Source organism: Cryptomeria japonica, chromosome 11, assembly GCF_030272615.1.
Source record: "Cryptomeria japonica chromosome 11, Sugi_1.0, whole genome shotgun sequence".
Taxonomy (NCBI): domain Eukaryota; kingdom Viridiplantae; phylum Streptophyta; class Pinopsida; order Cupressales; family Cupressaceae; genus Cryptomeria; species Cryptomeria japonica.
In genome coordinates, this window is record NC_081415.1 from 352,428,739 (window position 1) to 352,572,917 (window position 144,179).

The window sequence follows — 144,179 nt, forward strand, 5'->3', positions numbered from 1 at the left end:
TCAAATCTAACCATGAATAATCAGAATGAGGATGTTCACGTCGGGTTCACCAAAATGTAAAGCGGAAAAATCAAACCCTAGTCGTTCTCCCCTCCCCAACTCCGAGGAGAGAGAAGGGAGAGTCACTAGGGTTGATGGTTTTCACTTAGGAGAGACTTTACATTCAAAAGAGGGGTTGAAACCCACAAGATCCAATCCCACGCAATGCAATATTGGATTCTATATGAGTTTCAAGGGTTGTGATAGCAAGGATACCCTCTTTTGTAAAGAATGTGGAAAGAATGATTGAACTAGGAATGCATGTAAAGCAAGAAAGATTCACTTATAAACAGAGATAGGGATATGGGATGAAGTTGCGGACCTGGAATTAGCAGTAAAATGTCGAGACGGTGCTGTTCTGCAAATTTGAGCGAAATTTGACGGGACGATGGCGCCCGGCGTGCACACGGTCCTCCGAAAAATCCGCGAAATGAAGGTGGATCTGTTCGTCTCTGCACAAGGATTCCAGATCTTTAATTACAACCGCGTACCTGCAACCTACACACAGAAAAGAGAGGACGATTGGGGGGTTAGGGATGAGGGGTTTGCCTTTAGGTCAAACCCTGGTTTTGGAATTAACCAAGAAATGAGAATGCTGTAAATGTAAATGTTTGTAATGTAAACAAGTACTGATACCTTGTTGTAAGAATGTTTGTATTCTTACATGCGAAGGTGTAATGTATGTAGTATGTAATGTGTTGTAAGTGATCTCCTCTTCAATGGTTGAATCCTTGTCTTGAATGCAACACTTAGCCTTGAATGGAGACTTAGAATGCTCAATTGCTTGAAGGAATGCTTGAATGTTTGAATATCGCTTTCGTGCCTTGCTCACATATGTCCTCCTCCTTTTGAGAGGGGAAATGTAGTTTATATACTTGTCAATTAGGGCTGATAGACTGATTTTCCTGACCTTAGGCCGACCAGGAAATGTTATTTTCCAATTTGCAAACATAAAGACCCGAGACCCAAAAGAGACCGGGCCCAAAAATAGGGCCAGGGACCAGGGCACTGGGCGCCATGGTCCCACCTCCAGGGACAGCAGGGTGCAAGGAGGATCAGGCCAGGGTGCTGAGAAATGCAGTTTTTGATGTTATAAGCAAGTTTCGGGGTCTCCATTCAGGTTCCGTGTTGCATCGCCATCGTGAAGACCCAAATGCAGTCGAAATTGCAAGTGTCACAATTTTAGGACGCTACAATCGACAATCAATAAACTATTCAAACAATCACCAGTATACGGTTAACCAGCAGGATATAATGTTCACCAGTACCTGCAATGACATGGAAGACACTTGGTAATGTCGAAGACATCATGTGGACACTTTTCCTTGAAGTAATATCATTGGTATATTCTTATTTGCATATTTGCTTTTACCAACAAATAGGTCCAGGTTATCTAGGGTTACACCGGTAGGTTTATCTTTTCCAAATCAGCATGGCACGCTATGGAGATGATTTATTATTGTTATAAAAGCATTAAGCCGACATGTTCAATCAGTTATTGCATTGGATATTGTATTATTTGTAAAATGTTTTGTTGTAATATCTTGTAGAGCCGACCTACTAAAATTGGTCTTAGGGTATGGTATAAATGTAAGATCTTATTTGTAAGATCAAATGTGGAATACGAAAAAGATTTAAGGAAGGATATATGCGAGATCAAGCAGAGATATACACGAAGACATCATTTGAAGGTGAAGCTAGGTTTTTGTAGAAGCATATCAGCATTACACCAGTACTGAATCCAGCATATGACGATGCTATTTTGTGCAGTACATTCTCATTGGATTTAACCATCCAACTATAGTCAGTGTGACTCCCATTTGTGTTTGAGAAGTGAGCTCTAGGCTGTTGGCCTTTCTTCATGTGCAGACCCCTCTTTGTACACCTACTATCTGCAGTAGTATCATCTGATTGTGGGTAAGGTTTCCCACCGTGGTTTTTCCCCTTACAGGGTTTCCATGTACAAATATTTGTGTCATGTGTTGTGGTTGACTTTGTGCTTATGTTTCATGCATTAATTCTTACCGGTACAGCATTTCCTGTTAACACTGTTTACCGGCACATTTAACTATCTTACTGGTATTAAGCATTAAGTTGGTTAATAAGATTTTGGTTTGAATTTATTAGACAACTGATTCACCCCCCCCCCCCCCTCTTAGTTGTCCCTGGGACCTACAACATATACTCAAACTCTACTCTTTCATACTTCTGCACTCTTCACACTTCTCCTCTACTACTGAAAGATCAAATCAATGTTCGCACACACAAATACATCTCTCAAATGAATATTACATGAATTTATACAAATCATCAACCTATATTTCAAGCTTGGCTCAACCCTTAACACAAATTACAAAATATTAACCTCACACGCTACAACAATACATGCAAACCAAAACAATGTTGGCTTATACATAGTCTGGACCTAAACCAACACCGCACATAAAAAACACCTCCAATAATTACACCTCAAATATCCACAACACACTACTATCATCATGAATATCGCATCACATGAAGAACACCACTGAATCAAGAAAATGATCAATAACGCACTAAACAATCAATGTAGACCAACAACATGGATATAACACAATCGAGGAGCATCTACAAGCAACGTGAATCACCACAGAAACAACCGCAACATCACCACTTACTAGAATCTTCATCATCATTATTTTGAACCTCAAGAACATCAACTCAACTAACTAACAAACTGAAAGATTCACTTGCGGACTTCCAAATCATGAACCGTCTTAATTGAGGACATACCTGAATGTCCCAAACACACTGCCAAATCTGCAAACCAAGATATTGTAATTTTGGAGCAATGTAGAGTAAATTCAAAAATACTGAATAACACGGACAACTAAAAATTAACCACAATACCAGATCACACAACTCGATCAAATCACCATGCGAACCTCTAAAACTTTCGCTAAATCAACTACATATAAGTATCTCAAAGACCATTAAACCACATCAGCTCATCAGCAACACACTAACTAAACCAACTCATTTAATCTGGCTGCAATAGTGGAATATGTAGAAGAATATGTTGACATCAATAACAAAACATCATTCTAAAAAACTTCTCAACAATATCCAACAATCTCCCCCTTTGGTATTGATGGTGATATATGAATGTGAAAAACGATCAATTCAAAGAAAGAAATCAACAACCAACAATCATCCCATAACTCTCAACAATCTCCCCCTGAGATCAGCACATGATATAGCAATTTTTCACATGCTTCTCTCCCCCTTTGAGAGCAATGCAAAAGGCACATATGCAAATAATAATCTCTTCCCCTTAGAACAAACTCACAACTTTGAGCACCTGAACCACAACATTGACTACTCCCCCTAAGCACCAGTCTCACTCATTAATTCGGATCACAAGATATCTCTATGAAGCTCACCGGATTGATGCAACTCCATGCATCTTAGTTCTCATCAAGAGGGGAAATCACCCCTAGCTTCTCTCTAAGATACTCAAAAGTATCTTTAGGCAAAGGCTTCATGAAGATATCTGCAATATGTTCCTTTCTAGATATATACTCCAATCTGACTTATTTCTCATTTACCTACTCTCTCAAGAAATGAAACTTGATTGATATATGCTTAGTATTTGAATGCAACACCAGATTCTTAGAAATGTTAATAGCACTTGAATTATCACAGTATATAGCGGTAGGCTCATCAAAAATAACTCTGATATCCTTCAACATCTTCTTCAATCATATCACCTGAGTATAATTTCTAGTAGCAGCAATGTATTGAACTTCTGCAGTAGACAAAGAAATAGCATTCTGCTTCATACTCATCCATGAGACCAATCTCTTGCCCAAGAAAAATGCACCACCACTAGTACTCTTTATGTCATCAACATCACCTGCCCAATCAACATTAGTAAAAGCACTCAAAGTAAATTCATCATCTCTAGGATACCACAAACCAAAATCAACTGACCCTTTCAAATATCTAAAAATTCTTGTAACAACAACATGAGATTCCTTAGCATTAGCTTGAAATCTAGCAACAAGACAAACAACATTCATTACATCTAACCTAGTATGAGTCAAATATAACAATCCACCAATCATAGATCTGTATTTATTCTAATTTTCTTTCAGAGAATCATCATCCTTAGTTAGCTTGCATCTGGCACCATAGGTGTACCAACTAGCTTTGCATCATCCAAACCAAACTTCTTCAACAATTCCTTCACATACATAGACTGTGATATGAAAAAACTTTTATCCAAATGAGTAATTTGTAATACCAAAAAGAATTTCATCTCACCAATCATAGATATCTCAAACTCATTATGCATATCATCAGCAAACTTCTTGCACAAATCATCATTTCCACCAAAAATAATGTCATCAATAAATACCGCAACAATCAATATGTTATCATTATCAATTTTGAAGTAAAAATTACTATCAACAATACCTTTATTGAATTCAAGCTTCATCAAATACCTATCCAATATGGCATACCAAGCTCTTGAAGCTTGCTTCATTCCATACAGTGCTTTCTTCCATCTCCAAACCATACCCTTTTTTTTTTTTTTTCTGTCAACTAAAATCCATTTGGTTGCTCAATGTAAACTTTTTCTTCCAGATCACCATTAAGAAAGGCTAACTTGACATCCATCTATTAAACTTTGAAATCTTTGTAAGTGGCATAAGCAAGAAATAATCTAACAGCTTCAATTCTAGCTACCGAAACAAAAGTCTCCTCAAAATCAATACCTTCCATCTGAGAATATCCCTTACAAACAAGTCTAGCTTTATTTGTAACAACCTCACCTTGCTCATTCAACTTATTTAGAAAGACCCATTTAGTTCCAATTACATTTTTATCCTTAGGTTTGGGAACAAGAATCCATGCATTATTATTTTCAATCTGATTTAACTCTTCTTCCATTGCTTTAATCCAATTTTCATCTTTACAAGCTTCATCAACATCCTTAGGTTCAATCTTAGAAATCAAGCAATACTCTTCAACAATTCTTCTCATAGTCATCACACCTCTATTCTTATCACCAATTATCTGATTCTCTGAATGATTTAACCTTACATACCTGGGAGTCTTAGAATATTCCTGATTTTTCATACACTTGACCTCTTTCTTCTGCATAGGCATTTTCTTCTCCTTCAAGATTTTTTGGAGCAATTTGCACTTGATTATGGGTCTGCACTTGCTTTCCTTTATCTGCACTGACATCCTGATCATCTGAATCATATTCGCAAGATTTGATGTGTCTCTCATTTCCTTCATCGACCTTCACATTATCACTTTCAACTATCTTTCTCAATCTCTTATTATAACACCGATAGGCCTTACTCTTAGTAGAATAACCAAGAAAGATTCCTTTATCACTTCTAGCATCAAACTTCTCTAGATCTTAATCTCTTTTGATATAGCATTTACTACCAAAAATTATGAAATGTCTAACTATAGGAGCATGACCAAACCATAACTCGTAAGGAGTCTTACTAGTATCACCTTTAATATGCACCTGGTTAAAGGTATACATTGCAGTACTCACAACTTCTCTCCAATAGATATATGGAACAGTTCCTTCAATCACCATGGTTCTAGCAGCTTCCTGAACTACCATGTTCTTCCTCTCCACAACACCATTCTACTAAGGGCTTCATGGAGAGAATAACTCTCTCTTCACCCCATTCTCTTCACAAAAAGAGTTGAACTCATCGAAGGTGAATTCATCACCTCTATCAGATCTCAGACACTTCAGATTCAGACCAGTCTCTGTCTCAACCATAGCTTTGAAAATCTTGAACTTATCCAATGCTTTAGACTTCTCCCTTAAGAAAGTAACCCACGTCATCCTTCAATAATAATTAATCAACAACATGAAATACCTATCACCCTGCAAGCTTCCCACTCTAGAGGGACCACACAAATCAGTATGCACAAGATCCAATATCCCACTACAAATATACAGTTTGTTTTTGAAAGAAACTTTTGTCTAATACTTGTCACCCTACAAGCTTCCCACTCTAGAGGGACCACACAAATTAGTTTGCACAAGATCCAATATCTCATTAGAAGTATATTGTTTTCTTTTGAAAGAAACTCTTGTCTGCTTCCCTAACTGTTATTCCTTACATACAAGATTAGAAGGCTTTACAATCTTAGGTAGATCTCTCACTACTTGAGTAGAACTTATCTTAACCATGCAATAAAAATTCACATGATGCATCCTTCTATTCCATAACCAACTTTCATAAATCTGAGCAATCAAACAACTTTTACCACCAACATTTAAGTAGAATATATTACATTTAGTCTATGTACCTGATGCAATCTCAATTTCGGAGCTACTCAAGATCTTACATTTTCCATTCTTGAATTGCAAATAATATCCCTTATCAACCATCTGTCCAACATTCAAAAAATTATGCTTTAGACCTTCAAAATATAAGACATCATCAGTGTTATGCTTACCATCAAGAGAAATAGAACCTCTACCACGAATTAAACCAGCCTTGTCATCTCCAAATATTACTACACCACCATCATACTTTTCCATACATACAAACTTACTCTTATCACATGTCATGTGATAAGAGCAACCATTGTAAATAACCCATTCATCTCCTAAATTTCCATTCTTAGATTCATTATCTATCACACCTTCATCAGTAGCAAAATAACAATACTTCTTCTGATATTTAGGCTTACATGGCTTCAATGGCTTCTTAGGAATTATTTCTCTTTCCAAACACCTTGAGGAAAAATGTCCTATCTTATTGCATGAAAAACATTTAAGAGGCAACTTTCCTTCATACTTACTGGCACCTTTAAGAAATCTTCTAGAAATCAAGGCTTCAAGCTATTCGAGCTCTCTCTCTCTTCTTCTTCAAGCTCTCTCATATCCTTCTCATATCTAGACAACCTTGTAGAACTTTCTCCCAGATCATATTTATGCTTCCCAGATATAGTAGCTTTGAATGTAGATTTAGATTTAAGAAGAGTTTCTCCAAACTCACTCAACTCAAAAGCAGTAAGCTTTCCAATCAACATGTCTCTAGTCATGTATGTCATAGTCTGAATCTCCTTAATAACACAACAACATTATGCTTATAATTACGAGGCAAGGATCTCAACACCTTAGCTACAATCTCATATTCTTCCAACACTCCACCGATGCATATGATACTCAACACAAGCTCATTCACTTTTTGTATAAAGGATTTAATGTTCTCATCTTCACCCATCTTCAATATTTCATAATTTCCTTTCAATCTTTGCAACTTAGCAATGTTCACATGACTATCACCTTCATACAAAGTCTCTAGCTTCTTCTAGATCTCATGAGCAGTCTGCAAATCCATCACATTAGTCATCTCAGAATCAGACAAGGCACTTAACAATGCTTCCTTAGCTCTAATATTGATTTCAACTTCCTTAATCTCATCCGGGGTTAAAGGATCATTCTGAGGAACATTATACACATTCTTAGTAATCTTCCAATAGTCTTCATCGATGCATCTCAAATGAAATTCCATCTAGTTCTTCCAGAGAGTGTAATTCGTTCCATCAAATCTTAGACTATCCTTCTTAAAAGAAAAATTTGTCATCCCGGATCTCCTCAAGAAATCAAGCTTCTTCCGGAGGATCTAGCTCTAATACCAATTGTTGGCAACAATGCAACAAACTGAGAGGGGGGGGTGAGGTGAATCAGTTTGCTCACAAACTTTACTTAACTTAAACACAAATTAAGATCTAATAATTAGCAATGAAAGAACAAATCAACACCACATCAATACCACACATAACACCAAAAATTTTTGACATGGAAAACTCAGTTACGAGAAAAACCATGGTGGGAACCTACCCATAATGAGATAATACCCTGTTAGGAGTAAGTAAAATATCACAATGGGGAATGCACATGCATTCAGGCACACTGCCTAGAGCTCACTGCTCAAATCACAAAACAAGAAGGGCTACAACCCTTAGGAAGGCTTACTTCCTTACAAAAACATTCAGATTACATCCTGAGAATCATGAATAGATGAAATAACATCTCCTCATGCCAGGTTACAGTTTTGATTAAGCACATATACTCAAACTCTACTCTTTCATACTTCTACACTCTTCACACTTCTCTGCTACTGAAAGATCAAATCAATGTTCGCACACACAGATACATCTCTCAAATGAATATTACATGTATTTATAAAAATCATCAACCTATATTTCAAGGTCGGCTCAACCCTTAACAAAAATTACAAAATAATAACCTCACGCGCTACATCAATACATGCGGACCAAAATTTTTTTGGCTAAGACATAGTTTGGACCTAAACCAACATCGTACACAAGAAACATCTCCAAGTATTACACCTTGAACATCTGCAACACACCACAATCATCATGAATGTCGCATAACACGAAGAACACCACCAGATCAAGAAAATGATCAATAACACGCTAAATGATCAATGCGGACCAACAACACGGATAAAACATGATCTAGAAGAATCCACAAGAAATGTGAATCGCCACAACATCACCACTTACTAGAATCATCATCATCATTATTCTGAACCTCAAGAACATCTACTCAACTGACTGAAAAAATGAAAGATTCACTTGTGGACTTCCAAATCATGAACCATCTGAATTGAGGATAGACCTGAACATCCCAAACACTTTGTCGAATCTGCAAACCAAGATATTGCAATTTTGGAGCAATGCGGATCAAAATGAATAATACCAAATAACACGAAAAACTAAAAACTAACCACAATAGCGGATCACACAACTCAATCAAATCACCATCCAAACCTCTGAAACTTCCGTTGAATCAACTAGAGATAAGTATCTCAAAACCCATTAAACCACAATAACTCATCTACAACACACTAACCAAACCAACTCATTTAATCTGACTGTAACACTGGAATACATAGAAGAATATGTTGACATCAATGACAAAACATAATTCTAGCAAACTTCTCAATAATATCCAACACTAATGCATCTATTATCTTTCAACATATGGTAAATACATGTCCCTCCTTGTCATAAAAAAAACAAGAATCTCCTAATTTTTTCTTTATTGTAGATGAAGACTCACTAGGCATATTTTATTTTTCATTTTTAGGTGTGGATTAATATTGTTTATATAATTTTAGCTTAGGCTTGAAGGAAATCTCACTACTTGATGTATATTCTATCTTAGGCTTTTGTGTCTTCTTATACTTTCCCTTGGATGACTAGGCAACCAATGCATGAGTTTTTGAATAGAAAATGACACTAACTATGTCAACTTAGCCTATTCCCATGTCAAGTAATCACAAAAAATCTCAAATGAAGGAAAGTTGAATGTATCTCTCGAGTCATTGATTTGTGCTTGGGAACTATGGAGGACGGGGTTTGGTGAGTCATCGACTATCTTCTTTGCCTGCTACGATGGCTAGGGTTGTGCCCTATTTGTCCCTTACTTTATGCATTGCCTTCATTTTCTCTTTGTTGTGGGTGTTTGGGTGGTCTAGGGTGTGTGGCATGTGTGTTGTGGGGTCTTTTTTGGAGGGTGTTCTATGGTGGTGGGTCATTTTTGTTGGGGTTTAATTGTGTTGTGGGGTTTGGTGGTTGTTGTGTTGGGTGTGAAGGAACAAAAGGTTTCTTCTACCTTAGTGGTAGATGGTGCTTTGGCCCCAAATTGAAGAAGGTCAATGGTTACTTTCCTTAGAGTCGGGATCACCTGGTTTTGGTTCTTTCTCCAGAGTCAATTATGGAAGATGTATCGTATTGCAGTTGTCATGCTCTCATTTGCAAATTTCTTGGGATACAAATTTCTCTATTAGCGTTGGATTCTTGGATTCATTGTTTGTGGTAGGTTGAGGGTAAGATGGAGATAGTGTTGGTCGCGAATAGTTACTTTATGGTTCTCTTTTCCAGCATAGCTGATAGGAACCATGTTTTTGAGGGAGGGCCCTACTTTTATAACCATGTGGGTCTATTTTTAAAACCTTGGCATGTGGGTTTCAATTCAACTGAGGAGTTACCCTTGAGGGTTCCTATTTGGGTTTGTCTGCCTCACCTTCCTTTGGAGTTTTGGAGAGAGGATATTTTGCAATGGATTGTTGCTCTGCTTGAAAACTGGTTGTAGTTGCTCAACAAACCCTAGATAGAAAGGTAATTTCTTTTGCCAGGATTTGTGTTGTGATTGATTTAAATAATCCCTTGCTGGATTCTTTGGAAATTTGTCTTAGCTCTTCATCTTGGATTCAATAGTTAGATTAGGTGTCTTTTCCTTTTTGTTGTCGGGTTTGCCATGAGTGTGGTCATCTCCAAAGACAATGTCCTAGGGTTAATAAAGCTTCAATTCCAAATAATTCTTCTTCTACACTGACATCAAATTTGGACAAGGAGATAAAGGAAAGTCCATTGTGGTGGAGGGTGCCTCGGTTAAGGCCCCTATGATGGAGGGTGGCTTAGTTAACGATGGTTTTGTTCCTATGAAGCCTCGAGAAAAGGGGTAGGGTCATAAGAGGTCTTTTAGGGACAGACAGACTAATGACGGCTTCAACTGGTTTGAGGTGTTGGATACCTTGGCTTTGGAGGAAGGGAACCCAGTTGATGCTTTCTTAGGGGCTACCGTTATGGGTTTGATTTTGTGTAGTCGCAAGGGGCTGGACAGGACCTTCTACCTTTACAAGGCCCATGTTACCATCACAAGGCCCATATTACCCTCAAGGGTCTCTGAATGGTCAAGTTTTGTGTGATTTAGGTGATGATGGAGATCTTATGCAAGATGATATGGTTCTGGTAGACCTAGCCAAGGAGATGTTAGCATCTAGCAAAGGTAAAGGGTCTTCTCAAACTTTGGGTTTGCAACAACATCCCCTTAAGAAGGGTTCCTTTAAAGACTCTTATAAAGGTTGGTGGAGATTTATTGGTGGAATCTAGGTCTATCAAGCCCATTGACGCCAACTTTTCACAACCTCTTCCATGATTATTCTCTCTTGGAATGTACAGGGGTTGAATAAAATCCTAGACAAAAGGCGTTTCGTGATTTGATTGCAGTCCACTCTCAGGATATCTTTTGCATCCAGGAGACTATGCTTTTAGTCGATTCTATGCTTCAGTGTGCCTCTAGTATTTGGCATTGTGGTCAATGTCAGTGCATTGGTTCCCAAGGGTGTTCTAGAGGTTTGACCCTTTTTTGGGATCCTAGGAATATTGTTCCACTTTGGTGGATTTCATGTCAATCTTCTCTCTCTCTGGTTGCCTCTAGTTTGGAATCTGGGGAGCTTATTATGGTCACTAATGTTTATACTCCAACTTATATTAAGGGCAAGGCCTAACTTTGGTCTCATATAACACATGCGATATCGTGTGCTCCTTATATTCCCTAGGTTTTAGCTGGTGATTTCAATTCAGTTTTGAGTTTGGAGGAGAAGCAGGGAGGATTGGATTGGTTGGGTCCTTCTTTTGATCTCTTTCATGTGAATTTAGATTCCCTTTCTTTAATTTATATCAAACCTTTTTATGGGGTATTTACTTGGAATAATAGGCGAAGTGGGGAGGAAGTTATTTGTTTCTTGTTTTTGGGTGGGGGGGGGGGGGGAATTTGTCTACAAGCTTTGAGATTATTGACTGGAGGGGTTCTGATCATTGGCTAATTAAATTTGTTGCAACTTATCTTACAGTTCCTAAGAATCCTCCTTTTAAGTTTCAACTTATGTGGCTTTAGGATTCTTATTTACATGATCTTGTCACCAGATGGTGGATTGATGGTAGCCCTGCTTATGGTATTGCTATGTATTGCTTTGTTAAAAAACTACAACATGTTAAATATCACCTTAAGAAATGGAATAGGCAATATTTTGGTTTTCTTCAAGCTATGAAAAGGAAGGCTTAGGAACACCTTAATGTGATTACTCTCCAAATCTAAGATTATGGTTTTTTAGATGCTTTAGATTGAGATGAATCTCAGGCTATGAGAGAGCTGGAGGAATGGGAACTTCGTGAGGAGATTTTTTGGAAGCAAAAGGCTTGAATTGATTGGCAAGTAAGGGTAAAGTAATATTGCTTTCTTCCATAATTCTAAAAAGGCTTGTTGAAATAGGAGTTATGTTTCTTCTTTGGTTAATTTTGAAGGCCTTCGACTACCTCTATGCGGGCTTTGCCTCGGGAGGCTAGGTAGTTTTATTCTACTCTCTTTTCTAAAGATTCTCCTCCTATGGAGGCTGAGTAAAATTTGATACTTGCTTGCATTCCCTCCCTAGTCACTAAAGAGATGAATGATTCTCTTATTCATCCAATCTCTCTATCTGAATTGGAAGAAGTTGTTTTTGGGATGAATAAGGGCAAAGATCCAAGCCTAGATGGATTTCCAATAAAAAAAATTTAGGAATTCTGGGATATTACTAATTTGGATTTGTTGGAATTTGTTCAAGAATCTCTTCATAGTAAACAAATGCTTTGAGCTTTGAACTCTACTTTTCTAGTTCTCATTCCTAGAAAAGATGGTGTTGATCATTTGGATTTATTTAGGCCTATTGCTCTCTATAATATGGTGTACAAAATCATTACTAAATTGATTGCAGATAGACTTGAGGTTTGTCTCCCTTCTTTGATCTCAAGGGAGAAAGGGGGTTTTGTGGCTAGTAGACAGATTTTGGATGGAGTTGTGGTTGCTTCTGAAGTCATTCACTCTATGACGACTTGCAAGGAAAATTCTATGTTTATCAAATTGCATATGGCCAAAGCTTATGATAGGGTTAAGTGGCTTTTTTTGCAAAAAGTTCTTCTAGCCTTTGGTTTTAGTCCAGAGTGGGTTAGTTGGACAATGAGTTGTGTTACCTCTAAATCTTTCTCTATTATTATAAATGGTGAACCTTCTGATCTCTTTGGGGCTTCTAGAGGCCTTCGCCAAGGAGATTATCTTTCCCCCTATTTGTTTATTATTATGGCAGAGGGTTTAGGCAGATTTCTTAAGTCTCGAGTTTCCCAGGGCATGATTCATGGTTGGAGTTGGGGCAATGGATTGCCAAAGCTTTCTCATCTTCAATTTGTTGATGGCACTGCTCTTATGGGGATTTCTCATCTTCAGGAAGCTAAATCTTTTAGATTGGCTTTGGATACTTATCTTGTTGCCTCAGGCCATAAAATTAATGAGAATAAGTCTTCTATCTTCTTTTTTAATACCCCTAAAGCTATTGAGAGGAAGATTGATCATATTTTTTGGTTTCAGATTGGGTCTCTTCCCTTTGTCTATCTGGGTATTCCTCTTACTTTCAATAGGAAACCCATGGCTTCTTAGCAAAACTTTCTTGACAAGTTGTGTTGTAAGGTTACTCATTGGACTCATTGATGGTTATCCATGACTGCTAGAGTGACTCTTCTCCAATCAATCATTTAGGCTCTTCCTATTTACAGGTGTATTGTTCAAGTGGCTCCTATGTATTTCCTTACAAAATTTGATGCTCTCTTGCAACAGTTTCTTTGAAGCGGTAATTTGCAGAAAACTGAGTGGAGTTTAGTGAAGTGGGATTCTATGTGTAGGCCAAGGAAGGAAGGGGTCCTTGGTCTTCATTTTGCTATTTTGAATGGGAAATATTTAGCTACCAAGTTATATTGGCATTGGTGTACTAGTCAACATAAGATTTGGGCTCATATTCTTACTCACAAGTATCTTAAAGGTGTGAGATTTTGGGATGTTCCTCACTACGCTTTGGAGGGAAGGGGCTCTATGATTTGGAATACTTTGAAAAGGGGGGCTCAGTTGGTTAAGAATGTTATTTTTTGGATCTATAATTTGGGCTCATAGGCCCTTTTTTGGTTAGATTCTTGAGATGGCAATCCTCTTATCCTTACAATGTATCTGCACCACCAATACCTTTGTGATATTTTTACTGAGGCTGGTTGGGATAAGGTTGTGCATTATAAGTTGGCTCATAATTTAGGACAGGCTACTAGTTACAGATGGAAGCACTTTGGTGAATGGCCACTAGGTGTATTGGAGGAGGATAAGAAAGAGTTGGCTCAGATTCTTGCTTCTCATGAATGCAATGCCTTGGTTGGGCATGATGTTTTAGCTTGGGGTAGTGATTCATCTGGTAAGTTCTTTGTTTCCTCAAGGTACTTGGAGCATGACAGACAAATTTTAGGAGGCATGGAGGTACCTTGGTGGAAATAGGTGTGGAATAAATTCTCCTGGCCCAAGTGCAAATTTTTCTTATGGTTGGTGCTTCAAAATTAATTTCTTACTTGGGATAATTTGTGCAAGTGCAGGTTCCAAGGTCCCTCAATGTGTGTTTTGTGTTGCAATTGTGAGGATAGTATTTCTCATCTATTCTTCCAATGTTCCTTCTCTAGGGAGATCTGACACTTTTGGTGGGGTGTTTGGAATAAGGCTTGTTGGCATGTCTCTTCTTTGGCTGAATTATTCGCTCGCTGGGGCAAGGCTCTGGTTAAGACTTATTTTCTTCAAGTTGTTTGGGCTCTTGGTCCTACCTTAATTATTTGGCACATTTAGTTGGAGAGGAATCACAAGATTTTTCAAGATGTCAATATGGTTGTCCAAAATGTATGGTGGAAAATTCTTCCTTCTCTTGGTGAAATTGTTTCAGCAAGGTGTGACTTGGGTGAATAAGTGGATCTAAGAGATGTTGGTTTTTGTAATCTCCTCAACCTTCCTCTTCAAGGAGATGTTTCAAGTTTTGTTGGATAGGTCATGCGAAATAGATGTCAACGTCCTCTTCAAAAGATGAATAGGGGTCATTGGTGCCCTCCTCCTCGGGGCTGAAAATCAACATTGATGGTTCTTCTCATGGAAATCTTGGTCATGCTGGTATTGGTGGAGTTGGATGAGATAGCTCTAGTATTTTTTAGTTTATCTTTTTTATCTATAAGGGCATACATTCTAACAATTTGATGGAGGTTCTTGCCATTCTTTATGTTGTGGAGCGTAGTTACGTTCTTGGGTGGAGAAAGATCATCTGCAAATCTGATTCTCAGGTGGTGGTGACTTTGTTGAATAGGAAGAGGTTAGATGATGTATGCTTGCATTTAGAATTGGTTATTAAATAGAATCTTCATTTGTGTGCTTCCTTGGAATTTGTGACTTTCAATCATAGCCCTAAATAATGGAATGGAGTTGTGGATTGTTTGGCCAAATGGGCCTCTGATCAAATGTATAATTAGAACATTGTGGATAGGGGTCAATTACCTCCAAATCTGTCTCAAAGGTTGAACCATCTGGTCGAGACTGATAGGGTTGTTTAATGCTTGTGCTTTGTATTTCTTTTGTGTTTGAATAAATTTTTACCCACTTTTTAGTTATAAAAATGTATATCTCGTCATCCATTGTGGAATTCAAGGTAAAAGATAATATCAAAATGATTCCATAAATATTATATAAAATAAAAAAGCATGCTCTATTGTCTCGATCCTTTTCATAACTCCATAAAAGTGATTCTAATGACTTGAATTTGACTAGAAATTTCTCAACAAAGAGAAATTAATTAGGTCCTAGTGCAATCAAATCTAATTTTTAACTCTTAAAACTCATTAGCTATAGCATATAAATCCTTTTACTTATCCCAAATTTACTTATGAGTCCTACAAGACTTTATGTGAAATAATAAGTTACTTGAAACATAAAGTGCAATATTATGCATGACTTAACCCATCTTGTTTTTTAAGCAAATCTCTCGTATTCCTAAATAATTTTAGGTGCAACAACATCCAATGTAGATCATAGTCTATTGGACATGAGTAATTCACTCTTATGAGTTTTTCAAGTATTATAGACATGTGGTGCAATGTGCTCAATAGAAGAGGTTTTTGTCATTTGTATGTTTTATTATAAGTTTCACAAAGTGACTCAATACCTGTTGTTGATTAAATTTTTAATTCTTAAAGGTACTAGCAAGAAGGAAATTTACCCCTCTAGAATAAGAAAAAAGAAACCTCTTTACAAATTTGACAACTAAAAAAATAAAAATGAGAGAGTTCACTTTAGATTTATTTTTAATATACTTGGTAAAAAATAATCTAAAAAATAGGTTTGAGAATTGTTTAGTCTTGAACCAATTTTCCAATGTTGTAAGAATCACAAAAATGGATATTTGAGCCAAAATTTATGAGTCTAGATGAAAAAATATGTATATCTCACTTCAACAGGAAATAAAACTCACCAATAGAAAATTATGTAAAAAGAACAATAACACTTTAAAAGTAAAAGTGCTTAGAATAAACCTTTTGATGATATCTTGTTTAAAAATATTTGACGCTACATGCCCAAGGTACACCTTATTGCATGAAACTACTCTAAAAACCCCCAAAAGTGAGGCAAGGGACTAAATGTCCTAGGCCCCTAGTCATATGATCACCCCAAATGTTGGGTGTTGGGGGTTAATGATGTAGAGTGAGTTGACTCTTCACCTATTTATGCTACCTTGTCTAGGTATCTCCTCCAAGCTACATAAGAACCATCCAATGATTCTAGCCCTCACACCCTCCAAGGGTCTGCAAGACTTACCCTCTCTAACCTTCCCAAGGTCCTTAGGCTAGGATAAGCACTTGTTGTTTTGTGAGTTCCATTTTCTTGGCTAGGAGACCTTGGTCACCCACTCCCTTTCACACTCAACCTGAGAGTTCAACCCCTCTACCACAGGATCTTCATTCCCCACACTACACACATAAGGATGGATGAATTTGGAAGTATTACTAACCCTATTACTTCCTCAAGAACTTTGGATATTTACCGGTTCCAAGTTTTACAACCAAAGTGCACTTTTAGGCCTAATAGGAGACCTAATTCTAGTAGCCCTGTCAGCGAGGTATTCTACATTTACCGGTTAAACTTCCTGAAAAACCCTATGAACACTTTTACATTCCAGACACCCTTTTGGGGTTTACATACAATATCTCAAAACCGGAGGTGGATTTTGTCACTAACATACCTAACCCATACCAGTTAACTAGGCCTAATTGCCCCTTCCTAGGCCTTAAAAATAGGGATTGATCAAAAATCCTTCACCACTCTGATTGCCTTTGTGAATTGATGTTATTTTGGGGTTTGTGCTTCCATATGGAATTCCAAACCAATCATACTTCACCTTCACCCACCAGACTCACCCAATTAGGGCCTGTTATCCATGATTCCTAATGTTTGCCAACTCAACGTGCCAAGCTTAGGGTATGGTGGCAAATCTCTGATTCAGCTTCCCCTGACTCAAAAACAAAAACAAAACATAGTATACAGTGCAACCTAACATTCTAAAAGGTTTCAGAGAGGATATCCACCATGAAACGCTAGGTTGGAGCCATTTTGCTCTCAAAACCCTGGTTTTTAGGGCTCTTGAACTCGCCTGTAACAAAATGAAGATTATTCACAAACTACAACACTTAAAGACTCCAAATAAAAAAAAAGAAGGTAAGACATCAGTCTAGCAATCCATGATCATGTCTTGGATGTGTCAATTCGTACAGGTCATACAAACTTGCAAAGAACATGCGGTAACTCAGAAAAACATACCAAAATGGGAAACCAAATTAGATTAATTTCTTTAGTTCTTCAACAACCTTCAAAAATTGATTATCATCTGCCTTTCCAAGCCTTATACTAGCCTTGTATTAGTTACACACGCTCATAACCAACTATGACAACCAACTAGTTGTTGGTGTATGAAAATGTTGCAAAGTTGCTATGAGCAACTTTTACAACTTTTGCAATTTGTTGCATAGGTGAGCAACTTTGCTCAAACCCAAACTTGGTCACTTTAAAATGACTCATATGACCTTAACAACTTCAAAACAACATCAACCAACCTACATTAACCCCCAAAACAACTTATATTATTAAGTGCTCTACCTGGTACCCTTAAGAGCTCACATAACAACATTGGTCAAACAAAACCTCTTAGGGCCCTTACAATCATTTGAGCACACACTCAATGGCCTCATGGCCTTATTACAAAACTAAAAACATGATTCCAAAATCCTAGAAACAAACTCAACAAAATTTGCTAAATGCCCCTGCACTAGTTAAGCTTGGGTGATATCCTTTGGTCACACATGTAAATGCCAATTTTTTGGTGGTACTAAAAAAAATAGTAATGACAAATGTTGATGTCAGCCTGACATGTGGTTGGTGCAATAATCCTTACATTGCACAAAAAATAAAAACCACTATAAAAACTTAAACTCGCCAATTTTATACCAATGTTTTGTGTGAAGTTGATGTAGTAAATAGTATGGAGTTCTATGTCATACGGTCTACTAAAGACCCATACAAAAATGTAAAATCTATACAAGTGTATAATTTTTCCTTATAAAAGTCTAGTACCTAGCACAAAAAAAATCAAAAAAATGTAACCTTCAATCTCAATGATTTGACAATTGATCTTAGGGTTTTGGATAGTTTAATTGCAATAGTGATGCTTGTTTCACTCTAGGGTGAATTGTTTGAATACTCAAGGCCAAATATCTTTAAAAAAAGATAAAAAATTATAGATGCAGTGCTTTGAGACTATGTTGAAGTTGATACTTGAACCTCTTAATTGTATAAGATCACTTACAATCAATGCACCTATCCCAAAAGAGAGAAAGAACAACATATTTGTTATTAAAGCCTTGATAATTCTATTGATCTAATAATGAGAGAAAAATATAGTATAAAATGAATTAACCTTGATAAAAGATAAAGACACTCAAAATAAAACCCTAGGTGAGGATTAAATAAGATCATGGTATGTGTTATAATCCTATGACTTGAGATCAAAATGACATGAGCTAAGTAAACTTAAGCATACCACTGTAAAAAGGAACCTTTTCATTAATTAGGTAATTACCTTTTTACTCTAGCACTCATTTCTCACATTAAGAAAATAATCAACAATATCATTCAACATGGGTTTCTAAGAGATTAGATGTCCAACATGTCAATGCCTCTTTTATGAGTGAAGATGTTAATAATCCTTCAAATTATATGACCACCATGGTAAATATTTTATTTGTAAATTTGTTTGGAAGCGTGATTGAGCACACAATTAGCAAGTGCTTAGAATTAAAAGATAAGAGGGTAAATGGACTATCAAGTTTTAGATCAAAGCATTTAATAATAGATCATGGAATTACTTTGAGGCGTATCTGATAACTCAATGATGAACAAATAGTACTAAACCGGTACTGAGAGGGGGGGTGAATCAGTACAAACACAAATACAGTCCAAAACCGATTTGACAGCAAATACTCCAAATGACTGGCAAACAGGGATACTGGTTGAAACAGAGTGCAACCGGTAACACCCAGAACAACTCAAATAATCATAAACCGGTCACACACTAATCTTTCCTCTTAGCTCAATACTATAGTACCATTACACTGTCATGCATGAACAGGTAAACTAACATCAGATCTTCATAACAGTTAGTTCAATATGTTTTATAGATAGGCATAAAACATAGAACCATCATATGCTCAATAGGTAATAACAAAGCATCACAAGATAAAAGCATTACACATGACACACATATTTTTCACGTGGAAACCCAACTGGGAAAAACCACGGTGGGGATGAATACCCACAAGTTGCTTTTGAACTCTTTAGAAGTCCGCTCTGTTAGGAGCCTTGTCCGGTTAAAGACATTACAATAGGTTCTGCTAGGAACCGATCCTGTTAGGGATCACCTGGTTAAGGGATGGCTATAATACCCGGTTAAGGGTTAAACCCAGTTACGGTTACCTTGTTAGAGGATTTCAAGAACTCAATAGCTAAAGGATCTCCAGAGCTCTATAGCTTCTCAGAACTCATTAACTTCGAGTTACCCTATTAAGGGATTTGAATCAAGCCGATTAAAGCTACCCTGTTAAGGGATTTCTATCAAGCCCAGTTAAGGCTACCCTGTTAAGGGATTTCACAACTATTGAAGTGGTTAAAGATCAACAGGAATTACAATGATTTGGTAACAACACTCAATGCTAATGCAGATTCATTTTGGCTCCTCTTCTCCTTCTACACATTCACTTTGTAGGTATCTCTTCTCTCCTTTGGTCTGGCAAGAATCACATATCACTTCCCTTGGATACACACTCACAACTTTTTCCAACAACCTTAGAAAGAAACACAACATCGACCTTATAGGAAACAGACAAGTCGGTAGCAAAAACCCTAAACCCTAAACCTGTTAGGTTAAGCAATTCAAGTGGTTCAATCCTGACCGTTGAATCATACTATATTAAATGCAACAATCTTGAATCGATCTCAATATATTCTCCATCGTCCATTATCCACCGATTTCATGGCGGCTGATAACCCATCACGCCTTATCACCGTTTGACAAACTTCGCACATTCTCGAGGTAGATAGGAATAGTCTTCTTTATGCAAGATCCTTCATGCGCACAGGGCTTACGTGGCAACACGATCTATTCTCCGTTATACTGCTAACTCACCACACAAAGATCACCGATTGAGTCACACGGGCTTGAGGTACTCCAACCGGAAATCCTGAAGTGGAAACTACCTACCAACCGGTAGTCACACAATGCTTCCATATGTCGGTTCCCATAACTACATGTCGGTTCATCTTGAACAAATATGTCGCTTCACTTTGGCATATATACCAGTTCATACATATGTTGGTTCTCTCTTCTCACCTATCACTCACCTATCACATGTGTCGGTTCACATCATGTCACATATTGACATTAATGACAACATACAATATCATTATGTCTTCATACCGGTTCACATAATGCCAACAATCTCCCCCTTTGGCATTGATGGCAATATACAAAGATATCTCTCTGCTTCACATCTTCTCCCCCATTTGCTGCAGATATCTTTTCCACTTCACTCCTTCTCCCCCTTTGACAACAATGCCAAAGTGGAGGCACAAGCATGCCTATTCCATTATGCTGCTCCCCCTGACGAGTAGCATCCTTCAACACATCAATCAACAACAAAATTTTTGACTATGCAATACCTGACTAATGTGGAACAAATACTTTTAGTTCACCTCCTGAAGGGGTAGTACCCCCAATTCACCTCTTAAATGCACAAATGTAGTCTTTGGGAGAGGCTTGGTGAATATGTCTGCTAACTGCTCCTTACTGGAAACATGTTCTAGTGCAATCTCTTTATTCCGAACCTTTTCCCTCAAGAAATGATACTTAAGCTCAAAATGCTTGGTTCTAGAATGTAAAACTAGATTCTTTGAAATATTGATAGCACTTGTGTTATCATAGAATATACTTACCGGTTCAGATACAGGGATCTTGAAGCCTTCCAGTACATGCTACATCCAAACTATCTGAGTACAGTTCATGAAAGCTGCAACATACTATGTTTCCGCTGTAGACTAAGAGATACAACTTTGCTTTTTACTCATCCATGAGACCAGTCTACCACCGAGAAAGAATGCACCACTGGTTGTGCTTTTCTAGTCATCCACATTACCTTCCCAATCAGCATCTGTGAACACTTTCAGATTGAAATCATTGTTGTATGGGTACCACAATCCATAGTCAATTGTTCCCTTCAAATACCTAAGAATCCACTTGACTGCAATCAAGTGGGATTCTCTTGGACTTTTCTAGAACCTTGCAGTAATGCCAACTGCATGTGCAATATCCGGTCTGCTATGCACTACATAATGCAACTTACCAATCATTGATCAGTATTCCTTCTCATCAACCAATGCGAAATCATACTCTTTTGTCAATTTGCAATCAATCACCATCGGTGTACCAACCTATTTGCTATCTTCCATGCCAAAGGTCTTCAACACCTCTTTGACATATTTGGACTGAGTGATAAAGATTCCATCTTTCATCTGTTGGATCTGCAGTCCAATGAAGAACTTAATCTCCCCTATGAGTGACATCTCAAACTCTTTCTTCATCTCATCAGCAAACTCATGACTCATCTTGTCATCTCCTCCAAAGATAATGTCATCAACAAAAACCTCACAGATCAGGATCTGATCTCCTTCAGACTTCAAGTAGATATTGCTATCTTCACTTGTTCTCTCAAATCCAATCTTCACAAGATGGGAATGTAGGCGCTCATACCATGCCCTAGGTGCTTGCTTTAGACCATATAAGGCTTTATGTAGCCTACATACCATGTCACTGTCTTTAGATAGCGCAAACCCACCTCGTTTCTCAATATATACCTCCTCTTCAAGTACACCATTTAGGAATGTAGATTTTACATCCATTTGATATACTTTGAACCCTTTAAAAGCTGCATATGCAAGAAGCATACGAACTCCTTCCAATCTGGCTACAGGAGCAAAGGTTTCTCCATAGTCTTCTCCTTCTTCTTGAGCATATCCTTTGCACACCAATCTGGCTTTATTCCTAATCACTGTGCCATCCTCATTCAGCTTGTTTCTGAACACCCATTTGGTGCCAATGACATTTTTATGCTCCAGTCTGGGTACCAAGGACCATGTACCATTTTTCTCTATCTAATCAAGTTCCTCTTCCATTGCCTTGATCCAGTCTTCATCTTTATGAGCCTCTTTGAATGATTTAGGCTCAAATTCAAAGGTCATACATGAGTTTTCTCTGATCTTTCTTCTTGTAAGGATTCCTGCATCCTTATCTCCTATGATCTGCTTAGGATCATGATTCAACTTGACATACCGAGGAATGGTCTTGACTGGTTCTTCTTGCTTTTCCTCTTCATCCTCATCTTCATCAATATCAGCATTCATCAGTTCAGGAACACTATTACTAGTATTTGGTTGACTAACGATCGGTTCTCAGAAGGTTCCAACCGGTTCATTTACAACTTGCTCACTGCCGGTTTCCTCAGTTTTCTCAGAGGATTCATCAATTCTTACATTGATACTTTCCATAATTCTCTGAGTCCTATTGTTGTAACACTTGAAAGCTTTACTCTTGGTGGAATATCCTAGTAATATTCCCTCATCACATTTGGCTTCAAATTTGCCCTGATGTTCACTCCTCTTGATGTAACATTTACTACCAAATACCCTAAAGTAGCTAACCACAGGTGTCTTACCAGTCCAATACTCATAAGGAGTTTTGTCCTTACCTTTCTTGATGAGTACCCGGTTCATAGTGTAGACTATAGTGCTCACCGCTTCTCTCCAAAAGGTGTGAGCAACCTTTCCTTGAATCAACATGGTTCTAGTTGCTTCAACCACAGTCCAGTTATTCCTCTCTGCTAGGCCATTCTGATGTGGAGTCCGGGGGGCAGATAGTTGCCTTTTGATGCCAAATTCTTCACAGTACTTGTTGAATTCATCGGAAGTGAATTCCCCTCCTTGATCGGTTCTGAGACGCTTGATTCTTTTACCGCTTTCCTTCTCCACTAATGCTCTGAAAGCTTTGAATTTCACAAAAGCTTCAGACTTGTCTTTCAAGAATGTGACCCACATCATTCTTGAGCAGTCATCAGTGAGAATCATGAAGTACCTATCACCCTGCACACTTCTAGTTTTCATAGGACCACACAAATCAGTATGCACAAGATCAAGCAAGTTGTCAGCAGTGAAAGATTTACCTTTAAAGGTTGAGGAAGACATTTTCCCCAATTGACATTCTCTACACAAGGTATTATCTGGTTTGCTTAGCACCAGCAACCCTCTAACTGCCTTGATCTTACTGGCCTTCACAATGTTATCAAAGTTTACATGACAGAGTCTCCTATGCCATATCCAACTATCATCAAGCTTAGCCATAAGACATGTACTTATATTTGCATTAAGATGAAATAGGTTACCTTTGGTCTGTATGTTGATGGCCACCAATTTACCATCTTTTCCTTTGATTCTGCAAACTCCATTCTTGAATTCCAGAGTGAGGCCACTGTCATTTAGTTGGGCAACACTTAGAAGGTTGTGTCTGAGACCATCAACCCAGTACACATTATCAGCACTGCTCTTTCCATTCAGAGAGATGGACCCTCTGCCTTTGACCATGCATGGTGCATCATTGCCAAAGTGAACCACACCACCATCATACTCCTCCAAGGATAGAAACTTGCTCCGATCACCAGTCATATGGTGAGAACAACCACTGTCAATGATCCACTCATTGGAATTATCAAACCCGGAGACAAGAGCCTTCTTGTCTGCCACATCTTCCTTTACAACAACAAACACAATCTCTTCATTCTCTTCATCTTCTGATTCCTCATTTGTGACACCTTCATCAACTGCTACAAAATAGTTTCTCTGGTTTCCTCCTTTGAATTTCCTGAACCTTTCTGGTTTGTCCTTGTTATCGCCATTAGGACAGTTTATAGCAATATGTCCTATCCGGTTACAAGAAAAGCATTTCAAAGGTAGCTTACCTTTGTCTTTACTGATTCCTTTAGGAAGCTTCCTGGCAAGGAGAGCTTCAAATGCCATCAGAATCTCCTCATCATTCATTTCTCTGCTCTGACTAGGTTCACCACTAGTGCTAGCTTCTTTTCCTTTTCTGGATGGTATAGCAGAGGCTTTGAATGTTGATTCAGTCTTTTGAACACTACCATCAAAACTGTTTAGCTCATAGGCTGTCAGCTTGGCTATGATGGAGTCCAAGGATACCTTAGTCTTGTCTATTGATCTCAGCTCCTGAATAGCAGCAACCCTTATTGCATAGATCGGCAACAGGGATCTCAGGACTTTACTTACCATAGTGGAATCTTCTATTTTACCACCTCCACTCTTGATTTCTCCAACAATCATTTTGATTCTTATTCCATACTGCTGAATGGTCTCACCTTCAACCATCCGCATATCTCCAAACTTCCCTCTCAGGATTTCTTCCTTAGCCTGTTTTACATATTCATCACCACCATAGATATTTTCATGAGCATCCCATACCTCTTTGGGATTTGCCTTGTCCTGAACATCAATAAACTCAATGTCAGATAGACTACTAATGAGGGCTTCCATGACTTGCCCATTTTCTTGTATCTCTCTCTTTTGGTCATCGGTGAGAGTACTGGTAGGGACAACATATACATTCTCAACATAACTCTAGTGTTGAACACCCATGCTTCTGATGAATATCTTCATCCTATCTTTCCATATACCAAAATTTTCCCAGTTAAACTTTGGACCTTCCCTCTTCATCATTTGATTGGGATCTTTACCTCAAGCGGTTAAGCTTACAACACAAAGGACCTAGAGTGCTCTGATACCAATTGATAACTCAATGATGAACGAATAGTACTAAATCGGTACTGAGAGGGGGGGGTGAATCAGTACAAACACAAATACAGTCCAAAACCGGTTTGACAACAAATACTCCAAATGACTGGCAAACAGGGATACTGGTTGAAACAGAGTGCAACCGGTAACACCCAAAGCAACTCAAATAATCATAAACCGGTCACTCACTAAGCTTTCCTCTTAGCTCAATACTATAGTACCATTACACTGTCATGCATGAACAGGTAAACTAACATCAGATCTTCATAACAGTTAGTTCAATATGTTTTATAGATAGGCATAAAACATAGAACCATCATATGCTCAACAGGTAATTGTAGACACCCAAAAATGGTCAATGCTTGCGAGGTCATACTTTAACATTTGCGCATTGCCTCATTTTAGGTTTTTGCGTCGCATTAACATTTCTCCTATGATACGCACTTGGTCTTTATCATTTGCGAACATCGAGTCATTCTTCTACATTCTTCAATCATCTCGTCCTCAAATTTGGTCTTGTCGACAACATCTATCCAGTCATCATTTTAATCGATCTTATCCTATTGCATCAATGTGCATGCTTATTTGTCATCATTTTGGACATCATCAATCCTAATTACGGTTTTGTCCTCTTTTCAATCCTGTCAATCTTGCGATCAATTTGTCATCGATCATTGTCCTCTTTTCAATCTTATCATCTGGCGATCGGTTTATCAATCTTGTCGTTTTACGATCGATTTGTCATCGATCGTTGTCATGTTCGATCTTGTCATTTGCGATCGATTTATCATTGATCGTGGTCATTTTCAATCCTGTCGTTTTGCAATATATTCTGTCATCGATCGTTGTCCTCTTATCAATTTTGTCATTTTGCGATCATTTCGCAATTGATCGTTGTTTGTCTCAATTATGTCAATTTGGATCAATTTGTCATTGTTCCTCGTCAATTGGCGCATTTTATCAAATCATTTATCACATTGGTCATTTGTCAATCCAAAATCAAATCAAATCGAGTCAATTGTCTTTCAAGACCTAATTCATCTTTCAGGGTTTTGTGATTTAATCGTTTAACCTTGTGCGTCGTTTCTTCCTCTAGGATTGAATAATTTATTTATTTATCCTAGGTCTTGGCTAATTAATTATTCCTCTCTTTATGAATTAATTAATAAATGAAAAAATTATTAATTAATTCACTAAGTTCCTATTTTCCTCATTTCTAATTTTTCGAATTTTCATTAATTTCATTAATTTCCTAATTCCTAATTTTCCTAATTCCTATTTTCTAATTTTCTAATTCAAATTCCACCTAATTATCTTGTCTCTAGTTCTCCCTATTTGTGTGCTTCATGCGTCATACTCTTGACATAGCAATTTGTCATAGAATAAGTTCTTGACATAGAAATTTGTCATAGAATTTGTCTTGACATAGCAATTTGTCATAAAATCTGTCATAAAATTGTCATAAGCCCCTTTGCATAGCAACATGTCATAACTTTGCTATTATTGATTTGAATTTCCATTCGAATCTCATCATGCTAATCTTGTCTTTTTCTCCAATTTCTCTATAAATTGGATGATTTTCTACAATCAAATCCCTGGATCCTTGACCTTCGAATCCGAATTTCTATTAGATTATCGAACTTATGCTTCTAGTACTCTTGAGCCTTTTATCAATCTTTCTTTCAATTGTGTGTGCACTTGTAGGTGAGATCCACAAATCCATTGAAGAGGAAAGAACAACAATGGAGCCGCATGGAAGAAGCATCCGAATTGTTATATGGTTTGCATGATATTTTCTTTTAGATGCTTTGTTTTTATGCCTCTATTGAATGTGCTTTGGAATTAGGTTCATTTCAATGAGTGTTCTTATGATTGAGCTATCATGTCTAATGTTTTGATTGATATATCTTGTTTTTGATGAATCCTAATTTCTACGCTACAGTAATAATAAAGCATCACAAGATAAAAGCATTACACATGACACACATATTTTTCACGTGGAAACCCAACTGGGAAAAACCACTGTGGGGATGAATACCCACAAGTTGCTTTTGAACTCTTTAGAAGTCCGCTCTGTTAGGAGCCTTGTTCGGTTAAAGACATTACAATAGGTTCTGCTAGGAACCGATCCTATTAGGGATCACCCGGTTAAGGGATGGCTATAATACCCAGTTAAGGGTTAAACCCGGTTAGGGTTACCTTGTTAGAGGATTTCAAGAACTCAATAGTTAAAGGATCTCCAAAGCTCTATAGCTTCTCAGAACTCATTAACTTCGAGTTACCCTGTTAAGGGATTTGAATCAAGCCGGTTAAAGCTACCCTGTTAAGGGATTTCTATCAAGCCCAGTTAAGGCTACCCTGTTAAGGGATTTCACAACTGTTGAAGTGGTTAAAGATCAACGGGAATTACAATGATCAGGTAATAGCACTCAATGCTAATGCAGATCCGTTTTGGCTCCTCTTCTCCTTCTGCACATTCACTTTGCAGGTATCTCTTTTCTCCTTTGGTCTAGCAAGAATCACGTATCACTTCCCTTGGATACACACTCACAACTTTTGCCAACAACCTTAGAAAGAAACACAACATCGACCTTATAGGAAACAGACAGGTCGGTAGCAAAAACCCTAAACCCTAAACCTGTTAGGTTAAGCAATTCAAGTGGTTCAGTCTTGACCGTTGAATCATACTGTATTAAATGCAACAATCTTGAATCGATCTCAATATATTCTCCATCTTCCATTATCCACCGATTTCATGGCGGTTGATAACCCATCACGCGTTATCATCATTTGACAAACTTCGCACATTCCCGAGGTAGATAGGAATAGTCTTCTTTATGCAAGATCCTTCATGCGCATAGGGCTTACATGGCAACATGATCTGTTCTCTATTATATTGCTAACTCATCACACAAAGATCACCGATTGAGTCACACGGGCTTGAGGTACTCCAACCGGAAATCCTGAAGTGGAAACTACCTACCAACCGGTAGTCACACAATGCTTCCATGTGTCGGTTCCCATAACTACATGTCGGTTCATCTTGAACAAATATGTCGCTTCACTTTGGCATATATACCGGTTCATACATATGTCGATTCTCTCTTCTCACCTATCACTAACCTATCACATGTGCCGGTTCACATCATATCACATATTGACATCAATGACAACATACAATATCATTATGTCTTCATACCGGTTCACATAATGCCAACAGTATCATTAAAAAATTTGGAATGTAAAGAAGAATCTTATTTTTGTTTTTTTGACTTCAAGGAATATTTTTGTAGGGTTCCCATGAATAAGTTATGGTGTAGAATGAAGGATCTTAGTATTCTAGAGTTGTATAGAGTAGTTGTCCACAAGCTTCATGAAGAGGTTCAAGTAAAAAAAAATTCATATAGGGCTTTAAGAAAGCTTTAGGAGTGACATCAGAGTTAAAAAATGAAGCCCTTTATCACTTGCAATTTTTAGCATATACATTGACCAAATTAGAGAATGGTAAATTTGCAAGGTGGATATGGTGTTTATTTAGTTGTGTATGTTGTGAGATTTCTTGTGTATGTTGATGATTTTGTTTTGGTTGCTAGGTTTGTTCAAGTTTTTCAAAAGAACTTATATACCATTTGACACTTTTACAAGAATCTAGGTTAACCCTAGCGAGACCAAGATCATGGTCTTCTCCAACATAAAGAAAACATAGTTGAATTTTATTTTGCAGGGATTATTATAGAAGCAGTGGAGTACAATACCTTGAGATTGACTTCACCAACAAACTCAGTTGGAAAACTTGTAAAAGGAAGAGAATGTTGGGAGGTTAGAGAGAATTTAATACTTTGCAAAATTGAAGTAGAGAGGTAGTTATGGGATTGGAAACTTTTAAAATATTTTTGGGATATTTGTAATTCTGGTGGTGCTCTATGGGTGTGAATTTTGGGCTAGGATCGCTCTTGACATGAAATGAATGCAAATGCAAAGAATCCAAAAATGCATTATTGTAAGCATATTCAAACTAAAACTTTCCAATCCTAGTGAGATTATTCTAGTTGAAGTCAATATATTATTAAAGCTCATTCTATGGTGCATATGTAGTACCCCTACCCTAATCAGACCCTTTTGACCCCATTGACCATGGTTGAATTTTCAGTGGCTTACGTGGAAGGTTGATTCATTATGTTTGTGATGTGTTATTTCAGTATAATGCTTTGGAGTGTGATTTGGTGAATATGATTATGCATTATTTCTTATTGAGGAGTAGATGTTGATTTGGCACTATTTCTTTGAATGAGTAGAGGTAAACTCTACTTATGCATTGTATTTTATAAATGATGAAATGTTAAGTTTATTTATGTGTTACTAACGATGGACTAACACATTTACTTCATGTGTGAGTTGCACTATGTATATGTCATCATGTATGTGTGGGTAGTATATGGGGTGCGAGGAGATGATTTCCCGTCACTCATTTCAGTGAGACACGGAAAGTCATGATTCTCCTTCAGTGGTGTGTTTATTGTGTTTGTATATATATGTATGTGTGGTTCGATGATGCAGGAATTGCAGGTACAAGGTACCGACTCCACCTGGCTCCACATGTCTGAGCGTACCTAATTAACCCGATGGAAGTGGAGGAGATGGTTTTAAGGCCCTAATGTCACCCCTACTCTTGCTTGAATGTGAGCATCGTCAATCATTTGTCAACCTTGTCAAATCCCCAAGTAGGCCACTTTTTCGACGTTGGTATGTGGGTCATGTCTTTATTTTGTTTAAGTTGGGTGTTGCGTGTTATATATTTTATGTATTTAAGTATTCTCTTCTTGTGTTAGTTAATGAGTAATTAAATATTAATACCGTATGGTTATTAATAAGTAATGTGTGTCGTGTTTATTAAATTTAAATTAAGAATAAATTAAGTTTAGAGCACTATTGTGGTTAATTAGATAATCGATTATTCTTAATTGTTTAATTAAAGCGATTGTTGAATTATTAGTGAAAATTTATTATTTGTCTTTAGTGTTTGTTTTAAAAAAATAAAAGAGAAAGAAAGTTGATTTTTACTTATTAGTTATTAAAATATCTATTGGCTTTTGTGTTAAAAAAATAATAGAATTTTTAAATATAGTCATGTAAATTTTTTGAATAAAAAATTAGATTTTCAAATTTGATAAAAAAATGAATTTGTGCCCTAAAATAGATTTTTGGGTGAATTGCTTTATAATTTGGGAAAGTTTTCAAAAGGAAGGGAATCCCTTTCTCATTCTGGGAAAAAATTTCCTCTCTGCTGGTAATTGGGGTTTGGTGTGAACTCTACCAATTTTGGGAGGATTGGGATGGCTCTTCCTCAAATTTCTCTCCTAGGAAAGCTATGGAAGGTTGGAATTTTAAAACCTCTGTTTGTTTATTTGTGTTTGTTTGTCAGTTGTTTGTTTTTCTGGTTTCCTCTATGTTTGGGAAGAAAAAATGGATGGGGAATTTTGTTTGTCATTTCATGTGTTGTCTTTCTTGGCTTTTATGTTGTGTTTTGTGAATTTGAAATTGTGGGGGGCTTGTTGTTTTATCCAGCTTGGGTGTGAGTTCATTTTTAAAAAAAATATGATTTGAAAGGCCAGATAGAAAACAAGATTTCAAATTTCAACAATCTCCAGGAAGACATAGTTTTGTGGAATTGTTGTTGTGGTTTTTAACCTGTTGGATCCGAGGATTTATTAAAATGGGTTTGGGAATTTTGTTGTTACAGCTCTTTGTTTGATTTGTTAATATCTCTGCTAAATTAATAGAGAAAAGAATTTGAAAAAAAAAAAATCTTTGTTGCATTATACAGAGAAAAGAATTTGAAAAAAAAAATTAAAAAAATAAAAATAAAAAAATGAAATTGTGGGGGGGCGTGGAGCCCAAACCCCGCGATGTGGGGTGAGGGCACCACAACCATGATGCCTCTCAACCTACAGTGGCGGGGAGAGGGCACCATTGCTGTGGTGTCCTCTCACCGCAGTCGTGGGGGGGTCGAGGGGGAGACTCCCCATGACATGTGGAGGCTCCTCACCCCACACCATGGGGCAGCTCTCCACTGTCCTGGAGGCCCCTTCCTCCACGCGGTGCGGAGAATGCTAGGGCATTTCATTTTTTTTTAAATTAATTTGCTGTAAATTTTTTTCATGCCATGTAATTTTTGATATATATTAAAATGTGATATATATAGTAAAGTGTGTAATTTTTAAATTGATATGAGGTTTAGTGGATATTAATTTTTAAAATAATTTTTGGATTTCCAATTTAATATATATATATATATATATATATATATATATATTTTGAAATTAGCAATAGGAAGTAAATGTTAAGATTGATTTGATACAATCCTAATTTATTTAGTGAAAATAAAGGCTATATGAATAGTCATCAATTAAGTTTAGTCGATATGATTTTTAATTGAAAAGGTTCATTTTGATTTAAATAATGATTTTAGTTTCCAAAGGTATTTAATTGTTATTTTTATTAATTAAAAATTTGAAGGCAAATGGAAATTGTTTATAGCCAAATTGGCATTAATTGAAATGATTAATATTTGTTTTAAGCAATGGCTTATTTAGTCCGTGAGTTGCTTTTGTCCTTTTAAAAGGGTGTATGGTTTTTATCAAGCATTGTGCAAGTCTATTTGGGTGTGTGTTTACTTAGACCCTTTTTATGCGTTATACCCTATTGTGGATTTTCTTATCATGAAGGAGTCAGTTTATTGAAAGAGTTTCCACTAGATAATATTAGCTTTTAATTATATTTTGAGCGATTATTATGATTCCTTAACATGGATGTGTTTAGAGTACAAGTGTACCCTTTTGAGTATTTACTCTGATTGGTGGATTTTGGTGTGGATTTGAAAGAGTTATTCTCATGTCATGTTGGTGTGTTGTTGAATGTGAGTCTATCGTGCAAGTTGATTTGGTTAAGTTTTGATTGTGGTTGTAATTGCTTTATTTTGGTTGTGGTCTTGTCTTGTGAATAGGCTAGTTGTTCGTTTCACACCTCTTGTTGGTTTAACCTTGGTAGAAGGTTTGTATAACCAAGTTGTTCTTTAGTTTTGTTTTTGAACTCCTTGTGTTAGTTGGCTTCTGTGTTTTGCCTTGGGGTTCTTGGGAGGTTGTGTAGTGTCATAAGGAAGAGTGGCTTCTACGTGGGGGCGGGGGCCCAAACTGGCTGCCAGGATAACCCCTTGGAAGTTGAGTAATAAGTGATAACTTGATTAATAAATTGAGGTTGGGTTTCAAACATTAATCAAGACTAATTGTGCCCTGCTCATGGTTGAGTGCTAGTACAGACTCAAGATGCAGTGGGAAGCCCTGAAATGGCAAACCAACTACCTTGTCTTCACGAAAGGTTTGTTGGGTCCGCATGAGTCATAGATGGGGGCCGAGGGTTCGGGAGAGGCTACCAGGATAACCCAGAATGGGGGTTGGGGCCTATGGAGGCCTGCCAAGATAACCCATACCAGCTATGCAATGACACTCTTCCCTTATGTTCACTAGTATGCAGTCTTGTGTTGGCTTTACTTGGAGCACTCTTGTGAGAGTCATATTTGTATGCTTATGCCTTGTGTGAGTACCTGATGTACATGTTAGACCATGTGATGTTTTATTGTAGTTTGCTTGAGGGCCTTATTACTATCTCCTAGCACGGAGGGGTGGTTCCTTTTTGGGCAACTTGGTCTGGTGGTAGTGCCACTTTCCATTGGGTATTTTGTTTGTGCCTTCTTGCGAGGGATTAGCTTCACAGGTTCTCCACATGTTTCTCTTGGATTCATTTCATTCCGTTGTACTAGTTGGATCCTTCTTGTTCTTCGTGGTTCATATTTGTATCTCTTGGACCATTATGTGGTCCGTTGTATCATATGTTATATGTATGCCTTCATGGCAATTGTAATTTGATGTAATCATTATGTAATTTATATGAGACTTGATGTATTAAGTGCAATTGTAATATTATGTTATCCTTGCAATGTAAAAGCAATGTATTATGTTGAGAAATAGATGTTAGGATTTCTATCTTTAATTAAGTTCATTAATGTAATGTAATTGAATGTGTTAACATGATTTAAATATAGTAATGTTATTGTTATCTTGTGCAAGTATGAAAACAATCATTGATTAGTGTAACTAAGTTCCTAATGTCTAAATGTATTTCTTAGATGAATTAATTGATCTTAAGTAGGGATTAGTTTAATTAAATAATTCACGTTGGGAAACCCTTTAGGAGTTTGAGTTAAGTCTTTCGCATATGCAACTTCTATTTCAATGTTGATCTTTTACGTTTATGTGTTATGTATTATTTTTAAAAAAAAATCGCACTCTTTTCGAGTGTTTGTAGTTGCATCCTTTAGGGTTTCTTAATGGGGCATTACACTTGGTATCAGAGCCAAGGTTTGCAACACTGGGATCTTTGGTGTAACTTGTGCCCTTAGTTTGGTGTGCGATATATAGTCTTTTTGTTGTATGTTTGTCCCTCTGATGTATGCTAGTGATAAACGTGTGGGATCTTGAAGATCTTGGATGTTTCGTGCTCTGTTTCTTTTCTCACTCTTTTTGGAAACCCCAAATGAGTGTAACATGCGTATTCAGTTCTTTCTCTTCCTGATTGATGATTAGTACTTGTTGTGTGATTATATGCGCATTGATTTCTTGTAAGATGTTTAGGTTTACAATTACTCTCATTTTTAGAGATAGTTGGAGGTACCTTCTTAACTGATAGTATACTCTTTAGACTAGCTTCTTAGGTTGGATAATGCATTGTTTTAAGTTTGAAAGAATGACTGTGTACTTATGTTATTCATGTAAATGAACTCAGTGTCATAATTCTAAGAACTTGTATAGAAAGTGTTGAGTACATATTCATAGTGAATTGAATGTATCGTTGTCTCCCTCCCGCCCTCTAGAAATTAAAATATTTGTATGTTGTGTATTTATGTTTGGGTATGCCCTCTTGCTGCGAACGAATGTTGTGTTTTCCTAAAACCCTTATGTGAACCTTGGAAAGGTTAGTGTGTACTTGAATGCTAGAAGATATATTGGATGGGTAAAGGATCATGTTATAGTAGTATATGAGGGAATTGGATGTGTTTTCATTAAGATTTCATTGTGTGTTTTACATGACCAACTCAAATAATGACCTGTAAGAACAGTACAATAATGTAATTGCAGTTGGCATATCAAATTGATTTTGGTATAAATAGGATATGTAAATGAAGAATGTGTTTGATGTGCCTACCTAACCATATACTAGTTAATGGGTAATTTCATTTTCTTTATTTTCCTCATATTTTGACATTCAATGAATGGTCATAGTTAATGATGCATTTTTATCAAATAGGAGTAATGAGTGTTTTGTTAGAAGGTTAGTATGTAAGGAAAGATTATTTTTATTGATCTCATCTGAAAATTAGGACATTAGTGGCATATTTAATGTAACGAAATATCAAGATAATCCAATTTGTATTCTATTATATTGGTACTCAAATGAAAAATAGTAAAATAAAAATGATAGGCATATAGGGAGGAACCTAATCATACTTGTGTGAACTTGTTAGTGATGCAGAGTCAACAGGGAAACTTGGTGTTATTAGGCCTAGGCACACACACTAGGCTCCACTTGCCCCTCAAGACAAGATTTGACGTTTCTCAATACAGGAAGATACATCACACAAAATTTGTGTAATAAGATCCATCTATCAACCCCTTAAGCCCAACACCTACAAGGCTAAGGTATCACCAAACACATGAAATGAACTCACCCACTTGTGGGATGAATTAGAAAGTTTGTTCAACACATAAATACATCAATTCAATAGGTTTTAACAACCCATGAGCCCCACAACCATGACTATCTGAATTGGGCTAGTGAGGAAGGCCTAATTGCATTAGGCCAACCTAATTGGTTTTTGGACCTTAATTCTCCAAACTCACAAAGGAATTACCAAACAAATGAAGGTTTCAGATACCCTTTTAGAAGTTCTTCAAGACTCAAAAAATTTCAGATCCCAATCCTCAAGGTAAATGTTTGAACCTCAAATCAGTCATATTAGGTCTATAAGCCTAATTAGACAAGTTTGCAAAGGAAGTACACCACCAATGGCTTCCCTAAGTCAATTTATGGTCTTGGAAGTGTTGTCTTAGTCTACAAACACCGATTCAAGCATTGGTTTGACTGATCCATCCCAAATTTGCATTATATGCATCAATTTGCTCCTCAACACAGGTTGGTCACATGAGGATGCCCGACTAGGGTCAATGTTTTCTCACACCTCTCCACACTCTCCTACACAAGGCTTTTAAAATATTAAAATAAATCCTCTAAACTTGTCTTTCCCCCAGGGCCGGAAGTCTTCCACAAGGGAGAGTCAAGTTAGAGGAATTTGAACATAAAACCCCGAGTGAGAAGAGGGTTTCGGACCCGGTAGCAGAGATATGTCTCTAGAACGTCACAAAATTCACCAAAATGAATGCCACCAAAGCCAAAATGATCTTAACAAATCCTACTATGTTTATATTCACAAATTACTACATTCCCAATCTGACAACACCACAAGAATTGCACAAAGATCGTGAATTTGTAGGAAAATGTGTGTTTTTATTCAACTTCAATTTCCAAACTTTCTCCAACCTTCTCTAATTGTCATGCCTTAGGATTTGTGGGACTTAAATATGTCTCAACTAACCCCCCCAACTGATTTTTGAAAGTTTATGACCATTGGGAGGAGTGATCGGCTGAAAGACAAAGGTTACATTATGTTGCCAAGAATGTTGCCACACAACATTCTTGTCAACTTGACGATTTTGATAATCCACATTAACAATCCAACTAATTTGGATTCCACATGATCCAAAGTGACTCCAAAGACTCAAAACTCCTATTCCTATTCATTCTTGACCCTATTGACTAGATTTGACCATGTAGGCTTATAAGTGCCAAACATGTCAATGGCCTTACAAAGTGGATCTCATTACAAAACAAAAGTTCAAAATAAAAAGAGGTCCATACTTAGGACCTTGACACATCTAAACACCTAGTTACATCCTTATACTCATGGCATACTGTGAGTGATGGTTTGGTTTGAAGGTGCTCCTGAACCATACTCCCCAGGTGATTTGATCTCAAGTCCTCTTGAGATGAGTTCCTCCAGGTTGCTTCCATGCTTGATGATATTTGTCTCATCCATCCACATCGCTTCCTCTTCAGGGAGTCCCTGCCACTTCACCAAGTATTGTTTATAGACCTTTCTCTGAGTTTTCTTGATAATCTTTGTATCCAAAATACACTCAAGCTGCAAAGTTTTGCTTGGTGGGAACTCCTTGACCAGTTCTTCATATTCCTCTTGATGGATACTTGATTTTGTACCTGCAACAACATCCCCTTTATAGGGCGACAAGTCTGCAACATTGAAAATCGGTGAGATGCCAATGTTAGAAGGAAATTCTATCTTATATGCATTCAAACCAAACTTTTGGATGATTCTACAAGGACCAATCTTTTTCATCATCAACTTGGTATGCTTACCCTTAGGAAGTCTTTCCTTCTTGAGATATGCCCACACCAAATATCAAATCTGAAACTATACATCCCTTGTCCTTTTATTTGCCTGCTCTTTGTATTTGTCTACTGATTTTTGCAATGTGGCCTTGACTTGATCATGAATCTCCCTTATACTCTTTGCAAATTGTTCACCAAGTGCACTATTCTGGCCATCATTAGGCAAATTTCTGAGTTCTAGAATTCCTCTAGGGTGTATACCATACACTATTTGAAAAGGGCTTTTTCCTGTGCTTCGGTTAATGGAGTCATTGTAAGCATATTTTGCTTGAGGAAGAATTGTATCCCACTTCTCTCCATGTTGTTTGGTAAGGCATCTTAGGAGATTACCAAGTGACCTATTCATTACTTCAGTTTGACCATCTATTTGGGGATGATAAGCAGAAGTAAAAGACAAATTTTTCCCCAATTTCCTCCATAAAGTTCACCAAAAGTGCCCTACAAAATTAACATCTTTGTCTGATACAATGTTTGATGGTAACCCATGGATCCTTACTATTTCTTTGAAGAAAAGTCCTGCAACATTTGAGGCATCATTGGTTCTTTTGCAAGGCAAAAAATGGGCCATTTTACTGATCCTATCTACTACCACAAATATACTATCATACCCCATTTGTGTCCTAGGCAATCCCATCACAAAGTCCATGCTAACACAATCCCAAGGTTTGTTTGGAATAGGTAGTGGTTGGTATAGGCCAGCATTTGTGGTTACCCCTTTAGCCCTCTAACAAATGACACAAGATTCAACAAGCTTCCTAATGTTTGATTGCATTCTTGGCCAATAATAGTATCTCCTCACCTGCTCCAATGTTTTGTCTAGGCCAAAGTGGCCACTAAAACTTCCACAGTGTTTCTCCTTCGCTATATTGTTCCTCATGGAACACCTGGGCACACACAATTGACTACCCTTAAACAATAACCCATCTTGGAGTAGATACTTAGAAAATTCAACATGGTATGAATTAGAAAAATCAGTACATGCCTTGTATGCCTCATGGAAATCATCATCATCCTAGTACATGGTCTTGAGTGAATCTATCCCAACACTTTCCAACTGCACTTCTTGTATGGTGAGTATTCTTCTGCTCAATGCATCCACCACCTTGTTGGCCCGTCCTTTTTTATGATTTATAGTGAATGTATAGGATTGAAGTGACTCCACCCACTTCATATGCCTATGGTTCAGTTTGTCTTGACTGTTTAGGTAACTTAGGGCTTGATTATCAGTGTATACCACAAACTCTGGGTAATAAATAGTACCTCCACTTCTTGAGTGCTTGTACAAGAGCATACAACTCCAAATCATAAGAAGAGTACTTCCTCTTAGCCTCATTCAACTTCTCACTAAAGAAAGCAATGGGCCTACCCTCTTGACTGATCACTGCTCCTATAGCCATGTTAGAAGCATCATACTCAATGGTGAATATCTTTTTGAAATCAAGAAAAGTAAGGACGGGTTGTTCTGATACCTTTTTCTTCAAGAGTTCAAATGCCACACCTACAACCTTCGTCCATGCAAACTTACATCTTTGTCCATCTTTGATTGTCTCCAACATAGGAGCACATATCTGATTAAAGTTCTTAATGAACTTCCTATAAAATGTAGCCAGCCCATGGAAACTCCTTACCTCCCCAAGGGTCCTAGGAGTTGGCCAATTGATGATTGCCTCCACCTTGTCAGGATCCATCCTCAAGTTGCCTTTAGAAATCACAAAACCTAAGTAGATTAGTTCCTCCTGCAAGAAAACACATTTCTCCAAATTTATCATTAACTTTTCCTCATGCAATCTTTTCAAGACTTGATCCAAATGATTTAGGTGGTCTTCTCTAGTCCGACTAAACACTAATATGTCATCAAGATACACCACTACAAATTTCCCAATGAAAGGCTTTATAATTTCATTCATTAGCCTCATAAAGGTACTAGGGGTGTTACTCAAACCAAAGGGCATCACCATCCACTCATAGAGTCCCTCATTTGTTTTAAATTTCATTTTCCATTCATCTCCAACCCTTATCCTGATTTGATGGTACCCGCTCTTGAGGTCAATCTTTGAATAGTACCTTGCACCTCCTAAGCAATCCAACAAATCTTCTATTCTTGGCATGGGAAACTGGTATCTGATTGTAATTTTATTAATGGCCCTTGAGTCAGTGCATCACCTCCATGTCCCCTCCTTCTTAAGAGCCAAAACTGCAAGGACAACGCAACGGCTTAGGCTCTTCCTTATCAAGCCTTTGTCTAGCAACTCTTGGACTTGTTTAGAAATTTCTTCATTCTGGATAGGTGTCATTTTATAGGAAGCTTTGTTTGGTAATGTAGAGCCAAGGATGAAGTCTATGTGGTGATTGATCAAGGGGTAATTCTCTAGGCAAATCATCAACACTTATACCTTTATATCTGTCCAAAAATTCTTTCACCTCTCTTGGACCTACTTCTGATGTCTTTTTCTGCACCTTCTCTTCATGTTTAGGTAGGACGACTAGGGCATAGCATGGGGTGTCTCTCTCCTTTATGACATACAATAACTCTTTCCCTCCTACACACATGACAATGGACCGATTCTGCCCTCTCTCATTGATGCTATCTCGCAGGGGTCTCAAGGTAATAGTCATTCCATCCTTGGTTATAGTGTAGGTATTCCTTTGTTCATCATGATGGGATTTTAAATTATATTGCCAAGGTCTCCAAAAAAATAAGTGACATGCATCCATTGTTACAATATCACAAAGAATTTTGTCTTTATAATCCCCAATTTGAAATTCTACCCAAGCTTGCTCTTCTACCAAAGTTTGTTGTCCTTTTGTGAGCCAAGAAACTCTATAAGGAAAAGGGTGAGATGTTCTTTTTATCTTCAATTTCTCTACCATTTCAAGAGACACTAAATTTTTCAGTAGACCCTAAATAAATAAGGACTCTAAATACCTTTCCTCCTGACTTGCAAGTGGTCCTAAATAAGGACTTCCTCTGTGGTGGCTCTAGGGTGGTAGGTGTTTTAAGTAGTGTCCTCCTCATCATGAGGTTTTCTCCTAACTTAGGGTCTGCAAATCTATTTGGGGAGTGTACACTTCACAATCCTTATCTTGGATCAGTTGTGTTCTTCTTTCTCCTTGAGTGATTGAACCACTTTTCTCAGGAAATATGGAGGTCGGGTTCCCTTCTTGGTTGCAATTAAAGCATCTCAAAGCCCTATAGTTCCTTCCTCCAAATATCCCTCTGCCATTTGGCCTTCTTCCTCTAAAATTACCTCTGGAACTTACCTCTCTTTGATGCTCGCCTTGGTTTTGTTCTTCTTGGTTTCTTGATGCTTGACCCTTTCCATTAGGACCTCTTCTTCCTCTGAAGTTTTTGTCACCTCTACCTCTGTTATTCTGATCACTCTTCCTCTTTAGCTTCTCCTTCACCCTTAGTGCTAATTGAAAGCACTTATTCACTATCTCAGGTGCTAGGATACTGATTTCATCCTAAATACCATACTTCAATCCGCTAAGATATCTTGCCACCTTCTCTGGTTCCTCCTCATGATGTTTGGTCCTTAGACTCAATCTATGGAACTCCTCGGTGTATGCACTCACATCAAGGTCTTTTTGTCTCAAACTTTGCAATATATTCTAGAGTTGAACTTCATAGTCGGCTAGGATGAATTGTGCCTTCACTTTTACCAACATTCTATCCCATGAGGTTATCATACCTCTACCTTCCTTCACCCTCTCACCTTGGAGGTAATTCCACCAAGTGAGTGCTGCTCCTTTCATCTTGGACTTAGCAAAGATAACCTTCTTATTCTCAAGGGTCTCCTTGCATTCAAAATGGTTGTTCAATGCCTCAATCCAATCCATCAATTCTTCTGCATTCATTTTCCCACTAAACATAGGGATGTCGTCCTTACTTGATGAGGATTCTCTACCAATGGACTTTAGGACCTCAATGAATGCTCTCTGATTTGCAGGTAGCTCAACTTCTTGCCTTAGGGTCTCTTCTTCTCTCCCCTATTCTTCCTCTCCATCAGAGTCACATTCACCCTCTTTCCCTTTGCCCTTGGCCTTCTCAAACTCCCTCACTCTATTTTCAAACATCTCCTCAAACAAATTCTTGATGTCATCTTGAGACATAGTCTAAGGAGGTATGTTGCTAGCCTATCCCTCACTTTCTTCCATGGACATACACCAAAAATCACTTTCCCCAAGTGATCCAACTCGATCTGATACCAATATGATGCAGAGTCAATAGGGAAACTTGGTGTTATTAGGCCTAGGCACACACACTAGGCTCCACTTACCCCTCAAGACAAGATTTGAGGTTTCTCAATACAAGAAAAGACATCACACGAAATTTGTGTAACAAGATTTATCTATCAACCCCTTAAGCCCAACACCTACAAGGCTAGGGTATCACCAAACACTCACCAACTTGTGGGATGAATCAGAAGGTTTCTTCGACACATAAATACATCAATTCAATTGGTTTTAATAACCCATGAGCCCCACAACCATGACTGTTCGAATTGGGCTACTGAGGAAGGCCTAATTGCATTAGGTCGACCTAATTGGTTTTTGGACCTTAATTCTCCAAACTCACAAAGGACTTCCCAAACAAATAGAGGTTTCAGATACCCTTTTGGAATTTATTCAAGACTCCAAAATTTCAGATCCCAATCCTCAAGGTAAATGTCTAAACCCCAAATCATTCCTATTAGGTCTATAGGCCTAATTAGACAGGTTTGCGAAGGAAGTACACCACCGATGGCTTCCCCAAGTCAGGTTATAGTCTTGGAAGTGTTGTCTTACTCTACAAACACCAATTCAAGCATTGGTTTGACTGATCCATCCCAAATTTGCATTGTATGCATCAATTTGCTCCTCAACACAGGTCGGTCACATGAGGATGCTCGACTAGGGTCAATGTTTTCTCACACCTCTCCACACTCTCCTGCACAAGGATTTTAAAATCTTAAAATACATCCTCTAAACTTGTCTTTCCCCCAGGGCCAGAAGTCTTCCACAAGGGAGAGTCAAGTTAGAGGCATTTGAACATAAAACCCCGGGTGAGAAGAGGGTTTCAGACCCGATAGCAGAGATATATCTCTAGAACGTCATAAACTCCACCAAAATGAATGCCACCAAAGCCAAAATGATCTTAACACGTCCTACTATGTTTATATGCATAGATTATTGCATTCCCAATCTGACAACACCACAAGAATTGCACAAAGATCGTGAATTTGCAGGAAAATGTGTGTTTTCATTCAACTTCAATCTCCAAACTTTCTCTAACCTTCTCTAAATGTCATGTCTTTGGCTTTGTGGGACTTAAATATGTCTCAACTAACTCCCCCAACTGATTTTTAAAATTTTATGACCGTTGGGAGGAGTGGTTGGTCGAAAGACAAAGGTTACATTATGTTGTCAAGAATGTTGCCAAGCAACATTCTTGTCAACTTGATGATTTTGATCATCCACATTAACAATCCAACTATTTTTGATTCCACATGATCCAAAGTGACTCAAAACATTCAAAACTCCTATTCCTATTCATTCTTGACCCTATTGACCAGATTTGACCATGCAGGCTTATAAGTGCCAAACATGTCAATGGCCTTACAAAGTGGGTCTTATTACAAAACAAAAGTTCAAAATCAAAAGAGGTCCATACTCAAGACCTTGACACATCTAAAGACCTAGTTACATCCTTATACTCATGGCATACCATGAGTGATGGTTTGGTTTGAAGGTGCTCCTCCACTAGTTAGTTTACGTGCATATGTGTGAATTGATTGACTATCAAATTTTTATCCCCCTTCTCTCTATCTAGTTATGAAGATTTATAGAAATAATTGATTGTTTGTAAACGAATAATTATGAGTCATGTACTAGGGAAGGTTTGTTTCATTCTGCATCGAAGACCAAAGTGTTTTGTTTTGCCTATTAGTGCATCATGTCAATTAAGTAAGTAAAAGGAATACTTTTTGCATATACTCTATAGGTAGTCCATGAAATTTAGATGTTTGATAGATCATGATGAGGAAGGAGTTTTGATTAAGATAATCTTATCACTGATTATAGAACGTGTGTGGAGAATAGGAAATTAATCTTTTGTGAGTCCATTTTATCTTGAAAATAGAATTCTTAGCTTCACAAAACTTTTGTGTAATTGTTAAGAACTATAAGAATATAGTGTTTGGTTAGAGAAAATATAGAAACGATGTTACTTCCTTACCTTATTCTATTTGGGAATTCTAGTAATATGGATAAAGAATAATGTTGGGGAGGTGATATTTGTGATAGAGATTGTATGGTATTAAAGTATAGTAGTTAGTCTAAGAGCCTTAGTGTCTATTATTTATTCTCTAACGCACTTGAGATGTGTGATCTTGGGTGTTGTGTAGCAGTTACTCCCTATGATGTGACTGAAAATGGTCACTTTGTTTCATGTTTTATTGCGACAATGTTTTGACTGTCTTTTGACTTGTGTTTTGTGGCTTTGGGGCTAGCATTTTTTTTTTGAGATTTCTTATGACGAAATGACCACTAAATTCTCGTTTCTTTTTATTTAAATTTGGCATTTGTCATGTTCTCAATTTTGTTAATAATCAAAATTGCCGGCATTTTTCTTATTTATCATCGCATTTGGCAATCATCATTTGGATGACGTTCTTTTGAGATCTCTGGTGGTCATTTTGAATGTTTGTATTGGATGGCCCTGGTTATGTGTTAAGTGTTATATCTATCATGTTCACTTGAACCTTTGATAGTGTGTTAAGGGAGAACACCGCAAAGAGTGATTCTAGGCATAATGCGGTAACTAAATAAATAATGAGATTAGTTAAGGAAATAAGTGTATTTTCTTTGATGAAATTGGTTTGTAATCATCTGAAGTATAAGATGTGGTAGGAAAAAGTGTGAACTGGATCTAGTTAATTGTGTGATAAATTTTAGATAAATATCGATGATCCGTGGACTTATTATTTTCGTCGAGTGTTTGAAAAGTCTACATGAGTTCTAAATGAAATTAAGTAGACATTAGATGGTTGGATGTAGGTAATTATATTCCTTTCTTCTTTTGTATGAGGTTGTATCTTGCCTTAGGAGTGATGTTTAGTGTTGTTGTTGACGTGATTTTGTACCAAGAGCCTTTATTCATGTAATGTGTATGCATTATGTACCTTATAGGTAGTGTGAAATATTAGTTATGACTGAATTTTAGAGTTAGATTTGAAAGTATGTTGTGGCTAACCTGGTAATGCAGGGAAGTGTGTATAATTAGGATGTTATAGTAAACATGTAAATATCATTTTTATGATGCTTATTGATTTAAAATAAATGTTTTCATGTCTGGATATAATGTTATGATGAATTTACAATATGATACATGTATACTTTTGGATACAGATTTATGTAGAAGATCTTTTCTTGGATGATTGTATGTGGGAATAGTGGTTCCTAGAAGTTGAATAAGGGTGTCAGTATGTTTAACCTAGGTAATAAAAGATGACACATTTTGTTGTAACTCTTTTAACACATTGATTTCCGTAATTGAGGAACGTAAAAAGAAGATTGTTCAATGTTAACTAATTGATTTATAAAAGGTAGGAAATGTTTATGTTAAGTTAGATGACTTGGATATTGATTTCTATACATTAGTATATTGATTTTGTAGATTGCATTCTCCTTAAGATAAGTTAAGATTTTTGGTTATGATATGTGAGTGCTATGAATTAGGTGTCCTTGTTGTCCCATTCTAGCCTTGCGACTTCCAAGAGTAAGTCAAACCCTAGGGGGGGAGAATGTAGTACCCCTACCCTAATCAGACCCTTTTGACCCCGTTGACCATGGTTGAAATTTCAGTGGCTTACGTGGAAGGTTGATTCATTATGATTGTGATGTGTTATTCTAGTATAATGCTTTGGAGTGTGATTTGGTGAATACGATTATGCATTATTGCTTATTGAGGAGGAGATGTTGATTAGGCACTATTTCTTTGAATGAGTAGATGTAAACTCTGCTTATGCATTGTATATTATAAATGATGAAATGTTAAGTTTATTTATGTGTAACTAACAATGGAATAACATATTTACTTCTTGTGTGAGTTGCACTATTTATATGTCGTCATGTATGTGTGGGTAGTGTATGGGGTGTGAGGAGATGATTTCCCATCACTCATTTCGGTGAGACACGAAAAGTCATGATTCTCCTTCATCAGTGTGTTTACCATGTTTGTATATATATGCATGCATGGTTTGGTGATGCAGGAATTGCAGGTACAAGGTACCAACTCCACCTGGCTCCACAGGTCTGAGTGTACCTAATTAATCTGATGTAAGTGGAGGAGATGGTTTTAAGGCCCTAATGTCACCCCTAATCTTGCTCGATTGTGAGCATCATCAGTCATTTGTCAACCTTGTCGGATCACCAAGTAGGCCACTTTTCTAACGTTGGTATGTGGGTCATGTCTTTTATTTTGTTTAAGTTGAGTGCTGTGTGTTATGCGTTTTGTGTATTTAATTATTCTCTTCTTGCATTAGTTAATGAATAATTAATTATTAATACCGTATGATTATTAATAATCAACGTGTGTCGTGTTTATTAAATTGAAATTAAGAATAAAATAAGTTTAGAGCACTTTTGTGGTTAATTAGATAATCAATTATTCTTAATTGTTTAGTTAAAGCAATTGTTGAATTATTAGTGGAAATTTATATTTTGTCTTGAGTATTTGTTTTAAAAAAATAAAAGAGAAAGAAAGTTGATTTTTACTTATTAGTTATTAAAATATCTATTGGCTTTTGTGTTAAAAAAATAATAGAATTTTAAATATAGTCATGTAAATGTTTTGAATAAAAAATTAGATTTTCAAATTTGATAAAAAAATGAATTTGTGCCCTAAAATAGATTTTTGGGTGAATTGCTTTATAATTTGGGAAATTTTTCAAAAGGAAGGGAATCCCTTTCTCACTCTAGGAAAATTTTTCCTCTCTACTGGTAATTGGGGTTTGGTGTGAACTTTGGCAATTTTGGGAGGATTGGGATGGCTCTTCATCAAATTTCTCTCCCAGGATAGCTATGGAAGGTTGGAATTTTAAAACCTCTGTTTGTTTATTTGTGTTTGTTTGTCAGTTGTTGGTTTTTCTGGTTTCCTCTCTGTTTGGGAAGAAAGAATGGATGGGGAATTTTGTTTATCATTTCATGTGTTGTCTTTCCTGGCTTTTGTGTTGTGTTTTGTGAATTTGAAATTGTGGGGGGTTTGCTATTTTATCTAGCTTGTGTGTGAGTTCATTTTTAAAAAAAAATTGATTTGAAAGGCCAGATAGAAACAAGATTTCAAATTTCAACAATCTCCAGGAAGACATAGCTTTATGGAATTGTTGTTGTGGTTTTTAACTTGCTGGATCCCAGGAATTATTAAAATGGGTTTGGAAATTTTGTTATTACAACTCTTTGTCTGATTTATTAATATCTCTGCTAAGTTAACAGAGAAAATAATTTAAAATATATATATATGCTGCATTTTAGAGAGGAGAATATTTTTTTTTTAAATTAAAAAAAAAAGAAATTGTGTGGGGGGGGGGTGTTGAGCCCAAACCCCACGATGTGGAGAGAGGGCACCACAACCATGGTACCTCTCAACCCACAGTGGTGGGGAGAGGGCACCATTGCTATGGTGTCCCCTCACCAAAGCCGTGGGGGCGAGGGGGGGGGAGGCTCCTCACCCCACACCATGGGGGGAGCTCTCCACTGTTGTGGAGGCTCCTTCCTCCACGCGTTGGGGAGAATGCCAGGGCATTTCATTTTTTTTAAAATTAATTCGTCGTAAAATTTTTTTCCTGCCATGTGCTTTTCGATATGTATTAAAATGTGATTATATATATATATATATATATATATATATATATATATATAAGTGTGTAATTTTTAAATTGATATGAGGTTTAGTGGATATTGATTTTTAAAATGGTTTTCGGATTTCAAATTTAATAAATAAATATCTATGTAATTATATATATATATATCTGTGTGTGTGTGTGTGTGTGTGTGTGTGTGTGTGTGTGTGTGTGATATGTATTTTGAAATTAGCAATATGAAGTAAATGTTAAGATTGATTCGATACAATCGTAATTTATTTAGTGAAAATAAAGACTATATGAATAGTCATCAATTAATTTTAGTCGATATGTTTTTTAATTGAAAAGGTTCATTTTGATTTAAATAATGATTTTAGTTTTCAAAGGTATTTAATTGCTATTTTTATTAATTAGAAATTTGAAGGCAAATAGAAATTGTTTATAGCCAAATTGGTTTTAATTGAAATGATTTATATTTGTTTTAAATGATGGCTTATTTAGTCCACGAGTTTCTTTTATCCTTTTAAAAGGGTGTATGGTTTTTAAATCAAGCATTGAGCAAATCTATTTGGGTGTGTGTTTACTTAGACCCTTTTTATGCGTTATACCCTATTGTGAACTTTCTTATCACGAAGGAATCAATTTATTGAAAGAGCTGCCACTAGATAATATTAACTTCTAATTATATTTTGAGCGATTATTATGATTCCTTAACTTGGATGTGTTTAGAGTACAAGTGTACCCTTTTGAGTATTTACTCTGATTGGTGGATTTTGGTGTGGATTTGAAAGAGTTATTCTCGTGTCATGTTGGTATGTTGTTGAATGTGAGTCTATCGTGCAAGTTGATTTGGTTAAGTTTTGATTGTGGTCGTACTTGCTTTATTTTGGTTGTGGTCTTGTCTCGTGAATAGGCTAGTTGTTCGTTTCACACCTCTTGTTGGTTTAACCTTGGTAGAAGGTTTGCATAACCAAGTTGTTCTTCAGTTTTGTTTTTGAACTCCTTGTGTTAGTTGGCTTCTATGTTTTGCCTTGGGGTTCTTTGGAGGTTGTGTAGTGTCATAAGGAAGAGTGACTTCTACGTGGGGGCGGGGGCCCAAACTGGCTGCCAGGATAATCCCTTGGAAGTTGAGTAATAAGTGATAACTTGATTAATAAACTGAGGTTGGGTTTCAAACATTAATCAAGACTAATTGTGCCCCGCTCATGGTTGAGTGCTAGTACAAACTCAAGATGCAGTGGGAAGCCCTGAAATGGCAAATCAACTACCTTGTCTTCACAAAAGGTTTGTTGGGTCCGCATGAGTCATGGATGGAGGCTAGGGGTTTGGGAGAGGCTACTAGGATAACCCAGGATGGGGGTCGGGGCCTATGGAGGCCTGTTAGGATAACCTATACCAGCTATGCGATGACACTCTTCCCTTATGTTCACTAGTGTGTAGTTTTGTGTTGGCTTTACTTGGAGCACTCTTGTGAGAGTCATATTTGTATTCTTATGCCTTGTGTGAGTACCCGATGTACATGTTAGACCATGTGATGCTTTTATTGTGGTTTTCTCGAGGGCCTTATTACTATCTCCTAGCACGGAGGGGTGGTTCCTTTTTGGGCCACATGGTTGGGTGTTAGTGCCACTTTCCATTGTGTATTTTGTTCATGCCTTCTTGCAAGGGATTAGCTTCGCAAGTGCTCCAGATGTTTCTCTTGGATTCATTTCATTCTATTGTACCAGTTGGATCCTTCTTGTTCTTCTTGGTTCATATTTGTATCTCTTGGAACCTTATGTGGTTGGTTGTATCATATGTTATATGTATGCCTTCATGGCAATTGTAATTTGATGTAAACATTATATAATTCGTATGAGACTTGATGTATTAAGTGCAATTGTAATATTATGTTATCCTTGCAATGTATTATGTTGAGAATTAGATGTTAGGATTTCTATATTTAATTAAGTTCATTAATGCAATGCAATTGAATGTGTTAACATGATTGAAGTATAGTAATGTTATTGTTATGTTGTGCAAAGTATGAAAACAATAATTGATTAGTGTAACTAAGTTCCTATTGGTTAAATATATTTATTAGATGGATTAATTGATCTTAAGTAAGGATTAGTTTAATTAAGTAATTCACATTGGGAAACCCTTTAGGAGTTTGAGTTAAGTCTTCCACATGTGCAACTTCTATTGCAATGTTGATCTTTTACGTTTATGCATTATGTATTATTTAAAAAAATAAAATTTACACTCTTTTCAAGTGTTTGTAGTTGCATCCTTTAGGGTTTCTTGGCGGAGCATTACAACATCTCCTAGGATATCTTCAAAAATTGGACCAGATGGAGGCAAATAGGTAAGCTAAGGTTGTCATCAATAAGTCTTGAATGAGAGAAATAAACCTTGAATGAAACAAAACATCAAGTGGATGGACAAATGGAATATTCATTTGAATGTGTGTCTTAATAATATAAAATAAATAAAAAAAGTTTTTGTTATAGATAAATTTCAAGTCTATGTGCTAAATGACTTGTTATAGATAAATTTCAAGTCTATGTGCTAAATGACTTGTTATAGATAAATTTCAAGTCTTTGTGCTAAATGACATTAGGGAGAAAGAGGTCATATTACCTTGATGAATTCAGCCACAATTATGATCATCAACAAAATGTTTTTATAGAAGCAAATATCCTTAAGAGAGCAAATATTCTCATAGATATATTAAATATTATCTCGCATTGATACCTTCAGTATGATATAAGAATATGTAAGATACCAAAAGAGGAATTCCACTGATAGAAAGCAAGAGATCGTGAGAGGAGAGAACTTTTTTTTTGTCGGTAACAGAATATTTGTATTAATAATCAAAACATATTACAAAGTTTAAGTGTCTTCCATCCATCTCCATTTAACTATATCAAAACTCAAAAAAGGAGATGACCAAAAAAGGTAAGAGCATTACCTAAACCCTATCCCCTTAAACTAGATTCAAACCTACACATCCATATCCAAATTGACAATAAAACTAACTACACAGATAAAAAACACGAGTTGCCAAAGCCTTGCATCAAACCCTACCCCTATACCAAATAGACTGCCTTATTCATCCATGCATACTTTATAACATTTTTAAACATAAAGCCTATACATATATAATTAAACCATTGATAAAAAAAAAATTGATTAAAATTGCCATTATTTGAATCAATTTTTTTCTTACAGCTTTCAGGGGTGCATTGACCTAGTAGTCCTTCATCTCAAATATCGCACCAGGCTCCTCCTTTGTTCCATACTTTCTCTTGCCTCTGGCTAGCTCTTTCTCCTTCTCATGTAAAAAATGCATCAAAGAATCCCAATCAAGGAAAGCTTTTGACCGATGCTCATCTTTGTTCATCCCCTTTGCCCATCGAATGAAAGACGTGAATTGTTGGGGAGTATCATCCGAACATTTGTTCCCCTCCGCCATCATGAATCCCATCTTGTAATAGCCCTTTCCAACATAGATTGAAGCCCATACAACCAATCTTCTGCCACACATCCCTTTAAACCCATTCTACATCTTCCTTTTGTCCCACCTCTAATCCCCATGCCGCAACCATTGAAACAATATCAATATTTGTCCAATATTTATGCTCTGTCACCATGAGATCTTTGCCAAGAAGTACCTCCATAATCTATAAGAAAATATCATCATCAAATTTAAAGAGGTTCTTCATCCTTTTTTCGCTGATTTCGCCCATTAACGCTAACTGTTGTTGTGGTGTTACCAGGGAAAAAAAGGCTTCCATCCTGACTTACATTCACCATCCATCCTGACTTACATTCACCATCCATCCACAAATGTGGGCTCCATAACACCATCCACAAGTTTTATTACTCATTCGACCCCTATCCCATCAACTAATTACCACTTCATTCCATTAATGACATTCTAAAATGGCGGCGTTCCACCTCACCTCACACATCGAGCTCTAGATTGTGAGGAGAGATTTTCTTTTTATATAATTGGAGTAATTAAATTAGAAAAATATTTTATTTTAGAATGTGAAGTTCATAATTACATCTAAGCTAATTACACTTCATTTAGTTTACAATATTTATTCAAAAAAAGATGACGGAAAAAAATCATCATTAAATTAAATAATGAATGAATAACAATTTAGGAAAAAAATCATCATTAAATTAAATAATGAATGAATAACAATTTAGGAAAATATTTTAATAAAGACTATAGACCTTACTATTCCTTAAACTCTCTTTAACCTTGTAAATACTATAAGTTTTCTATTCTATATTAAATTATAGCAGAAAAAAAAAAGTCACTCATTATAAAAAATCCATTCAATTTCTCTTAGATATTAATAATTAATGAAAAAAAAAGAAAGAGCGAAGCCGCCGCATCATGGAAGGCAGAAATAAAGGAAAGGTCAAAATCGCAGAAATAGAGACTTTGAATGAGTGAAATTGAACAACTTTATGTAATTTAAAAAAGAATTTTGAGCCACTCAAAAACCCAAAGATGTGTACAATTGAATGCTGTGAGTAGGATGATCGCGTGAAGAAGCATGTCTCTAAGATTAAGATGAATGTAATGTAGGCAATCGAGATGGTGTTCATATTGAGGTTGATATTAGCGGCGCATCTTTTAATTGGTGGGATGAGCATGTGTTTGAATGAGCTGAGGGCATGCCAGATTCCGGATTTTGAGTCATCGGGATGCGGTGTGTACATAGAGAGGGAGAGATGGGTTTTTTGTGAAGCTCTTGCATCAGCCTTAAGGAATGCCTGCTTCTGCCCATCTCCAGACACAGAAAATTGGGGTATTCTGGGCCGTACTATTTGCACCTTTGACTTCTTTTACTTATCCTGTCCAATTCCTGCTCCTGCTACAGCTAGAGGTATATTTATATTCCTTTTCTTTACATTGCTATTAGGATTGAGGACTAAATCATGCAATTTTGATGTGGGTGTCATATATGTGAACTGAATACTGTAGAATTTGATTTTGCTGGTAAGTGGCCCTTGGCCTTAAGAGCGCTGCTCCAAGGTTTTTGCAATTCAAACACATGCTTGTGCCGTCCTTTGAAATTTAAACAAATATTATAATAAAATTCCAGAATTAAAAAAGCTGTCAAATGAAAAGTGCCTTACCCACAAACCCCGAATCCCAGAAAGAAAGAGATGGGAAGAAATTTACACTAAAAGAGGGGGGATACCGTCTTATGATGTTCTATGCATTAGTAGGTGTTGCTAGAAAGGGAACTCATTCTTTCAAGGAAGACACAAGGTGTAGGTCTGGCTGCCTGCTTGTTAAGATAATATAATGATCTGATGTGGGGGGCACTTGTGCGTCTAATTTTTAATAGTTATTTTATTTTTGATTCTTAGATTATAATACGAGTAGTTTTATTTGTGCGATTTGTAAGCTCTTGTAGTTTCCTCTCTAGATGTTTCTAGTCCAATCTTTTTTATTTGAGTCGATTCCAAGTGAGCTTTAGGCTGATGTAAATGGCATTTTCATCTGAATGACTGCCCACTTATCCGCGTGAACTCATTGGCTTTCTAAGTGGTCTTTACATTTTTATAAAATCCATCTACGCTTTTCTAATAGGACATGTCTAACGATTAACTTTTTATTTACTTTTGCAGTATAACATTGTTTTATACTAGCATGGGTCATTATGAACGTTAAATGTGATAAATTTATACCTCTTTTAAGAAGTTGTTCGTTGCAATTGTCTTTCTTTCTCTTCAGCCTTGGCCTTGTTCTGTGGACGTGTCTTGCTTATTGTTGCTTATACGAGTTCTCTCACCTCTCTCTGTAGATATCCGATATAGCTACAAGGGAAACAATCAATGTAGTCAGGCTAATTCAAGTATAGTTATACACAAGGATTCAGGACAAGATTAGTTATTATGTTTTGAGTGAAGGATACAAAGAAGATACATCGTAGAGTTCATTTTATGACCATCTCGGGTTCCATATTTCTATTCATATCTATGCTTGAGTTGCCTTATTTCGAGACGGGAAAAGGTGGGAACGCAAAAAGGAGATGCCGAAAAGTGCCTCTTAATTGTACTAGAAATTGTATTTGAATGGAAAAATAGCATAGTGATGGAGATGGCTAGCTGAGGGATCGGGATATGCCCTCGCCGAACATAGAAATTTGCACATAAGCTGATGGTTACTGTCTGTCAGATCATAATGGGGGAGATTGACTTGAGACTTATATGTTGCTTTCCTATACATTGATATTTACACAATTTGCAACTAAGCCATCAACATGATGGATACTTTCCTGACGTTTAGATCATTCTCTACACAAGTACATACATAGCATGCTGCAATTACAACAATGATGCGCTTCTCTTCTATTTTTCTGTCTATGCCTTTGCCATAGAATATGCATTCTACTTGTCTAGGTCGTAACAGCTATTCTTGGAAAGAAGGCTAAATAATAAAAACTGACCCGTAATTGCCTGGATTGGAATGATCTGAAATTGTCCTAGAAGTAAGGTTGATTGTGCAAACAACTTATATCAATATCCAAAAAGAACATACACACAGATAACACTCAGATTTCACCCTGGAAATCTCCAAACGGAGAAAAAAATGGCTGGTAGTGGCCAAATAGCTCATCTACCTGAATGTATAAATTGAGAAACAAGTTACAAAGAGTGGAATGCGACAATATGGTTGTTCTATGTTCATTATCCAGCTTCCTTGTACAATAGCTGAATCCTCATTGTGCAAGTTGCAAACAGTCCAATGCTTAAACCTCTGAAACTCATCAATGTCATTCCCACACTCGTAAGTAGGATTTTGGAAGCCTCTCCTGTGCAGCAGAAGCCTCCTCAAGTGATCTGGAATTTTAAAAGACATGACTGTTTGTTTCCCATGACTATTTCTTGCATTGATGTGAAATCGCTACTTCCCAACAGTTTGAAACTGCTCCAGCGGTGTTGAAACTGCCTGTGAACTGCCACTGTGTTTTAAAACCAGTGCCTTTGTGAAACCGGTGGTTTTGACTGTGCCAAAATAATGAGTACTTACAGATTTTGAAATTTCAGGAAAACCTTCAATTATTGTTCTTGACAACTTCTGGGATCCTTATGGTTCATACCTCACTTCATGTAGATGCATTTAATCCTGCAAAAGCTCAACGAGGCACCAAGCGAGAAAACAATTCCACCATTTTCTACTTGGAGTACCATTGTGCTTGCTTCATCATTTGTCCTTTGAATGCCACTTGCTTAGACTCTTGGACTCCCCTTATGGTCTCTCTCCTCTTTGCTGTAGCACCACATCCTCAGAAAGAATCATCTGCTCGTAATAGACCAAGCCATCCTATGAGGGTACTATGTAAAGTCCCCAAATGGAATTTCCTTGATTTACTCCCGAGACAACAATTCCAAATCAAAATGAGAATTGTAATTATATAATTTCAGTAAATCTGAAAAAAATTCATTTTAAAATTCCACATAAAGTTCTAAGGTTAGTTCTGAAAATGGAACTTATCTTGATGGCCTTCTGTAAATATAAATATTTCCAAAGTCTGCTCATATTTCCTCTCTAATTGTGCTCATATACATTTAAATGACTGATTAATAATAAACAGATCGATGGAATAATCCTCAGATGTGTGTTACTCCATTTTGCCTATAAGAATTTACCGATCATATTTGTATTAGTAGTTGGTTTTTGCAAAGGTAGACAAATCTGACGTGCGTCAGATTTGGTCTATCTTTGTGTTTTCTCTCCTCCTCAGCCGATATCTCCCCCGATAATTCCCAATAAATTCATCCTCATGGAAAGGTTGTGACTTTCCAATGTAAAGACAACGTGGCTTTTCCTGAATGCTTTAATTAAAACTGTTTGCTTTAAACATAATTGCATCTCTTAATAATTGGAGAAGTTTAAGAATATTGGTCAAGGATGTAAATCGTATCTTGGATTGATGAAATCGCACTTTATGTATTATGAACTTCACACTCTTTTAGAAACTCGTATTTCTTCAAATCACACCACTCCCCAACATTAAATTGCTGCAAACGACTTTGCTACATATTATTGACCATAATCATTAATTTGTGTAAATCTGTTCTTTGATGATTTCAACCGCTGTCTTTGATAATGGTTACTGTCCATACTTCAACAATGGCCGATGATTTATCCTTCCGTCACCAGTACAAGCAATGACCCACATATATATTTCCTCGGCAATGTATTTACGCTCCACAATGGAATTCTTAAGATGAATTAAGTTTGACTTTAATTGGTGTTTATGAATACTTATATGATCGCTGTATGGAATCAGCTGACTGCTGCGAATTAATGAATTGACCATCATCTCATACTGAGTCAACTATATTGTGTGGAACCGATCTTTGTATTGCTATAATCACTATTTAATATTGTTGTCTTTCATGTCTAAATCTGATCGCTATTTGAACATACTGTTGTGTGTTTGTCCATTGACAGTAGTTCACTACCTTAGATGTAATATCGGCGCTGTCTTCATAAGCAATGTTGACCATCTTTGTTAATCATATTATTTGGCTATCCATAGTTGGTCATGCCTTGCTGTTCATAGACTTGGCCAACAATCTTGCTTAATCTTGTATGCTATCAACTTCATTATAAAGATAATACCAGGAGCTTTCTTAATAATAACAATACTGGATAGAGTCTTGCTGGGGACATCACATAGTATTGGATCTTCTTCTTCATCCAACATGGAGGGTTTGTCCTTGTAACTGCCACTCTTTGCATAAGGAACATCTACTCCTTACTGATACTCCCACTTTGAGATGATGTTTTACATGGTGCTGCTCATAACTTGTTTCGGACTTCAACTGAGATCCCTCTAGTTGTTCTTTTAGGTTTAGCTGGATTTGGCAAATCCTCTCAACAAACTTCTTTGCTCTTTCCACCTTTGAATCCAATCCATTTTGCTCATCTTGCAGTTCTAGTGTAACATCAAGTGGACTGGAGGCAAATACCACGAACATGCTATGAAAGTTGACTGACTGGTAGAGGAATGGATTACTATGCTGTATAAATGCTGTATGTATGGAAAAGATTCATCACATGCCTTTTGGAGCCTGCTGTTATACCTTTGTATAAGCCACGGGGATGGCCTATCCACAACTTTTGTTGTCCATCCTCTTGGGGATGAAAAGCAACATGATTTTGAAGCCTGGTATCCTTATTCTTTGACAAAGTGGACCAAATTCTACCAACTAACTGAGTATCCTTGTCTAAAACAATGGACTTGAGCAACTATAGTGCACCCAAACATTGGAAAATAACAATTCAGCCATCTCTCTACCTGTAACAGTTCTTTTTGCACAGGGTTAAAATGCACATCTTGCTAAATTTATCAACCATAGTTGAAAATTTTTAAAATTTAGATCTGGCAATAAATTGGCTAACTCAAAATTTTTCAAAATTTCAGATTCAGCAAATTTTCTGGACATTAAATAATACTTAATTTTGTGAAAAAGTGTAATGCCCCCTACTTGATCTATTTCAATAAAATAAAATTGATTAATATTCTTCAATTAGTTATTAACAAGTTCTTATTTATTTTCCTCACTAGATGATTAATTTCATTATTCATAGTTTTTAATATAGATATCAGACCCTGCCACTATTTCAGTTGAATGGGAGAAAGGTCTCTGTATGTTACCAAAGCGCTTAGAGACCAAATACAACAGGTTCCCTCAAAGTTTACAGACCCAAACCCTTATCTATCTTGGGTCTATGCCCTCAAGGCTTATGGGTTGCTGATCCCCACCCTATCTTGGGACTTAACCTATTGCTTGGATTTAGACTACCCCTCTTTGGAACATCTCATTCCCATCTTTTTAAATACTGACAGTAATAACATGATTTAGACTATAAGTATACTAATTTCTTATGTATTATGAATATATATGAAATTAAGTATGACTGTCATACATATTGCAGTCCATACTAATATTACTATTAATTCTGCATAAGAACATTATCAGGTTTCATATATTAAACATACATACTCAGCTCATCCCCATGCATACCACCAAGGACAAAGATATTACTGCCTGTAACTTAATAACAGTTCTGCTCTTATCAATCCATGGTGATGTTATTGGATGCTTTAGTTCCTTTCCTTTGTATCTCTCAATGTGAGGGAGAGGTCACACCTCTTCATCATGCATGCCCTTTGCCAAGATACACACCCTTTCACCATTAGCACCTTTTGAAAGAGTGCAACTCCTCATTATTTCTGCCCTTTGAAAGGGACACAACCTTTAATAATCAGATCTGCACTTCTTATTTAAATCAGATTTGCACTCTCATTTTTCAAATTCTTCCCCCCTCAAATGAGTTTCTTTTCTCCCTTTTATATCTCACATTTGAGGGAGTCGCAACTTATCATTTCATGCCTTTTGACCTTTCATTAGCTTTAATCAAATTTTAATTATATTTAATTATATTCTTTTCTATTTTAATTGTAATTTTTATATTTATTCTTTTGTATTTTAATTTTTTAATTATTTATTATTAAATTATATTTCAAAGTAGGGACATTACAGTCCGCCCTTCCCAAATTTGCTTGTCCTCAAGCAATGTAAATTTTTATTTTCTCAAACAAAGTCATCCACCAATATGAATAAAAAACACAGAGCATACACATGTAAAACACGAAGCATACACATGGATATATGCAAACACGGAGCATATACGTGAATACATGTATTGTTAGATTTTTTCTTATTAACTAGAATGGTTCATTGATTCATCTTTACCCTGCAGGATGGCAGGATTAAAGCTCTGATACCATTTGTAATGTCCCCTACTTGATCTATTTCAATAAAATAAAATTGATTGATATTCTTCAATTAGTTATTAACAAGTTTTTATTTATTTTCCTCACTAGATGATTAATTTCATTATTCATAGTTTTTAATATCGATATCAGACCCTGCTACTATTTCAGTTTTAAGGGAGAAGGGTCTATGTATGTTACCAAAGCGCTTAGAGACCAAATACAATAGGTTCCCTCAAAGTTTACAGATCCAAGCCCTTACCTATCTTGGGTCTATGCCCTCAAGGCTTATGGGTTGCTGATTCCCACCCTATCTTGGGACTTAACCTATTGCTTGGATTTAGACTGCCCCTCTTTGGAACATCTCATTCCCATCTTCTTAAATACTGACAGTAATAACATGATTTAGACTATAAGTATACTAATTTCTTATGTATTATGAATATATATATGAAATTAAGTATGACTGTCATACATATTGCAGTCCATACTAATATTACTATTAATTCTACATAAGAACATTATCAGGTTTCATATATTAAACATACATACTCAGCTCATCCCCATGCATACCACCAAGGACAAAGATATTACTGCCTGTAACTTAATAACAGTTCTGATCTTATCAATCCATGGCCATTTCAATGTGAGGGAGAGGTCACACCTCTTCATCATGCATGCCCTTTGCCAAGAGACACACCCTTTCACCATTAGCACCTTTTGAAAGAGTGCAACTCTTCATTATTTCTGCCCTTTGAAAGGGATACAACCTTTCATAATCAGATCTGCACTTCTTATTTAAATCAGATTTGCACTCTCATTTTTCAAATTCTTCCCCCCTTAAATGAGTTTTTCTTCTCCCTTTTATATCTCACATTTGAGGGAGTCGCAACTTATCATTTCATACCTTTTGACCTTTCATTAGCTTTAATCAAATTTTAATTATATTTAATAATATCTTTTATATTTTAATTTTAATTTTTATATTTATTCTTTTGTATTTTAATTTTTTTATTATTTATTATTAAATTATATTTCAAAGTAGGGACATTACAAAAAGATTCTTCAAAAACATGCATACTACTGAATTTAGGAAACATATTACCGATTTCCTTAATTAGGGATCAAAATTAGAGTTTATTACCAAAGTTTTAGGACTTGGACTTGGCACGGACTTAATAAGATTCAGACTTCGAATTGGCAAAAAAAAATAAAATGTATTTTCACAAAAAAAAGAAGAAGAAATTAATGCATTTAGAGAACATAAAAGCCTAGTTTGACCAATTTGTCATAATTCAAACATTAAACGTCATATGATCTTCGAACACTCTATTTGAAATTTCATAATTCATGCTCAATAACTAGCTGGGGGTTTGGGAGTAGAGACCCTAATGGGTTTGAGGGGCAGCAATGATAAGCTGCACAAGGTGTTAGATGTGAGAAAAACCCAACGATAGAAGGGGTGCGGGGTGTTGGATTGTAATGTCCCCTTTTTGGACCACATTATATTTTGCCCTACATTCACAAATCCAAAATGAAACAAAGAATACAATATAGTTAGAGATATAATTCTCACCCAAGAATAAGATAAAGTCTGTTTTGGAAACCAGCAATCAAGTTAGATAACATTGAAGATATAATTCATGAGATAAATCCATTATAGAGTTAAAGGAAACATATATTCATAAACATATAACAAATCTAAATCCATTATAGAGTTAAAGGAAACATATATTCATAAACATATAACAAATCTAAATCCATATATTCATAAACATATAACAAATCTAAACTATTATGTGGTATTCATAAACATATAACAAATCTAAACTATTATGTGGGGTTCAACCATAACAGGGGATGAGATAACGAGACATGATAAGGTGCCCAAAATATCTCCTACCCTAGGCCCAAGAGCGGATACCTTGTCCCTTTTGGCCTCATGTGGCCTTCTGCCACTTATATGACGTGATGTACCTAGTGAGGCCTCCATAGCCATTCCCCTTCATCATGCCATTCTTCTCACCCTCTTATGATTGAAGGTCCCTCTTATGATTGAAGGTCCCTTGAGTTCATCCCAACGATTGATCAATATAGAGGTTGTGGGGAACTGCAATAGGGTTCCCAAAATAACCATCTGCCCTAGGCCCGAGAGAGGATACCCTGCCCCTCTTGGCCTCATGTGGCCTTTCGCCATTTCATATGAGGTGGTGTGCCTAGTGAGGGATCCATAGCTGTTCCCCCTCCTTGCATTCCCTTCCTTACCGTACTATGATTGATTGTTGCTATTTGGAAATCCACATTGTTTCTTATATCTATATTATTTGAATCATTGCTTGAATTAATATGTAAGGAATTGTGCATTCAATCATTATCATGTTGCATACATCAGGCATATATTGAACATACATTGAACATTGAACACATATTCATGCAGACCATAGATGGAGAAGAATAATATATCCTGCAATAAATGATAATTTTTGATTCTGATCCCATAACTGGTGTATAATGTATTAATCTGCTCCCACCCATGCTTTTAACTGCCTTTCTTAGTGCAGGATATATATATATATAGAGAGAGAGAAATATATCCTGCAATAAATGATAATTTTTGATTCTGATCCCATAACTGGTGTATAATGTATTAATCTGCTCCCACCCATGCTTTTAACTGCCTTTCTTAGTGCAGGATATATATATATAGAGAGAGAGAGAGAAAACTTCTGATCTTATTCCATCTTCTGTCTCTGCTCTTAGCTGACCTGCTCTTCTTCTGCAGTAGATGCTGATGGATCCTTGAATGATCTCAAAACAAACTTTATTTATACACCATAAAGGTGTCTTTTCACCCTAAGGATTGTAACCCCTGGATCAGGTCGGCCAGCAACAATAGCTTTGTCTTTATTTAATATTTTTGCCCAAAGCTGCGTGCTCATCTTCCCTAGGTTGGCCAAGATTAATATATATTTTTTATCATTTTATTTACATTGCCCAATGGTGGGCGCACATCCTAGGAGGTGAGAAACACACAGAAAACACTGAGGGAGGGGGGTGCTGAATCAGCGTTTTAAACTTTTATAATGTCAACAAACTTAAAAAGCCAATCAACATATAGATATGGAACTGTAAAAATAACACAAGACAAGAGCTCAGATTTTTCTCATGGAAAACCCTTTCGGGTAAAAAACCACAGCATCAATTTTTCATTAACTGCACAAACTCCAAGATACAAGAAGTGTGCACCAACACACAATGGCCATCAACCCAGCTCAAAAACAGTGAGCACCAACTCACAGACAACCAGCAGAAAGGGGCACCAACCTCTATGAGAAGGAGAGCACCAACTCCCCAAAAACTGAACTCATATTTACAAAGGAAAATAACTTCAGACTTCTCCAGAACATGTACCACACTCAGCAAATTTACACAGTACCCCTGAAGTCTGTCTCAGATTTCAAAATATCATTTTCAGCATATAAACAGCATAAACCTTTCACAGAGAATAGTATATAAATTTCTTCCAGGAACACTGTCTGTCAAAAATAATCATTGCACAGTCCTCAAATGGAATATCACATCCACTTTTACTACTCCACACTGCATTCTTTTCACACTGCCTGAAAACTCATTTTCTGATAAAGTCTCACATAGGCCCAGTTATAACAACTCGAACATAGAATAGATAGAGTGACCTCTTTCACAAATATGCTCTATGTTTTTAAAAAATTAGAACCACACACCCCCAGCACGTATATACCTCATGTATCGATACTTTAGAAAATTCTGTAACTTTTCTTCAGCATTTTTGAGTTCTTCAAGATCTGTAAATTTCCCACGATATCAAAACTTCAAGAAACATCCATACAATCAAAAATAACGGACAGCCTTTTTGAATATACATATATATATATATCTTCTCATCAAGTCGTCTATCTTTAACGGATAACTTCAGCGCATAACTAATCCACGGGCCAAAAGAAAACGTCTTCTTCATTACCACAAAAGGCAGGTATTAATGAAAAGTTTATGGCCTCCAAACAAACATATGCCAGAAAGCACCCTACTCCTTTAAAAAATTAACACGTATATGTCTGGAAAGAATATAACCCCACGCACTAGGAAAGAGAAACACGTCCTTTGAACGTAGACCAAAAATATCGATGCAGCTCGAGCATAACATCACTAAAAAAAAGGAACGTTAATAGAGACTGCTCCACATTTTTAATATCACTAACTCTACGATAGCACACAAAAAGGCATAAATATAATTACTCCCTTATCGTGCTCCACAATCTCCACATCCTCACATGCATTGAACCTATATTTGATTTGTCCGCCAAGTATCTAAGGCCAGGTGTCTTAGATTAATCTCCAAACTATAATATAAAGAGTGCCGTCACTTCTCTTTTCAAACTGCAGCCTTTCACTTGCATATTGAAATAAACTTTATTCATCAACGTGAATGATCTTACAAGTATTTGCCTTAAATACGCCTGATGACTTGGCAATACATGGCAGCAAATCTGACACTGTGACAAGTAAGCACACACCTAGCTGAAGCAGACACACACATAGCTCAAGCACTTCAAGCATGTCAAGCAGCTCAAGCACGTCAAACAGCTCGAGCACGTCAAGCAGCTCAAGCACATCAAGCAGCTCCACCAAAAATGAGAAAAACTAATGAAAAAACTGTAGCTCGAAAAGTACTTCAAACTCAGTACAAGATTACTTTGAGTAATCCTCTATTGAATAACATAGGCTTGACAAAAACCATTTGACATCAATGACAAAATGTCTAATAGGAGGTCGGCCATCTTTGGGAGGCCTTGAAAACATTTTATCTATTTATTTTATCTTTTATTTCTCCTAGGGTTGGCCAGCATGAAGAACACATGGGTCGGCGCTCTCAAAAGTAGTTTTTAAAACTATTTTCTAAAAACAAGCTGGCCATGCTGCTTATAGATTTATTTCTGGCTTTAATATTTATTTCTTATTTCTGAGTTGGCCCTAACCCTCAAATGTTTATTTTATTTAATGCTGGGATTTGTACTTAACCTCAGGTGGTGCATGACAAGCTGCCCTTCCTGAAATTTGCTTGTCCTCAAGCAAAGTTTATGTTCATTGAATCTAAATCAACACTTATCCCAATGTTTGCACAATATTATAGATATCTCTTAATGTTAAGGCAAGAACTTATATATTAAGATGAGGATTAGAAGCATGACACACATCTATGACCTTAAATGCAATGTTCTTTTCTAAACAAATTCATATCTTTTTGGCTCACTCTCATTATTCTCATAGTTTAGATCAACCAAAAATAGAAGTCTCATGATGACAAGAATACATTCATAGATATTCATGGAGTAGACATGCCAAACACGAAGCATACACATGGACATATGTAGACACGAAGTATACATGCAAATACAAGTATTGTTAGATCCTTCTTATTGACTAGAATGCATTCATTGATTCATCTTTACCCTGCAGTCTGGCAGGATCATGCTCTGATACCACTTGTAATGTCCCCTTTCTGGACCACATTATAGTTTGCCCTAAATTCACAAATCCAAAATGAAACAAAGAATATATTATAGTTAGAGATATAATTCTCACCCAAGAAGAAGATAAGTCCGTTTTGGAAACCTGCAATCAAGTTAGATAACATTGATGTTATAATTCATGAGATAAATCCATTACTAGGGTTAAAGGAAACATATATTCATGAAATTTTAACAAATCTAAACTCTTACGTGGGGTTCAATCATAACAAGGTATGAGATAGTGAGACATGATAAGGTGCCCAAAATATCTCCTACCCTAGGCCCAAGAGCGGATACTTTGACCCTCTTGGCCTCATGTGGCCTTCTGCCATCTCATATGAGGTGGTGTACCTAGTAAGGCCTCCATAGCCATTCCCCTTCGTCATGCCATCCTTCTCACCCTTTTATGATTGAAGGTCCCTTGATTTCATCCCAACAATTGATCAATATAGAGGTTATGGGGGAAATTGCAATAGGATGCCCAAAATAACCCTCTACCCTAGGCCTGAGAGTGAATACTTTGTCTCTCTTGGCCTCATGTGGCCTTTCGCCATTTCATATGAGGTGGTGTGCCTAATGAGGGATCCAAAGCCTTTCCCCCTCCTTGCATTCCCTTCCTTGCCCTACCATGATTGATTGTTGCTATTTGGAAATACACATTGTTTCTTATAGTTGTATTATTTGAATCATTGCTTGAATTAATATGAAGGAATTGTGCATCCAATCATTATCATGTTGCATACATTAGGCATATATTGAACACATATTCATGCATGCCACAGATGGAGAAGAATACTATTTCCAGTAGTGTCTTTTCACCCTAACGATTGTAACCCTTGGATTAGGTCGACCAACAACAACTTTGTCTTTATTTAATATTTTTGCCCAAAGCTGCATGCTCATCTTCCCTAGGTCGGCCAAGACTAATATATATTTTTTATCATTTAATTTACATTGCTCAAAGGTGGGCATACATCCTAGGAGGTCGACCTTCTTTGGGAGGCCTTGAAAACATTTTATTTATTTATTTTGTCATTTATTTCTCATAGGGTCAACCTGTTTCCCCCTTGGGGTGTCAGGTTAAGACATTGCATAAATGACAGAAGTACACAGAATATATGGAACTCACAAGTGTTCTCTTGATTCATAATAAGCCAGTACATACAATGATAGCAATATGTTCGACTACAATAGCATGTTCAGAGACTGGAAACAGATACAATATAAAGGAGTCTGGTCAGTTACCCGGTGCCAACTGCCGACAACCGACGGGTTAATTGCCGACGCTAATACAATTTACCTTAATGCTTAATTACCCGACAACATCATCCCCCGAAAAAGAAACGTCGTCTCTGGACGACAGACAACTAAAATGGGAATGATGTACAAGCAAAACTGAAACCCCAAAACAACAAATTACTGGGATTGGGGTAGAGATGGCGTCCCTGATGGTCCCGTGGATGAGGAAGAGGCCAACTGCTCCCGGAGCTGCAACACCTGCTCTGTGCGGTGGCGAAGATCCCTCTCAGCCACCAACTGGCGCTCCTGAGACCGTTGCACTCTGAATACGGCCTCCATCAGCTCGGTATGCTTATTATCCAGCTCTGCCCTTGTACTACTCAGACTGGCCTCCAACAAAGCCCTATCTGCCACCCGTGCGGCTGAGGCTGCTGTGAACTCAGCGCAGACACGAGCCAACTCCTCCTCCATACTCCTTGTCCGGGCTCTCTGCTGAGCCAACTCCAACTCCAATGTCTCCCTAGTGATATCTGCATCCTGTTGAGCACGACGATGCGCCAAATGACTATCCCGTATGGCCTGCTCGATCCTCCTGAGTAGGCTCTGCACTTGACTCTCTCCAGTTTGTCCAGGGTGTTGCCACTCCTCCAACATCACAGGAAGATCCACGCGAGGCCATCCTCTATCAACAAAGCACCGCTGAAATGCCTCAGCAACTCCTCTGGTAGCAAATGCCAGGAGACCCTCCAACGCTGGCTGCCCTAGGGTCCCTTCCTCCGTCAAGGCCAAAAGTCTGCGTGCCTCACTCTCTACTGCTGCCAAAAACTGAGTCAAGGCAGTGGGCTGGTTCTCTGTAGAACCAGGCATCAGAATGTCTACCTGTGGCACCGTATCCTCCGCACCACCCATGTGCTGGAGCAGGTCCGTAGGTTCCCCCTGTGCACGCATCTCATGAGGAGAGTCACTACCTTCTAAATCAACCACCTCTTGACGGTGAGGTGTGGCAGGCGGGGGTCCTACTGGGGCTTTCGGTTGCGCTGAGTATTGCTCCAACCATGAGTCTTTATCATCTCCCTCAACGTCACCCCTGTCTAACCTGATCTCTCCACCTCCATCCATTGGCTCTGTCTGAATAAGGGCTGTGTCCCTCGGTTGAACTACACTGCTGCTAGGGACCTGTGAAATCTGCTTGAGGGAGGAACGAGGATGCAGTTGACCAAACCCCAGCACAGGGATTGCTGATATGGCTCCCACTGTCACTCCTGTTGCTGGTAATGGTGTCACGGTCCCATCTGTAGCCAACACAGTGGGTGCATATACTAGCCTCCCTGTCTAAACACCCGTAGGTCGGACCACTCTTCCTCCTGGCAGTCCCCGCGTCCCCTTCGGTATCTGGCCGAGGGCAACCGTACCACCTGTGCCTTCTTCCATACCCAACTTTGGATACGGTACCTTCGTGTGTGAGAGGCGAAATTAGGTATCCCCACCCGAACAACGAGAAGATGTCTCCTCCGACTCCGCCCCTGAACTACTCTTGGTGGCCGAATCCGACTCGCTAGTAGAGACTACCTGTATCTAGGGCTTCCACTTCCTGCTGGATGGTGCATCCCCTGTGTGTGTATCCAAATGAGTCCAGTAAAAAATGGAGGGCACGGTAGGGTCAATGCTGTCCCGTGGCTGCCACCCTCGCCTTTCTTCCGACACTTGTATACGGACTGCGTCCAGGAATAACCCAATGGCGTGGTGGGGCATATAGAATGCCTTGTGCTTTAGTGTGAGGAACTCATGAATGCGGTTTGACAACACAGTAGCCCAGTTGTACACCGTCCCATTCCGGAGCCTGTTCATCAATGCAATCATCGGCACGGCTGTGTCGGAGGCCCTACTAGCTCCTGTGAGACGACTCTTCATCAAGTCGAGCAAGCACTGCCATGCACCAGGTTCTATGTAAGATTTTTTCAGTCCTCGCCCCTTGGGTGCCGTAATCCTGTCCCACTCTGCTCTGGTCAGGTTATCCCGACATATTTGTTGTAGCAGCTGATTTTTCCTCTCGGCAGACATCTTCATCGCCTGCTTGTCCACCTTCTTCCCTTCGTTAGGAATGCCAAAAACCCTCGCAAAGTCATCTGGAGCAAAAGACACGGTAACGTCTGTGTGCTGGTACTTGAACGAGGAAGTGCGCAACTCATCATTGTACGATTTTATCATCATGTGCAAGCAAGGCTCAAAATCCCAAATGGCGAATATCGGCATCTGAATGGCCCAATGCACCCGTGCCCTTCCTAACTATGTTTTCACCAAAATGTCATCTAGGGACTGCGCCTCCAACCACCATTGCCTGCACACATTGTCGTTCAACCCCTCGAAAGTGATTGTGTCCGCTGTGACTTTAGGCTGCCTTTCTTTTTTGCCTGTATCTGGTACAACAACCTTCCCTTTATCCATAGGACAGTCTGTAGACGGTTTCGTGGTTGTCTTCTCTGAATCCTGTAGTCTCCTCCAATCCAGTTTTTTCAACTGCCTGGCGCTAAATGCCATAAAATGATTTTTTTTTTTTCCAAACTTATATCTTTCCTCTCCTGGGCACCTTCACATGTTCTTTCTTTTGATTGCGATCTCTTATTCCCCTTGTCTCAATGGTACTTTTAGTTTGCTTTCGTGGTCCGTACGACTAGTATTTTACTTTTCGGAAAATTTGTTTTCCTCTGGCACCCTTGAATCTGTACGGACTTTTTCTTGACTCTGGCAGCCCCTTGGTTCATACGGAATTTGTCACGCCAAATCCAGTTACTGGCGAAGGTCGTACGGACTTTGCGTCTGAATTTCGTATGGAATTCTGGTTCTCCACTTTTCGTACAGAAATCTTTGGCACTGTCGCCAAAAAAATTCCGTATGGTTTTGTTCCTCTCCTTACCACTTTAATTTCGTGCGGACTTTTCCCTTCACTGTTTTTGATTTCCATACAGAAGGTTTGTCTCCCCGCCATACCAGATTCCGTACAGAATTCACTTTTCCTTTGTTGGCACTCCTTCTCGTACTCTAATTTCCGTATGGAATTCGCTTTTCCTTTGTTGGCACTCCTTCCCGTACTCTAATTTCCGTACGGATTTTTCTTCTGAGATCCGTGGAGTGTTATTTATTGACCGTATGATATTTCCTTTACTTGTGGAATCCGTACGGATCTCTGTCTTTTAGTTTTGTACGAACTTACTATGAACGAGTCCCCCTTTAATTCTTCGGCACTTAACAAACATTCTTTTAAATTTTTCCAACTTGTAAAATTTCTCTTTTTTTTTCTTTTCTTTTTGCTCGCCACTTGCAAATTTCCCTTCATTTTCACAAAAATAATAAAGACAATTTCCTGCAAAAAATAATGAAAACGGTGTGCACCATGAAGTTCTGTGTGGTTCTGAAGGTTGTAAATTGGCGTTGGTGACGAGGGGCATTGCCCCTTGACCCCGTTGGGGTGTTGGCATTGACCCTCCGTTTGATTTGGTAGGTACACTGCAAGTTGGGCGTTTTTTTTTTTTTTTTTGTGTTTCTTACTTGTGTCATTGGCTGGGTCCTTCTCGCTCATGGTACACCTTCAATTTAGAGCCATTCATTGTGTCCTGCACCTCCTGCCCGTCCAGTGTCCACAACTTGATCGCCCCGTTCGCGCCGACCTCGCGAACTTTGAAAGGGCCCAGCCACTTTACCTTGAATTTTCTGGGCTTGATCTCGTTGCGCCCATTAAACTTTAATACAAGTTGCCCTGGGGTAAACCGCATTCTTCGCAAATGCTTGTCGTGCCAAATCTTCCGCCTTTGCTGTGCCGTCTCTGTCGCCCACTGAGCCATCATTCGTCGCTCATCCAATTTGTTCAAAGCGTATAGTCTCTCTCTCAGGCTTTCCACGTCTCCAAGTCGATTATCGATGGCGATTCGGAGACTCGGCACCATGAATTCAACTGGCACCACGACTTCTTGTCCATACATTAGCTGGAAGGGAGTCTGTCCAGTAGCTACCTTATAAGTCGTTTAGTATGCCAAAGTACCGATGGTAGGCGCTCCTCCCAATCATCCTTCTCCACTTCGCAAGACTTATAAATCACCGACACGATTATTTTATTGGTCGCCTCAGCTTGCCCGTTCGCCCGCGGATAGTAGGGGCTTGATAAGGAGTGGAAGATTTTGAACTCCGTTGTTAGCAACCGGATTATATGATTTACAAAATGTCCTCTGTCACTCATCAGTTGGATTGGAATCCCATACCGCGTAATGATTTGTTCATAGATAAATTTTGCTGTATTGACCGCCGAGTTGTCCGGCAAAGCCCATGCCTCGACCCACTTGGTCAAGTTTCCTGTCGCCACTACAATGTATTTGCATCGTCGGGCTCTACTTGGTTTTAATGGTCCGATGAAATCCAATCCCCATCTCTCAAACAGTTCCTGGGCATTTGATGGGTTGAGGGGCATAAAATCCCTCTTCAATGGCCGTTCGACCCATTGGCATGTATCACAGCTTGTCACCCACTCTCTGGCGTCATTATGTAGTGTCGGCCACCACAGTCCTGCCAATAGAACTTTCCTGGCCGTGGTGTTGGGCCCCATGTGTCCACCCGCGGGCCCTTCATGTGCTTCCCTTTGGACACCCTGAATTTCCTCTTCCAGGACGCATCGCCGTAGGACCTGGTCCGGTCCCATTTTGTACAAGAGGCCATTAATGAGTTGGAATGTTCTGCTCCTCAATATCAGTTTCCTTCTTTCTCCTGGTGGCATCTCCCTCGGAAATCATGATGTCGACAAGTATTCCCCCACGCTTGTGTACCAGGCGGGGAGAACGGCGATGCGAAATAAGTGAGCGTTTGGAAAATCTTCATTCACTCCTTCAGTTGGTTCTCCTGACTGGATTCTTGATAGCTGGTCAGCTATCACATGGCTCTTCCCGGGTCTTACAATAATGTTGAATGTAAACTCTTGAAGCAGTAGCAGCCATCGGCTGATTCGTCCTTGGATAATTGGCTTGTTTACCAGGTACATCAACGCCTGGTGGTCCACATAAAATGTGAACGGGGTGGCCAGTAAGTAATGTCGAAATTTCTGGACAGAGTACACTATCCCGAGGGCTTCCCTCTCTATGGTGCTATAATTTTTCTCTGCCTTCGACAGGAGTCTGCTTGCAAAGTAGACCAGGTGATCTAGCCCGTGATCGCCAACCTGTGCCAGTGTGGCCCCTATGGCGAAATTGGATGCGTCAACGTGTACGTGGAACTCTTTGTCCCAGTCAGGATATGTTAGGATTGGTGCACCCACCAACTGTGACTTCAATTCTTGGAAGGCCTCTTCCTGAGCTGTCCCCCATGCGTACCGTTCACCTCTCCTTGTTAGCTTGTCCAGAGGGCAGGATACTTGAGCAAAATTTTTGATAAACCGCTTGTAATACCCTATGTGTCCTAGGAAGGATTTGACTCCCGTGACATCTGCCGGTGCCTCCATTTCCACTATCACCCGAATCTTGTCTGGGTCAGTCTTGAGTCCAACCTTACACACTATGTGTCCTAACAGCTTCCCTTGAGGCACCATGAATTTGCATTTTTTGGGATTGAGTGCTAGGCGTGCTTGCCTGCATCTCTCCATGCATTCGCCAAGTGCGGCCAGATGTGCATCCTGGTTACTGTAGATGGACCAATCGTCAAGGAACGCCCTGAAGTTCCCTACTGACATCTTGTCAAATATGTGAAGGATTATCTGTTGGAATGTCGCTGGCACGTTGCATAACTCGAACGACATTCGGTTATACGCGTACATGCCATCTTCCACTATGAAGGTCGTTTTTAATTTGTCCTCTTCGGCAATGGATGTCTGGTTATACCCAGAAAATCCATCCATAAATAAATAAATTTCATGACCGGCCACTTCCTCCAAGATGCTATCCGTAAATGGTATTGGAAATGGGTCCTTTATGGTGACTGCGTTAAGGCATCTGAAATCCACGTAGATTCGGATCTGGTTTGCCTCTTTTTTAAGGGATATCACTATGTGCGATACCCACTCGTTGGTCTGCACTTTGAAAATAATCCCGGCTTCGAGCATATGCTCGATTTCATCATTCACTCTCGCAACATAGTTTTTATTCATTTTGTACGGCCTCTTCCGTACAGGTACGACCCCAGGTACGAGTGAAATTTGATGTACACACAGTTCTGGAGGCACCCCTTTGAGGTCCGTTTATGTCCAGGCGAATACATCCTTGTATTCCATGAATATTTTAAACGCAACGGCTTTTAGGACTGGATTCTAGTCGTCGCCAACCAGGATGTTCCTTGGCTTTGCTTCCGTGCCGAGGTTTGTAGGTTTTACGGACTCTTCATATCGGATTGGTTTCGTCATGCCAAACCTATGTGCTGGTGTCTCGTTGACAGGAGCATCCCCTTCCGTGTATTCCTTGTACGTTGGTGGAAATTTGTAATGTCCCCTTCTCAGTGATGTGCATTCAGTGGTCCATTGGCCTATTCCGGAGACTCGTAGGCTATTTGGAAAGGAGAATTAGGGTTTCCTATTTTCTAGGAGGATTCTTTTGTGTTTTCAGGGCGTATATGTGGGAGTTTGACAGTTTGGATTCTGGATTCCTTCTAGGTTTTCAGAGAGCTTCAAGATGGTTCGACATGCATCTGCATCGAGTGACTTTTTCCTGACTTACTATTTTTAGTAAGTGCGACGACTGCTCAGAATGTGGTTAAAATCACTTTGGAAACACTTACTATTTTTAGCAGTATGCTATTTTTAGTAAGTACTATTTTTAGCAGGATGTCAGCTGGCCTGTTCAGATGGCTATTTCTGGCAGGTCAGTTTGAGCAGTTGGTCTTCCAGCATTTTTTGGTGCTATTCTTGGCAAGGATTCTGCAGTTCAGCTCAGATGACTATTTTTGGCAGTTTAGTTCAGAGCCCCAACTCAGTTCAGGTTTGGTGATTTCCAGCACTTCAGTCTCCGACTCAATTTGGCAATAATCAATATTTGAGGAGAAGGTATTTTAATATATTATACCTTAGGCATGAGGTATTAATATTTGATTATTTTATGGATGGACGACTTAGGAAGGGAGAAAATATTAATTTTATCCTAAGTCTATTTGGGCGAAAATTGCATATGACTTCAAGGGGGTCGTCATGGTGTTAATAAGTAAATTATAACTCAAGGCAAATGGGCGATTTTCTAAGCATATTGCCTTAGTAATATTTTTTATTTGGAAGTCATAGTTGGGCGCCCACTTTACACTTTATTTTATGACACTTATATTTATTAAAAAGGGCGAACTTGTGCAAGGAAATGAAATGAAATGCAATGCTAAATGTGGATGAAATGGAATGGCATTTGGTTTGGGCGTATTTGGAGTGCATTTGAATTTGAATTTGGTTGGCAAAAAGTTATAAGTGACTTGGGCTCTCATTTTGGTATCTTGAAAATTTGTGATGTTGTCGGTTTGGCGACAGAACTTGAGGCTTCGGAGTGCGTCTCCCTAGTGCTATCCGGTTTCGTACTTGAAATACAGTACCTAGCTGTGCATTGTATTCTCCTACATTCTCAGAGTTTACCATAGACATTTTTGGTGTTGAAGTGATTCTGGAGACTCGCTGGTTTTGCCTGTGGCTGAAGCATATTTTCGATCACACCTCTCTGCTGAAGCGACTGACGGTTATGGGTATCAGCTCTATCTTCCTTCCCAGCACTAGCGATAAACTTTGTAAGTTTATAGCATGTTTGTTTGAGTTTTGAATTTATTATGCCAAATTGAAATTCTTAGGCTAGGCGTGGGTTTTCTAGTGTTGCATTGGGATGCGTGCAAAATAAATAAGGGTTTGTTTGGGGTGTGGTTTTGATTGGTTGTCATTGCTTATGATGTACGGTGGATTTGGGACTGGTTTGAGTTGATTTGGATGTAAAATGAGGGAGTTATGAGTATTTTGGTATTTCTATAGGCTGCTGGTTTGTACTTTCAGCCTGCAGACTAGTTGTAACAGAAATTTATATCCTTATTGTAGAAATCTGCATTACTCTCCTTCTTTCATCTCTATTATTGTAAGGTTAGGTAGTAGTACTACTAACTAGTTCTATCTTTGTAACTCTCATCCCACTGAATAAGTGGAAGAGGCTGGCTTGCCGCCTAGTATTCAACAAATTTGTAATTTTCAGTCCTCCCACTGAATGAGTGGTCGAGTGATAAGTTAATGCTATGGTCCTCCCGCTAAAATATGCGGTGGAGTGATTGTTTAATGTAATGTCCTCCTGCTGAAATATGCGGTAGAGTGATTGTTTAATGTAATGTCCTCCTGCTGAAATACGCGGTAGAGTGATTGTACTTCAATTCCTTGTGGTTTCTCCTTGGTCGGTTTACCGCCAAGAGTTTGGTTTCTATCCTGCTGGATAAGCAGAAGGGGCTGGCTTGCCGCCCATGCATTGTAATTTTCAGTTTGATTATTGCTGTTGACGATCCCCGAAACACCGTATGCTCTCACCCTCCCAGTCTGGGCTCTCGGTGAACAAAAGGTGGAAGGGTTCCCTTTCAGTTGTTTTGGTTTATTCCTCTAACCTTAACGGGTTAATTGTTGTGGATGAATAGTTATTGGTCTAAAAAATCAAAAAAAAAATTAGTGGGATACTACAAAATTCATTTTCGTTCGGCTCCTCATCAACCTCCAACATGTTGCACCCATACAACAGCTCGTAGTCTTCCATTTGCCAGTGGAAGAGCCCATTAAGGGAATCGGTCTCATCTTCCGAACATCCTTGGATTCCCAAGACGCCTTCCTCATCCGGTTTCCTTCCGTACTTTCCTTCGTCAACTCCGCCCTCGCCGTCCGATTCCGATTCTGACGCAACTTCTTCACTTACGAGTTGTGTTTTCAGGTCGATAATAAATTTTCACCCGACTTTCTCCATGGATAGTGTGTTACGCTTCCAGTTGTGATTCGTTCTGGCCGCCACCAACCACCCTCTACCAAGAATGGCGTCGTATCCTTTCTTGGCCAGAGGAATCACCACGAAGTCGAGGACAAATGGTTGTGTCCCGATGGTCACTTGTTGCGCCATGAGCGTTCCAAGAGGTTTGATACCATGTTGATCCGCTCCCAGTAAGTTGAAGGTTGACGGCCATAGTGTCGGCTTGCCAAGCTTCTTCCAGGTTTCTTCCGGAAGCACATTCACTCCCAACTTGCCGTCGACAATGGTGTCAGTCAAAATGGTGCCAAGTATTCCCATTTCTACCACCGCCGGGTGCCGACCATTGTATAGTGTCAGGACCAATGGGTCTGTTGGTGTTCCGTCGGGAACATCCGTATTCCGGGTCACCCGACTCTATGGAGTTACTTGCACTGTACGTAATTGCGGCATCGTTTCTAGGAGGTCCTTCATCTTCACAGGTACTTCAATCTGCAGCATTTGCTTCAGGATATTTTACTCAGCCTCAGAGCGGGAAGTACTTGCCGCTTCCTGAGTGTTCCCTTGTGCCAACATTTCCTTCGCCACTTCAGCCTTCGCCTCCAGCGCCCGCTGCTTCTCTGTGCGAGGGTCCGAGTATGTGGCCTTCTTTGCCTGTGACCGTGTGATTGCCAATACCCGTTCATCCGTCCTGTCAATGTTGAGCAGGTTCACTTCAGACTTTGGGCAAGTTCCATCATCGTGGTCTCCAGGCCCACACCATTTGCATAGTTTTTGTGTAGTTTCTTCTGAGGTGCATTCCTTGGCAAAGTGGCCCCATTGATTGTAGGCTCGGCACTGGGTCATTGGCCATCCCTTCGCATCATATTGAATCCGGCTCCTATTATTATTGTTATTATTGGTCTTCCCCCCTCGCCGGTTGTTCCGATATCCGCTAGATGATGCATTATTGTTGGCGGTTTGTGAAGTTTCGGCGGCCGGCTGCTCTTGCGTGAAGAGAACTTGTTGGCTCCTGGTTTTCATATTGTAGGGACATTCCTTTGTCAAATGTCCGACAATCTGACAAATGTTGCAGAAAGCCTTCTTGGGGCAGGACCCCTTGGTGTGTCCGTCACTCCTACAGTCCGTACACCACACGTGTCCCCCTTGGTGTGTCCGTCACTCCTACAGTCCGTACACCACACGTCGTTTTCTTCAGTCTTACTTGTACTCCCCTTCATGGCTTTGAATTCTTTCAGCATTCGTTTCATGTCCTTTTGGAGCGCGCGCACCTTTTTACTCGATTCGCCACCGCTGCTACTTTCCCTGTCAGAGTCTTCATCATCGTCGGATGAGTATTTATTACTTTTCTTCTTCTTTGACGTTTTGTGTTCGCTCTCTAGGTCCATCGCCCTATAATAGGCGTCGTCATATGACGTCGGGGGTACAATTTTCATCTTCTTCCGTAGGGAGGATTTCAACCCTTCAACGAACCATCGTTTCTTCAATCCATCTGTGGGATGGCTTTCCATTTTACCCAGCAATTCTTTCAGCCTCCTGCTGTATGCCTGTACTGTCTCCTTGGTACCTTGTTTGGTACTGTATATCTCGGCTACGATTTCATTGTCATCACGGAGCAACTGAAACTCCTCCTTGAATTCCTTCTGTAGATTGGCCCACGTGGCCACTTTTTGCTTGTCAACATCGGAGTACCAATCTATGGCAACTCCACGTAACGTGGCTGGGAACTGTTGTACCCAGTCATCCTGGTCCATCACTCCGTTGGCGGACCAAATAGTTTCACATGTACGACAGTGGCGTATGGGGTCTTCCTTGCCGTCCCCTGTGAACTTTGGCAATTTTTGTTTACTTGCCATCCCATCGTTGGGTCTCGGTCCTCTGATGTCTTTTGTGCTTGTACTTGGTGATCCTCCGCCTTCACCTCCTACACTTGACCCTCCACTCGTGGGTCCTCCAGAGAAGGTTGACCCCGAACCCAACAAATTGCCTCCCGTACGGTACCCTTGCGCTCCCCCGGCACCTTCGGCCGTACCGTCACCTTTAGTCGTCTCCCTCCAGTTGGTTGTCTCCCTCTGGTTGTCCTCCGAAATGGACAAGTTCTTTAGTAGGTCTCTGGTAGTGTCGATTAGGTTTAGATTTCGCCTTGTTTGTTCCACCAACTCTTTGCGACTTCTTATCCTATGGTGGTATTCTGGCGAACTGTAGAGTTCTCCTTCGGCACCCTCCGTGACTTCTTTTAGGTTCCCTTCGGGCAACCCTACAACAGTGTAGAGAGTGTAATTCTCTCCGTCTATCTTTGCCTCCGCAACCTCCGTGACACCTCTTGGGTTCCCTTCGAGCAACCCCTCGGTCGGTCGTCCGTCGGCAAGCTGCCTTATCCTACGCCTTCGTTCTATCTGTTGTCTGAGATTCAGCGCTATTTGTGCCACTTCCCATTCGCCACTTTGTATCTTTTTATTTTTGTCCTTATTTAGTATATTGGGCATAAATCACTTCCGTACACAACAAGCACACACCATGTACACAAAACACAAATATTTTTTTTTATTACTTCATCCCTCGTACATAATGTATGTCACTGACATACTTATTACAATGGGGGCGTTCTTATTTATTCTCACTGGCCGTCAGAGTTCATGTATTGCGCTCATCTTCTTGGCGCTCCCTAAATTCCCGTAGAATTTGCTGCCGTCGGTTCTCTCGGTATCTGTCTTTCCTTCGGTTCTGGAGAGCCAAAAATCCTTGTGCCAAAAGGTTAGGCAGTTTGCTCATCAACCGATTCACAGCGGGGCTTACTCCGAGCTAATTCCACACAGCATCTTCTGGGACATCTTCGGCTGTGGCTTCCCTCCTTACGTGTGTTTCGATTGCCGCCTGTAGGATGCAGGAGAAATCATTCGTGAGTGTCTTTTCCCCCTCGAACAATTCTTCGGGTTCTCTGTCAGGGTCACTCGTTCCTTCTGGTAATGGTTGTCCCATTATCCATGTAGTATGTCCTTTTCCCCGTTGCTCCCAGGTTTTTACTTAGGCAACGGCACCAAATGTTTCCCCCTTGGGGTGTCAGGTTAAGACATTGCATAAATGACAGAAGTACACAGAATATATGGAACTCACAAGTGTTCTATTGATTCATAATAAGCCAGTGCATACAATGATAGCAATATGTTCGACTACAATAGCATGTCCAAAGACTGGAAACAAATACAATATAAAGGAGTCTGGTTAGTTACTCGGTGCCAACTGCCGACAACCGACGGGTTAACTGCCGACGCTAACACAATTTACCTTAATGCTTAATTACCCGACAACACAACCAACATGAAGAACACATGGGTCGGCCCTCTCAAAAGTAGTTTATTTAATCTATTTTTTAAAAATAGGTCGACCATGCTGCTTATAGATTTATTTCTGGCTTTAATATTTATTTCTTATTTTTGAGTGGGCCATAACCCTCAAATGCTTATTTTATTTAATGTTGGGATTTGTACTTATAAAGCCCTAACCTCAGGCGGGGCATGACATGGATGATTGAAAATGGACAAGTTTGAGCCAAAATATGAAGAAATGGATGAGTTTGAGCCAGTTTATGAAGGAAAAAAACTCACTTTTGCTGTTTTAACATGCCCAGCCGGACCTAAGAGTCCTTGCCCAGGACTTGGGAGGCCGACCTTGGGACTCAACGAGTTCTAGGCGGAGACTTGGATGAGTACTTGCCAAGACTTGGTGGGACTAGATTCATGAGTCCTAGGCGAGTTGACTCGCCAAGCGTTAGGACATACGAGTCCCACGAGTCCTGGCGGGTACTCACCTAGTCCTAAAAGGCTAAAACACTGTTCAATACACATGAAAGACCAAAAAAAGGTTTATACATCAACTTAAATACAAATGATAGTTTCAATGTTCATAATCTATAAATTTCCTCAACAATTAAACCTCAAAAAGGCTGCTGCTGTTTGGTTTTTTTGAACTGGATGGTCCTATTGCAACTTTTTGTTGAGGAACAATATCATCTTCAATAGGAGTGTGCTGTGAATGAGATGAAACCCCTATTGAAGACTCACCTTCTCCCTCCTCATTTGCTGCCACTCCACTGTGGCCCTCACCAAATCAGCGATATCATCCTTAGTTATCAATGTTTCCACATTGTTAGCAACACAATCAGAACATGTATTGATATCATTGAGGTCAAATGTCTCCTGTGTCTCATGCCCCTTTACTTCATACAATTGAAGGTTATAATGCACAAAGACAAGGTCATTTAAGAACTCTTGAGTCAATTTCTTGTGCTTTTTAAAAATTTCAGTGGCCTAAAAAACTGCTCCCATTGCATTCTTTTACTTAGAATCAGAAATGTAATGGCTAGAAGCCACCTTGTGCTAACTTCAAGCACCTCAACAATGATAATGGACTGGAAACTCCCCCAGCATGTGACTGAAAACTCTTCTTTGGCTTTGTAAAAAATTGTGATTGTCACCAAATGATCTTTCATCCATAGAGCCATGGCAACTCTTGGATCTCTTTCTTTGATGCCTTGAGGTGCTATATCTTCTTTCTTGGATTCTAACTCCGTAATGAACTCTCTCACTAAATGCTTCCAATGCAAGCTCCATGCATGTTGATCCCTCCAAGATTCGTGATATAAAGTTCTTTGCATATCCCTTGTTCACCCAAAGTAGTGACTAATTTCTTTGTTCCCATGATGCTATTAATTCGTAGTGTCTCTTTCTTCAGAATTCTCCAACTTGCTTGTAGCTTGATACTCAAAACATCATACCATGCTTAGTCACAAAATCTCGAGTAGCAAAATGAAATCTATTTTTCTTATCATTATCTAGCATCAAGCACCTCTGTTTGACTATCTCCAATCGACCATCACCGTAGCACTTGTCTACCACGAGTGATTTATGAACCATGGACATTGATCCTTCTGTAATGTCCCCATTTTTCCAGTGATCACTCAAGAATCCTAGATTTGCCTGTTAGTCATCTCCGCAGCCAAATGATGGGGTTAGGAGATGTTTGGCTCACTAGGAGGAGCTATACTTAGTCAATTTTGTAGCCTGGTGAAGAATTATTCAATAAAGTTTATAATAAAAGCTTATAAAAGCTTATAAGAGTTTATAAGTTACTTTTTTATATTATTAGAAAATTTTAATAAAAGTAACTTTATAATGTTATAACTTTATTTGCCCCCTGGCTCAATTTTCTAGGCAAGTGTTATAACTTAAAAGGTGGTCAAGTTAATCATGAGAAAGCAACCCTCAAGGTGGGCGAACTTTTATTAGGGGAGAAGATTCTAATGGAATCTAAAAAAAGATGCCAAGAGAAGTTCGAATTAGGGTTCAGAGACATAAAGGAAGGGAGGCGATTCATTTTTGAGGCATCTTGATTCATTATTTTGCTTCTATCTGATTTTTAGAGGTTTGCAACAACACATACCTGATTTGGCAGCAATTGGAGGATGAAATCCCTCCAGAATTTGATTGTGTGGACGAAACCCCACTTCCAGCATCACCATGATAGCACTATATGACCTGGAATTGTATATTAGAGGCCGTAATCATCTGGAATCCATCATTTACAGCTTTGTCAGGTCTGATCCTATAGATCTGAGCAGTTATCAGACATTTTCTAGCAGATATTGCTTCCAAATTTGCAGATCACACCTTCCAGGGCCAGCCGTACCATTATTTCTTGCCTGTGGATCCATAGAAAATAATTGGAAGGGTTTCAATTCAGATTTATTGCTCAAAATTCATAGTCAGCAGCTTATAAGAGGAAGCCAAGGGTTTATTTGGAGGAATTACACCATACTGGAGCTACACCAGCGAATTAGAGGGGCAAACAAGGTCAAAATTGGCAAGGTTTCAGAATTGTCAGATATTCATTCAATTGTTTTTGATAATTATTGTTTAGAAGAATAAAACATGTTGGAGCAGTTGGAACACCTTGGAAGCTCCTGTAGCAGCATCTTCATCCAATAAAGTCAATAAAGAAGCCATCCAGGCAAGGCGTTGGACCCTTGGTAGGCCAATTTGGCATGTTAGTGTTGAAACTCAATTATTCTTTGCATTTATTAGTTGCTGTTAATAAATCAGATATTCTGAAAATTAGTTTCAGTAGTTGTAGTTTGTTCCTGTCGTGAATTCCAAAATTGCAATATTCATTCTAGCATTCAAAAACCCCCAAAACGCATTAAAAGTCAAAACTTCCTCAAAACCCCAAGCTACAATATGCTGGTCAGAGATTGAATTTGAAACAAAACAATTCAGAATTGATTCTTCTCCTAGTCGACATCTTTTACCTTCACAATGTGGTTAGAGTGCACAACAAATCCTATGCGATCCCTCATAAACTTCCTTTCAGTCCAAATGTGAAAGATTTGGAGCTCAATAATAATATCAATGCTTCTATTCACTTTGACTCTCAAGAGTTTACTTGGATACCATATGCAAAAAATAAATAAATTGGAATTTGAAACAAAGAGTACACATGCCCTGTATTGCAAGTTGTATCCCTTACTCTATCACCCTTTTTTGCATGCTTTCCACAATGAGAAGAATTTTGTAATGACAAAGGAAGCAATAAATCTGAAATATTTTCATTCCTTAGGCTGCAAACAAAATGTGCAACCTCTTTTGCTGAAAGGGAATTCATTGAGATATCCTCAACACCTCCATTTTTGTGACTCAAATAATCAACTTTGAGCTCACTAAAATATTCTCATAAATGTGTATCCATCCACTATGCTACTCTGCAAATCAATCAATGGTTCATCGTTTGGAAGTTCGAAATATAGGGCGGCATGATTTGGTGCATCTTCCTTCAACTTGAACTCTTCATGTCCAACAAGTGTGACCCTTTCTGCCTTCACTTAATTGATATTTTGATGGCAGATGCAATCATTAGGGACTGATAAAACATCTTTTCCTACGATAGAATCTTTACCTTCAACTTACTTGTTATGTCCCCCTTGCTCTTGCTCCATGATGTCTTGTGGCTTTGAATTTGATTGTTCCTCTTGTTTTCTGATAACTTCCTCAGCTTCTCGTGATTTTAATTTTTCCTAAGCAAATTCCTTTCTTTTTTCTCTTCTATTCTCTTTGAATATCTCCAAGTATTCCTCATATAGGTGATGTTGGATTTATAAATAGTAGACTCTTGCTCATATTGACAGTAGGCAGTAAGTTTTCTCATCTCTCTCCAGCTGATCCCCGACTGCCCTTCAAACAAGATCACCTTGTTGTGTTCTTCTAAATGCATTTATAGTTCCAAGGCAGCTATAAAATTGCTCCAAAAGTTGATGTTTAAGATCTGGGTCTTCTTTCTTTGGTAAGAACCTACGTTGCCAATCAATGTTCTTTCTCCAAGGTTCCCTTTCACTCATGTGCCCATTGTAGATTTGCATTCACCAAATCAGACCTGCAGGCTAGCAGGATTGCTACTCTGATACCACTGTGATGCCCCCCTTTTTAAATAATTTTTGTTATTTTCTGATTTTTCTAGAACACACATCACTGAAACAGCAACTAAAACTTGTAAAACAATGCTGATTGCAACTACCAAGTTGGAAACTTCATAAAAAACTTTAAATAGCTTCAAATCACACTCAGATCTGATTAGAAATCAATATGACAGCAATAACACTTTTGATTTTATCTAATTGCAAGATGGGAAAAATGATGACAATGCTGATATGCAAGCTGGAAAATGAATTTTCAGAATTACCACTTTCCCAAATCAACTCACAAGTGAACAATGATGGATGTTGTGCAATATGATTACTAATAAAGCACTCCAAATGATTTACTAATGCTCTCAAAGCCAGGTACAACACTATTAATGTCTGATGCAACCTTTTGTTAACTAGGACAGCACCTTATATGACTGATGTAACCTTCTAGAATGCTGGAATGTCATCTCATATGACTGGTATAAGGCTGAGGATGATTTACTATTGCTCTCAAAGCCAGGTACAACGCTATTAATGTCTGATGCAAACTTTTTTTAACTAGGACAGCACCTTATATGACTGATGTAACCTTCTAGAATGCTGGAATGTCACCTCATATGACTGGTATAAGGCTGAGGATGATTGTTGGTGGTTGGAAATGATGTAAACTAGTAGTTGTATAAGTGCTTTTAGGGCTGGGATTGACTGATTTAACTCCTCCAAAGGTAGTTAGTGCTCAGCTAGGGTTGGCTGGAAATCTCAGAAACAATTCAGATCCAGCGCTTTTTAATCCACAATAACTCTATAAAGTCCTGGAAACCAACATAGAAACCCTCAAATATGATGGGCAACACTGCAGCAGCAACATATAACCCTCCGAATGATGAAATCTTCAACAAATCACCGTAGTGACATTGTAGCAGCAACTTATAACCCTCCAAATGATGAAATCTTCAACAAATCATTGTAGTGACACTTGTAGCAGCAACATATAACCCTACAAACAATGAAATCTTCAACAAAACATTGTAGTGACACTGTAGCAGAAAGATGCAAACTTGAAAAATAACTTCAAATCCTCAATGCATCAATACATTTGTGATCCCCAGCTGGAATCACCTGAATTGGGAAACGGGTTTTCGTCCTTGATCCCAAATGTGGAATCCAAGAGGGTTTTGGTCCTCTCAAGACTCCAAACAAACCAAGAGTTTTTGTCCTTAGATGTCAAAACTTAAATGGCAAAGCTTCTAATGAAAAATGCCAAGATGAAATCATGATACCAAATGAGGCTAGTCATCCTTTTTTATACTCTTTTTAATCTTGGGCCCTTGATTTAATTTCTCTCCAAATAGTTATTTTTTATTTTTTTAGGCAAATTGCTACCTAGAGGGTAGATCTAATTCCATTAAACATAGAAAAAGTTTACATAGAAATCAGCAGAGTGAAAATATATAAAAAATACACATATTTTTAATTCTAATCTATTTTTATTTCAAGTATTTAAAAATACTTTTTTTTAATTCCAGTGTTTAAAAGAACCTTTTATTTTAATAATAATAATATTAAGTCACCCTAAAAATTAGAAATTATTGGGTCCAACTTAAATAATACTATTAAGTCATCTTAACCCTAAAAAGGGGACATGACATCTTCCCAAAGTCTAAGCCTTGTTCATATTATTTTCCATAGTGTTGGGGGAATATTTTGCAACTGACTTGATGCAACCAATTGCAAAATAGTAAGTCCAACCATAGTGTGTTAGACATAGTCTCTCCTCTTTGTAAGGGGAGGCTCCCCCTGTTTATTACTACTAAAAACCACTAACACTTAACTAGGAGCTAAAATTATGTACACTAAGCTAATCAATAAGGTGTTACTTTCACTGTATTCTCTTTTTTCAGAATAGGTGTTCTTCCTTCATCATATCCTCTTCTTTCAGAATAGATGATCCTTTCTTACATTAAACTTTCAAGTACAACCAAGCAGAGTTGTAACTAAGAAGCTCATGAAAGCTAAAAGACTTTCCATGTCTTCCTATAAAGCTTCAAGAACAAAGATAAAATATACGTGTAGCTCAAAGACTTCAACATACACTTCACCTTAAATGCACAAATGTAAAAGGTAAAGCAGCACATAGACTACAAGTTATCTCTTTGCTTGAGCATGAAACATTAGCTTCAAACGTGATGAGCAGCTCAAATACTACAAGATCAAGTTTGACAACATAACATTAATTATAAACACAATAAGCAGCTCAAAGACTGCAAGATTGGGTTTAAATCTCTTTTAGAAAACACCACAATACTCACAATCAACTCTGAATAATGTCGTCACATTACAACTTGTTCCAACACAAAGATTGAAAGCAACTCGTCTCTTTTATTGACTGCAATTTGATTTACATCTAAAAACAAAGTTTTAGATTGTTTCCCAAATTGGTAGAGTTTTGTTGCATTGCCAAAAGATCCTTATTTACAATGAAGCCCCTCATATATATAGAGGAGAGCTTATGAGCAAAAAGAGGCAAATTTGCAACTAACTATGACTTATTCAACAACAAAGTCCTATTTGACTTTGGACTTCTGCTGTTGTTACATGTCATTTTATATATACAAAAAGACACCTAAAGTGTCAATTGCAAACTACAAAAATGCATCCACAACTGAAAGGCATAAAATTAACTAAGTGTCATCATACACTTCTTTTCCATTTTGATCTTGGTTCAAAAATTCTTTATGATCTTCTTACTGGGAGATGGCTCCGTCATCTGTCAGGAAGTAGGAACTGCAACATTATTTGGAACAAATCTTCCAAAGTTAGACGAAAACCCTCATCATCGTGTACTAAAAGAAGCCCATGAAAAACACTCCTTCAATTTGAAAAACTTGCTTGAAGAAGACCATTTGTAGTCATGCTCCGGATTCACAAAAGCTGGGTTCAAAAACCCATATTATGCCTTGAAAATACCATGGTGCAAATCAGACTTGTAATTCTGATTTACACTTAGTACAAATGTGGATCATATCTGAAATGGTGTAGTTTGGGTTTATAACCCTGAACTGCACTTTGTTTATGTGGATCGACTAGGTGTAGTTTGGGGTTGTAAACTCGAACTACACAGGTGAAACGCTTTAGGTGTGGTTAAGAGTTATAACCCCGAACTACACATTGTGAGTGCAAATGGGAGTTTAGTGTAGTTTAGGGTTACAACCCCGAACTACATAGTGAAAAGATCACGATGTAATATAAGTTCGATGTAGTTCGGGTTTACAACTCCAGACTACTCATGTGAAAGTATAACTCCAAACTGCACATGGAAAGGGAAGGAATTTGGTGTAGTTCGGAGTTGTTACTCCGAACTGCACTTGTGGGAGGACTTTGGTGTAGTTCGGAGTTATAACTCCGAACTGCACCTATTCTTGAGACCTATGCAAAATCGGGTTTTAACTCTGATTATGCACAAAGAAATAAAAACTGACTCCTAAAATATCAATTTATCAATTTTAAAATTGACAAATTGAGACTCAAATTGGGGCAATTTCTTGACATGCTTAGAGCACATGGGCTTCAAATTGGACAAAATTTGTAGGGGTTACCCCACAATTTGAGTGAGCTGAAATTGAGGATAACACATAGGCCTCTTGTTGAGCTACCACATTAAGAGCTGATAAGGGCTTAGAATTTTGGTGGCGTAGATAGTATATTTGCCACAACATTATACTCCCTTTCTTATACTTGATGGCCAAATGGATTTGTTGAAAAAATCACATCCACTTACACTGTCTTGTTTGTTGTACCTTGCTTTGGGCTTGCAAATACTATAAGGACTTATGGGCAATTTGCACAGTAATTTTCTTTCCAAGCACATAATGAATCCATTTTTTAATGGCTTGAACTAGTGCATATAACTCCCTATCATATATTGGATACCTGCTTACCACCGAAGTAAAAACCTTTGAATGATAACAAAGATGTTTATCACCTTGTAGTCAGATGGCAACCATAGCATATCGACTAGCATTGATCTCAACCTTACAGAGCAGCGACAAGTCAGGTAGAGCTAATACAGGACTGTGGGAAATCTTCTCCTTAAAACCAATTAAAATGACTTATCGTGTACCTTGCCCCATTGAAAGTTCTTACCCATGGCTGCAACTAAGTGTAACAGAGCAGCTATAGAAGAGAAATCTGGAATGAACTTGCACATGTCCATAGTGCCTACAAATATCCATGTTTCTATGGCATTCTTTGGTCTTGGTCAATTTGCAAGCATCTCCATCTTTGCAGGATCCACTCCCAACTCTCCTTTTCTAACTACATGGCCCAAATAACCAATGGTTCTTTTGTAAACTTGCATTTCTTCATGTTGCACAAGAGCTGTTTTTTCAAAAATTGCAAAACTTGTCTTTATTGGATTAGGTGTTCCTCCCATGTAGCACTAAAATTAGAATAGCATCTTAATACGTCATGACACTTGCATCGATGAATTGCCTCAAAACATCATTCATCAAATGCATAAAGTGCATGTGCGTTACATAAACCAAAGGGAAGAACTAACCATTCATAAAGACCTTGCATATTTTATGGTTAGTTGATTATAAATCTGATTTCGTGAAATATTTTGCATGTAGCAGCTGGTTCAGCAAGTCATCTAGCCTTGGGAGAGGATGGTTGTTTTTAGTGGCGATTTTATTAAAAGCCCAATATTCTATAGTCTAAACACATTTGTAAGAGCTATTGTTTTTCTTTACAATGACAATAGGTGATCCACATGGCGTTGGGTGAATTACTGCTTGTTCCAGCAACTCTTGAAGATATTTTTCACTGTTGTCTATACAATACAATATTTGGTAGAGGAGGTTTTGGAAGTGGATCTCATGCTCTAACTCTCTGTTTTGGGGCAGTCCCATAGACTCATGAAAAACGTCTTGAAATGATGCAACAACTCTTCCAAACCCTTCAATTTCTTGTTAGTATTAGACATTGAAGAAATCCCACTCCCATCATCTTGCTTATCCTTCATCAAAAGTAATCAAAACTGTTTTGTTAATTGAACCAACTTGATGGCTTGGTTGGAACTTACCATAGGAACTTTTGCTTTGCTCTGGTGTGTCTTGATAATGTACTTGATTCCATAGTTGACCAACCAGTACTTGTTAGCCCTTCCCACGAATTTGTAAAATTCTCTTCAATCACTAACATACAAATATAAGCTCCCAAGAACAATATCAAATGCATCAAGTGCACTCACATCAACCTCTACTTCATCATCATATTGAGTGCTTACACCAAACTGATTTCTTTTGCATTTTTTTAAGCTTGAATCTCAACACCTTTTTCAACCAATTCAAAGGATATGGGTGAGGATGATCATATCTCTTCCAGTCAAGCTTCTTATTTATATCAGTTGAAATCAAATTGTACTGAAAATACAATCAAAAGAGAAGAACATAATAGGAAAAGATGCAAATGACTGATAATAATAAGCCACTTCAAGGGGGTGAATCTCTGGAAGTTTTCAACAAGATTAAACTTCACAATACAATGATTAACTACTGCTCACTACCTCTTATATATAGGCATCATTAGTGGCCTAATCCCAATGAGGTCAACTTAGCATAGTGTAGTTATACATAAGGACTTATAAATGATTCAATTAAGGATCATGTGAGCCATAGGATGTCATCACACATCCCAATACACGTTGGGTAAGGGCATAACATGCCCCTTCCCATAAAACCAACATCAATATTTGGATGCCTTTATAAGAACACTTCATCTTCCCCTGTTGCATACTCGTTGGCCAGATTCTTCCACTTGATTAGATACTTTGTAATATTTCTTGTTTGCAATCTCTTAGGGCATGTATGAATGATTCTCTTATGTTCCAAAATGATTTTGCCCTCCTCATCAAGCTTTGGTAACTTTGGGTCAAAATTCTGCATTTATCAGCTTGGTGCTTAATTCTATTTTGTGCCATTGCATTGTTCTCCTTGAGACTAGGGGGTTCCTCTTGCTGGCATTGAATGTGTTTTTGCACTTTTCTAACCTTTTGGTATACCTTTAAAGAAGAGGCGATGGATGGTGGATGGTACCTTGGTACTAGTTGACAACATGATTAGGATCTATTTTGGTAGGTAATCCTTTTGGCCTATCCCCGCAAAATATTGAGTGCATATATATAATGTCTTGCAGATTTGGCAATATAGGAACCTTCAACTGTTGCATTTATAATCAAAACAATTGGGGCACACACTTGTTTGCCCCCTTGTTAAGTATCTTTTGTATTTGGTGAGAACTTACCATTTGTGGACACATTGCATGCAATCTGCTTAGTTCAAATGTCGTACTCTCTGAGTGAAAACACATGAACAACTCTTGTAAGTTCATTTCAATTGTTTCAAAGGGAATGAGCCATTCATTTCACTCACAAAACAATGTTTGCTTTGGCCATGGGGATGGCAAACATAGGACAATACAGCATGTAGTTTCCCATGGCGAGTTTTATATTGTGGCATTTTGAACAATTGACTATATCTTCATCCAGAATCGTAACTTGAAAAATTGGGGTTTGGTAAGCAGAATAGTTCAATTGTGTTGCCAACTTACTATTGATGAAATTGTGAGTACTTCTTGAGTCAATCGACATTGGCTACCTTTTATTGTTCAAGGAAACCTAGTAACTTGAGGGCTTGCAAGGTGCTAATACTTGAGAATGCATGGCTGCAGTTAGTTGGTTGGAGATCTTCTAGGTCTTCCACAACTAATAATTCCTCTTTTCATCCATTTCTTTGTCATTGGCACTGTCAATATAGAACAACTTCCTTTCAATACTTTGTCCCTCTACTATATGTGTTATCACAGTTAAAAACTTAAAACATAACCCTCTGGCTCCTTTTTCCTTCAATTTGTTGAGGAGTCAATCTCATAGGTTGAAGAAATGATTTGGTGGTTCTCCCATCTTTGTTGCTAGTGAATTATTGCTTTATGTTAGTGAAAACCCTTTGCTACACTTGCCTTGCCATAATCATACATTTGGAGACAAAACATGGATTGAACATGCATACCTCATATTTGATGTGGTCCTTTAGACTCCCTATATGTAGTTCTTGTAAAATTTATTTGTAACATGCTCCACTTCTAAAGACAAGGTTTGAAATTGTTGAGTAAGGTCCTTAACTATATTTGTTTGCTTTAATTGGCGATGTAGCTAAAGTAGCTATCCACAAGACTATCACCATAATGTGTCATGAGTTCCTCTTGGAAAATAGACCTTATGAAATACATCCCTTCTTTTTCTTCTCTTCACATAATGAATGATACCAAATAAATTGCTTTGGTTCCAAATATAATGATGTCATTGCAACCTTTTGTTTACATGGAACATTTTGAAGATCAAAGAATTGCTTCATTTGGTAGAACCAATTGGTTGGACCCTTGCCATCAAAATTATGCATATCCATCTTTGGTGTTATGTGCTTAGCCATAGCAATATCTGGGTGATGTTTTGACTTGCAATTTGAGTCAAACCCAAAAGCATTCACGTCCCTCAGAAGACACATTTTCTTCCCAAGTCTCGTGGTGTTAATCCACTCATCGGGAGTCTCTAAAACTCTAGATATAAGATCATTGTTTAAACATTCTATTGATGTCATCTTTCTTAGTGACTGCTTTCATCTATATTGCCATTGTCAATAAGATTTCCTCCTTAATTGATGGTTGCTTCCTTTATAGTAGCTTCAATGGCAATGGAATCCAACTCCTCTAACATTGGATCATGTTTGTTTAGAGTCTTTTCAGGAGTGATTGGATTTCTTCCCGTGCCTCTTGTTGTAGTCCCTGCCAGAATATCGCAAAATAATTTTCACAGTTACTTATTTAAAACAAATTAAAATAAGTTGAAATTTTTACGATAACTTACCTAGGCCTAGACCATAAGTTTGGTGAAAACCATAAGTTGGAAATAACTCTTTCAAAATACTTCAACTGACTCCAAGTCTACATAAGAGAAGAATATAATAGGAATAAGATGTAAATACTTGATGATACTTGAAGCCATTTTAAGGGGCACACCTTTAGAAGTCTTCAACAAGGGCAGAATTAACAATATATGATTAACTGCTACTCACTATCTCCCATGTCTAGGCAGTGTTAGTAATATTAGTACCTTAATCACAATGAGGTTGACTTAGCATACTATAATTATACTAAGGGACTCATAAATGACTCAATTAAGGGTCATGTGAGCCATAGTTTGTTAGCACACATTCCAATATGTGCTATAGAACAAGGGTGTAGCACAAATTGCTTTGGGAACTGAGATTTATAGGTGCACTTACCCTTTTTCTTCAGATTGGAGTTTGAGACTGAATAGTTGGTTCATTGTGTTAGTTTTCGTGATCAGATTAACAAAATGAACAGAAAAGTAATGATGCACAGAATAAGAAACAAGACACAACACATACCCTGGGAAAACCTCCCTCTTGGAGGAAAAGACCCAGCAACAAATCAGATCTAGATCCTTTTATTAAATATAGAATACAATGGCAATAAAGATCAGATTACTTATCTGATATAACTGTCAACCTAGGGCAGAATTAGAGTTACAGTCGTAACTCAGCTAGGGCACAATGTAACAGCAGAAGATAGCAGACTTATCTCTTTCTTATATAAGAATATCATCAGCATACAACTTCCAGCTCTTCGTAGTTCTTCACTGAAGATTGCAGACCTAATGATGTTTGTGGACCTTCAAGAGGAACTCGCTATCCTCTTCAATGTATTCACTGTCCAAGATCGCATGTATGGCAAATGCCGATGGCAGAAGTAATTCGCTGACCTTCAGAGGTGGTTTGCTTGCCTTCAATGAATATTCGCTAACCTCCAGATCTTGTAGAGCTAACTTCACATTGATGATGATGAAAAACTGAATGATGAATGCATACAAATGAATCTCTATTTGTATGTGGCGTGGAGACCAATTCAAGTCGGCTTTACCTTAAGTTTTGTGCCAAGATTTAATTGCAATTATAAGGTTTACACGTTACCTTAAGTCTTGCCCTATTTTGGTGTCTTAATAATGATTAAGTTATATTGCAAGGGGGAGCGCACCTATTTAGGGCCACACGTCACATGAGGGGGTGTGTCCCTATGTTTGGTGAGCTTAAATGCATTTGGGCCCAGCCCTATAGGGATTCGGATGTTGCCTTAAGGCAATCTGAATCCATTTGTTTTCCTAACCTAGTTACAAAATCAACACTCCCTCTTAACTAGGGAGGAAAATAAATACATAATCAAATTCACATGGACAAACCCATGGCATGAACATTTACAAGGTTTAGGATTAGGGCCCAGCCCTAATAGTGCAATCAATATACAATTCGTGATTTGATCACGTAGTTACATTACAATGAACCTTTTCATAATCTTCTCTAGCAATGCCTGTAGAAGATGAAGCCAATGCTTCATAACTTTATGCTTTCCTGGGGACCCACATTTAACACCATGATCTTTCATCATGCACATCCGCAGAGGATGACAGAGGCCTTTCCATATGCACACCTGCAATAATTAATACTCAAGGAGATATATAACCATACAACATAAATCATGCACAACCGTAGAGGATACATAAGCTTCTTCACAGAGAAGAACAACCTGTCACCTTGCACACCGCAGAGGGTGAACTCACCTTGCACTCCGCAGAGGGTGAGAGAAACCTGCCACCTTGCACTCCGCAGAGGGTGGACTCACCTTGCACTCCGTAGAGGGTGAGAGAAACCTGCCACCTTGCACTCCGCAGAGGGTGGGCTCACCTTGCACTCCGTAGAGGGTGAGCGAGAACTACCACCTTGCACTCCGCAGAGGGTGGATGATACACCCAGTGTATCATGGTTAGTATCATCATAAAATAAACATTTTGCAATAATCAAGTAATTCATTTAGACATATCAATTTCATTATCTGAAACACAATGATTAGAACTTAGCAAAATCAAGAAAACATGAGGCTCCCTCTAAAACTCTATCTAACTGATAAATTCAAAATAAGGTTTCTGACCAAACCCAAATCTAACAAAATTAACAATTGTATCTATAATGGAGGAGAAGGTTTGAAATCTTATGTAGTCCTTCAAATTTTAGACTGATGGCAAGAGCTGAAGTGGACCTTCTTGCAATAAGCTTGTAGACCTGAAAATTTTCACTCTAGAGTAGCTGAAAGGATTAGATTCCAACACATTATTACTGAAATAAACAATAAGATCAGAAAATCAACAAACCAATAGATCAAAGGAGGAAATCATCTTCATGATTCTGAAGATTTGATACATAATTTATGTTTGCATCTTCTTGCTCGCCTTGGGATTGACAGTCCCTTGCAAAATGACCAAGCTTGTTGCATCGGAAGCATCGGATGTGGGATAAATCTCTTGGTCTCTTTTTTGAGTGAAAAGTAGAAGAGTTGAAGTCTCTATTTCTCTTGAAATCATTCTTCTTCTTCCAATGGCTGCCCTCCTTCTTAGTATATAGAACATGTTGCTCATTATAAGGGTTCTTAATTTTTCCCTTTGCAGCTAGCCGGGATTCTCTTGAATGCAATCTCCCATTAACTGATCAAATTTAGGGAGTTCAACTCTAGCACTGATTCCTTGAACAAATGGTTCCCAAGAGGGAGGAAGGCCATTTAAGGCTGTCATAGATAAGTCGCTGTCTTCAACATTCTTCCCAAGGGTGGCAAGTTGATCTCTTAGCTCAGAGATTCTCATGAAGTAATCAGCAATTGGTTCTTCTGCCTCTAATTTGATGCTAGAAAGCTGATTCCTCAGGGCAAGTATGAAGCTGGTATTGTTGACTTCATACATCTTCTCCAATGTGGTGAACATTTCCCTAGCTGTTTTCTTCATGGAGATAAATGACACCAATCGATTTTTGACTGAGTCTATTATAATCCTTTGAGCTTGGAAGTCCTTCTTCTTCCACTCTACTTTCTCAGTTTCGCCCTCAGGTTCCTTAGCATTCTTGCCAACATATTCAGCCAGATCATTCAATGCCATCATTACCCTGACCTTCCATGAAGCATAGTTTGTAGGACCTTCCAGTCTATCTTCAGCCCTGATGTACGAAGACATGACGACTAAACCTTCGAACAATAGGTTAGACAGACAAGTACAAATCCAACCACAACCTTTACAACTTCTAAGAACCTAGAGCTCTGATACCATGTTAGTTTTCACGATCAGATTAACAAAATGAACAGAAAAGTAATGATGCACAGAATAAGAAACAAGACACAACACATACCCTGGGAAAACATCCCTCTTGGAGGAAAAAACCCAGCAACAAATCAGATCTAGATCCTTTTATTAATTATAGAATACAATGGCAATAAAGATCAGATTACTTATCTGATATAACTGTCAACCTAGGGCAGAATTAGAGTTACAGTCGTAACCCAGCTAGGGCACAATGTAACAGCAGAAGATAGCAGACTTATCTCTTTCTTATATAAGAATATCATCAGCATACAACTTCCAGCTCTTCGTAGTTCTTCACTGAAGATTGCAGACCTAATGATGTTTGTGGACCTTCAAGAGGAACTCGCTATCCTCTTCAATGTATTCACTGTCCAAGATCGCATGTATGGCAAATGCTGATGGCAGAAGTAATTCGCTGACCTTCAGAGGTGGTTCGCTTGCCTTCAATGAATATTTGCTAACCTCTAGATCTTGCAGAGCTAACTTCACATTGATGATGATGAAAAACTGAATGATGAATGCATACAAATGAATCTCTATTTGTATGTGGCGTGGAGACCAATTCAAGTCGGCTTTACCTTAAGTTTTGTGCCAAGATTTAATTGCAATTATAAGGTTTACACGTTACCTTAAGTCTTGCCCTATTTTGGCGTCTTAATAATGATTAAGTTATATTGCAAGGGGGAGCGCACCTATTTAGGGCCACACGTCACATGAGGGGGTGTGTCCCTACGTTTGGTGAGCTTAAATGCATTTGGGCCCAGCCCTATAGGGATTCGGATGTTGCCTTAAGGCAATCCGAATCCATTTGTTTTCCTAACCTAGTTACAAAATCAACACATGGCTTTTAGTTCCTTGTCTGAAATGATGGTTCTTGTGGTGATGCAATGTCTAAATTGTTCTCAATTTCCACCTCATTTTGGATTGTGACCATGGAATTTTTAGAGTTCTCTTTGCCTTATTTTTCAGGTGCAACTTAGGATGCAATCTCCAACACTTATTATCAGTATAACCATCAATATTACAATGAGAGCAATGACTTTTTAGGTTCTTATATTGATGAACACCAACATTGGTCTTCTTACCTTTCCAATTTCCCCTTTCTAGTGCTTTCCGTTGTCCTCCTTTGTCTGATTCACATTACCCTTGCTTGGAAGACTCTCCATCACCCCTTTTTTCTCTTCTTCTAGTATGCCAAGACACATTCTTCATCTAGTTTCTTTGGTTCCGCTTGATGGCTCCCTTCCTAAGACTAATGTGCAGCCCACCAATGTGGTAATGATGTCCTCCTCGTACTAGTCCATTCCAAACATGTCTCGTCTCTAGAGTCTAGTTCTGCAGTCTTGCACAATTTGCCCGCAATTACCACCACTCAATGTTATGATCCGTTTCATGTCCAATTGGATAGAAGTTTCTCTGAAACAAATCTTGAAACTCTCCCAACTACAAGCCACTGGTTTCTGTTTCTTCTCACAACCAAGGTTTTTTTTCCACCATAAAAGAGCATGACCACTCATCTTGAGGCAAGCAAAGGAAATTATCTGTGCCTCATTCACATTATAAATACTGAAATATACTTCATTTGCTTTACCCAAGAATCTAATATCTATGCATCCACTTGATCTTCAAAATTTTTCATTGCTACTTTAATTACAACCTTAATTGGAGTAGTTTCAGATTTCACCTTGTTCTTGTGGACATCTTTTTCATCACAGAAGTTCTCCTTGTCAACTTTATCTTTTTTCCATTGGCTCCAATACCAATTTTCTTGGCTAGAGCATGTATCAATATATTCGTGGATGATCGTTCTTGAGTAATTTGGGCTTGTTGCTGAGTCATGTGCTCCCACTGTTGAGTTATGCATTGTTGGTTTTTCACTTCTTGTTCCATGTGGCTCTCCAAGGCATACACCCTTGCATTTCAGTCTCTTTACATCCTTTTTCTTTGTCCTACCTGCCAGGAAGTAAATTATGATCCTTTGAAGACCTTGTCACTGTTATACAATTCAATGCCACTCAATTTTGCCATGGTTAGAACCTTTCTATGTCCCAATATATTTCTTAATTTTGTCAAATAATTTATGGAAACCAAGAATCACTAAAATTACAGCTAATTGCTTTAATTACAACAATTTGAAACTGTCCTAGAAGTGAGTTTTTATTGTGGAAACAATGATAAACAATATCCAAAAGAAGATGCACACAAATAACACTCAAATCTTTCTATGAAAACCTTAAAGCAGAAGGAAAACCAGTTGATGCAGCCAAGTTGCTCATTTACCTGAATGTGAAATGAGAAACAAGTTACAAAAAGTGGAATACAACAATATGATCGTTCTATGCTCACTGGCCCCCTTCCTCTGTACAATAACTGAGTTCTCCTTGTTCACGTTGCATACAGTGCAATGCTTAAACCTTCAAAACTTGTCAATGTCACACACTGGAAGTCTTCTCAAGTAATCTGCAATGCCAAAAAATATTAGTGTTAATTTCCTGCAACTGTTTCTTGTGTTGCGTTGATACTGCTGCTTTTTTAACAGTTCGAAACCACCCTGGCAATTTCAGAACATTCTCTGCATTTTCAAAACTGCTGCTTGTGTGAAACTGGTAGTTTCTACTGTGTCAAAGCAGTGAGTAATTACACATTTGAAATTTCAGTTTCTGTAAAACCTTCAATTATTGTACTTGACAAGTTTTGGGAGCCTGATGGATCAAAACCCTTTTCCCTTGGTAAGCATTATACAGGGAGCCATTGGTTGAGCCTAGGTCATCCTAAATCTCTTGGATGGTATACATTTGTTTGTATTTTTTAACTTTCGTGAGTTAAATAAGTTAATAACTCTTGGGATTTTGTCATATCAGTGGGTTGCCCTGTGGTTTCATCCTATGGTTCTTTGAGGGTTTAGTCGCACATGGACTCATCTGTTATTTCAGGTTTCTCCTGATGCTTACTGCAATGAATTGAACTGTATTTAACTTTGTTTAATGGTAATGTGTACAGATCAGTTATTAAAAACGACAGCAAGAAAATTAATTTCGATAAATACTTCCCAAACAAGCAGTATTCAAAAACAAAAGGCAGCTGCTGTGAAGGAAGAGCATACCTCAACTCTTACTGTGACTGCAATGCAGACGGTTGGGGCAGCTGGGGGAATATTCCTCCTTTCTTGCATGATCATATGCCCATGTTTTCGTGTCAAAAAGAAAGAAGCAGAGCGTCCTGTTCTTGCCCATGCTCCACATTCAAGTGAGTTAACTTTCTTTTCTTTCCTATTTAGGACTGTATAATATAATTATCTTATTAAACCAGTGATGTTTCTGTATATAACCACCAATTTGAGACTATTGTTAATATCAAGTTTGATTAGTTTCTGTAATTTTCTGATGTTTAATATTTAAAGCACTTTTGTTTTCTATTATCATTTAGGCTTCTTGCTGTTTCTGCTTTTCTAATTCCACTCACCTCAGTGTCTTCATGTTCATGTTTCTTTTTCCTTTCACTATCTTCTAGTTCTTTTCTTTGTTCTTCTTTGTCCCATACTTATTTTTCTAACCCTTTTCTTATTAATCTCTTAACCCCTCTGTACTTTGTGTTTGGTTTCCTTCTCCCTAGATAATCTGAGGGTTTTAGCTTGACTTTTCTTTAGTTTTCCTGCCACATCTTACTTTCTTCTTCTACCATCTCTTTTAATGCCTCCTTAGTTGCTGCAGCTGCCATTTCAATCCTTTGCCTCTCAATTTTTTTGACCTCTTGCTTGAGAAGTATCTTTTGCTTGTTCTCCTCCAGCTGAGCTTTTGTGTCTGAGAATGCTTTACCATATTGAAATTGACATTACTTCTCAATTCTTTCCTTTGTCATTTATATCATCAGAAGGAAGCATTAATTGCTAAATCTCATGGCTGGTAAACAACAAAGAATGCTCATGCCCAATGGGTGATGTTTTCCTTCGGGTTGTGCTTGAAATCATGCCACGTGCACTGGAATGTACTTGTGAGGCATGGGAAATGTTTCCTGCGATCTGCAACTATCCTTGACAATAATGGTGAGGGGTCCCTTAGGGTTTGAAAGCCTAACTACTACATGAATGTCGTCTAAGATCATGTCATCCTTTATAGTGCTAGAGGTACATGCGGACCCATGTGCTCATTACTAAATGATTCTTTTGTCCAAATTACAAAAAAATAGCCCAGTGCATTGCACACTCGTACCACCTTCAGGTTCTCTGCTTTGTCCAACCCTCAATGCTGGGGTCTTTGGCTCAAGTTTCTATTTGATGAACAACAGTTTGATGCCTTAGTGAGCTCTCATATATTTCTCACTTCTCATCTACCAAGAAGTCCTCAAATTCTATTTCACTATGAAAATTGGTGGAAAATGAGGAAACATGGTGCCAATGCTTTGACAAATGGTGCCAAAGCTCAAGGATACTTGTCAGAAAAGAATTCAATATGGGACTCTTGGCTGTCCAATGATGCTTTTACACACCCATTTTGCTTTATCACCTCCAAAACGATGGGCATGCCAAAATTTGCCTAGGCAACCTCATTTGACCATGTATTTTATTCACACAAGCAGCACCTAGTCTGATAAGTCACACACTCAGCTGTAGGTTGATTGGGACGGCCGGGTACACCAGATTTGATGTTCCTCAAAACTCATGGATGCCACCAACCACCCAGAAAACCATCCAAACTTGGTTGGCCAGGTATGGGAAACACTTGGTTATGCCCTTTAGATGTTTCAACCATCTTTGACTCCCCTAGAAGGAAAAATGTGACTCAACTGAGCTATGTTGTCCATATTTTTCACAACTGCACGGACAGACTTGAAATCAGAGAAGGAATCTTCAATAACAAACTAAAATCACCTGCAATGATCACCAAAATCAATCCAAAACCCTGATATCAAAAACCCTTGAAGATCTTCATTTTCCTGAAACCCCAAACTATAATGTGAAAACCAATGTGATTCCTTTGTGAAATCACTCTAACCAGCTAGGGACCAGCTCTCAGATCCTAAACCAGTGATTTGATGAGAGTTTTCGTCCTCAATCAATCTTGGAAGAACTTCTCCATTCACTCAAGCAGCATCTTGTTATGTGTGCAAACTTGAATAATTCAAATGAGAGCCACAATCCTCCTTTTATAGAGTTGGAGGGAAAAAAAGGAATAAAAAATTCACAATAAATAATTTTTCCCTTAAAAGGCCTTTTGCAATTTAAAATTAATTTATGTTTAAGTCCTCTTTCCCTAGGCATCCACTTGAGGGGACATAACTTTATTAAATTAAAACATTAAAGTAAATAATATAATGTCAACTTTATACTTTAATGCAACAATTTAAATAATCCAAATCACCTTGTGGAAAGCACTACCAAGCCACCAAAAACTGAAACTAACCATGCCGAGAAGGAACTGATGCTAATAATGATGTCGGGTGCCAAAACGAGCACTTACTAAAATTAGCCATGTTCTCCAAGAAATGTGGAGAACAATCCAGATGGCCAAAAATGCTACAAAGAGCGTCACTACAATCCTGCATGCCAATTGAATTCCAAACCATCACAGGATGCCAAAAAAATTTGGAAATGACCTCTCCAAGAAAATTGGGGTTCTCCTAGCTCACTTGGAAACTTACAAAAAACTCCAAGAACTGGCCAATGCGTGGAGAACAATATGGCGTAAAAATGGGGATATTATGCTCTTGGCAAAATGATTGGACTTGGGTGTGTTCAAAATCAATCTTGATTGATTGATGACCCTTGGATGCAATTGTGCACTTCATTTCTCCCTAGGAGGCTTTTTACCAAAAAATACTTAAACAAAAGCAAACCGTTGTTCCTTGTTAGCAAGCTTGTAGTTATTCAAATTGGATGAAATAATAGTGGATCCTAGCTTATTTGATTGTTTTGAACATAGACAAACTCAAAATAGCTCCACCATTTACTAAATATGATAGAACCTTAGATCCAAGTGCTCTCAAATACCATAATTGGACTAATCGAAGGACATCATGGCTTTGATACCATGTTAGATTTTGTGATGAACACAATAAATCAAGGTCCTAATATCTATAAATTACCCACAAAACCAGAAATGTGAATAATGCTATTTTTTATCAATGTAATGGAGCCATAATACAAAGAGTAAATTGCAAATATAGAAGCCTCTTTGATGCACGAATTAGGATGACACATCCAAGATGTCATGGGCTAATTCCTAAATCAGTCCGAGTTAGGAGATGCATTAACTTGGTTAATTGAGACAAAGGTGGCACATAACTGCCATCAATCAAAGAATTGATGAGGCAATATTGCTCTTGATGATGTCAAATCAAGGGTTACATGCCATTATTATCTACCTAGACGCGACAAAATAGATTATCCCATTATCTTAAGTAAACTTAACAAGAAGTGCAATATTATAGTACTATCCTAGGTGAAGCATAGTATTACACACTTAGTAGGCAGAGCTAGTGCCAATATTATATTCATATGCATGTTAAGAAAAAAACTTAAATCTAATTGGAATTATATATTTACAAAATTGAAATAAAAGTAATATTGGTCTCTATTTGTTAGGTCATTGTCTTCGTCTTTCACATCTATGACATCCTCTGCTATATAATGGGTAAATTACTTAGATAGATGCATGTTGAGTTTGGTTGCTATTCTGTTGGAAAACTGTGTTGTACAGTTTGCATAATGAAATTGTAAGGTGGTGATTGTTAGGAGGTGTGTTATATCTCCTGTGTAATAACATTAAATGTTGTAAGTTGTGGTCCTCAATGAATGGGATGCCACATTTGGTAGTTAGGTTGATTGGTTCTAGTGTAATGTTGTATGAGACATTGGCATTGCAGATTTAGTTGAGGGTCACAAAAGGACAAGCAAAGAGACAAAGTATCATAAGGTGAAAGATCACATGGAACAAGGAGAGCCACATGGGAGACCTTAGGATATGGAGACTTTTGGGGATGTCAAGTGTCACACATTGGCATATGATATCACTTGCAGAACATGAAGAGTTATGTATGGGGTGTGGGGGATCATGTATAGCACATTAGGAGATAGTTTTGCTATGATCGTGGCTATTTTCTGCTGGTGATATCCAGCCTTTTCAGAGTTTGAATTCCTTCCTAGGCCCCTACAATTCCTCACCAAGCCCTTGCCATCCCATCCAGTTGGAAACTCACCACTGGCACTATCCATGTGTGCCATTTTGAAGAGACATTTGAAGAAATAACTGCTGATGAAAACATTTGTTTGTTTTAACTGAATGGGAAAGAGTAAAGTACTCAAAAATTTTGTGAATTTGAAGAAAGTAATTAGGGGAAAAGATGGATTCAATAGTTCTGTTTGTTTAACCCCTAGAAATAGTAGGGAGTCCCAGAAACCATTATTTTGCGATCTTATATATGAATGTGTAGTGCTTATTGGAAGGTAATGCATCTTGTTCTGTTCTTATAGCATGTAAACATCTTTCAAAGAAACAAAAAAAGAAATTTCCAGCACTGTAACTACCCAATAATAGAAGCTGTGGGATGTTGAAGGTATATTTCTCTGGTTATAAATGTTTGTTGAAATAGTCTGGGTAATCTGTTCTTTAAATTCAATTTTGTGGTAGCGCAAAGTCAAGCAGAGAGGCCCTTGTTATGAAGAGAACTTCTAAATACCTTGAGACTATATCAGTGCAGAGGAAGTAAATAGATCAAGTTAGATATATAAAATTAAATTGCAGATTTATAATGACTGAGTTAGTTATAGAAGCCTGAGAATTCATTCTTGCATAGAATATTGTTTAATTGCCTGTAACAAGTTATTCTAGTTTGTGTTGGGGTGAAAAGTATTAATGAAAAATTCTGAAGCATTGGGGCAGAACAAGATGAAACTGAATGACATATACAAATTAAAAGTGAACTGGATTGAGTTGTGTTCATGTCTTTTATATCCAGAATAGATTGAAAAGCTAAGCTTGAAATTGTCTTGGAAAATATCACGTTTCGTTTGCAGATTGGTTGTTTATATGCCTATGATTGATGTAGAAGTTGAGGCAATCAATGGTGGCATTCAGGGATGAGAAGGTATTTGACAGCTTTGTGAATATCTGTTCCTGTACGTATTATTTGAGTTTACCTTGGGAATTAAAAATATTGATTGAAAGATGATAATCATTGGGTCACAACTTCAGTTTAAGTAAAAGGTTTGTTATAGTGATTTTAGATTGAAGGCTAGGAGTCGGAATGAACAATATTGTTGGCTCAAAGATCATTTATCTAAGTTTGGGAGGGAGAATTTCAAATTGATTATGCTCAAAGCCAGATTATGATATTCATTTGTATGAATGGGACTGCATTTAAACATGCTAGGATGTCAAAGGAAGGCTTCTTTCTGGATTTTGTATTGTAGAAAATTACCAAGTTACATTATTTAGTGTTAATTCTTTTTTAATAAAAAGTCTACCTAAATCCTTTAATTAAAATTTATTTAACATAGTGAAAAGAATAAGTAAGAGTTTTGATTTGAGGTATTGAATCATTAAGTTAAACAAGATTTAAGTTCGAGTTTTGTGTCGAGTTATAGATGGTACTTGTCAGACCTTTGAATGTTTGGATATGGGTAAAATCTAGTGTTGTGTCAAAAGTTGGTTGAATCAAGTCTAATGTCATGTTGGAAAGTTTAGTTGATTTAAGGCTTAAAGGTCATGTAAATTTTGATGAAATGTTGGAAGATCAAGTGAACAATTTCAAAGTGGGAGCAAGTTGTGGCTTGGGATAGTTGTTATTGGTTAGTTGAGAGTAATTTTGGTTAAAGGATGTTGGTGAGAGTATTTTGTAGGTTCCAGTTTGGTAGCATTCACTGTTGAAGATCGTGTGCCATCTGTGGTTATTGTTTGAGCACAAGCAGGGTAGTTTCTTCAGATAAAACATCTGTGGTTACAAAGTAAAAGAATGAAAGAAAAGGAAAAGTAAAAAAAAAATTGTGGCTACAAAATTACTTAATATAAAATATCCTGCCTCAAGTGTCTGTCATTGAGGAGTGGGGTAACATTCTGTTTGGCATCCAATATTGTTCGATGTGGATTTCTGTTTATGTTGTGGGTCCACCAGATAAAATTAATCTGTGTTGTATTTGACGAACAAAGGCTCAGGGATATTCAACTGGCCAAGCTTCTCTTTGAAATCCTAGCATTCTTAACTACCAAAATTTGCTTGCAAACAAAGAAGGGAGATGTAATCCAAATTTAATTTATGAATTTTATCTCAAACAGTTAATTTCTTCAACTCCACACCATGTTTTCAATCAAGGATAATGGAGATAAGTCTTGATCCGACTAGCAAAGAACTCCTTTCTAAACCATTTTGGCATGTGTGCACATCGGGTAAATGGATGAATGGTATCTTAATTCTTTGTACTTGCTAGCAGTGGATGCATGGGGATGGTGCTTGCCAGTCGCCAGCCCTTTGTTGTTAAAATATCATGAGCTAATAAATAATTTTTGAGTGGAATCCATAAAAAGGTCTTAGTTTTAACCAAGTAAGCAGTGTCCTGATTTTTGTACTGTATAACTTTTAGAAGTTTTGTGTACTTAATTTTGTACGTTGCGTGAAAATTATGGCATTTTAAAAGTATTTTTCTTATCCTATGCCTATTTTGTGTGGCTGTTATGAACCTGGATAAAATAAGAAACATTTTCAGGAGGTTGAAATATTTGGAGATAATTTTTAATAGGAATTGAAAAGTAGGGACCAAGTAGGACATGTCTAGTATTAAAAAATACTGGATCCTGCTAGATTTGAACCAAATCTGTCTGGATTTAGTAACTACGACTGCAATGTATAGTTTCTCTCTTTAAGATCCTTGCAAACTCAAATAGAAATATGTTATAATGGGCCATTTAGTTTGCTGGCTCGATACATGTTTGTTTGTCTACTCTTCTCATTGTTTGGACCATCTTGCATCTTAGAGCTTATACATTTCCCATGGGAGAGTTTGATTCTGCTGATTGAAAGCTTGAAACACACATGCACCATTAGATGCTGCAGCTTTCATCAAACAAAAAGGGCCAGTGTTATTGGCTTTACAATTTGTGGAATCTTCTAATTTTGTTTCTGTACTTTATGTTCTGTATATAGACATCTGTGTTCAGTTACTTTTTTGAATGTGCTTTCATTGTGTTTTCAACTGGAACTAACTTGTGTTTGAAAAGGCTATTTCCTATAGGTTAGATATTCTTACAGACCTGTTTGTTCCACCTCTGCACATGCAAATTTTTTGTGGTGTGAAACCTTGTGCACAGTTTGCATACCTCGTTTCATTTGGTTAATGGTTCTCTAAAATATTGAATCTAATAGATATAAAAATGTAAGAAATGCATATTTTAGTCTTCTATCAGACTTAACCATCTATAATTCACTGTTTTATTTTTCCATTAATCTTCCTTGTAGCTGTTTTCGAGTTTTTTTTCTTTTATTGTATGCTGTTAAAAAAAATTGAGCATCAAAGGTATTTTCAATTAATTAACAGGGCTTTGAATTTATGGATTTGCTTTGTTGCTTTAATTATTTATAATATTGGTACAAATTTGCAATGCTATTTTGCCTAAAACCGAGTTTTGTGAAATGCTTCTTATTATCTTTTTTTGTTTCCACCAAGAATCTTTTAGAAGGGATAACTGTATAAATAACATAGAATTATGCTTTTACAGGGAAGTTTAGTTGTTAAGTTTCTGAAAAGTAAATAAATTGTGGAAAGAAAATGTCTTATTTTTTGCAGTCTCTGTTGATTTCAGTGTTTCTAAGAGTTATATACCGGAATCTGTTTGTTGTGTATCTATCTAAGGGTGTCTATTTCTTTTGTTGGTTGTCACTCTTGTTGGTACAGTGGACTCGATTTCATCTTTTGAGGCAAGCTCCACAAGTGAATTGGCAACAGCTAGCCCTCGTCGATACATGCTTTCTCCCCGCCAAAGTAGTAGTGTTGGAGCTATTGTCTTTACCATGGCCCAGATCAACAAGGCAACTCGTAACTTTTCACCAACACTAAGGATTGGTCAAGGAGGCTTTGGAATGGTTTATAAAGGTCAGCTTGATGATGGTCGAATTGTTGCTATCAAACGAGCAAAGAAGGTATGATGAGCTAATACAATAACTTACATATTTAATGGCTGATAAGTTATTTTTATCAAAGTAAAACAAATTGAGATCAAGACAAGATCCTACAATATAGCATGGTATTTGTTCATTCCCATGTATTTGTTCAAACTAAATATTATGTGGAATAGAGATGCCAAAGGGCTGGCATCAAGTCCCAGTAACAAGGTTAAGGCAAACCAAGGACTTCATTTCTGTTTTATTCATATCTGAGAATTCAAATGACATAACAATTAATGCCTTTATGCTTTTGAAAAGTCAATGGTCTTAGAATTCAGATGATGTAACAGTTGATGCCTTTATGCTTTTGAAAAGTCCATGGGAAGATTGTATAGATCCGTGTTACCTAAAATTGGGAAGCATATTTTTAAGATGCTCATAAAGAGATAAATAAAACATTTTTTTTGTCAAGAATTTTAAAAAATTGTGTACTTTCATTTATTCTAGGTATGTTGCTTGTTCATATCACTGATTCTTTTCCTTGGTTCAGCATGGTTGTTGGGTTCAGCTATACTATATATATTAAAAATGTTATTTAATATATAGAAATGATCATTAACAAAATATAAATGCAATTCTCACTGTAGTTTTTCCCAGACTGTGTAGATGTAGATTGATATTATTGTGACTTATACTCTAAATTTGTTGTAGAAGAATTTTCCTACCAGTCTCTTGAAGAAACAGTATATTAATTTTACCATGAAGTTTTGTGGGCCCTGGAGCATCACTGTGCAGCCTGTGTTTATAGGATTAGTGCTTATACTTTTGGAAATATCCTGTACTTATATTTTCGAGCTATATATTGCTAATCCTTGTTTTGTGCAGGACAGTGGACTATATCAGTCTTGTGAGATCTGATTTTTCCCTGAAGAAAATCACCCTTAGTCTGTGTTTGAACCTTCCATGCTTTCAAAGATAGATGCTTAAGGCAGATATTTTTATTCTAAATTTGCTGAAGCTTTGCTAGAGGTTGATATTTCCTCTAATAGGTGAGTATCAGTTAAATGTTATTTGGTTTGGACTGAACAGCTGTGGCAGCTATCTTTCTAGTAGTTAGATGCTTCGTTTTGTCTGGATTTTTTAGTTTCATGAGGTTGAAGTGCCCCAACTATTTTGTTTTCTTCATGCACTAAGAAGCTGTTGAACTTTCATCCAGTTGAATATATTCTGACTTTTCTGTGATTTAGAGATTTTGCTGTTCTGGGGATGATATTTTGTTTCTGAAAGTTGATATGGCATTACTGATTGGTTTCATTTTCATTTTTCTGTTATTTCGGATTATTATTTAGTAAATGTCAGTCTTCAACACAGTTAAGAGGTTGTAAAACGTACCTTTTTAATCAGAGCCGCCTTTTGCTTCTGAAATGTATGTTCTGTTTTGGTCAGCTCTACCTCTCCTTTCTTAGCTTGAGTTTCAACTTGGTTTGGTGTTTCTGTTGCCTCCTGTGAGCTCCTTCCTGTTGGATATGTGGTAAACACATCTGCTTCCATTAGTTGTTGATTAATAGAAGGAGATAGCTTTGCTAGATGTCCATGTTGATAAGAGATTTTGTAATGAAAAGCTATACTTTATAATCCAAAGGCTGTTCCCTCATTGTTCCCATAATCTTCTGCAGGATCATGATTGGGAGGGCCTTTTGTAAATTGATCTAGACACACCTGTAATAATAAAGCACAACTTGTTCTAATGTGGATGCTGTGATATATTTTCCAATGGTATTTTTGATTCTTTGAACATCATATCTTGCAGGATAAATTTGATGCACGCTTAACAGCAGAATTCAGAAATGAAGTTGGAATGCTGGCTAGAATAGAACATTTGAATCTTGTCAAACTGATTGGGTACTGTGAGCAGGAGAATGAACATATTCTTGTAACTGAGTATGTTCCTAACAGCACTTTAAGGGAACATCTAGATGGTATGGTTCATAAGATGTTTGCCATTTTTGCTTGATTCTTGAATTTAGGTTTCTTAATTATTTCAAGACAGCAACATTTATCTTATGTTTAGCACATGGAAGTTTTTGATCAGTGCCTATGAGTTTCCTATTACAGGGCCTATCCTTCATAGAGTTCGAAGGCCAGTCCTATATGTAGATATGGGTCATATTTTACCAATAAACCTAATATCTTGTTATTAGTTTTTGAGATTAAACACTCCGATATGTTTCAGGTCAACGAGGAACATTCTTGGACTTGTCAACACGCTTGGATATAGCTATTGATGTTTCACATGCTCTCACATACCTCCACCTATATGCAGGTAAAATCTCATTTGTAGTTATGATGCTGATGGAATAATTTTGTAAAAGTTTTCTGTATCTCCTTTGCATTCAATACTATGGCATTGAATCAGAACAGAAATATATGAAGGCATATATATAGTCTCTCTACCTGTGACACCCTTTGGGAAATCTAGGGCTTCATGTTGTAGCATTCGGAGTACCAACAGTATCAGTACACCATTTCAAGTAAACAATAGGAGACATGCATGTGGAGACAACAAATATGAAGAATTATTTAAATATTTTAATTTAGAAAAAAAATACACAATGTCTGTACAACTTTAAACAATGTAAATTGGTTAAAAATTTAGAAACTAGCAGTTTGAAGTACTGAAATAAATGTCAATGAAAGCAATGATTACTTATATTGGTATTTGATAATTACTGTCATGACATAAACATTAAACAATAATCACCTAGAGGCAGCAATTGGATCGGTGATGGAAATGCCCATAGCATCTAACACAGAATAAAGTTACCAATGGTCACTTCACTCTCTCTTGATCAAAGTTTAACCGTATGCTAAGATTGCAGAAAGTTCAAACAGCTAACTCCAAGGTTCCTTCATGCAACGGACATGACTTAGTTGGGGGATGTGATTGCTGGTAATACAAGGGGCCTTACGTTTGGATCGTTCTTTCACTTCTTCACTGTGACTGGAACTTCATCATCAGATATGGCAATTTTGTGATGCTGCTGCTTCAAACGGACTATAAAATGAACCAAAAATAAAGGGGAAAGAGTTTAGAAGGATCTAAATCTATTCCTAAGGGCAGTGATATCAACAGTTAATGCTTTGGTGGACAAATTCCAAATAAACCAAGCTTTGCTTCGCCGAGTTTAACTACAACTTTGCAAAAACCGGTGCAATCTTCTGAGGATGTTGAAGGATTTTCACATTGAGAAAGTGCACTTGAATACCCAACATGGTGCAATCCAAGCAAGTATCACAATCGAACTTAGCACAAATTTGGGGTTCAGGATAACTTTACATTGCAACTTACAATCAACAAGATGCAAAAAGTATGAACCATGGAAATTCATCAAACACCATTACATTCTCTATTGAAATCAAAGCACTTTATCTAACAACTGAGAAAATAAAATTCTACTCTAAGTGAGGAAGGTGAAACCATTCAAGTTTTGAAAAAATAACTTAAGTGGACACCATCAGAGAACAATGTTTCACTATTATTTTTTCAAAAACTTATCACAACAATTTCATACAAAGCTCCCTCTTGCTTTACAAATGAGGGGGGCACCCCTTTATATATGCTTCAAGCCTTGGCTACATGCAAAACCCTAATTAGGGTTTTCCCCTAAAAGATTCCCCACACATGATGCAACAAGGTGGGATTCAACAATTAATGACCCATCATGCCCATATACAATTAATTTACTTGCCCAAAATGGCATCCATTATGCATTAAATGCACCACTTCTTTCAAATTCGCCCAATGTGTAATAAATGCTCCATCATCTCCTTAATACGATAGTTACATGTGAAAGATGCTCCACCAATTTCTTGTCAGTTCATCCTTGATTCCTTCCTTGCCTTAGAAATTTTATCTTTAATTCATCCTTGGGTGTGATTTCTTCCTTGCTTGGAATTTCATCCCGAAGGAAGGAATTTTCAACACTTAGTCAATTTTTCACCTTTCCTGGAATTCTGTCTTGAAGGAAGGAATTTCCAACACTTTGCCAAATTTTCACCTTTTCCAAGAATTCTGTCATGAAAGAAGGAATTTCCAACACTTAGTCAATTTTTCACCTTTTCTGGAATTCTATCCTAAAGGAAGGAATTTCCAACACTTAGTCAACTTGTCCATTTTCTTGGAATTTTTCACTTTGGGTGCATTTTTTTCTTGAGGAAGGAATATTTTTGAATTTTTGAAGTTTCCTTTCTGAACCTTGATTTTCACGTTCTGCTTCCAACCTTAGGCGCATTTCAGAGCTGGAGAAGAAATTCCTTTCTGATCCTTGATTTTCACGTTCTGCTTCCAACCTTAGGCGCATTTCGGAACTGAAGAAGAAATTCCTTTCTGAACCTTGATTTTCATGTTCTACATCCAACCTTAGGTGCATTTCGGAACTGGAGAAGAAATTTTGGAAATTTGTTCCTTGAGGAAGGAATTTTTGTGCTTTTTGAGTTCATCTTGTCCCAAGGAGGCTTTTTCATCAATTTGCCACATTTCCTATTTTTTAGGAATTTTCCTAAAATTTAGGACCTGAGTCCAGGAGAGAATTCTCTCACGGTTCCAAATCTGCAAAATTTTTGAAATACAGACAAGATTTGGTGTCTAAAAATTTACCGAGGGGATTTCCTACTTCTTCATTCCATTCTTGACCTTCAAATTCCCCTTTGCCTTGGAAAATTTCCACTCTTGGGTATGGAATTCTTGGTGATGGATTTTACATCATTTCATGAATTCCATGGCATATGGATTTTGGCGCCTTCCTGACTCCTTGGCAAAATTTTGACCTGGTCTTGGATTTTACGTAATTTCATGAATTCCATGGCACATGGATTTTGGCGCCCTCTTGACTCCTTGGGTGGAATTTTGACGTGGTCTTGGATTTTACATAATTTCATGAATTCCATGGCACATGGATTTTGGCGCTCTCCTGACTCCTTGGGTGGAATTTTGACCTGGTCTTGGATTTTACGTAATTTCATGAATTCCATGGCACATGGATTTTGAAGTGATTTTCCGGACAAGTGATTCTCAATCTTTCCATTCCTGGACTGAATATCCACACAGCCAAATTTTGATCACTCTGCTTGCTCTTTGATTTTTCGGATTTAGGAATGATCGTGCATATCTGGACTTTGGTGTCAGCATGCAAGGCCCTGCCACAAGTAGACTTTCCAAAAATAGAAACTTTTTCAAATTGTCTGTGTTAGAGTAAGACAGGATGCAGTGACACTTTCTAAAATAGAAACTTACTAAAATTAGAAATTACTAAAAATAGTAAGTTTGATTTTTGGCAAAATGAAGACATTTCGGGAGGTAGTGAAATTCCTAAAAAATTGGAACATTCTAAAAATTGAAAGTTGTTTAGAATTCGCTCAAATCTCACGTGCCAGTTCCTTAGGGGGTTCTAACTCCAGTGCAACTTTCAGTTTTCAAAAACCCTAAAAGGAAACCCCTAAAATCTAGGACTGAAGGAAAAAACCCTAAAACTGACAAAACGAGCCCTAGACTTAGCCAAAATTACTCAAACGAAAAGCAGGCTTGATCAAACTGACCCCACTCACTTGCAAACTCAGAGAGACCGGCGAGATTGCCACGAAAAGACCTGAAAACCAAAACCAAAAGACCGAGAGGGCCTATAAAGTAGGGGGTCCCCATTTGCAATGGGGCAATGTGTGAAAACGTCACAAAAGGTCCTATTCTTTAAACAAGGTGTTAGGGTGCTTGGAGATGGCTATATTTTCAATCAATTGATAAAACTTCAGTCCACATAGACATCTTAATCCTTTTTTTTTATTTCCTTTCTTACTAGTACATCATTGGCCTTTGGCAAAATAAAATCTGCTAGAAAATACCTGTATGTATATTTTCATGCAAAAAATAGAAGACTACAAGTCCTAGTGTATTCCTTAAGTTTTATTAGCTCTTGTTAACCAAACATCAACAGTTCAAGAAAGTAAGCAGCATAATTTATATGATTTATACAAGAAACTTCTATAGGAAGTTTGCCACGTTTCAAGGGAAACTTCCAATAGATGTATAGAGATGCAGAGAAATTTCATCTGTAAGTTTCCTGACTCTTGACATCTGGAGATGTCCTATGTTTATCCCAATTGTGTCATCAATGTAAGAGATGAGTACCGCAGGTCTGGTATGAGTCTTCCAATAAGATATTGTCCTTATAGTGTGTCCATTAAGAGAGGACTTCTACCTTTTCCCTATTAGTTAATATATTAGAGATCTTTTATTAGTGTATACAACTTGCAGATTTGACTTGATAAAATCTCAAGATTGGTATGTTTGCTTTTCTTTAATAATGTTGGGTTGGACACGAGTCGATTAGAGGAAGTCTTCTGGGTCTAACTGTTTATTATGGTGGTTGTGCCTGACAGGCCAGCCAATAATTCATCGAGATGTAAAATCTTCAAACATTCTCTTGACTGAAAATTTTAGGGCAAAGGTGGCTGACTTTGGATTTTCCAGAACTGGCCCATCAGAAGCAAATGAAACTCATGTTTCAACACAAGTTAAAGGAACAGCAGGTTACCTTGATCCTGAGTATCTGAAGACTTACCAGCTAACGCAGAAAAGTGATGTCTACTCATTTGGAATTTTACTAATAGAAATTCTCACTGGGAGACGCCCTATAGAGTTGAAAAAGGATATCGAGGAGCGTATCACTGTCAGATGGGTAAGACATTGAACTTATTCTGAGAATTATCCTCATTTGATTTGGGAATTCCTTTGAGATTCACTTGTTATTTTTCCTGTTCATCATTCTGAAGTAGCATATTCAATTTGGCAGTACAGATGCGTCCTTTCAGTACATATAACTTGATTATTGCATTCTATTTATGTTTTCTCTATCATAGCACTTGATACATAGCATTTTTCAGGCATATAAGAAGACAAATGAAGGAAAAGCAATTGAAATATTGGATTCCAGGTTAGTACGATTGCCTGGAATAGATGTGGTAGCAGAAGAGATGTTTGAATTAGCATTTCAATGTTCTGCCCCAACTAGATCAGACAGACCAACTATGAATCAAGCAGGAGAACAACTTTGGGCTATAAGGAAAAACTATCAGACATTGAAGTCAGAGGCTAAACCTGATTGTAATTAATTTCTTTTATTTTTGGTCACACTGCTAAAAATTCCAATGTTATCAGCTTCAAGGTTTTTGCAGTATTTATTTCAAAAAGACTATTTGGTTGTACTTTGTTTGGAGTTAAATTGAATTGCCTCAGCAATGATCCCTAGGTAGGTGAACGCTGAGTGCAGACGATTTGTGCAATACGTATGACATCTCAAAGAGTTCGAAAGCATTAGAATAGAACCATTGTAGATGTAATTGTTGCCAAAACTGCTATTGCGCTATTGCACATTAACCATTTCTGTATTGGGGATAAGGAAATGGAATGGTGCGGGAAAACCAAAAGCATAGCTCAAGTTTGTGTAAAAGTAAACTGCAGTTGAATAATTGTTTGAATAGGAAATAAATAGGTTTAGTGAGAATAATCAAGTTTGATGCACTTGGTTTGTTCAAAGTGTTAATTATCTTTTCTGATGTAACTCTGGAGATCAATTTTGCTAGAGAAAAAAATAAAATTTCTTGCTGTTTTGCACCCCACTGAAAGATATGTTGCATTTGGCAAAACAGAGAAAAATGGATTAAAATTTCAATTTGAACATCGTGTTTCTTTCCTAGCATAAGCACATAGTTAGTTTGACTAAAAATTTGATCAATCCTTAAGCAATTGCTTTTTGTTTTTAAGCTCCCTGGGGCTCTTTGTAGTGCTTAGGATGTACATTATAGAGCTGCAGTATTATTATAAGAGGTGGTAATTTACTAATTTCCAATCTGTTATGGCCATTGATTGAGGAATCCAACAACAGAAGATCATATTACAGTGCAGGGACAGGTTGTCCCCATCTGCGAAGCATTAGTTCCTAGTTAAGTTTCTTCCATTTTTGTATGATGAAGTCATCCGGTTGGCCATTGCTGAAGGCAAATAAACTTGTGCAATGTGGTTGATATTTAAGGATCTTAATTTGAATTTTGCAGTTGAGACAATCAATGTACTGGAGTCAAATTACAAAATACTTATACTACGATGAAATAAAAACATTAGTCTTTCTGTCTCTTGGAAATATGTGTAAAGTATACTGTATTTTCTATGGACATGCAAAACTGATCTTCAATGCACAACAATCCATCCTTGGACTATTTAAAAGATTCAATGGAACCATGATGCATTCTAACACCTTGCCTTTTGTGAATTTTAAAGAAAAAGTATCTTGAAATTGTCTTACTAACAATTGTTTTGTGAGCAGTATTGAGTCTGCTTCGGAATTATTTGATGATTTTTCAAATTATTTTTGAAATTACTTTTTGTTGACATGTTAAGTTACCATGGTATTTAGCTTTATTTTTTTAACTTTCCATTTCTTTGACCAACATTCTATTGTAAATGGTGATGTGTCCCTGGGTCTTTTCTGTCTGTCGCCATACCCAACAGATTTTAGGGATGCGGGGATGCATTGGAAACATCCCTGGGTCCTTATCCTGACCAGAAACATTCCAGAACTTGGGGGCAGGGAGGTAATGGCAGGAGATGTTCCCTGCCATCCTAGGCACAGCCATGTGCTCTATGAACATTTTAAAAAAAGTAAGAAAAGAAAAGTAAAGGGGCTTCAAGTAAATACTAATATTTGGTAAACATATTCTGGAAACTGTGGTTACTGACAATTTGTAGCTGAACTTTGAGACTGATATAAACTTATTATTAAGATGCAGAACATTTTAAAACAGATTAGAATACAGCAGAAATATATTTCGGGAACCAGAAAGCAAACCATTTATTTATATTAAATATTGTTTCAGACAGTTGCAGTGAAAACCACTACAAGAAGTTTGAGGCGCAGTCTATTTTAATCTTATTGCTGATTACAGTCCAGATTTTGCCTGTATAAATCTGAATCCTTGTATGTCGAAGGGCTATGGTTCAGCTGTTTAAACTGAAGCCTACCATTTGTTGTTTGTCAAATGAAAACCTATTTGGTGTTGCTATTACAGGAAGGAAAAATGCTGCTGAATTTGATGTGGTTAGATCAATTTTGAAGAAAAAGAGAAAACCTTATAATTGCTTTCTAATTATCTCTGTAATTTACAAGTTGTTCATGACTTTGGATATCACGATGAAAGTTCATTCACCTTTATTAGTTTATTCCTTGCTCAGCTTAGTGAGTCGTGAAGGAAGACGATGATACACTCATTTCTAGGTTGAGGGTTGAAGAAGTTCCTTTTGGAGGGCCTTTTATTCTACTTGTTATATATGCACATTGACAATGGAAACAGTGAACTTGGTAGCCCATGATTTTTGATTAAAGTGAGTTTTAATTTTCAGTTGATGGTGGAGATGATCTATGAGGTGTTGATTTTGTGTAACCAGCTGGGTATGATGCTGAACGGATTGATTCATTATCTAAACCTGTTGGGGATGGGTTTTAAGAAAAATTGAGATATTATGTGTGACCATGCTTGCAAAGTGTTTCTTTTTATCAGCAGATGGGGAGGAGTTTGGGATAAGGAACTGGGTTTCTGTTGAGGATTGCAAGTAGTCTAATGAAGGATGACATCTTGATGAATGGGGTTGGTATCATGACTCTGAAATTTCAGTCAACAAGACATCAAGAAGAACCTGTGAGAAGAAGATTCTGGTTCATGAGTGATTTCAGATTCAACATTTTTTAGCATTTTTCTCTTTGTGAAGAGCTTTGACAAATGGTTTTAGTGTGGGCTCAAGGGGTGGAATACTGATGTGAGGTAGCGATCTGAGTTCTCTGTAAATCAAAGGCAGGAGATTGACAGGTGGCAGGAAAAGGTAGGTTTGTGAGTTTGCAGGCGGGGGCCAGTTGGATAATGGGCAGCCTGCTTGTGCTGTGCTGGGTAGTGTTTTGGCACACGTAGTTGTTCTGATAATAATATTATTTGTGGACTCTGCAATTTTTAGTATGTCCGTTTTTCAAAGTTGTTTGCACCAATTCTTTAGTATGTATTGCGTATAGTTGTTCCTTTTAATCTTAAGAGAATGTAAATAAATGAAAAATAGACATTGCTTCAGTTACTTTTTCTATGGTTCAGTTTATTGATTTGACTGGTTTCAGAATTCAGACCCATTTTTGTAGGCAAAAGAGTCATGTAAACCTTGACAAGCTGAGAACTCCAAACTATAGATCTATAGAAGTTTGACCTCAAAGCTGTTGGATTTGTCAGATTACAATCAGAGAGGCAAAACTCGCTACATAGAATTTAAAAAAAGTGACGACTTTTGAACTTACAGAAACCCAGAGTAAATTTTTTGAAAAAAATGAACCAATCTCAAAATTCTTAATCATAGGATTGTTGGCAAGGGGTTCTCATCTTAAATCATAGATAGGACCGTTCTTATTGTTATTTTCGTTCTGTGATAACATGCATGCAACCTATTATTGTGTTCTTTAGCAGCATTTGAGAACTTCAGCAGTAATAGAAATTTAAAAGCATAGAACAATAATAATATCTAAAACAGATGCCAACAAAATACAGTTATGATCAACCATAGTTTGATGGTTTTATTACTTCGGCATGCAAACATAATTACTGTAGAAACATTGTCACCAAGGGTTACCGTTATATCTTTGGCAAGTGATATCTTTCTCAAATAATGCTTTGATATAGTTACCCAATAATGTAATACAAACAGTTAACTCATGGCTAATGTATATGAAAAATGTTCCCAGGTACTCTTTATGTGTCTACTCTACACCTTAGGCTGCAGTCTCATGGAGGGGTTTCTGGAACTATTTTAATGGTGCAGGTCTCATAAAATTAAAAATACTATTTAAAATCTATTCCTGATAAACAAGAGCCTTAACTTTTTAGTTTGTAATTTTAAATGGGTGCATTTGGGGTGTCACTAGACATTTAGCCCAATGGCTTAGATTTTAACTATTTTATATTTATATACTCTGTTGAATTGAATATGCAAAATAATAAAATCCATGTAAATTTTGGAATTTAAACTTAAGCTGCACAACAAAATTCATGGAACCGCTTCCTTTAAAATACTCCTAAGAAATCTCTTCAGCACCACTGAAATCTTTTAAGAAGCCACCTTCCATGGGACTGCAGCATTATTCCCTCCTCCTCCCTCTCCTCTACTGCCCTAGTTTAAAATCATTCAAACTGTAGATTCTTCCTGCATTGGTCAATAGAATAGACAACAAAAGCACATCATCATATGCATATAAACAATGGCATGAAGCATGAGCAGATAAAGTAAAATTGAATTTGTGAATACAAGCCATTTATCTCGAAAAGTGTTAAAATTGATTTTTGCTTAACTTCCTCCTAAAAGTAAATCTTCACCGAAAAACTGATTTGAGTACACAAATGACCTCATGAAGTTTTCCATAAAAGGATTTTGCTCTACCAAACATGAAACTCCAAAATTAATGTTTTTCGTAAATTGGTTGGTGAAAATAGAGAAAAATAAATTCTCCTAATCTGTGAAGAATTCGACTCCAAAAACTTCCTCACATTTTCAAAGTACATGTAAGAATATACTTATAAAAGGATTTGTCGAGCTAAACTTGATGGGTTTTTCAAAACAATTTTTTTCACAAATTGCATGTGGAACATTTTAACTATGTTCAGAAGAAAGCTCCTTTCTTCCAATTTTGATAAAATTTGAGGCTTCTAGATGTTGAGATATTTGAAACCAACACCAAAAAAGAAAACAATCAAAACTCACACACCAAAATAAGGACTAGAACTGAAAATGTTTTTAGATGATACATGATCACTTGTGGACCCGAATGCTCTTGCATTAGAGTGTAATTGGGTAAGAATTTTGTGAGCATAGGCTCACAAAGTGGTTGAGCAGTAGAACTATCCTTTCAAGTTGTAGACAACTTGCAACATACTCCAATGTTGTGATAGGTATCTTGTAGCATTTCTTTCTTTTCTTTCAACATTTGGCGAGAAAAGACACTTTCTTCCTTCGCCAAATATGTTGTCTTCTCTTTTTTTCATTTGTGGATCCTTGTCCACTATATTCAGACCATCTCCAAAAGATTCTCCACCTTCTCCTTTCTCTTGTGGGTTTCAACCCACCATAAACTGTCCACCTCCACACATTACACTCTCATCTTCCTCTTTTGTGAGAATTTAGTAACCATAACCTACCCTCCACCAAGAATCGTCTTGCAAATGTTCACTCACTACTACAACTGCACACATTGCAATATCAATACTATGTAATTTAAAAATGTCATCTTTTGCTCTTACCTCTTCTCCCTAAAACTCTCCTTTCTGTATATCAACAAACTTTTCAATGTTTTGCTACAACTTAGCTTGTAGCTTCTTCACATTACATGTTACCTCTTCTGTACACAATCCCACATCTTCTTCTACTGGTAAATCATCATCAATATAATCTCTATAAAAATTAGAAAAATAAAACATTACCTTTGTCACCTTTTCCTTCCCTTCTAACATTGTTGCTACAACTTCTTTTGCACATGTAATCTCCATATTCTCACCTTCTATGCCTTCAAAAAGACAAGTCAATTGCAACCTATTCTTTTTCATTATTTTCTACTTTATCTTCAGTGCCATCTACATAACACTTTGATGCTCCTTTCATTTTATCTACATTCCAAGAAATGTTAACATTTTCATGAGTTATCTTCTTCCATCCAAATCTTCTTTATCACTTTCTCAGTTTCAGCAATCATTGCCCCTCCAAACAATCTTTCTATTTTTCTTATCTCCTCTCTCAACAGTAAATCTTTTTCATTTTCATCAAAATTTTCATCAAATATGGGATCTTCAGAGACCCTTATCTCAACTGCTACACATACCCCATCTTTCTTATCGTCCTTTGTTGCCACATTTTTTACTGTTTCATTATCCTCTAGAGGACTTCTTTCCCTCTTCCTTCAATGTCACCTAAAATAAATCAATGACAAACAAAATATGAAATTCATATTTATGTATTTTCTGTTGTCTTCCGTCATTAACACACTTTCTTCTTTCATTACTACATCTTTATGATATTTTCCATCGTTCTTGATCACATCTAGTACAACTTCTCCATGTTGCATAGCCTTAGGCCTATTCAATCTCAAATGAATTTTCATCATCTCAAGGATATTCTCCTTTCGGTACTACTCCATAGCAACCCATATGACTGACTTCTTCGATATCATTCCCATTCTCTTCCTCAAAGACATCTTGCTCACTATTGCAATTTATCTTAGAGACACACATCTCCTTTGTTGGCGATTTTGTCATTGATGTCCACTTGGCTAAATGAGAAGTATTTGTTCAGGTCGTCAGTGTTGGCAAATTGGAGCAATTGATTATGTGTAGCATTGATGTTTTGTCATTGATGGCAACATCGACTGTTTTGGTTGTTTACCGGTTTCCGGTAGGTTCTGGTAGAGCGGTTGGATTATGATATTGACCCACTATGCTTTGGTTTGGATCTGTCATTCATGCTATTCAGATGTGTATCACGATCAGTTGGTTCAGGATTTGATGACTCAGGAGCTATCATTTGTTCTAGTAAGCCTTTTGGTCACCGGTAAGGGTTTTACCGACAAAGCTTTGTTGAAGATCTTTTGATGCACTTGATAAGTGGTGTTGGTGCGGCTTCTAGATGGCTTTCAGGATGTTGTTGGTTATCTTGTTCGTGTTCCTGTTGATCGGTGGTGTTGCATTTAGGACCGGACCTAATGCTATCTTATTTTGCTAGGTTATGGACCGATTTATGTAACGTGTTGGTGGATGATCCCGATGCGTTACCGGTTGGATCTATTGATTGGATTATGTTGTTTCGGTCTTAGGCCGACTTGGTTGATCATTGGATTGCGGGTTATGTTATGAATTTATTGTATTGTCTTTTAAGAGGCCGACCTTATTGTTTAGGTCCCGAGTTGGTATAAATATGATGTAAGATCTCTTTGTAGATCATGTTATGGTTATGGATCTATGGTTTTAGGGGTTATGCAATTATCTGTGTGCGAATAAGGTTGTAATCATATGCAGAGGTTTTGGTCAATCATAGGTGATCGAATTGGGTTGGTAAAAGAGGTTTAAGACCTCCAATACTGAGCTTAACCGGAACTGTACTCAGGTATAAGAGATGCTATTCTTGCAGTTCACTATTCTTTTCAACTTGTAGTCTGGATTTATTTTGTAGTCAGTGAGGCTCCTTTTGTGATGAGAAGTACGCTTTAGGCTGTTGGCCTTTCTACATGTGTAGGCCCCTCCTTTTGTAATCACATACTTACTGCAGAAGTATTATTTGATTGTGGGTAGGCTTCCCACCATGGTTTTTCCCTTTACTAGGTTTTCCACGTACAAATCTTGGTGTTATCTTTTGTGGATGGTTGGTAAATGTTATGTGGTTTATATTTGTGCTTAACTATTATATCTGCTATTCCAGTATTTGGTTTATGTATTATGGTAATAAGGTTTTAATGCTTAAAGTTCTATAATTTGTCGACAAGTGATTCACGCCCACCCCCCCTCCCTCCCTCTCAGTTGTCCACCGGTTATCTGAGCTGTCTAACAATTGGTATCAGAGCTTGGTCCTCTCTACAGAAGCTTAACCACTTGAGGAAGATCCTATGGCATCTCCTAGTTCAAGTTCATCAAGTTCATCTGCAGTTGTTTTCCGGAGAGAAATTCCTAGGCTTGATGGAACAAATTACAGAGTATGGAAGATTTAGATGGAGACTCATCTGAGATGTCTTGGTAAGGAGATTTGAAAGATCACTGAGAAATGATATACACCTCATAATCCGACATCTGACAATCCTCCTCCGACAGACTTGGATAAGGACATTGAAAATGATTGTAGAGCTAGAGAAGCCCTTTTGTGTGCACTTTCTGATCAACAAGTTATGGGACTAACCGACAAATCAACTGCAAAGGCTATATGAGATAAATTGGAGACTCTAAATGAAGGTGACCCTACCGTTTTTGATTAAGGTAAAAACAGGTTTTGAAGGGCCCTCGAAACCCTTTACAATAGGATCTTAAAATATAATAGCATTAAGAAACCAAAAGGAACAAACCCACGAAAAGCTAGCAAAAAACAAGAGAAAACCGGCTAAAGCCCCAAAAAACTAGCAAAAACCAGCCAGACCCGAGAGAAGAATCTAATTAATATTTTTCACAGCATTAGCCAGGGTATTGCTAATCCCATACAGGTCTTTGATATTTTCCCTAAGATTAGGGATATCCCTAGCAGAAGCAGCCGCAACTTTCTTGACACTTGCCCTGGTCCTCTTTGCAGCTCCACCTGGAGTAGCTTCACCACTACCAATCTTGATAGTATCTTCATTCATGTCAAGGTCCACCACCGGTTTATGAGAGCTGGAATTATCGAGGACCTTAGCAATATCCTTAAGGTTTTTAGTGACAACAGACAGGATATTTGGGATAATGCCCAACAAATTTTTCATCGCCACCTTCCCTTCTTCCAACGATTTAACCTTCTCCTCCATATCCTGATTCCATTTTATCTGATCCCTGTTATAATCCTTCCTTTTCTCATCCATCTGTTTCTTGTTTTTTTCCAAGTTCTTCAAAAGTTCATATGTCCATCTGTCATAATCCAATCTGGCCTCAGTGAGTTTTTTAAGGTTATCCAAGAATAACCCTTTACCAACACTTTCCTTATCCTCACTTAAACTGTCCTTAGTCGTATCCTTCTTAGGTTCCTTGTTCTTCTCCCTCTCAGAATTCACATCTTTTTTCTCATTACCCTTGTCTTTCACATCCACCATAGGTTGACTGTTGTCATTGCCAGGGCTAGCACTGTGGATTGGACTGTCATTGTCAGACTCATTCTCACCTTCTTCATCCTCTACACCCACATCCTCATCTTTCCAGCTGTCTTCCCCCTCAGAGTCATCCGTATCCATTTCACTGCCATCTTTTCCAGTTTCCTCTGTATCTTTCTTTTCTTCATGGGCTTCCGTCCTAAAGGCACTCTTACTTTTTTTACTAGAGGATGCCTTCTCCTTGGTGGATTCTCCTCCCTCCAACTTTCTCTTGCCTATCCCTGGAGAAGCGGATAACCTCTTGTTTTCTAGCATGGCAAGGGTTTTACAGTGCTCATAAATGAGCAGCAAAAGCCCGCAGTGGAGAACCGGATTCGAGGGATTCTTACTGTGTTTATTGAGAGACCTTGAAAAGGACTTAAAGAGATAGTAGGGCAGGGATACCTTTTTGTCATGTTTGAAATGGTTTAATAGAATAAAGTGGTAAGTGTGGGCCCTAGAAAAGCGGCCCTCAATAGTAATATATTCTATTATGGCATTCAAAACCCAGCCCCATATTTTCTTGATGTTGGAGGCTTCATAGTAACCCCCTGTGGCTTTGCCAATTTTAGCCCTCTCTTTTTCCTTACGCGAAAAGAGATTAACCGCATTATTGGAGACTTTAAGGTCTCTAAAAAAATTGAGCCCTGAGTGGGGCATACCAGTGACAGTCGCAATGAGTCCCGCGTCCAATTTGAACTTTACCCCATAGATTTTAAAGGACCCATTACACCAATTTTCAGAAATTTTGGAAACAACAAGGTTAACCCTACCTTTGTCGTAATCAACCAGCTTCTCCATAAAGCTTGTGAGGGACCCTTTCTCCAGCTTCGCCGACACTTACGGCATCGCCTTCCATGTTGATGTGTTTTCTGGTTCCTCCCTCCTTAAATCTCCTCCCATATTCAAATTCAGATTTTCAGCTCTGTTCTTCTGCAAACTCAACACTTTCTTCCTGTAGTTACTCAAAATTTTGAAAAGGATGACCCACAAAGTGTGCAAAGTAATATTAAATTTGATTGGGATTCTGTCACTTTGCTAGGTAATCATTACCTTTCCATCAAAGCATAAATTATTCATATAACCTATCATGATTATGCGGTCCTTCTCTCCCCGTAATTCTGTCCTTTCTAAGGAGCTCTTTTATGTTGATATTAATATCTTCCCCATGCCAAATAATTTGAGAATCAGAATTAACTCCTAGGTTCGCCAGACAGTCCGCCACCATATTTTTCTCTCTAAAGGCATGTTGAATAATTATTTCTTTAAAACTAGCGATGATTTCCCTAGCTTTCAAAATAATGTTTTCAATTGACCATGATGGCTCAGACTCCCCCTTCAAACACTTAATAATATTAATTGAATCTCCCTCAAGCCATAATTTATCATGATTAAGGTTCTTAGCTATAATTAGAGTATTCAGCGCAGCTGAGGCCTCAACAAAATGACTAGTTTGACTCCGCAAAGGACCAGCCACTGCCGCTAGGAAACTTCCAACAAAATTCCTGACAATGCCCCCATAACCAGCTTTACCCGAGTTCCCCTTAGAGGCCCCATCAAAGTTATCCTTCATCCATCCCTGAAGAGGAAAATACCAAACTAGACCTTCTCTTCCCTTCTCCTTACTAGGTATGGTAGTGAAGAGGTTCCAACTGTCATTGAAGTCATCTTTTGCAGCTGGTCCATTATCAGTACCATAGATGCATTCAAAAATACTCCTATAAATTTTATCCACCACCACTTCAGGGATGACACTTTTATCCCTAAAAATCCTATTGTTGCACTCTTTCCATATATTCCAGATAACATTCGGGAAAGTAAGTTTCCAAGTCTCCACAATCTTAGGAGTAGAATAAGGGCAATGCCATTGCTGCCAAGAATCCCCTAGGGAATTTAGAAAAACCCAGCTCAACTTCCATCTGCTCAAAATGATTTTCCAGGTTTCCTGACTGAATGTGCATTGATTGAGAATATGGCAAGTAGTCTCTTCTTCCCTGCAACAAAGAGAACACCTATTAGGAAAAACAAAACCTCTCTTTTGAAGGTTGTCCAGAGTTAAAACCTTGTTTTGGATGAATATCCAAAAAAAGATATTAACCTTAGGAACTAACTTCTTGTTCCAGACTTTAGCCCAAATAGGAATTTATTCAACTACTTCATTTTGGATAGCCACAACTGAGGACATTGAATATTTCCCATCCGAGGTTTCCCTCCAAATCAATCTGTCTTTTTTGTTGTCTCTAGGAACTTTAGCAGAGAGAGCAATCTGAAGGAACTTTAGCCCCAGACACTGATGGCTAAAATCAATCCATTTCCCATTTCTCCAGTAATCTTTGACCAACTCACCAAACCCGCTTTTGAACCAATCTTTCCAGTCATTAAGTATTGGAATTTCCTCCAGAGGTTTATCCATTATCCACCTATCTTCCCAAAATCTTATGCTCCTACCATCCCCCAAATTCCACATTTGACCAGCAGCGGCCCAACTTTTAGCCGATTGGACTGGATTCCATATTCCAGAACCTTCAACAAGAAAAGATTCATCTAAAAATTCTTCCTCAGAAGATTGTGTAGTCACATAAATCTGTCCATTTTAATTAAATGAATATTTCGTATTTATTTGATTAAAAAACCACTAGCCATCAGTTAATTAAATTAATATTTAATTATTTCATCTTCAAACATTCTCCTATTAATTAAATAAATTATTGAATTTGTTTTAATTAAGTCATTAAGCCAAAATTCATAATCAATTAAATGAATAAATTCTATTTATTCAATTTAATCCTCTTTCCTCTTTTAAATACATTAAATAAAACATTTATTTAAATCATTATTCTCCCCCCACTTGCATTTTCCTACAAATGCAAGTTGCAACCACAAGTTGAAATAAATTAATTTTTTTTTAATTAAAATCCTATTTTCTCTCACCCACCAAATCCACTTGCACTCCTAAACCCCCTTCTAGATTCTTCTAAACCCTTCCTAATTAACCTAATCCATTCCCTAATTATTGTCACTTTCCTAAGCAACTTGGAGTCACTTCTCAAAGACTTCAAAGTCTTTGAAAAACATTAAATGCTTTGTGTGTTCAACAATTTAACCTCTACAAGTCTTCCAAACCACTTATGGCTCTTACATGACCATTTATGGTTAACCCCTAACTCAACCCTCATGTGACTCATGTGTCTCATCAAGCATTTATTGCTTTGACCATGGTTATCCCTTTTACCCTTGCACAAGAGTTTATCCATTGGATAAAAGCTTTATTCTTTGAATAAAGAATTTATTCACTCAACCCAACCTTGACCTTGACTCCCAAGTTAACTCTCATGTCATGTCAAGCATTTAATGCTTATTCCCTCTCCTCTCAATCCCTCTCATGTTGACACTTGTCATCCTGGGATTGGTTTGAAAGCCCTCACATGTATTGAATATCATTCAATCCTGACCCTTGTTGAGATTACTCAATCTCAACCATCCATTGCTCCATTTTTCCTATAAATAGAACTCACATTCTTCATTTTCAAATCCTGAAGCATTTAGCATTCATAGTCATAATCCTGAAAACTTGTATGCATCTAATCTATAGGCATTTCTAGAGAGCATTTAGCATCATATTCACTCTTTTGGTTTAAAATCAATTAGTTAATTGGATAAATCTCTTATTTCAATTTTTGTTCACACTTGCATAACATAAGTCATAATCATCTACAATCTTGAATCTTCATAAGCATCCATAGTGCAAAAAGCTGCTGAGAGCTACACTAATTTGGAACTTGGAGAGGAGAGGAACAAGAGAGAAGGAGCTAAGAGCATGGTAGAAGGTATTTGGAGATGTCTTCTTGCATTTACATTCATAGTTAAATGCTTTACTTTGTTTTTAGTGTCTCTTTCGGTATGCCTGCTTAGACTAGTTTTTGGTTGATTAAAACTAACGTTTGCCTTTATTTCTTTGTTTTGGTGTGTTATACGACCACAGGTTTTAGTCTAGCCTTGTCCATTTTGCAGAGCATTATTTGGTGAACCCGACGTGAACCCAACACAAGATTTTTCTACAAACTACTAACTTATTTGTTTAAATTGCCATACAGGTCGCGCTTCAGTACTTTTGTTCGCGCTTTAGCGCTATTGTCATTTAGTAGTATAGAGCTTTTGTTTCTACAATAGTGCTATTGTCCAAAGTTTAGCGCTTCTGTTTATAGTCTAGCGCTTTTGTCTTTTTATTAGCGCTTTTGTCCTTCTGCATTACTATCCTTCTTCAGTGCTTTTGTCTATACTTTCACGCGTTTATGTTAAGTAGCACTTCTGTTTTTATACATAATAGTGCTATTGTAACATAACATTGTAAAAGACAGTCCCTGTAACCAATAAAATTTTCTTTAGGCTTGTGGGAGCCCACCATGTTTTCGAATTTTTCTAACTGATCGTTTCATGTGCAGGTTTTGAACTAACCTATTTTTGTACTAAAACACTTCTTTTGGTGCTTTAAAAATCACAACAACACAAATTTGCTTTCATTGGAAGTTAGGGATACACTCTATTTTGGTGCTTAAAAACAAAACAAACACAAATTTGATTTCCTTGCATCAAATCCAGAATCACAATCCACACTTTCATTTTTGGGCAAATAAAAAGAACAATCAATTTGTCTCATTTTGCAAAAATGATTTACTTCATGCAAAACGTGTTTTTTCATTAAGTTGACCAGGATTTTAAATTCTAGTTTACTGAACATTTTGCCTTTGAAGTTAAAAAGAACATCATGGTTGTTGGAGCAACATCTCCAATTAGATAGAAGATCATTGCAATGATAAATTAAAAAGAACAAGTGTATTTTGTGTTTGGCACACTTGTTCAAAAAGAGTTGGTCGAGTGGTCCTACTTCTAACACACACTATCCTCTCCCTTGACTTTCGTGGTCCTAGGTGCAAGAGAAAAGTCTTAGTTACACTCACGTTTTATCTTTTTAAGAGAGGCCTCCCAAGAGACACATCACTCTTGGGAACGACCTCGCATAGTAAATCCTTCGAGCCATTATAGAAATCAGGTGAGAGCGAAAGCTGTAGCCTTGGGTATAGTTGTTCCTACAGTGTAACTTGCCAAAATGACAAATGGGCCCCACCACAAGTTACAAGGCTATTAAGTGAGTCACTACAGAATGAACTTATGTCCAAAGACATAAAAAATTACTAAACACTTTTAAGTAGAAGCCAACCCGTTCTATTGATTAAGGATATTTGTGATAAGTTCAGTGCAAGAGCATAGATGATTTTGCTCCCAAGATACTCACCATACATATTTCCTTGAGTAGAAACATAGCTTTTTGAAAAGTCACTTGTGGCTTGATGAAAGTGATGACTCCCACATCATACGGACCATCTATTTGTTATGCTCGTGCAAGACTTAGTATATCACATCCTTACTTGCCACGACGAGATTCATAAGGTATGTAGTACCAAAGTCGAAGAAATAACAAGACGTGGGCTGAACTTATCGCAACTGGCCATTTGACCTTAGGGATAAAAAGTGTTTGAAGTGTTTTCGTTTTGAGTCAAGACCAGTGCAAATTGAGCCGACTTCAGGCTTTGGAAGACACCTAAAATACATTTGAAGGAAAGGGTCATAAAAAGTTCAAAAGATTGGGTTGATCTAGACCCATACTTACTTGTTCCTTTTGGGGCAACATTCTTGTGTTTGTGTGCTTGCTTTGTTTTCTAGTCAAAGAAACATCATAAAATCCAAAAAAAAATCAAAACAAAGTATTCATCCAACACAAAAACATTTCCAAATAAAACAAAAGATCAAAAACCAAGAGCAACAACAAAAAGTATCAAACTATATGACCATTCTTCACATCTTGAGAAAGAAGAATCTTCATCAACACATCAACTTGAAGAAAAGACCATTGAGCTCAAAGGCTCTTATCAAAAGGAGGAAATTCTTCTATCTTAATAGACAAATCTTTGTCTCTCATAGAGCCTTCTTGCGTCACATGCGTCTTTACCTTCAAGGGAAATCAAACGAATTTTATCCAGAGTCATTAAACCGCAGAGATTTTTACACAATATCGAGCTTTAAGTTATCACAAAAACAAAGGAGGCAAGATCAATCCTGACTTCTTTCCAGACATTTGCATCACATATAATGTAGCTCGAGAAGAACCACCAACTCCCGAAAGAGAAGAGGAAGAATTTGTCCCATATGTGACAAAGCTTTTATTGAAGTTAAACATTTCATCCATTATCATATCCATATCTCATCAACTCCATTCCAAACTCTCAAAACACCCAAAGGTTTTTGTCCTAAAGTTATATTCTAATATTGCTTGAATCAAACACAAAAAATTACTTTTTAGAGTGTCTCTACATCTAGGATAAACTTATCCTACGAGACATTTCTACGCAGGTTAAAACTAGTCTATGAGTGCATCCTCTCATTACTAGGTAGTTGAGTCTGTAAAACATCTCAGATCTCTCTAAAACCTTATCACATCAAACTTTGTCAATCAAACACAACAAGCAATTCAAGAAAGACCTTTGGTAGCATCTACCTTTAGTGCTAGGGATCTGTATGCAAAGCACTTCACCAAGCATCAATCTTTCATTTCATCACCAACTCATCATCATTTTCATCAAACTTCAACAAAAACTTGTAAACAAGATGGCTCATACCAGATCAAGATCTAGACAACAAGAAATTGAAGAGGAAGAGGAAGAAAATATCAATGAGTTCCAAGAAGCCCTTGGAGGAAATGTAAATGATGAAAATCCAGACACTCCTACTCTTGTGGCAATAGAAAGGGTGCAACACAACCCTCTCTTCAATAGACTTTTTGATGAGATACTCAAGAGTAATGCTGATGCTCACTTTTTAAGACTTGCTCAAGAAGGGGCTAAACTACCCTCTGACTTTGATGTTGCACAACTAAGGCAAGCATTAGAACGCCAAAGTCGTAATGAGGATGAAAGAGGATGAGAACACATTAGATACAACTTTCATCAAGGTAATCCCCCACCTCCTCCTCCTCCGAATGACATAGAAATGTTGCGGCAACAAGTCAAAAATATTGCCCAACAACTTCATAGTGGTGTAAAAACCATTCAATTTTCACTCAATGACATTTGTCCCTATCCCTTTGATAGGAATCTTCATATGCCACCTTTTCTGCGCGGGTTTGAAACACCCAAGTTCGAAAAGTATAGAGGAAAAGGATATCCTCGTGATCATGTTAGAGAATTCCATTCAGTTTGCCTCGAAGTGGCATACGAGGATACATACCTAATGGGAATTTTTCCCCAAAGCTTGGGAGGAACAACCACATCATGGTTTTCCCGATTACTAGGTGGCATTAGGACCTTCGAAGAGTTAGTCCAAAAATTCTTGGCATATTACTCACACAACATTGAACATGATATCACCATGGCTGATCTATGTAACACTAAACAAAAACTGGGTGAGCTATTTTCAGTCTTCTGGCAACGATGGCGTCAAATGTCTAGCAGACGTTCTCTTCAGTTACCTGAACAAGAACTAGTGGAAATATTTATTTCCAACTTAAATGACGAAATGAAATTTCACCTCGACGTAAAAGACACAGACTCTTTCAATGACATGATCACCAAAGGCTTAAAATGTGAGCGAGCTATCATCAAAAAAGGGCTTATCAAGATATATAATGAGCCAAAGGACGACCCTCGCCCATGCTTCAATAGTGACAAGCCTAACTTCTGGAACAAAAACAAAAACATCGTTAACGACGGGGTTGTGGATGCAAGAACTATAAAAAATGCACAACCTGTAGTTCGATTTGCAGGACAGAACCCCCCACCCAAGAATAACACAATTGCTCCTCCAAATCAAGGCCGCACCACATCTCAAGATGAACCCAGGCAATGTTAGCAAAATTTTAAACCAAAGCGAACATACACTCCCTTAGGGGAGCCCATCGAAACAGTGTTACGTCAGTTGGTTTCTCAAAATCTGGTGACCTTACCCAAAACATCAAATTATGAACCTCAAGTCAAACCTTCATGGTGGAGGGATACTGAACATTGCGATTTTCATCAAGGGAAAGGACATAAAACAAGCAATTGTCACAGATTGAAAGATCTTATTCAGGATCTTATTGACCGAGATGAAATCGAAATCGAAGGACATGACCCAAAAAAAACAAACAAAGATCATCTCATGTTTAAAAATCCACTTCCATCACAAGATCAAAGGGGTCCTTCCACTTTAGGGTGAAACACATATACCACCAATTATACGCAAGCTGCGTATAATTACACTATGAATCACGTATACGATGCCGATGAACAAATTGCAACTATTACCATTAAAAATCCCAGCTCCACTTGCAATGTTGTTACACGTCGCAACAAGATTACCATATAAGCCGCTCCACAAGGCACCCCATCTATCCCAAAGTAGTATAACCTTGTGGAACAGTTAGACAAAACACCCGTACTGATATCTATCTTAGAGCTATTGCACCTATCTCCATCCCATAAAACAATCTTGGATCAAGCTCTCCAAGAGGAGTCAGTCCCTGCAAACCTAAATATAGATCAGTTCCAAGCCATGGTTGAAAATCTAAGTTCATCACCTTGTCTCACTTTCTTTGAAAGTGACAACTCCTCCTTCCAGCAACCTCATAATGCCTCACTCCATATTGAAGGATTTATTAATCAACATAGGATCAAGCGAGTCTTGATTGACAATGGAGCATGCCTGAATAGCTGTACTCTACAATTAGTCACAGCTTTGGGATATGCAATTGAATCAGTGGATCCCTGCAAGAAGATCACAATCAAAGCCTATGATGATGCAAAGCGTTCATCCAAAGGCGCTATAGTGCTACCAATCCGAGTGGGCCTTGTGGTGAAACACATCATCTGTCAAGTCTTGGACCTTCCTCTGCCATACAATTTATTGTTAGGAAGACCTTGGATACACGCCATGCAAGCCGTTCCATCCACCTACCATCAATGTATCAAGTTCCCGCATAATGGTGTAGAGATCACAATCCTGGGAGATGCAAACCCCTTTGCATATTGTCATAATATCAGTCATCAACTAGAGATTACCGTTCCTAACAATAGAGAAGCCATCTCCTCCACATCATTCATAAGTCTAGCCTCTCTTGCCAGTTCAAACACCCCTATACCCAAGCAAGAAAAGCTCAAGATGAAAATAGCAGAGGAAGGTCCTGGGGAATACAATTTGAGCCAACTCTTTTGTGTGGGACAAATGCCTACTTCTCCTAGAACACAATGCAAACCTCAACGGTTACTTCAAATGCCACTGGACAAGCCAACATGTACTTTGATGCCATTCATCCTTGGGAAGAGTCAAGAAGAAGAAACTAGAGATGAGGACTGAGCAGAATGGATCTATAAAGATCCTATCACCACCGACATTCTACAAGCTAAGCTTCCCACAGATCAATATAGAAAAGGCCTTCTCATTATGCAAAGAATGGGATATGATGGTCAAAGTGCTTTAGGGCATTGTAAGCAAGGAAGACATGAACCGCTGCAGCCGAAATTAAAGCCCAAGGATAATACAGGACTAGGCTTTCAAAAGGAGATCCTTCCTAAGCTTAGATTCAAAGGAAAACCCAGCCAACCACTATATCAACCTATTACAAAGAGGTCACCTTTGATTATAAAAGAAGCATCAAACGCCATGGAAACTGCCCCATCGAGGCTAAAAATCCTAGAAAAATCATCTACAACACCCTTCATCCCACCAATCAAACCAACTCCCATTAGCAGCAACAATAAAATCAATAGCACCATTAGCAGTAGCAATTGTATCAAAACCCACAACAGTATCTACGACACTGGTAATTCCAGCAGAATCAACAGAATCAACACTACCTATACTCCCCATATCAGATTTGTTGATCCCCATAATCCTTCCTACAACACCGATCATTTCCTCTACAATGGTACATCAGCCAATCACACCTGCAATGTTTAACTCAAAAGATATCCCAGTATGGTACAGTAATCGGACACTGGAAAGTGACTCAGAGACCGACTCACATGAATGGGAATTTGATTCCATCAAGCTTAATATTTCAGATGAGGAAGACACATCCCTACCTCCACCCTGCAAAGACATCCCTGTTTACGGAGAAGCACAGATAAAGACCTCTTAGGTTCTTGAGCTGGAAACATCTTCCACAAACCCTATGTCACATCCTACGTCTGATTCTGATAGGGAGAGTATCATCAACGACCTTCACCACAACGTCTTAACCCTCACTGACACGTCTAATGAACTTAACCTAATCGATGAGGTAATGCCCATTATCCATCCTGAACTCATCGAATGGAACCAACCTAATCCCCCATGTCTTGACCATTTCCAAAACGATGAGGCAATCATTGACTTTTTAGAACTACAGGATAACATACCAAGCGGGGATCACAAAGCTGGACTTGCCATAGAACTTAATAGCGCAACATACTTCGGGGTGGATGCCAAACCTTTTAGCTGCAAAAATATAACAATAAAACATGGATGTTCCAGTGAAAACCACACTGTGGCACTGTTTGATCCCACAAAAGTAAAAAGAAAGAGCGTATCTAATGGTGAAAACTCTTTGAGGCGCTAGAGGATGAAAGGTTTGACATTCTCCCTTCTAGTACACAATAGGAACGATCAACAATTCTCATTGAGGAAACCAAATAATACAATGTGGGGACTCCTAAAATGCCTCACCACATACATTTGGCATCTCTTTTAACTCCAGAGGAACAACCTAAGTTTGTAGAGTTCTTCCAGAAGCGTCAGATCAACTTCGCATGGTCATATGCAAACATGCCTGGGCTTGATCCCGATTTAGTCATGCATCACCTCACCATAGTAGAAGGAGCCAAACCTGTCAAGCAGAAGCTTCGCAAAATGCATCCTCAGATTGCAGTACTAGTCAAAGCAGAACTCAAGAAACTCCTAGATGTTGGTTTTATTAGACCAATTGATTATGCAGATTGGATATCCAATATTGTGCCTGTCGGCAAGCCAAATGGGGGCATCCATATTTGTACTGACTTCAGAGATCTGAACAAGGCATGTCCTAAAGATAACTTCCCCCTACCAAATATAGACATCATAGTAGACCTAACAACAAGACATGCCATGATTTCACTCAAGGATGGCTTTTCAGGGTACAATCAGATAAAGATCGCACTAGAGGATCAACATAAGACAACCTTCACATGTCCATGGGGCACATACTGCTGGAATGTAATTCCTTTCGGTCTAAAGAATGCAGGAGCGACCTATCAACAAGTAATTACCACCATCTTCCATGACATGATGCATACCATAATGGAAGATTATGTTGATGACTTACTAGCGAAATCACTCACAAGAGAAGGTCATCTGGAAATATTAGAGAAAATCTTTGACAAACTGGAACAATATCATGTGCGACTTAACCCAAAGAAACGTGTCTTTGGAGTAACCTCAGGGAAGCTTCTAGGATACATTGTCTCCATCAAAGGTATTGAGGTTGATCCTGCAAAGGTCAAAGCAATCATGGACATGCCACCACCAAAGAACATCAGTCAGCTAAGGACATTGCAAGGATGACTTCAATCCATCCGAAGATTCATTGCACAACTGGCAGATAAGTGTCACCCATTTATACACATGTTACACAAAAACATCTGCTTTCAGTGGGATACCAGATGCCAGTAAGCATTCCAGATGCTTAAAGACTATCTCATGAATACACCATTGCTGATTCCACCAGACCCAAGTAGGACTTTATTACTCTATATATCAGCAACAAATACAACATTGGGTGTACTATTGGCACAACATAATACATAAGGGAAAGAGTGTGCTGTTTACTACATCTCTCGCACACTGGTTGGCTATGAGCTCAATTACACCCCTATTGAGAGAGCTTGCCTAGCAGTAATCTTGGCAGCCACTAAACTGAGGCACTATCTGTTGACACATAAAGTATAGCTAATTCCAAATATCGATCCACTCAAATACTTACTCAACAAAGCAACATTGATAGGCCACTGGGCCAAGTGGGTGATGATTCTAAGTGAATTTGACATCGAGTATGTGGACCGTAAAGCTATCAGAGGACAAGTCATTGCAGATACGTTAGCCGATGCACCACTCATAGGTGATCATCCTCTCATTTCCAATTTTCCAGATGAAGAGATATTCATGATCACAACAGCACAACCATGGAAACTATACTTTGATGGTTCATACACTAGGCATGGCTCGGGGGCAAGCATTTTGTTTATCACACCTCAAGGTGACAGCATCACGAAGTCTTACAGGCTCACATTTCCATGCACAAACAATATAGATGAATATGAGGCCTTGATCACAGGACTCAGGCTCGCCATACAATGGAAATTATAAGAACTACAAGTATATGGTAACTCCCAACTGGTCATTCGACAAGCAACTGATGAATATCAGACAAAGGATGACAAACTCATGCCTTACAAATAGATGGTGGATAGTCTAAAGGCATCATTTACTACTATCACCTTTGAGAAGATACCAAGAGATCAGAATTGAGCTGCTGATGCTATGGCTACCATTGCATCTCTCCTAGATCTTCCACAAAATTCAACATGCTACGAGTTTTTGGTAGAACAGCTTTGGATACCCACTTATGATATCCTCGAATCTGAGATGATCTGTCGCCTTATCGGTTTTGAATCCCCATGGTACGGTGAGTTCTACACCTACCTGCACGATCACACACTTCCTCCTAACCAATCGAATAACCAACGTAAAACCTTCATTTGCCAAACCGCTTGATATACCATTATTGCTGAAACCCTATACTGACGCAGTCTTGATGGTACTCTCCTTCGATATTTGGAACAGGATGAGATAACAAAGGCCTTGGAAGAGGTACATGAAGGAATTTTTGGAACTCATGCAAGCGGTCCGTCACTAGCCAAGAAACTCCTACGCACTGGATACTATTGGCCATCTATGGAAAAAGACTCCTACTTTGTCAGAAAGTGCAAGAAGTGCCAAGTTCATGGAAACCTGATACATGCACCGACACAGGAATTGCAACCAATCACAACACTATGGCCTTTTTGTCAATGGGGCCTTGACCTTGTGGGTAAATGCAGCCATCTTCCTCCAACAACCACAAATTCATTATTACTGCCATCGAGTACTTCACAAAGTGGATCAAAGCTGTTCTACTTACCCAAGTCACCGACAAGTAGATCGCCTCATTCATCCTTAATTATATCATTTGCCGGTATGGTGTACCCATGTCCATCATCACAGATTACGGTCTTCCTTTCAAAAATCATGATGTTCGTGAGCTCTGTGAGAAGTTTTATATCCAACACCGCTTTTCCACTCCCTATTACCCATAAGGCAATGGTTAGGCCGAAGCATCAAACAAAAACATATTAATAATCCTAAAGAAGACAATCAATGATGCCGATCGTGATTGGTACATTCAATTGAATCCAACACTATGGGTATACCGCACTAGCATTTGAACCCCTACAGGCACAACTCCGTACTCACTAGTCTATGGTGCATAAGCTATTTTACCTATTAAGGTTGAGATACCATCTCTATGGGTTTCCTTGCACAATCTCATCTATGATGAAGCATATAGAGTGTCACGTCTCCAAGATTTAGAGCTACTTGATGAGAAATGACAAGCTACATACAATCACCTCAAGGCCTATTAGTAGTGCATGAGTAGAAGTTATAATCATTGGGTTAGACCTCATACATTCGGGGTCGGTGATCTTGTTCTTCGAGAAAATCCTTGTAACCAACCCAACTGAGAACATCAGGGAAAGTTTGAATCAAATTGGCTGGGTCCATATGTTATCACTGTTGTATTTGGGTCCGAGGCATATCAATTGGCTACTTCAGAAGGAGAACCGCTAGCAGATCTGATCAACAACATGCACCTCAAAAGGTTTTATACATAAGATGCACAGAGCATCAAGCTCCCATACATATTGAGAAAAACACCAAAAACATTCAGAAAAATGTCCTGAAAAAAATACAAAAACATCAAAATAGTAAAGAAAAATCATACATCCAAACGGTGAACAACCACTCCGGTGGCACCTTGGGTAAGTGCGATGGTGAAAACCTGGCACACAGGCGCCACTCATAGCAGCTATGGCTTCATTGTATTTCAAACTTGTTACGATCACATTCACATTCATCCACTCATCCATCCGTCCAAACCATGGCTTGTTATTAATCTGCAATCAAGGATAGTACTTCATGCGTCTGACATCCCACTTTTTCATAGTAATGTCTAAACTAGGGGCAATACCCTTAATCTAGTTGATGGAAGTGGATACTTAATTATTTTTGTGATTCATTGAGTTCTTCATTCAAAACTATCTCACAAAATCCAAAAACATTGGAAAACTATCTCACAAAATACCAAAAACATTGGAAAACAATCATCAAAATCCAAAAACATTGGAAAAATATCTCACAAAATCCAAAAACATTTCAAAAACATCAAACAATAAAAAACATGGCAACACCTTGTACATACGTTTTTTTAAAAGCAGATACCAAACAAAACATTGTAAAATAATCAAACGATGACCACTTGTCCGATCAACTATGTGAAAATTGAGCTGGTCTTGGAAACAATCACGACGGAGTACTTTGATACATCATCAGTGCATCATGCAAAGTCTAAAAAAAAACAAAAAACCTTGCATTCATCTATCATGATCATATCATCATCATTATATTTAGTTGCATTTGCATCGAGTGCATTTTATATCATTTAGTTGAATACAATTACATATAGTTCATTATCATTTATTGACATTAGTCTTATTATATCATTTCATCATTGCATAAATCATGACATTTAGATTCATCCATACGATAAATTGTCGTTGATTGTGTTAGCCATTACTATGCGTTCATTTAGTGTCAATTACCAATCATCATCATTTATCATCATTTATCATTGCATACATCTCTTTATCTATCCATTAGTTAAGTGAATTCATTTATCCATTTAGTATATTTTCATACTCATTCAATGCATTTCATTTTAGGATTCATTACAAACATGCATTCATTCTACTTTTTAATTGCATTAAGGTGCATTTATCCATGAGTTGCATTATCATTTGCATTATCATTTCACTTCATCATATTTTCTGACATTTAGAATCATCAACAAAATCATTGGTATTAACATTGGTTCATACATTATCCATATGCATTCATTTAGAAATCATCATTTAAACATTTGTACTTTACATTTGTTTATCCATATTACATTTATTTAACAAACCATCTAGATGCATTTACATATATACATCATTCATTTACCACACAAAATCCTAAAATCATAATATCATTATCTCATTGTCTCATAAAAATCCAAACAACCAACATAATCATTATTTTATTATACGTACACGATCATCATGGCATTACATACATAAGGCATTACATCACCAACACATCATGCACACATATATAAACCTGCATATACATGTTAGCATCACATCATACAAAATGCATATAGACATCATGTAGGAATACATCATCATGAGACATACATATAGGAATCATCTCATCAATACATACATATAGCAAGTACAACTATCCATCTAAAGAATAAATCATAAAATCATCATCTTGCATAAGCATCCATACATGTCATCAAAATGCACATCAGCACAAAAATATGGGATCTCCTCATATATCATATCATATCGCCAAAAATATACATGTATCAGCATATAATGAAGTCTACAATATGGGCTACCAAAGAACCATCCAAGACACAGTCCAAAATGACAAAATAAATACATGCATACAAAATGCTCTCTCAAATGCCACTCTGACCAGATGCTGCACCACCCTCTCCACCTGCTCCCCCACTAGTCCTTGCACCACCTGATCTATCTCTCCGTGGAGGACCCATCACTCCCCCACTAGCCCTTGCATCACCTGATCTATCTCTCTAGGGAGGACCCATCACACCACCACTGCTTTGCATCCTCTGAGACCGCTCTGATCTCGCCTGCCGCATTTGGGAATAGCTCAGTGCTCGCTGACTAGTTGACACCACCTGCTCATATAACCCCTGACAATACTCTATCTCTACCTGTGCCCATCGAATCTCCCTCATCACCTCCCCAGTAGGACCCTGTGCTCCTACTCCAACCCAAACTTTGTCCTGCAGCTTTGCTAATCTCTCCACTACATCATCCCTTTCCCGTAGCACCACAGTCAGCTCTGACTCTCGAGCAAACAACTGAACATCTCTAGCTACCACCTCTACCTCCAAATCCTCTACGTATGTCTGCAAAAATCCTATCATATGATCTCGCAGATCTCCACTTGTAGCTCCCTCTCCCGTGACTCCCTCCTCAGTATCCATAGGTGCCTGTCCCTCACTTGCATCCCTGCCACCTAACCTCATGCCTCCTTGCATCAAAGGTCCTTGAGGTAGCCGCAATGGCTGCCCACCTCTCCCTCTCCGCTGTAATCGCCCACCACCTCCATCCCCACCTCTGAATCCTCCTCCTCCTCCAAACCCGCCACCCCCCTCCATCCCCACCCCCACCATCTCCATCACCACCATCCCCTCTCCCTAGTCCACCTACTACTCTGCGACCTCCTCTCCTCCTCCATCTCTATCCCCTCTCCTCCTCAAAATCTGGAATCAGCTCTACCAGATCTGATATCCGAGGAATCAGATGTGCCACAATATACTGCGTATACTCCTCTGACACCCCTACATCTACCATCCTCGGTCGCATATCCCATGGTCTCGCCTGTAGCATCCGAAACTCTGCTAATACCTGATCATATGGTAATACTGGCCCCCATAAGTACCTCTCTCAGACCACCCTGGCATACTCTCCAGATCCCCTAGGCAATCCCTGCCTCCACCCAAACTGTCTCAACACCCGACCCAGAAGCTGTCTCTCCACATTGTAGGCTATCCTACCAATGAGGAATCGAGTCATAAAAACATATGGCAACACCTCCGCATCGTCCTCCCAAGGCTCACACTCAATGTAAGGCCTCCAGATTACTGTGTCTAGGTCATCCAGCGCCCGCCGCCACCACTCTAACTCCCCCAGGTGGGGCTGACTCATCATCCCTCCATACATATATACATATGGCTAGTCCACTGCCCGAAATCTCAGACTAACTGGTCCGGTAACCAGTAAGTGCTCCTATGCCCAAATATGCAGAAGCGTGATCCCTACTCCCAAGGAGCCCCTCCCTTGGTATACTACATCATGAAGCTCCTGATATAAGTGCAATAGCACGCACGGTCCCCATACAAATCGGGTCCCCTCTATCATCATCTGCTCAATCACTTGACCCCAACCAATGGTCAGTCCATGCGATCATCGATCTAGGCACAGTAGTCCCCCAACAATACCTGATAACACTACTGGAAGCGGCTCATACAATGCGGCTATGTCCTCCTAGGCTATCGATCCATCATCAATGTAGACAACCTCCTCAAAAAATCTCTGCATAGCTAAGGTCCCCCACGCTCGATCATAGCTCACCAGCTCTCCTCGGATGGGAATGTGTAGGATGCGCCATACATCCTCCAGTGTAGTTGTCATCTCTCCCTGCGCTAAGTGAAACATGCATGTTTCACTATGCCATCGCTCTGCCAATGCTGTAATCAAACCGTGATTCATCCGAATCATGGGCATATGGATCATATCATACAGGCATGTTGCTGCAATGCAATCCACCTTGGCCTCTGTCAACCGATCGCGCAACACCTGTGTGGAGGGATGTCTCTCATGCAACTGTAAGATGCGAAGATCCTCCTACACAAGTGCTTCAACCATCATCATCAGTTGTTTTGTTTCAAACTTTCTTAAGTTTCAACCTATACTATCAACAGATACTTTGATCAAGTATCTTTGGGTCTTAACAGGTAAGCAATCATGACACACGCAGACTTCAACAGGCATTTATCCTAATGACCTAAGTCTCGTCAGGGTTGCTATGGTTCAAAACAACTCTCACCTCATCTCTCCATCCATCCATCATTGGCATCCAGAGATTCTTGTTCAAACACACTGGGGTATCTATTTTCCTACACAAAAGCGCTCAATCAACTAGGCAATAATGCTCAAACAACAATAGCGCTATACTGACTCTACCATAGCGCTACTTCATTTCAAAAGCACTAATTAAACTACTCAATAGTGCTAATAATGCAAAAGCACTATTCTAACTACACACAAGCGCTACTTAGAAGCAAAAGTGCTCAATTGACCAAGCAATAGCACTATAAACCCAAAAGCACTCAAACAATTATACAATAGCGCCACTATTGACAAAAACGCTAAATCACTACTCAATAGAGCCATTGCGACACAATAGCACTAATTTATTTAACAAAAGCGGCAAAACAAAGTTGTAGCGCTATTGTCTCGACTCAACTTGGACCTAGCTAAAAACATATAAAAAATGCACAAAAATAAAAAATTCAAATTCACATACTGCTGGTCCGTAGTCGTCTGGCCGCTGGAATCAACAGACATGCTCTAATCGGTGCTCTACTATGGGAACCGACATCCTGACTGCTGCTTGCTCCTCTAAAAAGTCAAAACCAGAGCTCAGATTCCACTATGGTTGCAAATACAAATGAGCTTGTTTTCACCCCTTTCTCCCCATATAAACTCTTTGTCGTAACTTTAATTTTCCCCTGCTCACCGTCGTGGTCCCCGTAAACTTCCCGAGCCTCCCATTTCTTCATTTTTTTTCCGATTTCTTCTATTTTTCACCAGTATTGCTAAAATCTTCTCTTCTACCACCCTGCGAATTTTCATTCTTTTTAGAGAGATCGCCCGATTTTTCAAAATTTTTCGGCCCATCTCTCGAGGGGGCATACCACCCACTAAACTAAAAATTTTATGGGGCATTTCTTCACACCTATTTTTCTTTCTTTGAAACGACACGGTAAACCGCACCATCTCAAAGAGGGGCAAATGTAGTCACATAAATCTGTCCATTTTAATTAAATGAAAATTTCGTATTTATTTGATTAAAAAAACCACTAGCCATCAGTTAATTAAATTAATATTTAATTTATTCATCTTCAAACATTCTCCTATTAATTAAATAAATTATTGAATTTGTTTTAATTAAGTCATTAAGCCAAAATTCACAATCAATTAAATGAATAAATTCTATTTATTCAATTTAATCCTCTTTCCTCTTTTAAATAAATTAAATAAAACATTTATTTAAATCATTATCCCCCCCCCCCACTTGCATTTTCCTACAAACGCAAGTTGCAACCACAAGTTTAAATAAATTAATTTTTTTTTAATTAAAATCCTATTTTCCCTCACCCACCAAATCCACTTGCACTCCTAAACCCCCTTCTAGATTCTTCTAAACCCTTCCTAATTAACCTAATCCATCCCCTAATTATTGTCACATTCCTAAGCAACTTGGAGTCACTTCTCAAAGACTTCAAAGTCTTTGAAAAACATTAAATGCTTTGTGTGTTCAACAATTTAACCTCTACAAGTCTTCCAAACCACTTATGGCTCTTACATGACCATTTATGGTTAACCCCTAACTCAACCCTCATGTGACTCATGTGTCTCCTCAAGCATTTATTGCTTTGACCATGGTTATCCCTTTTACCCTTGCACAAGAGTTTATCCATTGGATAAAAGCTTTATTCTTTGAATAAAGAATTTATTCACTCAACCCAATCTTGACCTTGACTCCCAAGTTAACTCTCAGGTCATGTCAAACATTTAATGCTTATTCCCTCTCCTCTCAACCCCTCTCATGTTGACACTTGTCATCCTGGGATTGGTTTGAAAGCCCTCACATGGATTGAATATCATTCAATCCCGACCCTTGTTGAGATTACTTAATCTCAACCATCCATTGCTCCATTTTTCCTATAAATAGAGCTCACATTCCTCATTTTAAAATCCTGAAGCATTTAACATTCATAGTCATAATCCTGAAAACTTGTATGCATCTAATCTATAGGCATTTCTAGAGAGCATTTAGCATCATATTCACTCTTTTGGTTTAAAATCAATTAGTTAATTAGATAAATCTCTTATTTCAATTTTTATTCACACTTGCATAACATAAGTCATAATCATCTACAATCTTGAATCTTCCTAAGCATCCATAGTGCAAAAAGATGCTGAGAGCTACACTAATTTGGAACTTGGAGAGGAGAGGAACAAGAGAGAAGGAGCTAAGAGCATGGTAGAAGGTATTTGGAGATGTCTTCTTGCATTTACATTCATAGTTAAATGCTTTACTTTGTTTTTAGTGTCTCTTTTGGTATGCCTGCTTAGACTAGTTTTTGGTTGATTAACACTAACGTTTGCCTTTATTTCTTTGTTTTGGTGTGTTATACGACCACAGGTTTTAGTCTAGCCTTGTCCATTTTGCAGAGCATCAGGTTGCATATGAAGATATTTATTTTTCCATATTAATTTCCATTCTCTTTCCTCCCCTTTCATTCTCCAAATTTGTTTAGCTAATAAAGCCTTATTCATAGAACTTATATTCCTTAAGCCCAGCCCCCCCGAGGCCTTAGAAGAATAGATTTTATTCCAGACAATAAGAGGAATTATGTTTTTGACTTTGAATTTGTTTGGATTCTTTCTATAGTTTCTGCAAACTTTCTGGGGATTTTGAACAAACTGAGAGCATAAACCAACAAGTTTTGGAGAGTGGCTTTGAGTAGAGTAACTTTGCCTGCTTGACTTAGGATTGCCCCTTTCCAACCAGCCAATTTTGAGTTGAATCTATCCACCAACTTATTCCAGAAATTATCCACAGGCTTAATACACAGAGGAAGCCCTAGTTAAGAAGAGGGAAGATCAACTATTTTATAGCCAATAATTCTTTCAATCCTTAATTGTCTTTGAACAGGGGTATTGATGAAGAACAAAGAACTCTTATCCCAATTAATTTTTTGACCAAAGACAGATTCATAAATATTCAACACATTCTTCATGTTTTTAGCTTCCCTAATGGTGGCTTCCCCCATTGTGATAGAGTCATCAACAAACTGTTTATGAGTGCAAGTGAAATCGGATGAAGATGGTTTTAGTCCTCTGAGATTGCCTTCTTCCACATTTTTAAAAATAAATCACTAATACATTTAGCCTAAAATTCCGACGGAGGTTTCCGACGAAGAAGGTATATTGTGATAAAACTTGTTTTTTTTTTGAAAAAATGCCCGATTTCATCAGAATTCCGACGATAATGCAATGACATTTAGGGGTTTTTAGAAAAAGTGTTTGCGTTTGTCAAAATTCTGACGATAGCGTGCATTACTTAAAAAAAAGAAGAAAAGACCAAGTCATTTCATAAATCCCGCCTCTTTACAAAATCCCGCCTCTCATTCGTCCCGCCTCTGTAGCGAACTTGTGGGTTTAATCGTGGCGGGGAAGATCAATATTGGTGTGACAAGCTTGCCGCCTGATGACAAACACACCAACATTCCAAATCTATTGCAAGCATTAGATAACAACATGGCACCTTCTGTAATTAAGAGCCTTATTGAGGAGATCAACGAGAAGAGCACAAGATCACCGGTATAATAGTAGATGCAATGACATGTTTTGGGTTAAAGGCGGTAGCCGATTTCTATAAGATTCCTCTCTTTGCTTTCACCGCATCGCTCGTCGCCAACTGTGCCATCCGCTACTTCAGTCCGAGGCTCGTCTCTCTTGGGACCCTTGCTCAGGATGGTAAGACAGAGTCATGCTTCTTCATAATTTTTTTCTTTTCCTTCTTGGGTTTTGGTTAGACTGGTTGTTTTTGGTGTTATTGAAGGAGCTCTCAAAGAAGAGAAGAAAGTAAGGTATATTCCCTCCATGCCTCTAGAATCGAATAAGGATGGAATAATAGAGAAGGGGGAGATTGTTAGAGCCGTTGATAGGTTGCTGGTGGGAGAAGATGGCGTAGAGATAAGGAAGCACGTCACCAAATTGATGAGAAGCAGTAGAGTTGTGGTGAAGGAAGGAGGATCCTCATTCAACAACTACAGTAAGTTTCTTCACCAGATGAAGAAATAGCTTCTTGACTGAAATATTAGGCCGTCACTTCTTTAGTTTATCAAATTTTTTGTGGTGCGGAGGAGAAACTGGGAGGATATGTGGTGATTCAGATTCATTTGGTTTATTGATTCTGTAATGGTGAAATTTCTATAAACGATTTCTTTTTCATTTGCTTTTTTCATCCTTTTAAGGGAATGTCTTAATGTGTATATATATAAATCGCATAATTTTGTATGAGATTGGGCTCATCATATTTGTCTTGTTTTAACCTTTTATATTTATCTTTAATCATGGTTAGAAGGTGGCTTGGTTAAGACATAAAATTAGCATCGAATATCCACCAAGAAACCCAACCTTTTGGCTTCTCATCGTGAACTACCTCTTTCATCTCCTTGATGAAGGTGTTTGCCAGCTACACAATGCTTTTTTATGAGAATAAGAATGAAAGTTATAAGAAATTCTTCATACACTATACCTCCATGTAAATGTTTACTTTGGAAACATTAAAGATTAGTGACCTATCGTATGGCCTTTACAACACCATCCATTACAACAATCACTTGGTTTAAGTTTTTACATCATCATCCATCCTTTGAAACTTAGTAGGAGTAAAAGAAAGGCCATGGACACTTATGACAACCACATGAATGTGAAAAGATAATTAACCGAAACCTACCTTGGGATCTCCTTGGCCAATCCAAGGGAATACAATATGAATGAAATCCAAACTATAGATTCTCCCAATGCTTTTTGTCATTCAAAATGACCTCCAAAATGTATTGTTCATAGGTATAGTTGGCAGTCACTCGTACATCGTGTAAGCTATCTAGAAAGTTTCAAATGGAGCATGTAATATTTTGAACTTTCTAATTTACAAATTTATGTGTGCTAATTGCATTTATTTAAATTCGAGAATCCACTTCACATCTATATTAGCAAGATTCTTCTCTTTGCAGAGATTCAAACTATTCAAGAAGGCTTAAAACTTAGCCTCATATTCTGGACCAATAGTTAAAAAAAAATTGAAATAGCTCACAAAATCTCTTCATTATAAAAAATCTTAGGTTTATACCTAGCCACCCCATCAAAGTTCAGTTTTAAAGCCAATAAAGGGAGGATTCCATTTTATCATTTCTTTTTTATATCTTTTGGAGATTTAAGGGCCACTAACATAGTATGTCAAAGTGGATCTGAAAATGTATCATTTTTTTGTTAGTTTATCATTCCACTAAGGGAAGTTTAAGAATCATATTATCTGATTTTTATTGACCAGTAGCATTTTGTAAATATCAATTATTATTATTTTTAGATTGAATAAACAATTAAATATTACAAAATTGAAGCTACAGAAATAACTAATAAACATAACTGAATCACTAGCAGTCCAATAACTCGGAAAAAAAACAAATGATAATGATTCTTTTCAATCAAAGATTCTTTTCTTTAATACCTGCTCAATCAAAGATTATTTTCCCTTGACTCAACCTAAATTCCACACACAATTATAGGAGGTCTCGTTATCCATGTCACTTCCCATAAGGAGTTTCCCACTCGAAGCATATCATATCATTTTAATGCACCTCCCCACTCGAAGCATATCATTTTAATGTCCCTCCCCATGATAATTATAATTTTTATCTATGGAATTGGCTTCTTCTTCGTTCATTCTCTAAGCGTTCTAACCCTTTATCTCCTCCCTTCAAACTTCTCCAAAAACAGCAAGAATTAGAAAAATTATCCAATAATCTTTAATATAGATAACATGTTAAAAAAATTAACTGTCACCAGAGTTAAGATCCCGGAAATATTTTATTCTTTTTGCGTTGAGTGGAACATAACACGCATCACCTTGGTATCATTAATTTTTTTGCTTCTAGACAAACTAAAAGTGATAAGATTGTTTCGGTGTAAGCCATTAAGAAAAGTGGTCACTGATTTGATGGTTGATCAACTTCCCTCCAGGTGTGGGAGACTCTACCGGTAGCTTACACATCAATATGGTAATCATATCTTCATATGCCACAGCCGCAGCGGGGAACGGGGGCCGACATTGATCAATCAGTCATTGGTAATGGGAGACATTATTTTAAATGGTATGAAAAATTTCCAACTATGGCTAGATAGATCATGCTTTGGTTTTCAGGAAGCCATTGGAGTGAAGTTGATTGCGTCTTTTGGTGTTAGATAATTTGTATTTTCCTCATTGTAGGGAAGATAGGTTGTGTACTTCATATTTTAATGCTTATCTTGAAGGAGATCGGATGTGTGGTGGACATTTATTTCAAATTATTATTGTCCTACATGACCTATATAGTCAAGGGGTTCTTTTTATAATCTCATTCATTCATATTGTAAACTTGCATTCATTGATAGGAATATAGTTTATTCGTGTCATATTGATCTTCTCATTTTGTTGTGCTTTCTATTAGACCTCTAGATCTTGGGTGGCCATCTCCATAGTCAAATCTTAAAATATTTACCTTTTTAGATTCTATAAAAGAAATGGTTTTATCAAGAATATCATATGGAATAGCTTCTAAATATTTTCATTTGATAACAATATTGTTAGACCATTTTGCTTTATAGGAAAATAATCTAAACTAGACTTTTTTTTTCAAGCTAAGACAAAACAAAGTAAGGTAGTACAATAATCACTTTGTAAAAATAATTAGCTAACACATCTTCTTTTGGGAATTTTTGTATTTAGTTCTTCCATTGCAAATCAACATACCCTATTTTGGTTTCCCAAATATTTACTAAATAACTTTGAAGATAAATTGGGAAGAGAATCCATCATATAGATATTTCTTTTCAATAGCCTTAGAGGACATTGTTTTGTCTATCATTTATTATAATAGCAAATACCCAATTTTTTTATAAGATAACAAGCAAAACCTCCTCTTCACAAACTATGTTTTCCTTAATAATCCAATAATGAAAAAAGTAACCCACATAAAAATTACTTACTCCCTACCATGAAGGCAAAAGAACATCCAATTTAAAGATTGATGTACCAAAAGGAAATAAATATCACCTCAATATCTGTCTTGAACTTATACATTGAATCTATACACATGAGAATCCCCTTAATAACTCTCTCACAACTTTCAATGCTAGAAGAATGAGTGTTTTCACAAGAATTTCATACTATGATATTTATATCAAAATTCACTTGCATAGTTTTAGAGTCAAGCTGACCCATTCTCATGAGTAGTTTACATGAACCCCTCATAAGA

General features: G+C 37.8%; 2 protein-coding genes across 3 annotated transcripts; one reads left to right on the forward strand and one right to left on the reverse strand.

Annotated features, from left to right (window-relative positions):
* Window positions 1-51,023: 51,023 nt before the first annotated feature.
* LOC131079896 (calmodulin-binding receptor-like cytoplasmic kinase 3) lies at window positions 51,024-110,624 on the forward strand. Of its 2 annotated transcripts, XM_058017939.2 has the most exons (7): window positions 51,024-51,527; window positions 94,857-95,102; window positions 102,739-102,983; window positions 104,758-104,926; window positions 105,181-105,270; window positions 109,380-109,678; window positions 109,884-110,624. In XM_058017939.2, exons 1-7 carry the CDS (start codon window positions 51,236-51,238, stop codon window positions 110,109-110,111), a joined length of 1,569 nt encoding a protein of 522 aa, XP_057873922.2. In that variant the 5' UTR covers window positions 51,024-51,235; the 3' UTR covers window positions 110,112-110,624. The 2 variants fall into 2 exon arrangements, with proteins under 2 accessions (XP_057873922.2, XP_057873923.1); XM_058017940.2 differs by lacking the exon at window positions 94,857-95,102.
* Window positions 110,625-115,708: 5,084 nt separating this feature from the next.
* LOC131079901 (uncharacterized) lies at window positions 115,709-119,143 on the reverse strand. Its single transcript, XM_058017944.2, has 2 exons — window positions 118,715-119,143; window positions 115,709-115,966 (listed from the first exon to the last, which is right to left on the reverse strand). Exons 1-2 carry the CDS (start codon window positions 119,141-119,143, stop codon window positions 115,709-115,711), a joined length of 687 nt encoding a protein of 228 aa, XP_057873927.2.
* Between the last annotated feature and the right edge of the window lie 25,036 nt (window positions 119,144-144,179).

Coding starts and splice junctions, on each gene's coding strand:
- LOC131079901 (XM_058017944.2), bottom strand. CDS start 119,143: ATGCTAGAAAACAAGAGGTTATCCGCTTCTCCAGGGATAGGCAAGAGA. Junction 115,967..118,714: donor TAAGTGAGGATAAGGAAAGT/GTTGGTAAAGGG, acceptor CATTGAAGGAAG/AGGGAAAGAAGTCCTCTAGA.
- LOC131079896 (XM_058017939.2), top strand. CDS start 51,236: ATGGTGTTCATATTGAGGTTGATATTAGCGGCGCATCTTTTAATTGGT. Junction 104,927..105,180: donor TTTAAGGGAACATCTAGATG/GTATGGTTCATA, acceptor GATATGTTTCAG/GTCAACGAGGAACATTCTTG. Junction 109,679..109,883: donor AGCGTATCACTGTCAGATGG/GTAAGACATTGA, acceptor AGCATTTTTCAG/GCATATAAGAAGACAAATGA.